At 49.1% G+C, this 142983-nt stretch overlaps 2 protein-coding genes, 1 long non-coding RNA gene and 1 pseudogene across 4 annotated transcripts in view; 2 read left to right on the top strand and 2 right to left on the bottom strand.

Annotated features, from left to right (window-relative positions):
- Positions 1–7412, top strand: part of LOC135231740 (uncharacterized) — a 9719-nt gene extending 2307 nt beyond the window's left edge. The window contains exons 1-2 of the long non-coding RNA XR_010322496.1: positions 1–1080; positions 1895–7412. The exon at positions 1–1080 is cut by the window's left edge and continues 2307 nt beyond it. This is a non-coding gene — a long non-coding RNA (uncharacterized LOC135231740). The remainder of the gene's footprint in view (positions 1081–1894) is intronic.
- A 21811-nt stretch (positions 7413–29223) lies between these two features.
- Positions 29224–42724, bottom strand: LRRC32 (leucine rich repeat containing 32). 2 transcript variants are annotated; one of them, XM_003420028.3, is made up of 3 exons: positions 42602–42724; positions 38536–38626; positions 29224–33819 (listed from the first exon to the last, which is right to left on the bottom strand). In XM_003420028.3, the coding sequence occupies exons 2-3, from the start codon at positions 38620–38622 to the stop codon at positions 31930–31932; spliced, it is 1977 nt and encodes a 658-aa protein (XP_003420076.1). In that variant the 5' UTR covers positions 38623–38626; positions 42602–42724; the 3' UTR covers positions 29224–31929. The 2 variants fall into 2 exon arrangements, with proteins under 2 accessions (XP_003420076.1, XP_010597864.1); XM_010599562.3 differs by lacking the exon at positions 42602–42724 and adding an exon at positions 42139–42543.
- Positions 42725–58614: 15890 nt separating this feature from the next.
- On the bottom strand, positions 58615–100455 carry LOC100656347 (guanylate cyclase D-like). The gene is given in 22 exon segments (XM_064289516.1): positions 58615–58723; positions 64059–64144; positions 65900–65994; positions 67084–67182; positions 68367–68541; positions 74711–74903; positions 75758–75916; positions 78526–78530; positions 79879–80027; positions 83583–83732; positions 84024–84180; positions 84382–84558; positions 87448–87528; positions 89234–89291; positions 89293–89348; positions 89433–89529; positions 90252–90338; positions 92718–93070; positions 94875–95149; positions 99733–99793; positions 99795–100304; positions 100306–100455. Coding segments are annotated over 22 exon segments (3282 nt in total).
- An 11764-nt stretch (positions 100456–112219) lies between these two features.
- On the top strand, positions 112220–113334 carry LOC100656058 (cathepsin B-like; annotated as a pseudogene).
- The last annotated feature ends 29649 nt before the right edge of the window (positions 113335–142983 follow it).

The following is a 142983-nucleotide window of genomic DNA, read 5'->3' on the forward strand; positions in this document are numbered from 1 at the left end:
TAAACAGGTACATATACTCAATATACCCACATTGTGAAAGCAGACATATTAACAGATGCTCACACAAACTTGTGCATGCTGCATGCCCATATAATCACGGGTATACATATATACTGCATTCACACACTTTCATACACGATAATGATAAGCACAGGTACACCAGCACCTGTATATACAACAAAATCACACCTGTATAGTCACCCACTGATGCAGGCACCAACACATGTGCACACACATGCATGCACGCACACACGCACACACCTTTACAAGCATAAGTACAAGCTTATCAAGGCTGCAAATCATGTGTAAGTACTGGCTTTTTAGCTCCTTGCTGCGGAGCAATTCTGCAAAGGTGCAGAGACACAAACACCTAGTTCCACTTCACCTGAAAACCCCCAGCCCCTGGGTGCGTGGGTGGGTGAACCAGCCACCCTCCCTGCAGGGGGCACAGTGGAAAGTATGACCTGAGTTGACTTTTTTCAATCAGAGAAAGGTGAGGGGTTTTTCCACTGTTTCTTCACCGTGTCAGGAGTGACCAGGGCCACCATTGCTAATCCACCTCCCATTGTCCTCTCTAGCCCTTGGGAACATTCAGGTTCAATACCAGGATTTACTCAGCAATGGGAGCTAAGATACACCTGACACCTACTGGGTGCCAGGCCCCCCCAGCTGGGGGCTAGAGGGACAGAGACCAGTTGGACCTGGGCCTTGCCCATGGGGTTCACAGTCAAGAGAAGAGGTGATGGGCAGGGTCAAAGCTCTAAAAATTTATTCAACTCATGTTCATTTTGCCAATTGATCAATTTTTCATATGAACATTTTACTGAATATACTAAATTTATGATAAATAAATTTATCGAATAAGTTAATAATGTTATCTTTCAACTCTAAAATATAGAGTTATTTTTATTGGATGGACTAAAATTTGTTTTCATTTTGTCTTCACAGCGGCATTTGAAGAAATATTCAGAGAGGCATGTAATATTTGTACCTGGAGAGGGGCTTTCTGGGGCATCCACCAGGAACAGGGTGCTCTGGGAGCCCTGTAGCATGACAGGTTTCCAGGACCACCTGCCCCAGGTGCGTGCAGCTTATACATGGAATTCTCCTCTCACTTGCCTTGTGACCTTGGTCAGGTACCTTCTCCTCTCTGACTTCTTTTCCCGTTTAAAAAAAAAAAGACAAACAAAACCCATTGGGGTCGATTCTGACAAATAGCTACCCTGTGAGGCAGAGTCGAACCGTCCCATAGGGTTTCTAAGGAGCGCCTGGTGGATTCAAACTGCTAACCTTTTGGTTTGCAGCCATAGCTCTTAACCACTACGTCATCAAGGTTTCCTTCTCCCATTTACAAACAGCTAATCTTTAGGGTCTTGCTGACATCTTTAGGGTCTTTTAATCTTTAGGGTCTTGCTGACATTTAGTAAGACCTTGAAGCTTCCTGTGACCTCGAACCCCCAGTGTGGCTGGGGTCTGAGCCAAGGGCATCAGAGAAGGTGGTACCTCTGTGGGGTGCCCAGCCCTGCTCTGAAGTCAAAACTGTGGCAGACAACACCCACCCATACTGCGTCGGTGCCTCTGTCTGAACCGTGACATTTCTGGGCCCTGTCCCCAGCCCCAGGCTGAGGGGCCCAGTGTGCCCTGCGGGGGGCGGGGGGGGCACTCGGCTGCAGGGGGCGGGGCTCAGCTAGTTTTCCTTTCCTTTCCTGGTAACACGCTCGCTAACCTCATTTCCTTTTTCTGAAGGGAAATGCCATTGACATCACACAGCTGGATTTTCAGAGGCCAGATGAGAACTCGTGATGCCCTCGCTGCAAGAAGGATGCACAAGTGGGCTGGACGCAGGTGGATTTGGAGAACCCCTGATCTGACGCTCCTACTCCTTGCTTTACAGATGGGCAGCCCTGGGCCAGAGAGGCGGAGAGACACGCCCAGGGCTCTACAGTCACGCGCTTAATGGGGACCAGAACCCAGGCTCCGCCTCCAGCCCCAGGATCTGCGTGGAGAGGCCCAACTCTACGTCAATAATGGCAGAAGTATCCACGTAGTTGCCCAAGTCAGAAACCCGTCCCAACCTGGACTCCTCACTTCCACCCCTCTCAGTGCAGTCCACTCCCCTATCCATCCCCAACCCACCCCCAGCTCGGGTCTCCTTGTCTCTCACCAGGAGCTTCTGCACAGGTCTCCGCATTCACGCTTGTTCCTGCAATCCATCCTCTGTCCAACTTCCTGGGCGATTTATCTCCCCGCAATGCGAGAGCCCACGACATTGCTCTACAGTTTATGCCCTTCTACGACTCCTTGTGGAAACCCTGGTGGTGTAGTGATTAAGTGCTACGGCTGCTAACCAAAAGGTCAGCAGTTCAAATCCGCCAGGCACTCCTTGGAGTTCAAATCCGCCAGGCACTCCTTGGAAACTCTACGGGCAGTTCTACTTTGTCCTGTAGGGTCGCTATGAGTCGGAATCGACTCGACGGCACTGGGTTTGGTTTGGTTTTTTGGAGGGCTCTTTGTGGCTCAAACGTTACACATTTGACTGCTAAACAAAAGGTCGGCAGGTCAAATCCACCAGCCCCCTCCTTGGAAACTCTATGGGGCAGTTCTACCCTGTCCTATAGGGTCGCTATGGGTCCCAATCGACTAGACGGCAATGGGTTTAGGGCTTCTTGGCTGGACATTCGAGGCCCTTCATGGCACTCCTCATCTTCCTCTCCACCTACTGTCCCTGATGTGCCCCTTCGCTCCCTCAAGGCAGAAATTACTTTCCATCTGCACATTGGAGAACCTTCTTGCATTTGCCCATGCTGTACCGTCTGCCGGTAACTCCTCCCTCTACACGCCTATTCCGGCACGCCAGAGGGAAGCTCAGCACTGGCACCCCGGGATCCCCCACCACATCCCACCCCACCCCACCCCACCCCGCGAAGCCTTGGATGATACTAATCTCTTTGGCCTGCATGTTTAGGCCTTCCCCTACCCCTTCTTGAGAGTAGTAAAAACGTTTTATTGTGAAAAATTTCAATCATACCCAAAAACAGAGAATAATACAAAGAACCCCGTGTGTTCCTCACTCAGCTTCAACGCTCACCAACTCATTCACTCTTGCTTCATTTATATTCTCCAACTTCCTCCCCATTGTATTATTGTGAAGCAAGTCCAAAACATCAAATAATTTTAAACGTTGCAATATGCATTTCTAAAGATAAAGGCATGACAGAATACCGCTACATAGCTAAAATTTTAGTAGTAATTTTTAATATCAAACATCCAGTTGTGTTTACATTTCCCCAATTATCTCATAAGCGATCTTTTAAAGTCAGTTTGTCCAAAATCAGGATCCAAACAAAGTCCATACATTATGTTTGGTTGTTACATCTCTTAAGTTTCCTTTGATCTATAGGTTTCTCCTCCCTCCCATGTTTTCTTGAAGAATTTGTTTAATAAACCAAGCCTCTTGTCTTGTGCAGTTTTCCATATTCTGGATTTTGCTGACTGCATCCGCATGGTGTTATTTAACATATTCTCCAGTCCCCTGCCTTTCCTATAAATTGGTTGTTAGATTTAAAAACTTGATTATATTCAAATACGAAGTTTTGGCAAAAATACTTCATAGGAGGTGTTGTGTGCTTTACCTAGGAGGTGCATAACGTCTAATATCTCCCTTTTAATGATGTTAGAAGACTTTAATCATCATTGTATTGGTTCATTATTTCATTTGAGATTTATAAAACAGTGACATTTTAATGCTATTACTACTTCTTCATTTGTTAGTTCGAATACTTCTACAAAGAGAAACTTCTCAGCTATTTGGTGTCTCTGAGGTAGTTTGTTTAGGAGAGCAGGATAAATGCTTAGTGCTATATACCAATTTTCAGAATAGAGTGACTTTCCTACCATTCTCCAAAGGAGACCAACAAAAGTTTTGCTTGTTTGCTTTTAGCTTTTTTGTATCATTAACTGTTTTTTTTTTCTTTTTGTTTTATATTTGTTGTATTTCAATCCATTGCATTTTCCTTGCTATTACTCTAATTGTGCTGTCTTTGGCCAGTAAGGACCTCTTTAATTAACTCCTGAGTCCTTTTGACATGATCCTAGCCTTCTGACTCTCTGGCACGATAAGATGTCCAGGTTCATCTTGTAGATTTTCTGCCCCAGGCCTGGAATCAACTCTTTATCTGAGAAGTCTTGGTTCCCTGTAGTGAGAAGGGGTATTTAGAGACCACAAATTTGGATGCTAGGGGTGCCTGATGCTTCTTGGTCATTGCTTCTGGGCGTTTTCAGTGTGTAGAGTGGGGACATATTTTTTCTTAAGAAAATAAACATGAACTCCTAGTGATATTTTAAACAAAATCTAGGGTTATAAGATTTTTACTTAAGTTCTTTGATTTTGCATTTATATTTCTTTTCTCTAATGCTGGACATCTTGCTTCCTAATATTAACATGATTACTGGTTCATTTTCTTCTATGTTCTCTCTCTCTCTATAAAATATAATAAAAATGTCAGACTAACAATATCAATAATATTACTAACAATATGATTACTAAAAACACTTTATAATTTGTTAACATTCTCTTTGTCCTTAGAGTATACATCCTACTAGTAGATGCGTGGAGCCCTGGAGGCACAGTGGGGAGCTCGGCTGCTAACAAAGAGGTCGGCAGTTTGAACCCAACAGCTGCTCCCTGGAAACCCTGCAGGGCAATTCTACTCTGTCCTATAGGGTCACTATGAGTAGAAATTGACCCGGTGGCAAGGGGATTTTGTAGATGTACAAATCGCTAGGTTTTTAAATCACTTGAAATAATTCCACTCTGCACGGTGAAGTCAGCAACTTGACACACAGATTCATTTATTTCATTTTGATATTTTTTATTGTTTTTGACTGTATTTTGATTTAATTTTGTTTTGTTATTATGTAAAGCATTTGCCTGGCTCTAAATTTAATCTCCAGAACAAGGTGTATTCAAAGAAGTCTAGCTTCTACCCCCATTGCCTTTATCCTATTTCCTCCTTCCTCCAACAGATAATTTTTAATTTTATTTTTAGCTGATTTTTTTAAATGTAAGAAAACAGGCATATAATTCTATGTTCCTTTCCCTTTTCTTGATAAATGATAATTACCATATATGCTTTCTTCTACTTTGTTTTTTTTCCAGCAGTTGTACCCTGCAGATCACACCATCACTGTATACAGAGATCTCCATTCCCTTTTCCAACTCCAGGGTCCTCCATTGTGTGACAACTAATCCTCGCCGATGGACATTTAAGTGGTTTACAGTTTTTACTGTTATAAATGATGCTGCCATGAATAGCTTCATGCAGACATCTTGTCAAATTTTTGCCAGTGTATCTTTGGAATAGATTCCTAGAAGTGGGGTTTCTGGGTCAAAAGGTACAAGGATATGTAATTTTGATAGAAACTGACAAATTTGCCTCTATATAGGGCTTGCACTGTTTTGTATTTCCACTAGGCAATGTATAAGAGGGTCTGTTTTCCCATAGCCTTGGCAACATGCTCTCACATTCTTGGACTTTTGCCAATATGATAGATGACAAGTGGTGTCTTAGTTTAGTTTTAATTGGCATATCTCTGATTATGAACAAGGTTAAACTTTTTTTCATGTATTTAGATTCTGATTCTTTTTTTCTGTCCCTAGTGTCCTGCACAAGGCCTGACGCAGATGAGGCCTTTAGGAGAAATTTCTAGAATGAATGAAGGAAGGAACAAATGAACCAACAAAAGAGGAAATGGAGCCTTGAAGAGGGTGGCTACCTTGCTCAAGGTCATGGGTTAAATGATCATCAGAGTTGGGATAAAAATTGATCTCTTTTTTTCCCCCTTGGCTAATTTATTTTTTTTTCTGACTAAAAATGAATTGAAGTTTATACTAGAAATTTTGGAAAGCACAGGAAAGTATAACATAGGAAAAATTCAATCTTTTTATCCCAAGTAAACCACTTTTAAGCATTTTAGTATATTTCCTCCTAGTCTGTATGCATTTTTTCCATAGTTATGATTACACTACATGTATGATTTTATATTCTACATTTGGCCACTTAACACTTTGTATACATAATTTTAATGGCCATCCAATATTCCACTATCTGAATATACCTCAACATATTTAACTTTTCCATTCCTGCTGGACTTCTAGATTGCTTCCAGATTTTTGCTATTATAAATAAATTCTGCTGTGTTCATCTTTGTTCACATTCTGGATGTTCCCATTAGGACTGATTCCTGGAAGTGGAGTTCCTGGAATCCCAGCACTGAGTTCCAAGTTCAGGGCTTTGCTTGGCTGTGCTCAGGGGAGACAGTTTGCTAAGCTTTGCCTCCTGACCCCCCAGACCCCGAGCCTGACCTGGTTCTCAGTGTCTGTGATCTTCAGTACACCCAAGACAGATCAGCTGATGTGTGGGAGGAACTGGGAGGGATGGAGCTTACCAGGAATGGGGAATCAGAATCTCCTGCCATTCTCCCCAGTGCTCCTTGCGCTCAGGGGTTATGGACAGATAACCTGGAACCAACAAGAGGAAACGCACATGGGCAAGGTCAAACCTGGTGACAGGTGCAGGGCAGGAGGGATGCTGAGTGGGCATGGCCTCTGCTTTGGAGGCGCTCACAGTGCAGTGGAGCCCCCACCTTATAAAGGGCTCCATCTTAGAGTCTGACATGGTGCCATTTCACAGATGGAGGGACCTGAGGTAGCTGTCCAGAGGTGGTGGCTATTGAGTGTCATAGTAAAGAACACAGGTCTTTTTTTGGCAGATGAGGTTGGGCAGTGGCCAATCCAGAAGGGTCCTGTGAACCAAGGTCTTGGACCTTGTCCTGTAGGCAGCGAAGCAGGGGAATGATGGAGTCAGGTCTGAGTTAAGGCCGAGCCTTTTGGATGCTCTGTGTTGAAACTAGGCAAACAGTTAGGATGAAAGCAAAACCCAGGCAGGACACAGTGAAGCCTGAATCAGAGCAGTGGCCATAAGGAAAAGCAAGGAAGATCAAGAGACATTGGATTGATACTCGAAACAGAAAAACGTTCTGTTAATTTATTACCTCCCTGTGATGTGAGAGGGTCCCTGGCCTGAAGTCAGGATACCTGGTTCTAGTCCCAGCTCTGTTTGACCTTGAGTACGTCCCTGTCCTGTATCCGTTTCCACTTTTGTACATCAAGGAAGTTGCCCTAGGTCATCTCTAAGGCTCTTATGTTTGGAAAATTCTGTGATTCCAAGGGTGAAGAGTGGCTGTGGTCCCTGGAGGGGAAAGGAAAGGAAAAAATCCAGGAACTTAGCAGGAGGAGCAGCCAGGCCTAGAGTCTCGGGGCCCAGGCTCTCTCTCTCCTTTCCGTCAATGCTGCAGCATTAATGTCAGTGGCAGTGGCCTGGGCCAAGGCCAGAAGCCGGCTGAGGGAGGGAGGAATTGTCTCTGGCTCGAGGAACAGAGAGTAAAAAACGCAGAACTTCCAAAATAACCGCGAACAAGTCGTCAGCTCTGGCTGTGTGCCCAGAGGTTTCGAAACTGTTCTCCCAGCTTGACTATCAAGAGTGAGCCAGGTTGGGGGAGGACAGACCCATTTCCCCTCTGTGCATCAGAAACTCCAAGATGACGAGGGGCACTGAGGATGCCTTTGGCTGCAGTAAGAGAAAACTCTGCCCCCAACAGACTAAATAAAATAAGGCAATGCATTATCTCATACCACTGCAAGGCCAGAGATGGGCAGCTCTGGCACCAGTGGCTGCTCCTGGTGTTGTCAAGAATGCATGCTTTTCTGTTTCTTTCTTGTTCTTGGCTGCAACCCCATGACGGCTGTTATGCTCCTCAGGGTTGAAAGACGGCTCCAGGGGGCAATAGGAGCTGCATACTTCCAGTTGAATATTCAGCAGGGGAGAGCAAGAGAAAACTTCTCTCCCAACCTGGCACTATAAATCCTTTAATTTGGTCTAATTGGGACAAATTGGATCATGTTTCAACCAATAATGCTCTTTAGGGAAATGCCATGTGCTGACTGGCTTAGATAAATTGGGATCTAGAGCTAGACTGGACTCCCTGAGTGTTGCAAATGGTTAACATGCTCAGCTGCTAACCAAAAGGTTAGAGGTTTGAGTCCACCCACAGGTGCCTAGGAAGAAAGGGCTGGTGTTCTACTTCCCAAAAATCAGCCATTGAAAACTCTACAGAGCACAATTCTACTCTGACACACATGGGGTTTCCATGAATCGAAGCCAACTTGACTACAACTTTTTTTAGTGCTAGATCTGGGCTGGGAAGATTATCTGAACAGAATTGGGGTTCTGTGATGAAGGAAGAGGAGAACAGAGGCTGGCAGGCAACTAACATGTCCTCATGGGGTCAGTAGGACAGGCATCATCTCCAGATCACCGCTGAGGACACTGGGGCACAGGGAAGTGGACGGGCTTGCTTGGCCACATAGTGGGTAAGTGGCAGAGGCTGAATGGAAAATAAACACACAACAAACAACTACGCAGGCTCCAGCTGCCAGCCCAGGGCTTTCCCAGGCATGGGGCCTGTTGCCTCCTCTGGGCTTCCACAGTCCCTCCACACAGCGGCCCTCTGTCTCAGAGCTCCTCTGTCAGTGCTGGGATCGCCCCCTCTCCAGCCTGCATGTGCACGCACTCATTCATTACACAAGGTCTCCCGAGAACTACTGGGGCCTGGCCTGGGAAAATCCAAAGCCAGGAGTGTGCATTCAAATTCTGGCTTTGTGCTTCCATGTCCTCCTCTGACACGGGACCATAAACCCCACCTTTGGTCCCTCTCAGCATAATTTGGGGTCAAATGAAATGAAGAGAGTGCTTTGCTAACTGTGAAGTGCTGTAGAACCACTAGGCTTCCCTTCTCTTGGTGGAAAATAGCTCATTCCGTGGGCCTCAACTGTACTCAGTACCAGAAGACCATAGAAGCGGATGGCCAATGGACCTATGAAACATCCAGACACGTATTCATTCAACTGCAAATGTGTATTTCTAACCTATCAATTGATAGATGAGGGTACAAGTTCATAGAGGGATGGTGACCTGACCAAGGTCACACAGGACTAGAACTCACATGGGTTCCCAGCCCTGTTTATCCTGCACCAGGCCCCAAGGGTCAAGTGAAGTTGATCACCTGGTCTGGGGCGGGGAGGGGAGGAGTGGGGGGAAGGGGGTGCGCAGCTGTAATACAGTGTGTGCCTGCCAGCACGTCCCCAAGTTTCTCGGGGGCCATTCTTCAGGGGTTCACTGAGGCGAGGACACACTTCCCCTCGGGTGGCTTCCTGTTTTGGCCAAACAATGTCTCTTGCCAGGACATTGTGCCAGCTGGTTGCAGCTGTTGCCAAGGCCTTGGCTTCTTGCATGCAGAGAGGGGAGAAGTCCTGACCCAGAGAGATCTCTGCTGGCCTTGCCAGGCCAGGAGCCCCACATTCAGATGTGGCCTTTGAACTGGACTGAATTTATTTAATTTCTTCGTGTAATGATCACACACACATGAGCACCTTCTGTTTGCCAGGTTCCATCCTGGTTACCCAGAACACAGAAGTAAATATGACAAGAATTCAGCAATTCTACAAACAAATGATAAATATCCTGCATCCACAAAGAGTAGAACATTATTTAGGTATTAGCAATGAGATACGAATAAGATATACCCTATAAATTCATTGGCTGATTCATCTATTTATCCTCCCAATACCTTGTAAAAGCTCAGAGTTTGTTGCCAATCATTTGCATGGTAGTATGAATTAGTGCAAACAGCTTCTTTCTGATGGAATGTCTCAGGGCACATGGGTATTAATGGGTGTGGGTAAAAATAATGAAAAGGAAATTTTTTATGATGACTTTTTTTCTTTAAATTTTTTTTATTGTGCTTTAAGTGAAAGTTTACAATTCAAGTCAGTTTCTCATACAAGAACTTATACACACATGGTTATATGACCCTAGTTGCTCTCCCTACAATGTGAGAGCACACTCCTTCTCTCCACCCTGTATTTCCTGTAAATGGCAACTTTTTTTAATAGGTGAAGAAACCAAGATTCAAGGATATGAAGGGGCTTCCCTAAGATAAACGATAGAGTCAGGGCTTTAACGCAAGTCTTCAGACTTCAAGCCTTGCACACCAAGATGCTTCAAAAAGCAGCCAATCTAATTGGCAGACCCACCAGACTGGAGATGCTGTGGGAGGGACCTGTGTACGTGGGGAGGGGTTGCTTCCTGCAGGATAAAATACGTGGTGGAGACTAGATAGAGGGAACGAAATATTGAGTATCAGCTATGTGTTAGGCACTTACATTCACTTTCATGAGGCAGTTGTTGTTATTCCTTCTCTAAAAACCAAACCAAAACCAAACCCAGTGCCATCGAGTTGATTCCGACTCATTCCTGCTCTACAGACGAGGAAAATTAGGTTTCACGTGAAGAACCCACTTGAACATCTAGTAAGCAGTGAAGCGTGAGCCTTCACCCAGGTTCATTACTGTGCTGATTGTTCTCCATTTGCCCCCAGATGTATTCTTTGTTCTGCTCTGTGTCCCAGGAGGCTGGTTTCTGTGGGCTGTATCACCTTGTATTGGGCTCAGCCAATGGCAGGCTGTGGCAGAAGATCACAGAGCAGAAGGAGAGAGACCAGAGTATTTAGTCCTCCTGTTTTTCCCTTCATGGTGACAGTCTGGTAGAAGCTGCACTCTGAGATTACAGCTCCTGTTGGGTGGCCCTTCTTCTATGACTCCAAGTAACAGCCCAACTTCTGTAACACACCATTCCTACCCTTGCCCCTGTAGACCTAGCCTAGGAGCGGTAATGGCTTTCCACCATTGCTAGTCTCTGAATGTTTCCTCATTCCTTGTTGATTTCCTTAACCCTGCCCACACGTTATTCATCTCTCTTTAGTCAATCATCTTGAGTGTGTACCCATTTTCTGGGAGAATCTTGCCTAATATAAGCCCCCTATTCAGGGCTCTGAGCTGAACCTTTCCCCCAATCTTTTTGCATTTCTTCTCTGCCTCCACAGGGATGCAAACACCCACCCCGACCCACACCTATCCGAGACAGGGCAGTGACTTAGAAAAACCTGCTTCTCCTTGTGCCTCCTACCTTGGCTTTTGGGCCAGCGCTACTGTGGAAACAATGAAGGGAGGTTCCCAAGGACTGGGACTAGGTCCCTGCCATGCCTCCATTTCTTCGGATAGACAGTCCTCCGGAGCTTGGGGCTTGGAGGAAGCAGAATGTTCTGCTGGGGGATTCTTGAGGGAGTAGTGGTCTGGTTCCAGATTTGTCTGCTCCCTACCCCCATGGGGTAGGAAAAAAAGCAGAGCCTCCTCCTTCAGAGCCACAGGATCCTTACAAGTCACCCAGGCAACGCTTCTTGGTTCGGCAGCAGGAACAGGCCCAGGAGAGAGACTCTAGGAAGTCTTATGGTGGATGCCTCCCATGTCTGTATCTCCAGCCCTACCTCCCTCCTGAGCACCAGACAACATCCACAGTCCTCCAGAGACCTCTGTAACCCACAGGAACCTGGCACCCAGCAGGTCCTCCCACCCCTCCCCCTGCTCTTCTTCCCATGTCCCCTCAATTAGCAAACGGCACAAGAAGGCTAGAGTCAGTTCTCACTGTTCCTCTTGTCCATCCCCAATCCCTGATATTATTCAGGCTCTCCCCATGTCCAGGCGGTCCTACTTTGTAAACTAGCCTTGACTCTGTCATCTTTTCTCCAGGCCCATTGCCAGTTCCTTAGCATGAATCTCATCACTAACACCAAATTATGACTAAATGGCCTCCTCACTGGTCTCTGTCTTCTCTTGCTCCCTCCAATCCATCATCCACTCAACAATCAGAGTAGCCTTTCAGAAATACAAATCTAAGCATCTTCTGTGCTTAAATGGCACTCAAGCTCTTTAACCTGTGTAACATGCCCCAGGACTCCCTCTTCACCTCTAAATCAGAGCCCTATTTGATGTTCCCATAATCCATTAGCCTTTGGGGGCTTCTACATGTGCAGCTCCCTGCTATGAATCAGTTCCAGAATGCCCCCTTGGAAAGGGTTCCTCCTGATTCCCAATGACACCATCACTGGAAGCTCTCTTAGTTTGGGTTCCCCCAAAAGCAGAGTGCGAGACAAGGACTTGGGTGCAGGTAGTTTACTGCGGAGATGATCCCAGGGAGCAGGAGTAAGGGAATGGGGAGGGTGAGACAGAGAACGAAGAGAAGCCTCATCAGGGTGTGTTATGTTGGGCTGCACTGTGGAGACAGGGCCTGCATTCCACCAGGACCCTTCAAAGCACACAGAACGATTCCCAGCATTGCCTACCTGCAAGATGGGAAGGTGGACGTGGTCCACCGAGTCCTACCCCCACTGGGTGCAGGCTGCCCCAATAGGTATTAACTCCCCTAGATTTCTGGGCTGTGTTGTCTGTCCAAGCAAGCTCCTGTGGTGCCAGGAAGCCTGTGGCAAATGTGCAAACTGGGGCTTGTACGTGGAGCAGGACACTGGTCGTTTGAGATGGCTCTGAGCTTGCAAGGAAGTATCCACCACAGCTGCAGCTGAAATCAGACGTGAGCCAAGGGATGTGACAGGGTTTCTGAGGCGGCTACACAGATACTTTCCTTAACCAGTCAGTACATCTGAATTGCCGGAGCTTAGCCCGCATGAGGCACCCCGAGGTGTTGAAGAGAAGCATATGCTCACGGTGCACTTGAGGAGCTTAATGAGCTGGCCTTTGCTCTCAGATTTCGTGGGTTCACACCCACTTCTCCTGGGACCTTGAGCAGGACATATCACCCTTGAGCCCACAGTGTTTTCAGCTGTAAAATAGAGATAATCATTTTTACCATAAATGGTGTTTGTGAGTGTCTTAGTTTCCTGGAGCTGCTATAATGAAATGTCACAAAGTGAGTGGCTTTAGAGAACAGAAAATTATTGTCTCAAGTTCTAGAAGCTAAAGCCCAAATCAGGGTATTGACCATGTTGATTCTTTCTGAGGGCTGTGAGAGAGGAACAGCTCCATGCCACTGTCCAAGCTTCCGTGGCTGCTGGCAACCTTTGGCGTTCCTTTTCTTGTAGGTGCATCTTTATGTGTAGCTGTGTCTTCCCCTGTGTGCGTGTCTCTTTGGCTTTCCTCCTCTTTTATAAGGACAGGAGTCATGTAGGATTAGGACCCACACTACTCTAGTATGACCTCATGTTAACCTTCAAAAACTCTATTTCCAAACAGGGTCACCTTTTCAGGTTAGGGGTTTGCGCTTCTCCATATCTTTGAGGGGGACACAATTCAATCCATAACAATGAGTATCAAATATGCCCCTAGAAATGAATGCTAATGGTAGAATCTGATGCCAAATGCAATTAGTTACGTCAGTTTCTTTTCCTCTCTCGGAAGATGGCAGCCTCACACTTTTCCTCCCTCCCCTCCCTCAGTCAGGAGTGCATCCATCTCCTCCATGCCTTGCTGCACTTGTTTACCCTGGTGCCCAGGAACTCTGGCCTCCTGCAAGCAGACACTGGATTTGCCCTGTCCCAGCTTTTGGGCCAGCACATCGGCGGCCCCCACCCCTGCTACTGTACACAGCAGAAGTAAATTTTACTGAAGATTTTCGTGGGAAAGCAGAAAAGCTGATAATGCATGCCACACAGCAATAACTTTTTTTTTTTTTTAAATCCTTGTTAGCTGCTTCTATCCTTCCTCTAAAACCCTCTTCTGCCTTTCTCACCTAGGGGCATTTAGCCTGAACCCAGCACCTCCAGTTCTATTCCTCCACACTCCTCCCTGCTCTTTGGGTTCTGGGTTCCACCCACCAAAAAAAAAGGCAATTTCTTTTTCTGCTAGGAATAGCATTTTCCCATCATTCTCTTCAAATTTGTTGGAATTTGTTTATGTGTTTACATTTCCTGACTCTCTGCTGGCCTGGGAATGGCGGGAAAGGTTCACTGAAGACTTCTTGAAAGAGGCAGCTTTGAAGCTTGCTTGTAAAGAGTGGTCCAGATTTAGACAGGCAGAGTCATTAAGGGAAGTCCTTGCAAGGAAGGGGAATGATGGGAGCAAAGGTGGGAAAGCTTAGGGCGTAATGGGGAAAGAGTGGGTGCTCACAATGGGCTGGGGCATGGGACGGTGAGGTAGGGTGGGACGGGAAGATGAGGATATAATGATGTCCAGGTATCAGAGTTTGGGAATGCATTTAACTGGGAAGGCAGTGGAGCAATGTGGAAGGGAGATGGATCCACAACAGGACTCCAGCAAGATTATTCAGCGACATAATAGACTCAGGACAGGGAGACCTGAGAGGGGATGGGGCCACAGTCCAGGTGAAAGAGGATGAAGGCCTGACCCCCTGAAGGCTTGTGAAAAGGGGTGTGAGGATGAAGAGGTGACGAGCGACATTTAGGAGGAACAGCTGCGGGCCTGATGGCTGATGTGGAGGTATTTTCCCCTGTGAGGTATCTGTCTTGAAGCTCCTCCTCCTTCTGAAGATGCCACGCTGAGAATTTCCGTGATGTCTTTGGTGACATATACATCACCCCCACCTCCAGTCCCCTCTCAGACAGCAGGGAACAAGCTGCCCCCACCCCAGGGTGCTGAGGTTTCTTGTCCACAATGTCAATTCATGGAAGCAGGTGATTTTTCATCTTTGTTTTTTGTATCAACTTTTTTATTATTACTTGTGAGTGATATTAGTTAACTGTCGAAAATTTGGAACTACAGTGGCATTTGATCTTATCGGTATAAGGTGAAAATTGTATACAGTATTTATGACCCTGGATAATCCCTTAAGTGCAAGGACTGGATACTGGAAATTCAAGAGACAAAGATTACGTTATTTAATTTTCTTACCTTTTGACTATGACCTTCTTTTCCCCAGAGCATCAAAAGCCAATGTCTAGTTCAAAATGGAGTGAGAAGACAGGGATTGGAAGTGGTGGGTAGCTAAATTAAATGCTCGTTGGGTCTAAGACCACTCACTATAGAGGAAAGTCAAAGAAGAAAATAAAAATCACCTGAAATTCTCTTCCTACTCTTCCTTTCGGTGAATATCTTCTTTTCTGTCTCTCTTTTTCTTTTTAATGCACATTAGAAGCTAGACTCAGCAGGATGGAATCAGATAATAGCTTAATTTTTCTGACAATAGTGTCTTTCAAGCCTATCCCACCAGCTCTCCTTTCCCTCAATCTGGACGATGATATCTTGGACGGATTCCACAACATCTTGTCTTTTTTGTTAGGTCCAGGTTATCAGCAAAGAGTCTTAGTTTCAGTTATTAAAAAAAAAAAAAAAAGTCTGCAGAAAATTGGGACAAATCAGCATTAAGTGTCTCCTGCTGTGACGCCCTGTGAATGACACAGCTTCACGGCTGTGGTATTTCTGCTGAAAAGGCATAGCCTGAACCTGAACAGGAAATATCTGATAAACCCAAACTGAAAAACATTCTACAAAATAATTGGCCCAGAATCATCAAAAGTGTCAATGTCATAAACAACAATAAAAGACTGAGGGACAGTTTCAGATGAAAAGAGACTTAAAAAAGTGGCAATTAACAAATGACCATCACAGGAGTAAGACATATGCACTCCCAAGTTCTTTGCAGCATTATTCACAATAGTAAAAAGATGGAAACAACCTAAGTGCCTACCAACAGATGACTGGATAAACAAACTATGGTACATACACACAGTGGAATACTACACAATGATAAAGAACAAAGATAAATCCACGAAACATCTCACAACATGGATGAATCTGGAGGACATTATGCTGAGTCAAATAAGTCAATCACAAAAGAACAAATATTGTATGAGATCACTATTATAAGAACTCAAGCAAAGGTTCACACACAGAAAAAAAAGTCTTTGATGGTTACGAGGGAGGGGAGGGATGTGGAGGAGAAATCACTAACTAGATGGTAGACAAGTATTAACTTGGGCAAAGGGAAAGATAGCACACAATATAGGGGAAGTCAGCACAACTTGACCTAGACAAAGTCATAGCAGCTTCCTAGACGCATCCAAACACCTTGAGGGACTGAGTTACTGGGGCTGAGGGCTGGGGACCATGGTCTTGGGGGAACATCTAGGTCTATTGGCACAGCATAGTTCATAAAGAAAATGTTCTACATCCTACTTTGATGAGTAGTGCCTGGAGTCTTAAAAGGTTTCAAATGGCCATCTAAAAGATACATCTTTTGGTCCCATCCCGTTCAGAGCAAAGGAGAATGAAAAAAGCCAAAGATTCAAGGAAAAAATCAGCCCAAAGGACTAATGGATCACATGAACCACAGCCTCCACCAACCTAAGCCCAGAAGAACTAGATGGCGCCTGGCTACCACCACTGACCACTCTGACAGGGATCACGATAGAAGGTCCCAGAGAGAGCGGAAGGAAAATGCAGAACAAAATTCAAATTCACAAAAAAGACCAGATTTACTGGTCTGACAGAGACTGGAGGAACCCCCGAGACCATGGCCCCCAGACACCCTGCTAACTCAGAACCGAAGGCATTCCCAAAGTTCACCTTTCAAAGATTAGACAGGCGTATAGAACAAAAAACAAAGGTAAGGAATACGCTTCTTAGTTTAATCACGTATGCAAGACCAAATGGGCAACATCTGCCCAGGAGCAAAGATGAGAAGGCAGGAAGGAACAGGAAAACTGGACAAATGGACACGGCAACTCAGGGTATAAAGGGAAAGGGGGAGAGTGCTTACACATTGCAGGGATTGCAACCAATGTCACAAATCTGTGTATAAATTTTTGAATGAGAAACTAATTTGCACTGTAAACCTTCACTTAAAACACAATTTTTTATGTATATATATATATATATACACACACACACAAATGATCCTGGGTTGGATCCTAGATAAGAGGAGAAAATTATCATAAAAGATACTATTGGGACATTTACAGAAGTTTGAATCTGGCCTGAGGGTTGGATAGTAGTATCATAAACCTAGAACAAAAAAACCTAGTGCCGATCAATTTAACATTGATATGATAGTAGTATCATATCAATGTTAAATTTCCTAAATTTGATGACTATACTGTGGTTACATAGAAGAATGTCTTTTTTTCTTAAGAAGTATATGTTGAAATACTTGGGAGTAATGATGTATACAACCAGCTCTCAAATGACTCAGGAAAAAAAAATGTGTATATATATAGAGAGAGAAAGTGACAAAGCAAAACGTTAGCAATTACCAACAGTTGGTGAATCTAGGTGAAGCGTATATGGGAGTGTTTTGTGTTATTCTTGCTTCTTGTGCAGGTTTGAAATTGTTTCAAAATTAAAAGTTAAAGAAATCCCAGTCCAATCCAAATCAAACTTGCAATTTCCTACTACATTCTTATTTAATAGATGCGAAAACAAAAACAAAAACCCTTGACAATACCAAGTGTTGGTGAGGATGTGGAGCAACTGGAACTCTCACATTTCACTGATACGAATGAAAAATTGAACAATTACTTTGGAAAAGTTTGGCTGTGTCTTAGAAAGTTAAACATGCACCTGCCATATGACCCAACACTCTAACTCCTAAGTATTTACCCAAGAGAAATGAAAACTTACGTTCACACAAAAACCTGTATGTGAATGTTTACCTAAAAGCCAAAACCCACTGCAATCGAGTCTATTCAGACTCATAGCAACCCTATAGGACAGAGTAGAACTGCCCCATAGAGTTTCCAAGGAGCGTGCCTGGTGGATTCCAACTGACGACCTTTTTGGTTAGCAGCCGTAGCACTTAACCACTATGTCACCAGGGTTTCCGCGTGAATGTTTATAGTAGCTTTATTTATCACTGCCAAAAACTGCGAGGGGAAAAAAAAAAAAAGTCCTTCAAAAGGTGAATGGGTAGCCAAAATATGGTATGTCCATTCAGTGGTCTACTCTGAGTAATAGAAAGGAAACTCTGACACTTGCAACAACATGGATGAATCTCGAACACATTATACTGAGGCCAGAATAAAAAGGTGTGATTCTATTTATATGACCTTCTGGAAAAGGCAAAGCTATAGCAGAGAACAGATCTGGTTTCCAGGGGCTGGGAGTGGAGAAGTAGTTGACTATAAAAGAGTGCAAGGGAACTTATTAAGGTGATGGAAATGTTCTATATCTTCACTGTGGTGGTGGTGGCATGGCTGGATGCAAATGTCAAAACTCACAGAACTGTATACTATTAAGGGTGAATTTTGCTGTATATAAATTGTACTGCAATTAAACAAACTTGAACTTCTCATTCAATTTAACACTTCTCCCCCTCCTCCCTATAGCTCTCAGCCAGACCCAGTTCAGAAACCTGAGGCTGGGAAAGGGGCATTCTGTCTCTCTACTTTTCTGCTCTGAGTCCTTGGACAGGGCTCAGGGCTGAGGCGGTAACGGGGTGGGTAGAGGAAGGAGCAAAGTCTGTTCCAGATGGAGCCGTTGTAACCCGGCATTGGACTTCTCTGGGTGGCCGATGCCCAAACTCTGGCCCTTGCTCTCCTGGGACAAACAATTTTTTGAGTTGTATTGAGCCTCCTCTGTGGGCCTCCTCCAACCACTTCCTGGGCTTGAGCCATATACTCCTGGCTGACCACCTGTGGTGAGCAGCTCTGCTGTTGGGTCCTCTTGGTTGGAGGACAGACTTCTGGGAAAAGATCCTTCAGGATGGCTCATGCCCGGCTACCTTGCACTGTGTCAATTTGGTTCCACAGGAAACATTCGTCTCTTTTGCTGCCAAGCTCAGGAAGTACAGGCCACTCCCACTGCAGCCCCCACCCCTCAGGCTACCACCCACCTCTCTCATCTTTTAGATTTTTCCAGGGAAAGGGTGGGCTCAGGCTCTGTGTCCTCCAAGCTCCAGGAAAGCCCTGGTTGCTTGGCTTGAGCCGTGTGATGTACGGGTGTGTGTGGTGTGAAGTTCAGCACTTAGACAACTGTCCCCGTGGAAAGCCTCAGCACCGATTCTCTTCCTCCCTGCTCAATTCCTACTTTGGGGCTGGAGGTGGGTGATGGATGGAGAAGTCACAGTCTCTGCTGGTGTCCTGCTGGATTGTGTCTGGGGCTGGTTTTGAGGCTATGAGGTACATCAGGAATTCTGAGACAGGAAAAGTTCCATGTAACATTCTCTTACGCAGACGGATGTATTAATAATTTTAATAAAACTGAGATCTTACTGGGCATACTATTTTATAGACTTCTTCTTCTTTCACTTAATACTATATTTTGAGCATCTTTCCAGGTCAGTAAATACCCTTCTACATTTATATCCTATCTTACCTCGTATAGATAACCGTAACTTATTGTATCAGTTCCCAGTTGTGGAAAGTTTTAGGTAGTTTCTAACTTTAAACCATTATGAGCAATGCTTGGACTGGGGAGAATTTACTTGTAGCCAATGAAGCTTTAGCTGCCGGGCCCCTTGCTTACACAGGCCCTTTCCAAATGCCTGGGAGGGCTCTAGCCAGTTTGTATTCTTAATTTTGTAATTTTTGATGAAGGGGCCCCTAAATAGTATAAGCTTCAGGCTCCACAAAAACTGGCTGTGTCGTTGGCCATGATAAACATCCTCACACTCACGTTTTTGGCTGCATCTTTATTTCTTTAGGATAAACTCCTAGAAACAGAATCGCTGGGTTAAATCAGACACACATTTTTAAGATTCTTGGCATGCATTGCCAAAGAGCTCTCCACAAAAGGTGACCTGATTTACAACCCAACCCTACCCTGAGTGAGGACAACCAAGTCTGGGGTGGTTTCTATGGGGTTGTTTCTTTGTTATTGTGGTTCAGTTCCAGCTGCCATTAGCACATTACCCCAGAAGCAGGGTTCTTGACCTGAGATCCATGGGGCCTGTGGATAGAATTCCTAGGGTCTGTGAACTTGGATGAGAAAAAAAATTACGTCTTCATTTTCAGCACTAACCTCTGATTGGAATGTAGTAGCTCTTCCCATCATGAATGTAGGCCACAAATCCCTGTAGGACCAGCAGTAACCGTCGCCAGCAGAAATCACAGATGTTTTCATGCCACGTTATAGTTGTTGCAGACCTCTCAAAATACCATTCATGCTCATCACTGCTTCGAAATTACAGTCATTATTAGACCACTGAAGGAGCCTGGGTTGCACAGTGGTTAAAGCCTTTGGCTGCTAAGCGAAAGGTCAGCAGTTCGAACCTACCAGCTGCTCTGTGGGAGAAAGATGTGATAGCCTGCTTCTGTAAAGACTGCAGTATTGGAAACCCTAAGGGGCAGTTCTACTCTGTCCTTATAGTGCCGCTATAAGTTGAAATTGATTCAATGGCAATGGGCTTGGTATTTGGATTATTAGATAGCTAGATCTTGTTATTTAAATGTGTTATTAAAACCATGTATTACTAAATCACTATTTTTTAATATTTGGATATACGTACTAAGTAGAATAGGAGCCCTGGTGGCACAATGGCTAAAGCACTCAGCTGCTAACTGAAAGTTTGCCAGTTTGAGCCCACCACTGGCTCCGCGGGAGAAAAGACCTGAAGATTTGCTCCTAGAAAGATTGTTGTTGTTAGTCTGACTCATAGCAGCCCTATGTACGACAGAACGAAAAACCGCCCGGTCCTGTGCCATTCTTGAAATCATTGCGATGTTTAAGCCCATTACTGCAGCCGCTGTGTCAATCCAACTTGTTGAGAGCCTTCCTCTTTTTTGATGACCCTTCATGCTACCAAGCATGATATCCTTCTCCAGGGACCGCTCCCTCCTGATAACATGTCTAAAGTACGTGAGATGAAGTCTCATCATCCTCGCTTCTAAGGAGCATTCTGGCTGTACTTCTTCCAAGACAGCTTTGTTCATTCTTCTGGCAGTCCATGATATATTCACTATTCTTCACCAACACCGTAATTCAAAGGCATCAATTCTTCTTCAGTCTTCTTTATTCATTGCCTAGCTTTCACACGCATACGAGGAGATTGCAAATGCCACGGCTTGGGTCAGGTGCACCTTAAAGTAATACCTTTGCTTTTTAGTACTTTAAAGAAGTGTTTTGCAGCAGATTTGCCCAATGCAATGCAGCATTTGATTTCTTGGCTGCTGCTTCCATGGCCGTTGACTGTGGATCCAAGTAAAAGGAAATCCTTGACAACTTCAATCTTTTCTCCGTTTATCATGATGTCACTTATTGGTCCAGTTGTGAGGATTTTAGCCTAGGAAACCCTATGGGGCAGTTCTACTCTGTCCTATGGTATCTCTATAAGTAGGAATTGACTCGACAGCACACAACAATTTACTCGATTTCGTTTCCTTTGTAATCATATGCATTTTTTTATTGTATGCATTTAAAAATCTTATTCTGAGAAGAGGTCCCTGGGGAGCACAAATAGTTTGCACTCAGCTACTAACCCAAAGGTTGGCAGTTCGGACCCACCCAGTGGCTCCACGGAAGACAGACCTGGTGGTCTGTCTTCCTAAAGATCGCAGCTGAGAAAACTCTGTGGAGTAGTTCTGCCCTGTAACACATAGAGTTGCCATGAGTTGGAACTGACTTGACGGCAATATTTTTTTGTTTGTTCGTTGTATTCTGAGAAGGGGTCTATAGGCTTCACCACCCTGCCAAAGGGGCCCATGGCACCAACAAGGTCAAAATCCTTGCTGTATGGGACTCTTAACTGATGCATCCTCAGCACCTAGACACGACAAAGAAGGGAAGGAATTAAACTTTTATAAACCCCTGCCTGGAGCCAGGCCCTGTGTCAGGTTCTGGGGGTACAGGGAGGGCAGGACAACTCCCTGCCCTTGAGAAGCTTAGAGTCTAGGTTGTTGCTATTGTTGGTGTTAGCTGCCAATGAGTCAATTTCAACTCAAAAGACCCCGTGTGACAGAGTAGAACTGCCCCATAGGGTTTCCTAGCCTGTAATCCTTATGAGAGCAGATTCCAGGTCTTTCTCCCATAGAGTCGCTGGGTAGGTTGGAATTGCCAACCTTTCAGTTAGTAGCCAAGCACTTAACCTTTGTGCCACCAGGTCCCCTCATTGTCTGGAAGGGAGAAGCAGTTTCATAGCATCTTCCAGTGCTTATCCTGTTGTCTAGGGGGCTCAGGTTTCTCAAGATTTCAAGAGAAACTAGAAACCAGATTTTTGTATGAACTCTTCCAATTTTTAAATGTTGGCAACTAATCCAAATTTTTATGAACCACTATGTGGGCCAAACAAAGCATGTCTGAAGGCTAAATCTGGAACCATGGGCCACCAGTTTTCAACCTCTGCTCTAGGAGAATAAATCCCACTTCTTGTTGTTGTGTGCCATCGAGTTGATTTCGACACATAGCAACCCTATAGGACAGAGTAGAACTGCCCCATAAGGTTTCCGGGGAAATTCCAGTGAGGATGGAACAAATTCATTCTGTAGAATAAAGAGCAGGGATTCCGACCCCCCCCACCCCGCCTCTTCCACACCTCCACCCTGTTCCTGCAAACCAGAGAGACAGGGCAGTGGAGCCTGGGTTTGGGAAGGGAGGAGATGGAGAGAGCTCTGTGGTGGGCAGTGGGGTCCCTGCAACACAGCTGCAGAACAGCTGAGGAGAGACATTCCTGGGGAGAGGGCGTCAGGCAGTTGTGGGAACACCAAATAAATAAATGATCATATATTTTTTTTTTTTATACCTAGAAAAAGGTGCCCTGGTGGCACAATGGTTAAGCGTTTGGCTGCTAACTGATAGGTTACCGATTCAAACCCACCCAGCAGCTTCACAGGAGAAAGACCTGGCAATCTGCTCCTGTAAAGATTACAGCCTAGGAAACCCTATGGGGCAGTTCTCCTCTGTCACATGGGGTCGCTGTGAGTTGAAATAGATTTGATGGCACCTAAGAACAACATACCTAGAAAACCCAAGAGCCTCTAGCAAAGAAGCAAAAACAAAAGAAACAATAACAACAAAAAACTATTTGAATTAATAAGAAAAACTGAGGTGCGGGAAAAGATACTCTCATCCATTATTTGTGGAAATGTGAATTGTTACTACCTTTTTGGAAAGTAAGCTTTGTAGAAATTACACACACACACATATATCCATTGATTTAGAACCCCACTTCTGAGCATTTATCCCACAGAAATACAACCTGCAGAGTGTATAGACATAGGAACAAGGACTTTTTTTTTTTTTTGCTGCATGTTTATAGTTGCAAAAATAGGTATGTCTTAGTCATCTAGTGCTGCTATAACAGAAATACTACGTCAATGGCTTTAACAAAGAGAAATTTATTTTCTCACAGTCTAGTAGCCTAGACCAGAAGTTTTTTTTTTTTTTAGTAGCCTAGACCTGAAGTTCAAATTCAGGGCACCAGCTCCAGGCTAAGGCTTTCTCTCTCTGTTGACTCTGGGGGAAGATGCTTGTCATCAGTCTTCCCTTGGTCTAGGAGCTTCTCCGTGCAGGAACTCTGGGTCCAAAGGACGTGCTCTGCTCCTGGTGCTGCTTTCTTGGTGGTATGAGGCCCCCATGTCTCTCTACTCTCTTCTCTCTTTTATATCTCAAAAGAGATTGGCTTAAAACACAATCTAATCTTGTAGAGTGAGTTCTGCCTTATTAACATAACTGCCACTAATCCCATCTCATTAAAGTCATAGAGATAGGATTTACAACACATAGGAAAATCACATCAGATGACAAAATGGTGGACAATCACACAGTAGTGGGAATCATGGCCTAGGCAAATTGATACACATATTTTTGGGGGACATAATTCAACCCATGACAAGGTAACAAAATGAACGCCCATGAATAAGAGAATGACTGAATAAATTATGGAATATTTACACTATGGAATATTATGCACTATTAAAAATGAATCAGATGCTTAAGGGTACCTAGTTTGTGGTTGGGATGATGAAAAACTTCTGGAAATAGACAATGATGATTGTACCATGGTGACTGTAATTAAATGTCACTGAATTGTACACTTAAAAATGGTTAGAATGGCAAATATTTGTTACGTATATTTTATCACAGTAAAATTTTTAAAAAAATGAATCAGAGCTGTATTAATTTATTTAGGGGATTTCCTTGAGGTTCTGTTGAGTAAAAAAGGCAAGGTGCAGAAAAGTGTATAGAATATGATCCTATTTTTATGAAACAATGATAAAAAATTCTAATATATGCATACATATATTTACATACTAATAAAGTATTTCTGTCAATAATTACCTGATTGTGGAGAAAACATACAGAAACTTAGGTAAATGTTAATTTAGGTTACCTGTAGTGAAAGGTGACTTGGCTGTTTGGAAGAGGGGAGGAGAGAGAGCCAAGACAATTCATCACTAAAAAACAAAACAAAACAAAAAACCTGGGGGGCTTTTGGATTTCAGCTCTCTTACACTATAGCTCAGCTACCCTCCACCCCACAAAACTTGAGTACTAGGACCACCACTCCCCGGCCATCCCTCCCACCACCCTGTGTGTGGCCTTCTCTATTTTTCCGTTAGCACGCATCATCCCAGAGGTGCCTCAGAAGAAAGGCCTGGGAATCTACTTCCAAAAAATCAGCCATTAAAAACCTTATGGGGGGGGAACCTTATGGAGGCACCATGAGTCAGAATTGATCTATGGCAGCTGGTTTGGTTACTGGTTTATATACTTCTCTACGACCGTGGGAATGGGGCAGCCAAGGTGCTGAGAGGGAAGCAGGCCTGGGAGGACCTCAGTATGGACTGACTTCAGTGCATGAAAATGGACCTCAGGGTCCAGAGTACAGTCCACTCTCCTCAGGCACTTTGGCAAAACCATGGGAGTATGGGAAACAGGCTACAAGAAATATTCATTTATTCATTTTCTCAGCTTAAGTCCTGCTCTAGTCTTAGCTCACAAGACCGACCTCAAGGAAGACTTCTCTAAGTCCTGCCCCATCTCAATTATGTCTCCATGTTATTTCCTCTTAGCAGTTATCATAACTGTCATTACGTCTTTGCTTGTATGCATGTCTAATGTGTATTTCCCCCAATAAGCTCTAAGCGCCATGAGAGGAGGGAATTTATGTGCACAGCACCCAGCATGGTATGTAACGGGGACTTAATAAATGACTGAACTGAGTAATTAACTCACTCATTCTTCTTCATTGATTCACTCTTTTATTCATTCCTTTATTCATGTATTCCTTTATTCATCCCAGAAACATGTGCTCTTGGCTAATGATTTTTCCCTTGATCTGAGTCTCCTACTTTCTAGGGTGGGTTTGGGGGGGAGGCGGGAGGTGGGGGACATGACTGCAGAATTCCGGGAATGCATCCACAACTTGGGAGAGCTGGGTAAGTTGAAAGTTCTCCAGGGAGGCAGGGAAGATTCTGGGAGGCTGGAAGTTCAGAGAGGAAGGCAGGCTGAAGGATTGGAAGGGACTCAGTTCAAAGCAATGGGGTACAGGCTGGGCATAGCCAAACTCTCTGTCCCCCGACCCATGGCTGGGATTGGCCTACCTCCAGGCCAGGCCTTGGCTCCTGCTCTTTGCTCTGCCTAGAAGAGTTTCTCCCCATCTCCACATGTTGAAATCCTACCCTTCCTTGCAGGGCCAGCCCAGATGTCCTCGAAGTCTCCCCTCATTCCTCCAGCTGGAAGGGCCGCTCCCTGCTGCAAACAAACTCCCTGAGCACGAAATCTGGACCTCCCTTGCGGCGCTGACCACTTCCTGGCTTGTGCTGTGGTGCAGCCTCTCTCTCCACCCAATGGGAAGAGGCTTTGTCCAACTGTTCTCAGGGCCCAGCACAGAGCAGATGCTCAAGCCATTCTGGCCTGATGAACGAATAGCCCTGTGAGTTTGTGGGCAGTGATTATAACCCCATTTTATGGATGGGAAAATAGAGGCACAGAAAAGTGGTGGAACTTGCCCATGCTCCCACAGCAAAGCAGTAGCAGAGCTAGCCCTGCGTTTCTGGCCCCAGAGGTAGGGCTCTTTCCAGGGCAGCTTGGTGGGAGGTGGGGGCAGGGTGGGGTTGGGTGGGAGCCGGGTCCCGAGAACCAGCAGGCCAGAGAGATTGGGAGCTCGGATGGCCAAGTTCAGGGAAAGCACAGCTGGGGAGGAGCCAAGGTATTTATTGTGCTTGGTCTCCAGTTCCAGAGTGATGGATGGAGCCTCTTCAGTTCCTATAAACAGCTCGGCATGACTCCTCCCCCTCCATCCCCCCCATCCACCCTCCCCACCCTGCAGTCACCACAATCCTAACTGTTTCGAATGAGATGGAGAGGCACAGGGGTGTGGTGATCAAGGGAGGGAAAGGAAAAGATGGAGTCTGGGAAGAGAAAGATAAGAAGCTAAGACAGGATTCTAGCGGGAAACTGGAGGGAAATGGGGGGGGGTGGGGGGAAGAGTGGTGAGAGAGGATTCTTTGCTTCACCACTGGACACTATCACCCCTAGGCAGCCTGTGCCCTGCACCCCACCCCACTCCCATAGCCCTCTGCCTCTCTGCAAAGTCTCATCACCCCACTCTCTGTCTGAGGGCTTGTCTTCACCCCTACAAGCCTATAAGCTCTGGAGAGCAGGGGCCATTCATTTAGGAAGGCTTTCTGAGCTCCCTACTGTATTGGCTCACAGGCCCCAGGGCACAGAGAAGACTTGGGGTTAGGCCCTCCTTTCTAGGAACTCCTGGTCTGCTGGCAGACCAGACAGATAACCCGATGCTGTGGCAGAGGGCAGGCCCAGGACTGTGGGCAACCAGAGGAGGGAAATCAGGGCAGCCTCCCCCAGAGGAGGTGATATAGGCATGGATTATAGAAAGAGTAGTTTGGCAGGTGGGTAGGAGGGTAAGTGTGACATTTCTGGTAGAGGAGGCATGAGACAGCCTGTGTTTGGGGGTGTCAGGGGCAATGTAGCATGGGAGACAGTGCAGCCAAATGGTTGAGATTGCTGGCTCTGGAGTGGGACAAACCCAGGTTCAAGTCTCAGCTCTGGCACTTTATTGCTAGGGACATTAACCTGAGTCTCAGTTTCTCTAAAATGCAAATGATCATAACAGAAAGCCCTTCAACAGCCTGTCAGAGTTAAACACAATAATGTACATCTCGCACTCAGTGCAGCGCCGACACAGCACTCAGTAATTGTCAGCTCTGAGCACTGTGGGGGCAGGAAGAATGAGATGGGGCTTGAGGGTGGCAGGGACCCAGCCTTGCAGGGCCTCGTGAGTGTCAGCCTGGTAAAGGACATGGGCACAGAAAGCAGACAGCGGACCCCAGATCCCAGGGACGTAGTCAGCACAGGGAGGGCTGAGGGGTGGTGCAGCTGGTAGGTCACGCGCTGCCTGCCCCCCTCTGGCGCAGCCTGCCTGCCTCGATCCTGCTGGGCCTTGTGCCTGGTGGAGCACCATAGCAGCTCTGAATTGAACGAACCAGGTGTTCTGGGACCTCAGGCTCTTTGTGACATGGGGGGAGGGCCAGGGCCTCCCCTCTCCCTTGAACTTGCTGACAGCTCATTAAACCGGATGCTCTGATGACCTAGCTGGAAGCTGTGTCCACGTATGGGTGAAAACAGGAATTTCTGCCTCACTGGGGGTCTTGGCCAGGTGAGCAAACTCTCCTGTTTGCCAGGAAAAGAGGTCAGGGCTCTGGCTGGCTCTCAGCTGGATTCCAGGCCTGCAGGCCCCTGTGTTGAGCTCAGCCCATGTTACTGCCTTCCCCTTAGGTCTTCACTGAGCACTGACTGGGTGCCAGGGGTTTGAGCCATGTGCCTTGCCACCACCCCACCCTGAGAAAAGAAGGAGCTGGAGCAGGAAGGTGAGAGGTCACAGTCCAGAGAAGCTGGATTGGAGAAATCTCCAGCGGGCAGAGCTGCCAGTGTTTGGGCACAAATGGTCACTGGGCCTGAGGAGGAGAAGGAGTCCAGGCTGCTGGGGGAGGTACATCACTGAGTGGGAACTTGCGGAGAGAGGCAGGTTGGGGAGGAGAAGTGGGCAACTGCAAGGATTGCAGCATCGGGGTGGTAGGCAGCTATGAAGCGGGAGTGGGGCCACTAGAGCACAGGCAGGTGCGGCTGCAAAATGGGGGGTAGGAGGTATGGGGGGGTAATACCCTGCCCTCCAGACTCTGCCTCAGAGGCCCTGTCCTGCCATGCAGTGCACACTTCTTCACCCTCACACCCCCGCTAGGCGACATGGCTCCTGTCCCCTCCCCACACCCTATAGCCTGACCCTCCAACTCCCAGCCAGGAACCAAGAATGCTTTTCTTCTGGCCCTCCTGGGCTCTTCTTCCAAGTTCAACCTTAATGTGCAGCCTGGCTGCCCAATTTTAAGTTCTCCAGGCCCTGTAAGACCTGTAGCCCAGCGACTGGCAAGACCTGTAGCTAATAGAGTTAGAAACTCAGGAGGGGTGGGGCTCGAGTCAGAGATGCGGGAGTCATCAGAGCAGTGGGATGGCCACTGCAGTGATGGTGACAGCATTCCCAAAGGAACGTGTGTCTAATGCAAAGAGGGCCTACAATGGTGTCCAGGTGAGCATTATTTAGAGGTGACCTGAGGAAGATGAGCGTATAAAGGAGTCTGAAAAGGAGTGACCCAAGAGGAAGGAGAAAACCGCATGTTTGAGGTCGTAGATGCCAGGGAGCCTGTGCTGAGAGGGGAGCTTGGGTAAGGGGTCCACTCCCAAGGGGTCAAGAAGGTGTCGTCTGAAAAGTGCTCTGAGTTTGGCCACAACGACACCCTCAGAGACCTTGGCAAGGACAGTGTGGGGCACAGGAGGTGTTGAAGGCAGCCTGGAGGGCAGAGGGGAAACAACTTTACCAAGAAGCTTGCCTATGAAGAGTAGAAGGAAGGGGAAAGCAGTGTCTAACAGTCTTTTTACTATTTTTAAGATGGGCAAGACTCGCACACAACTGATGTCTGAGAGGAAGAAGTGAACTGAGAGGGAGAGACTGAAGATAGAGGAGAGAGAGAGAGAGCAGTGAGGACTCCAGGGGGTGGGGGGGTGGGGGGGTGGGGGGACAGATGAGCACAGAGCAAGGGAGAGGAACTTGAAGCTGCAGAAGCAAAGGAGTGAGTGCATTTCTGCCCGAGGCCACCATTTTCTCAGTGTGGGGTCAGGGGCCAGGTTGTCTGTTGAGTGTGAGGGGACAGAGGTTTGTGGTAGCGGACTTGACAGTGGCTGAGACCCAAGGTCCAGGGTAGTGATGGCCCAGAGGCTCATCTCCCACCTAATAGTCCTCAGTCTGCCTCCCCAAAGACGACTCAGTTGGTGAGGAAAGTAGAGAGAGCAGGGCTCAGGTGGACGCAATGGTGCTGATTAACCACAGCAAGGAGGAAGCTGGCAGGCCACCGTGTTTCTCCAGAATTATTTTTTAATACATTCATGTGGGTTATACAAAGAGCTGATCCCGAGGCCCAGGCTGTGGCTTGGGTCCTGGGAGGTGAGAGCAGCATCGTGTAGTGTTTTCAGAAATCAGGCTGAAGGGGCCAGCACCTTCTCCTCTAGGCCCGTGGAAGAGTGTGTGAGTAAGCACCTGCGGTCCTGATCCCAGCCAAGGCTGGGATTCCCTGGGTATGAGGGATGAGGGTTATCTGGGTGGCTCTTTCTACCCATTTTTCAAGGGAAAAAATACCCCTGCCTGATGAGGACAAAGCTGGCATTACTACAGCCTTCAGTATAGATTACATTTGAACTTAAAGAAAAGGAAAATCCTTACAACTGGACCAATAAGCAACATCATGATAAACGGCAAAGGAACTGAAGCAGCAGTCGAGAAATCTAACGACGTATTACTTTGGGCAAATCTTCGGCAAAAGATCTCTTTAAAGTGTTAAGAAGCAAAGATGTCACTCTGATGACTGAAGTGTGCCTGACTCAAGCAATGGTCTTATCAGTTGCCTCACATGTGTGCAGGGGCCCAGCTGGCACAAATGGTTAAGTGCTTGACTGTTAACCGAAAGGTTGGCGGTTTGAACCCACCCTGCAACTCTCTGGAAGAAAGACCTTGAGATCTGCTTCTGTAAAGATTAAACCAAAACCCGAACTTAACGCTGGCGAATCAATTCCGGCTCATAACAACCCTAAAGATTATAGCCAAGAAAATCCTACGGTGCAGTTCTACTCTGTCACATGGGGTCACCGTGAGTTGGAAAGGACCCCACGGCACCTAACAACAACAACATATGCATGGGAAAGCTGCACCACGAAAGAGGAAGATCAAAGAAGAGTTGGCACGGTTGAACTGTGGTGTTGGCAGAGAATACTGAATATACCATGGACTGCCAGGAGAACAAACCAATCTGCCTTGGAGGAAGTGCAGCTAGGACGCCCCTTAGAAGCAAGGATGGTGAGACTTTGTCTCACTTACTTTGGACACACGTCATCAGGAGAGACCAACCACTGGACATCAGGCTTGGTGAAGTAGAGCATCAGAGAAAAAGAAGAAGACCCTCAATGAGAGGGACTGACACAGTGGTTGCCAACAATGGGCGCAAACATAGCAACGATTGTGAAGATAGTGCAGGACCAGGCAACATCTCACTCACTACGAGTTGGAGCTGACTCCTTGGCACCTAACAACAACATCAACGATAATTACCGCGTGACGTGATAACTGAGGGAGAAGGAATCCACAGAGATCCAGCCCTCCTCCCCCCACCAATCCACCCACCAACCAATCCTGAATCCACTTGCTGGACAGCTCTGAGCAAGTCCTATTCTCTTCTTAAGCCTCAATTTCCCTATCTGCGCATCCGGGAGGTTGAACTCAATGGTTTCAAACTCCAGACTATGATCAATGGAGGAAGAGGGAACAAGAGAATATGAGAGCAAGAAGAGAGAAAGGAGAACCCAGACCAGGGTACAAAGAAGGAAAGAAGGGGAACTGAGGCACAAAAGGAGGAGAGGGGCTGCAGCTGCCTGTCTTTTCCCTGACTGCCTGGGAGAGAGGAGGGAAAGGAGCAGGTGGGCATGAGCAGCAGAGGATGTGCCCAGGCCATGCTCGTGCCATGTGGGACTCACTTCCTGGCCACCCCACAGCCCATAGCCCCTGTGTGTGCAGTGCGGAAGCACAGGCTCTGGAGTCAGAAGGATGTGGGTTTGAATATCAGTTTTGGCATTTCTTAGCTGTGGGTTCCTGGATGGAGACTTTTGGAGCCTTGGTTTCCTCTTTTGTAAAATGCCTTCAGAGGGCAGCCAGGGTGATATGATACAGAAGGGGGCCTGGGCAGGGGGTGGAGGGGGTCAGTGTGTGCAACATGAGACTGCTGGGTAGAGAGAGAGAGCCTGTCCAGAACCGGAAATAAAATGGTCCAGTGCTAAGCTGGAGCCCAGGGTGACAGCCTCTTAACCAGATGGAGCTGCACAGCCCGGCCAATGGCACCGGATCCAAGATGTACTCATGTGGCTCCAGCTCTCTCTTCCGGCCACAAACTCTTCACTTTCCAGAGAGGCTGAAAGTCATTATCAGAAGATGTGACAAATAGTCTGCTTGGAAATGTCTCAGGCAAAGGCTCTTGGTCCTGCCCTTCCCTGGCCCTGGCACGGCCAGGACAGGGCTCCCCACACCAGACCAGCTGGAGCTGCAGAACTTTGGTTCTCCCCAGGGCCCCACGGCCCCGGGTTTCTACACCTCATAGCCCTGATCACACTGTGAGGTCACTGCCAGGCTCTGTGAAAACCTCCCCCACCAGACTGGGAGATGCTTGAGGGCAGGGACTGTGTCTCATTCACCCATGTCCTCAGTGCCCAGGGCACAAAAAAGATGCTTGGCAAAGATTTGTTGATCATATGGGCAAACATTATTCTCTGCCACTTCCAAGACTGCCCAACTTCTGGCTTCCACAGCTGGACCACATTTATGAACCAGGAAGTGGACCACCTTCTGATGCAGTGGATTGCAGGGAAAGGAGCCCTGGGCTAGAATTTGTAGACGAGGGTTCTTGTCCCTTGCTCACTGCGTGCCCTTGGGTCAGTCCCTATCCTCCTCTGTGCCTCCAGCTCACCAGCTGACCTGGAAGGGCCTCCCAGCCGGGCTGTTCTACAGTCCCCTGGCTTCTCTAGGCTTTGTACTGTTGGTTAAACGTATGCCGGCGGAAATAGCAACAGGTGGCCAGCGTAGTGAGGAGGATGGCAGAGACCAGTGCGAAGGTGAGGATGATGATGAGGTTGACGTTCTTGAGCCCCCCCTTCTCACAGTCCTCGGGACGCACATGGCTCAGGGACACCTCCTCCTGGGAGCCAAAGCGGCAGATCAGGTCCTGGGTGGCATCCACATCCACACGGCCCTGGTGTAGCTGCGCCGCCAGCCAGCCGTTCCCGCAGCAGCTGAGTGGATTCCCCTGCAGGTAGAGGCGCCGGAGGCTGGTCTCCAGGCCGCCCATGGCACTGCCTGGCAGGAGGCTGAAGCTGTTGTTCCTCAGGTCCAGCACTTCCAGTGACACGGCTTGGGTCCAGGCAGGCAGGTGGCTGAGGCGGTTCTCAGCGAGATTGAGCTCCTTGAGGCAGCTGAAGCAGGGTAGGTCCACCTGCAGGATGGTCAGCCCATTGCCCTGCAGCTCCAGGACCTCCAAGGAGGTCTCCAGGCCGGCCAGGGCCCCCGTGGTCACATCCAGCCCAGGGTTGGCAGAGAGGTGCAGCTCAGTAAGTGGTGTGTGGAGGAAAGCACCTGCCCTGAGCTTCTCTATTGCATTGTCCACCAGATTCAGGATGCGGAGGGAGGACATGCGAGAGAAGGCAACACAGCCCGAGGGTGCAGGCTCCCCTGGCCCCCCACAGGGGTTGACCTGGTTTCCCTGCAAGTTGAGTTTCTGCAGGCTAGCCAGGTTGGCAAAGGTGTATGGGGGCAGGCCCTGAAGGGTGTTACCCTGTAGAAGCAGCGTCCGTAGGGCCCCCAGGGCTCTGGCGCCCAGCTCCAGTGCCTGCAGCGCATTGTGGCTTAAGTCCAGGAGCACCAGGCAGGGCAGGGAGCCCACATGCCTGGCTTCAAAGGCCCGCATGCAGTTTCGGCTGAGGTTCAGGAAGCGCAAGGAGGTCAGAGGCTCAAGAAAGCCCTCAGGGATGTGCTCAATCTCATTGTAGCTCAAATCCAGGTTCAGAAGCTGGGAAAGGGGGTGTGTGCTAGTGTTCCAGCTGGGGTTTGAGAGAGGCAGAGCTGACCAGCCCTCAGAAGGCGCGTGCACACCCTTGCTGCCCCGGGGTGGTCCCACAGGGAGCCGAATGAGGTTGTTGGACACATTCAGGTAGCTGAGTCTAGGGAGTGCAGCCAGGTCAGGGAAATGGAGCAGTTTATTCTCCCGCAGGTCGAGCCAGGTGAGCTGGTAATCGGCCCGTGGTTCTGGGGCCGTCTGGAAGGCCTCAATGCTGTTGCAGCTCAGGTCAAGCACCTGCAGCTGCTGAAGGCTGAAGTCAGAGATGCAGGTGAGGGAATTCCTGGAGAGATTGAGGTGGGCCAGGTGGGGCAGTGCCTCAAACGCGCCCTCCTCAATGTCCATCAGCACGTTGCTATGTAGGTCCAGCCGCTCGAGCGCAGGCATGCCCCGGAAGGTACGGCGGGCAAGGTGTGTCAGGCTGTTCTCCGCCAGTGAGAGCGTGCGCAGGGCAGGCGCCTCCCCCAGCAGCCTCTCTACCAGGCCATTGTACAGGCTGTTTCCAGACAGGTCCAAGGAGGTCATGTGCAGCAGGGGGCCCAGCCCAGTGCCCACTGCAAGGTGGTTGTGGGCCAGGTTTAGGTGCTCCAGGTGGGGCAGGGCCTGGAAGACACCTGGCTGCACAAAGCTGATCTCATTGGTACTCAGGTCCAGATGGCGAAGTGCTGTGTAGAAGACCAGGGGTGAGGCCAAGATGCTCCGCAGCTGGTTGCCAGACAGATTGAGCACCTCAATGTCCAGCGGAAGCATTGAGGGGACCTGGGGCAGGCCAAGGCCCTGGCACAAGACTTCCTTGTTCACCTGGAAAGGAAAGAGGTGGGGGTGGGGTGCAGCTGACTTCAGTGAATGCAGTAGGGGTGGAACCAGACATACCTCTCCAGAAAGACTTACTTGACCCCTTCCCCCACCCCAAATTTGGTTAGGCTTCTCTGGACTCCCAGAATGATCCACTTTCTTCTACCCCAGCCTAATCACCCCATGTCTGGTGATCCCCCACCTGGCTCCCTGCCCCTGTCTGGCACCCAGCATAGTGCTGGGCATAAATCAGGAATTCAGTGAAGGTTTGATGGGTAGACAGACAGAGAGGTGATAGATATAAAGACAAACGAACTAACAGAAAACCTTGTAGTGATTATTATCCCATTTTACAGGAAACCAAGGTTCAGAGATGAGCCATGTATCACCCAGAATGACCCAGAGCCAGTGGGTCAATGACCCAGGCCTCCTGACTCCATAGCCTGGGTTCCTTCTACAGGCCCAGACAGTTAAACATACCCAGCTGGTGTTAGACTGGAAACTACTTTGGGAAGTAGGGGGGAAATGTTTCCCAAAGGGAAAAATGCAGTTTTCAGTCCTGTCATCAGGTTTTATTTAGACCTTCCATCCTCAGGTCTCATTCAAGCCTTCATTCCATGGGGCAGAGCTCCCGCTGCCTTCCTTGCTGACACTTCCCAGATGTGACCTCCTTTCTGTTGCTGCTACCCGCCCCCACTCCCGTCAGTGTTCTCGCTTCCCATGGCTCAGGCCAGCATCAGCCCCTGGAGGAAGAGGTAGCGGGAGCGGGCAGAAGAGAAGATGGGCAGAGCCCCAACCCACGTGCCTTGGTGACAAGACGGTGATTTTGCTGCATGACCTCCATCGAGTTACATTAAACCAGCTGCCGTTGAGTCAGTTCCGATTCACGGCAACCCCGTGTGTGTCAGGGTAGAACTGTGCTCCACAGGGTTTTCAGTGGCTGATTTCTCAGAATTAGACCACCAGGCCTGTCTTCTGAGGCACCTCTGTGTGAATTCGAACCTCCAACCCTTTGGTTAACAGCCAAGCATGTTAATCCTTTGCACTACCCAGGGACTCCCAAGTCTTATTAGCACTTTGGTTTCTCATCTGGAAAGATCATCCTTCTCCAGCACACCCTTAACATTTTACATTCTATTTAGCACTTTCAGGTCCATGGTCTCATTGGATCCTCACAACAGCTTGCCCTTTAGATGTGATTCCCTTTTATTTATAGACACTCAGGTTCAGAGAGGGGAAGGGAGCCGCCAAGATTGCCTAGCTAGTGAGGAGCAGAGCTAGAATTTGAACCCAGGTCTTTTAATAAACAAAGGCCCCACATTTGTCCCTCTACTACAAGCGCCTCCTAGGGCCAGAATTCTTTAAGTGCTAATGCAGGTCTTCTTTTTATCTCTTCCAGGTCCCCAGGAAACCTAGCCTTTCCCAGGAAAGGATCTGATCCCTGCAGCCACCCAGCTCAGGCCCTCTCCTGTCCCTGGCCTCCCTGCTTCTACAGGCCCTCTTCCACCAGGGAGCCTTCCCTGATTGCCAGGCAGGTCAGGGCCCCCTCTGGGCTCTCTCAGCCCCTGTGTTTCCTCTGTCATAGCTTTGTTTCCCTGAACTGTGACTGTTTATGCATGGACCTGCTAGATAGCGAGCTCAGAGCAAACAAGTACTGATTTGATTTATGCAATGTCTTGGGCATGGTACATCAGATGTGCTCAATAATTTTTTCTTTTTTTTAATGAGTGGAAAAGTCACAGACGTGAAGTTTTGAGGAAATACTAAATCAATTTCCTCTCTGAGATTCAGGCTAGAATCAAAGATTGTTAGAGCAAAAACAGTCCAGCCGTCCCATCCACTTCCCAGATGAGAAGACTGAGGCCTCAAGATGGCAGTGACTTGCCCAAGGGCACAGTGAGTCAGTGGCTGAGCTAGCAGGGCAGGAACACAGCCTCAATGCTTCCTGCCTGGCCCTAGCTCTTGATTCTCCCCAATAGCCCCAAGGTGAGTAGGGTGAGGACAGGAACCGCCCACCTTCAGGCATCTGTGTGGCTCTTCCTACTCCATGTTGCACCAGGACTGGCCCTACCACCTCCAGGGGACATGGCTTCACAGAGACTCCATGAGACCCAGGGATGTCCCTGCAGTTGGGCCCCATGCAAACGGGAAACCTATCGCGGCTGCCTTGCCTATCCTGCCTGGCTCCTAGACCCCTCCTCCCTCACAACCCCTCTGTCTTCTGGGGCCAGTAGGCATAGCCTCCTCAGCCCTGCCCTCGGTTCCCTGGACTAGCCTGGCTTAGCAAAGAAACAACGAAGCAAACAAAACGACAGCTATTATTGTGGAATACCAGTGCCATGTCAGCCACTGGCCTGCGTGCACAGACTCTCTACCTCATTTAATCCTGGGCATTATCTATCCCACCTGAGGAAACTGAGGCTCGGGGGCAGTCTGCTCAAGATCAGACAGACAGGAGCTCAAACCCACCATTTGTGAGTTCCTTCTTCTATTGGTGCAAGCCAATTTCTGGGCTAGTAGGCCCCTAGCTGGGCAGCACCCACGTTCCTTCCTCTGTAGGCAAATACCACCACCCACCAATTTACTCTCTCTCTCTCTCTCCCTCTCTCTGTGTGTGTCTCAAGGGAGCACTGCGCCATGCTCCACAATTCACCCCCCAGGCAAACCCACACCCCCAAACTACCTCTGGATACTCTAAGCCTCCCTGGGGTACCAGCCCCGAGAGCTCAGTCAGGATGCAAAGCTGGCCAAGCCCAGAGCCTATAAGGCTTGCTTTCCAAGGAAGAGTGTGCAGTCACATATATAGGGAGAGCAACTAGGGTCACATAACAATATGTGTATAAATTTTTGTACGAGAAACTAACTTGAGCTGTAAACTTTCACCTAACGCACACACACACACACACAAAAACTTGCTTTCCATCCAGGTGTTCAGAACCCTGCTTTCGAGGCCCGGGGGAGGCCGGGTGTGGAGGGAAAGGGGAGCTACACCGGGCTTCCCAGCTATGCAGTCCAGGAAGGAGCTTGAGGCTAGGGCAGATCTCAGTTCCATTTCCAGTACAGTGACCCTTCCTGAGATCCGAGGCCCAGCGCTGGCTGCCTGACAGTGGAGAGGGGTCTTGGGGGTAGTCCTTGGCCAGAGTTTAGAGCCTCCCCCTGACAATCTACTGCCCACTGACTCTGGGATACCAGGAAGCCGCTGCCTAGGTTTTCCTTTTAGGAGGGAGGAGGATTTGCACTCCATTCTGCCACCTGCACGGAGAAGGGAAAGTGGTAGAGACGGCAGCAGGGCCATGGACAACTCGAGCTTTGGTGGACTGGGTTCAAATCCTGCCTCTGCCACTTTCTATCTGCGTGACCCCGGTGAGTAACATCTCTTTTCTCTCGGCCTCGGTTTCCTCAGCTGAAAAGAGGAGTTCTGGGGAGGATAAAATGTAAGAAAGCCACTAGCACAGTAAAGGCACCTTGTAGGCCCTCAGCAAGTGGCAATTTCTTTGTACTATTTTGAAAATCATCATAACTCCCATGTGTATTGATCTTCTATTTGCCTAGAATCCAAAGCTCACCCCCCTTCTCTACTGCCGGGCTGGCTGGCCAAGGCCCTTCACTCCTCTCAGCCTCAGACTCCCCGCCGTAGAATGTGGGGTTGCATCTGGAGATGTCTGAGGCCCTCTCTGCCTGTTATTCTGGGTTCTGGGAATCTCAGAGGGACTCTGAGGAGCAAGAAGTGTCATGGCAATGGCAGGACATTACAAAGCCCAGGGATGGGCTGCTGACAGGTAGCTGCCAGCACTTCCAGCCTCCTGAAGCAGCTTCCCATCCTGGCACGTGAACTTTGAGTCACAGGTCCCTGTGGAGGTGCAGAGGGCCTGTGCATTTCCCAGCCCAGGCTCCAGCCTTGCCTCAGTGACTGCCCCGCCTCACAGGTGGACCGACGCAAGCCCTGTTACCTGTACCCTGAAGGGTCACTGGCTCTGGGGCTAATCTCCCTAGCTTGGGGCAGGAAAAAGGAACAAAACTGAATCAAACCTGGTCCCTGCCCTCAAGAATTTCTCAGTCTGACAGATGAAGCAGACTTGGACACATTCGCTAACCACCCCAGGTGCTCAGTTCGCTCAGTACTAAGATGGAGGGAAACACAGGAGCTGCTCGAGCTCAGAACAGGGACCAACCAGAACCAGGTCAGCCTGGGAGGAGTCAGGGAAGGCTTCCTGGAAAAGGCAGTACTTGACCTGGGCACGAATAAATGAGAGGCTGGGAAGCGAAATGTAGACCCAAGTCAAGGAGCCTAGTCGGGGGGTTTATCCCCAGGAGGGACCCAGTACAGAGAGGCCCTTCCAGCTCTCCCATCCCAGATTCCTCACACATATACACATTCTGCATTGCCCAGCTGGGCCCATTACCCTTTGAGGGTAGATTTGGTGAATAGAGATCAATACTGGCGGCACCGTTTCTAGAAGAATGACCTTGTTCAAGTCACCAAAACTCTACAAGCCTTAGTTTCCTCCTTTGTAAAATGGAAATAGTGGTATTTACCTGGCAGGGTTATTGGGTAAATATTTAAACATTCTAGTAGGTGCTCATGAAATTCAAGCTATCTTCCCTTTCTTTTTTGACTCCTTTAACTTTTGGTGGCTAGGGCTGGAGCAAGGATTCTGGGGCTGTAGGACATCTAGGGCAGGTAGGAGAGATGCCTGAGCCTGCCTGGGCAGGGCTTCTTACCATCCTACAGGGCATCTTCTCACGGTGTTGGGAGATAGCCAGGCTCAGGGTCATCACGGCCAGGAGCAACAGGATCTGGCAGCTCATGGCTCTGTGCAGGGCAGGGAGAGAAGGGAAACACCGTAAGACTAGTGGCTCCCCCGCACTGTCAGCCCCCACTGCTCCCACCCAGACTGTGCCTGCTGCCTTTGGGGAACCCCAGGCCATAACCTTTCAAGAAACTGGAATAGAATCTGTGGTTAGGATGGGAAGTGGGTGGGAAACGGAGTTGCAGCCGATCACAAAGGGCCCCGAACCCTAGGACAAGGAGCTGGGACATTACCCTGAGGTAGCAAGAGTTTTAAGCAGTGGGTGACCTGGTCAGATTTGGGTGTTCATGAGACCTTATCTGATAGAAGACAGCCTGGAGAGGGTGAGCAGGAGGCAGAGAGAGCCTGAGAGTTTCCCTGAGCCAAGCTCATGGCTGTGGGTACGATGGGGTGGGAGCTGGGCCCCTGACTCCATTTCTACCCAAGCCACAAGTTGGTCCCCCAGGCTAGCTCCTGGGGCCCCAAACAGAATTCCTCACTCTTCCCCAGGGGACTTTTATTTTGCTCCTTTTCTTTTGATTCTGTGACTCCTGGGCCCTTGCTATTGTTTGAGGGCTAGGCTGGGGGCCTTGACAGGAAGCCCCGCCAGGAGACCTGCCCGGGCCCCAGCACTGTTGCTGTGGACTTCCCCAGCCGCCAGCTGCCAGGCCCTGCACTTTCACTGAAGCAGGAAGGCACAGGTCTGCTGGGCCTACCAGGGGTGGCGGGTGAGGGAGGAAGGGAGGAGGGAATCACAGAAGCTCTCAGCAGGGTCAGATCCCAGTGCTGCTGGGTGCTTTTCAGGCCCTCGCCTGAAGACCTGGGCCAAGTGCTAGGGATGCACAGATGAATCCATTCACTTCATTTGTTCATTCATTTATCCATCCATACCTTTTGCAACTGCCTCCTTATACTGGCTCTGTGCTGGGAACAGGGTACAAGAGGAAATGCACAGAAGTGACCACAATATGCACGGAGAGTGTTAACAAGGAGGGAGACATCAAGCCCAGTGAGCACCGGACTCAGAGTCACCCATACCTGACTGCCACTTCTGCCTCCCTTGCTGACCTGTTCTGTGACCAAGTCATTTCACTACTCTGAGCCTCAGTTTTCCCTCCTGAGGTTAAAGTCAATCTCACCCAGTTTTGTTGAGGCTCAAATGAGATATACTTCAGGAAAGCGCCCCACACTTACAGAGCCCTTATTAGGCACCAGGCACTCTTCTTGGCACGTTACACTTAATCCTCACAATAACTCAACAGCTAGGTTCTGTCATTTTCATTCCCATTTTACAGACGGGGAAACCAAGGCTCAGAGAGATTAAGTAACATATCCAAGGTCACACAGCTAGTAAGTGGCAGAACCAGGGAGTCTGGTCCCTGGGTCTCTGGCCTAAACCTCTACAGGATATGGTGTCCCACAGCAGGTGCTCGATAAACGAGTGCTGAATTGCGATTCTGTAGAGCCAGGCAAGATCTCCTTTTTTCTCAGAGAGTCTGAAGGATGCTTTTGAAGAAGCATTGACAGGGCCTCTGGAGGCTGTGTCTTTGACTGTCAGACAAATTCCATGAGGATGAATTTCAAATGCAGGAGGCTGCTCTGAGGCCCTTTCTTGCTCAGACACCAAGGGCCACCACGGTGTCCTTTAAACCTTGTTCCCTGGGCTTCCCTCAGGCCCCCACAGCTGCTCTATGCTCACGTTTTACAAGTTGGGCTTTCTCACGAGATTTTGTTCTGCTGTTTAAAAAGCTGAACAACACAACCCGTTTGAAAGCTAGTTGCCTCAGAATTGAGTGAAAATCCCTCTGTGGGGGCCTTCGAGGTCCTCAGAAGCATGCCCTGCCCAGCCAGCAGCCCCCTCCAGCCTTGTTTCTCACGGCCCTCTCTCCCACTCTGACTTCTGGATGCCTTGTACTTCTGTCAGCTCTCTGAGCACCTTTCCACTGCCCCAAACCTTCACTTCCTCTCCTCTCCTCACCCTTCAGGTCTCAGCTTCCTTCAAGAAGCCTTACCTGGTTCTCCAAGTCTGGGCTACATATGGCTCCGGCAGCCCCTGAGCTTCCTGTGAGCACAGCACCTTCCCCCTAGGGGAACTGCCTATAGGGCATGGGGTGCTCACTGCTCTCTGGGACCCATCTGGGGCAGGCAGGGATAGGAGTGTCTCGGTGATAGGGTGACACTGGCAAGAGCAGTTATTCTCCTTGACTCTCCCTTCACCTCCCTACCACATTCCCTCTCCCCATCGGCAGAGTCTGTCTGCTCTCCCTGCAAAACAGCTCCCAGACCTGCCGACTCCCTCCTGCATCACCGCCACAGGCTGAGGCACCACCAGGATCCTGGGCCTCCATCACAGCACCAGCCTCCCCAGTTTGTTCCCCTGCTTCCGCCCTGAGGCTTACAATCTCTTCTATACGTAGCAGCCAGAGTGATATTTTAAAATCATAAAATCACATATCAGATCATGAATCTTTAACTGCTTAAAAACCTCCATGGTTTCCCATCTCCCTTAAAATAACAGACTGTGCCCAAAACCCTCTCTGACTGCATCTACCATTTTCTCGGCCCTCGCCAAGGCCCACCCTTTGATCCGGCCTCAGGGCCTTTGCCCTTGCTGACCCCTCAGTCTGGAATGCTCTTCCCCAGATCTTCACATATTTCATTGTTTTCCTAGCCTTTATCACTACCTGATAATTTATTTCTTATGCCATGAGAACAGGAACTTACTACACAGGCGCTCACTAAGGGTCTACTGAATGAGTGGCAAAGTGGGGGCAGACACTTGACTGCAGTGGGCTGAGTGGTGAGTGGGAGGTGACAACAAGGATGGACCAAGTGGTTTAGTTCTGAGCCTGGAGGCAGAAGTCGCCCAAAGGGCCCTTATGTTCTCTCCTCTGCCTGCCAAACCCCACCCCAAGCCACCCCAAAGTGAGCTTCTCTGAGCCCTGAAGGGGTTGCCCTGCAGCATGCAGGAATTCTGCCCTGGCACCTGATGGAAAGGGCCCCTCAGCCGCACCTAAGACACCCTTAACCCATTGCTGTTGAGTCCACTCCAACTCATAGCGACCCTATAGGACAGAGTAGAACTGCCCCATAGAGTTTACAAGAAGTGGCTGGTGGATTCTAACTGCTAACCTTTTGGTTAGCCAACTAGCACTTAGCCACTGCACCACCAGGGCTCCATAACGGCCACTCTCTCTCAATGTTTCCACTCCACGAGCCCAAGATGTTTCTCCCAAACTCCCTCCCCTCCCCGCCTACGATCCCCCACCAGTACACACACAGACATTCTCACACTGCTGGGCTCTGGGATGCTTCCTCTCCCTCCTCTCAGCCCCGATGGAACTTACTGGCAGAGCAGGGTTTCTGGGAGAGCTGATGTGGACCGTTCACACCAAGCGTGAATCACGAAGGGCAAGTCCCATTCTGGAGATATGTGCATCCCACGGGGGAATTAGACCTTAACCCAAAGGAATGTGGCTGGGATGGTGGAATTTCAGGCAGCTTGGAGTGGGGGTAGGGGTCCCTCACATCTTACCACCCATGGAGAAGGCTGCCTTCAGAGGCCTGGCAGAGGTGGGAAACTCCTCCTTCCTCCTGAGAGATGGCAGGCTGTCTGGGGGGTGTGGGATGGGAAGCCCTGTGCCCGGGCCTGGGTCAGAGGGTGGCAGGAGACCTGGAATCAAATTCTGATCTGCCCTTCACTAGCTGTTTGTTCCTGGGCAAGTCTCGGCCTTTCCGCCATAGTTTGCCCATCTGTCAAATAGGAACAGCGAACTCGCCCCTTTGCCTGAAAGATCCAATGAGACAGCCGCCTTGGAGACCTCTCGGGGCTGAGGGAGTGTCAACCCCGCCGAGAGTGGGAGGGAAGTGTTGGGCAGGGGGTCCTGATTCTTCCCAGGGTGGCCCCACTCCAGCTTCGAGCCCTCGTACGCTCGAGGGGCACGGGGCGTCTGTTCCCCGAGGAGGTCAGCCAGCCTCGCCCCCTGGGCGGCTCCTACCTGGCTCAGCGCGGCCGCCGCTCCTCTCCTCGGCGGTCCCGGAACATTTTGCGCAAACCTGTCCCCCGGTCCCACCCTGCGCCAGACCCCGAGGTCACGGCCGGAGGAGGCGCACCGCCGCTCCGTTGCCCCAGGGAGCGGGACCCGCGAGGGGGCGGCCGCGGATTCAATTTAAAAGCCTCTCCCGCCGACCCGCCCCACCACGCCCCCCTCGGCGAGGCCGCGGGGTCCTAGCGCCGGTCGCGCGCCCCCGTGGGACTCGGTTTATCCGGAACTGGCAGATGGGCTGAAGCATCTTCTTTACGCGGGAAGCCGGGCTGGGAAGGGGCGCAGGGGGCGGGATGAAAGGGCCAGGGAGAGAGAGAGGGGTGGAAAGGAAGCGCCGCAGGAGCGAGCCCGGCCCCGGGCGGCTGCACGTGCAGTTCGGCGCCCCGCGGGGTCTGGAGGGGCGGGTGGCTCCAGGAGCCGCAGGTCCGCAGAGGAAATCCGGCCTGGCCCCGACTTCCCCGCTGCCGGCGCCACCGCACTGAAGGGGGGCCACCAGGAGAGGTGGCGGTGTGGCTGAACGCGGAAGGAAATGACCCCTCACTGGCCCTGAGGCGGCCCTGGAGGGGCTTCCCCGCACCGCGACGCTCGGGTCCCTGCTGCTGAGTCCCGGCAGGCCGCTGCCCCTCTCTGCGCCGTCTCTAGTGTCAAGATGCGCCCTCCGCCATCGTCTCCTGGGCCCCTAACAGACCCTGTAAAGCAGTACCGTCAAAGTCCCCAGTTTTCAGATGGAGAAACTGAGGCTAAGGGTGGCGGCAGTGAATAGAGAAATAAAAACCAAAAGTCTCTGGGACTTTTAAGGTCTCCATTTATAGTTGAGGAAACTCAGTAAGAAAGGTTAAATGGCATATTGAAAATCACACCGCCTGTAAGAAGCAAGGCTTCAAACCCAGTGTGTCCACAAAGCTGAGACCAGGTCAGTTTGGGTGTCTTTTCCAGGCACCGTCTGGCCTGGGTTTTTTTTTTTTTTTTTTTTAAGTGCTGTGGAAATTTGTGTGTGGGGCGGCGGGGGGGGGGGGCGGGGGGGGAGGGGGTGGGTATTATTATTGCCTTCTTCATCAGAGGTTGAAGAAAATCTTCCCCCAAACCATCTTTCTTCTAAATGCCTTGGCCCTACCAAATTACAGGTACTGTTGGATGTGGGTCCAAGGAGGGGGGTGCCTGGGGGAGGAATCACTGCTGTCCCCCAGGCCCTGGTTCTTAGGGTAGAAACTTCATCTTCTGCAATCCTTTTCTTCCCTGATGGTCACCAGCCCTGAGAGTGGGTGTCCCCATTTTCCAGGTGGGAAAGTGACCACCCAAGCCTTGCGGCAAATCGGAGTAAGGCTAGAATTAAAAGCCAGGTTCCCTGAAGTCTAGATAACCCATTGCTGTGGAGTTGATTCCAACTCTTAGCAACCCTATATGACAGAGTAGAACTGTCCCTTAGGGTTTCCAAGGCTGTAATCTTTATGGAAGCAGACTGCCATATTTTCTCCCATGGAGCCAACCTTTCAATTAGCGGCTGAGCACTCAACCACTCTGCCACCAGGGCTCCTTGAAGTCTAGATGGCTGCTACCTTTCCTTTCTGCCGTCTGGTCTATGTGGAGACTAATCTGGGAAGATGGGGACAGCCCAGCGAAGACAAGAGGTGACAGCAGGTGGCTTGGGGTCCTGACCAACCTCAGAAGAGGAAATCAGGGAAGGCTTCCCTAAGGAGAGGGCCGAAGCTGCGATGAGGGGGTGGGTAGGAGGTTACAGGTGAGGGACCAGGGCAGGATCTGGGAAGGGTACCCAGACCTGCCGCTTTCCTCCCAGTCACAGGAAGTCGCAGCACTCTGCTCATAGGGGTCATTCCAGCTGACCCAAACCAAGCCCCCCTTTGGGCCCTGGTGCTCCATCTGATCAAAGGGAACCTCAGTTTGCCTGTCCTTCAAGTGGAGAAGATAGTTGCCACTTCTCAGGTTGGTGCCAGAACGAAGTGTAATGGGGTGAGCCTGGGGCCTGCACCCATGTCCTTGTCCAAGGGGACAAATATCCAGGGAAGTGTCTTGCAGCAGCCCTTCAGCTCAGGTAGAACATGACTGAGTTGGATTCAGGCAGTTCCTGGGCTCGCCTGCCCCACCCTGCTCCAGGCCCAGGCCGGCTGAGTGCCACCTCACCCTTTCCTTCCTGGAGCTGCCGCCAAGTAGAAACTGCTGGCCCAGAGCTTTGCTGAGGCTGGGGCAGGGCAGGGCTGGAGCTCTGTCAGGCTGGAGGTGAGTGGCCCACCTTGCATACCCCCCACACCAAAGGCTGTGGTTGTGGTTAGTTAGATCATGGGGTTTCACCTCACTCATTGCCCGGATGGGGCTCCCCAGGAGTTGGAAACAGGTGGGCAACCAAGTGTGCCCACCCACTGCAGATACCTCTTGGGACTAGGGGCCCTAAAAGCCGGGAACCCCACATGCTCGGCACCCATTCTTTTATCACTTCACTTCTTCAGCAGTCTTGTTGCTGTGTGACTTTTGGCAGGTTGTGTGACCTTTCTGACCTCAGTTTTCTCATCTGCAAAGTGAAAATGATAATAGCACCTAAGATCCTGGCTTGTTGTGAAGATCAATGCGACCACAACATGTTTAAAGTACCTGGTCAGAAGCCTGGCCCCTGGTACTTGCTCAGTAACCATGACCTCCTTTCCTGGGGGCCCCTGGGTAGCTGGTGAATGAAAATGTCCAGTGCCCGCCCTTGTGGAGCTCCCAGACCAGAGGGGAGGCAGATGAGAACACAGAGGATGACTAGTGCCCAGGGGACTCGAAGGCAAAGTCTGCAAGACTGAGATCGAGTCTGCAGCTCTGAAGGAGGAGGGGGTAGGTGGGAATGAGCAAGGCTGGATTTACTTGGTAACCCGTTGTGGAAGGGGGCACTCTTTTAAAGGCTAGGAAGGCCAAGTTTCTACCCAGTGTTGCTCAGCCCCCGCTTGCATACCTCCAGGAGTAGGGAGTTCTGGACATGCCACCCAGGGACAGTTCAGACTTCACAGTGTTGGTGTCTTTGTCAAAATGCTTCCTCTCTGCCAGTGAGGATAGGAGGCACATCTGTTTCAGAGATGTGAAAACCCTCTCAGGCACCAAGTAACTGATCCAAGTCAGGTCTTAAGTCTCCCTGGCAATGTTTTAGCTCAGGCCAGCATGAAGCCAAGGGTCCCACATAGGAGCAAGTGGCCCCGGAAGGCAATGATGGACATGTCCTGTGTGGCCTTGGACAAGTTACTCAACCTCTCTGAGCCTTGCTGTCCTCATCTAGCTGTAGATCTGAAGTCAGAAGGACCATGGTGCCCTAGATCCCCTATTCAGTTTCTGTTGCTCTTTGCCGAACACCCACTCTGGGCCAACCCTTCATCTCATGTGGCAAATCAGGTAAAGACAGCCACAGAAAACTTCTGGTTAGTTGTCTTTACTTTCAGTGACTACAAGGAAATTGAGGTTCAGAGAGGTTAAGTAACTGGCCCATGTCACACAGCTTTGGAGCTAATAATTGAACCCAAGTCTCCTGCCTCCTGGGCCAGATCCTGGTGCAAAGGTATGGCCTTTCTCACCCCGTACCCCTGCTCAGTACTCATGTGGGCCCTTGGGAGTCAGGGAGTTCCCTTATCAGCCCCTATTGGGGCCCTGCCTTCTGGGGCAGAACCTTGGGTTCCCCATTTCTTCCCCTGCCCACTTTCCCCTGACTCCCTAGGGCAGCTGGACTTAGGCCAAACTAGCTATAGGCCACCTCCCGGAAGGACAATAGGAGAGGGAAAGAAATGTTGCTGGTGTCAGCTTTAGGGAGTGTGAGCCAAAAGCCATCAGATGCTTGGGGAAACAAATGTTTATAGACACTGTGATTGTCCTGCACTCTGAGGAATAGCTGATCTGTTTAATGGGAATGAGGGCTTGCAGGACCAGGCCTGGTGCCACGCATTCTACTTGAGCTAGCTCCTCCTCACAGCCATCCAACCAGGGGAGTACTGTCATTGCCCCTGTTTTATAGAAGAGGGACTGAAGTTCAGAGGGATCCTGGGGCTTGCCCATAGTCACACAGCTAACCGACATTCTCATCCTAGTCCTCAGACCCCAAGGCCCTCATGTGTGTCCAGAGACTTGCTTGGCTGGTTTTCTGTTCTCAGTGAGTGCGAGTCACTCATCACTGAGGCACTTGGAGTGACCAAGATAGAGAAGCATGTGCTGGTGAGGCCTCATGTAGCCCTCGGCCACCGCACAGGAGGCTCCTGGCTCTGATTCTGGTCAGTGAGAGCAGGGGCTGAGAGGCCTAGAGGCTCCTGGAGGCCCCGAGGGAGAGGGGGGAGATGTCAGATGAGAAAATTTGAGACTGGGTGAACCAGGCAGGGCAGGATCAGAAGCGTTTCCCCAGCTTTAGTCTGTGCTGAGCCTCGGACCATGAAACCGCAGCTCTCTGCAGTGCTCAGGCTGCTGGGAAACTGAGGGTTTGTCCCATGAGCCACACAACTTTCTTTCTCGTTTTAACCATTTGACGGTTAAACCTGATGCCCCCTTTTCTTGATGATCCAGGGTTATCGGTATGGGCTTTGGTATGATCTGTGATGTCATAAAGTGTAATCTCCAAGTTAACAGCAGCAACAAAAGCCAAGCCCAGGGTGAGGCAGCCGCCAACATGTTAGTGCCCCGTAGGCAACATTAATCGGGGCCAAGCACCCAGGACAGAGGAAGCAAGGCTGCCCATTGGGGACCGCTGTGCCACAAGGGAGCTGGACAACCTTGTGCAAGTCATTCTCCCCTCTCAGTCTCAGCTATCTCATCAGTAAAATGGGGACAGTCATTTTGTCAACCCCAAGGTGTCGTTGAGGGAATGTGGTGAGATGATGGGTGTGGTGATGATTTGACACTGGAAAGCCAAATGGAGTAGGGGTTGGGTCAGTGTGGCTGTTGCTTTGTTTTCCTGGCTTGAAAGTCAGTGACTGACTGAGGGACCTGTTGGAAACTAGAGTATCCAGTGACAGGAGCCCATGACTGGTGAGTCCACGGAGGCCTGACTGAGGGACCAAGAGGAGGGCTGAGTCTGGGGGACTCTAGAGCTGCAGGCTCGGTGGGCCTGGGGCAGAGGTAGGCCCTGGGCTCCTCAGGCAGGGCCTAGCTCCCATAAGGGGGAGGGCTGTGGCCCATGGTGAGTATACTCTGGCTCCTGGCAGGGATTCCCTGGAAGTCCCTTCCTAACTCTAGGACTGAGACTCTGAGTTGCTCCTGGTTCCTCACTGCACTGAGTCCCTACCAGGCTTCGGGCTCCCACCTTCCTCAGGGTGCTCAGGGCCCCCAGACCTGGCAGGGCATTCAGAAACTGGCTTCCATGTGCTAGGTATCCCCACAGGTAATGATCACTTCCTGAAGCTTCAGAGAATCCTGCTGGCTTCCTCTACTTCCACTCTGGGAATGCCAGCAAATTCTAAGCCCTGAGAAGGTGAGGACATGGCCTGAGGTCACACAGTGGCTGAGGATAGGACTCGCCTCACTCCACCCTACTTTCTTTCACACACCTCAGATGAGGTTACTCTCGGGTTCACACAGCAACCTCCTCTGAGGTTTAATCCAATTGTTCTCAAACTTTAGCAATTATTGGGATCCTTGAGGGCTTGTTAAAACGGATTGCTGGGCCCCAGCTCAGAGGGTCAGCTTCTGTAGGTCTGTGGTGAGCCCGGGGAATCTGCATCTTGAGCTAACTCCCAGGTGGAACTGATGCTGCCAGTCTGCCAACCACCCTTTGAGAAGTGCTGGTCCAGGGACTAAAGGACCTCACTGGAAGACAGCACTGTGGCTGTGATGGTGTGGTGGGGGTAGGCGGGGAGGCAGCTGGGCTCTGTGGGGAGGCGAGTTCAAGTCCTAGCTCTGGCTCTTACAGCTGTGCAGTCTTCGTCTCTCTGAGCCTCCATTTCTTCATCCATGAAATGGAAATAACAGGAGCCCCTCCCTCACTGAGATGTAGACATGAAAGAATTAAATGTAAAGGTTGTCGTTTACAGGGTTGTTACTGTTACTTACCATGAGTGAAATCTGATGGCCAGGGTGAAGCCTCTTTGTGCTTTCAAGTTGCAAAGGGGACCAGCTGGACCAGACAGGTTTCTAATACAGCTTTACACAGATATGATCATTATTATTACTATTACCATTTTACAGATGAGGAAACCCAGAGAGGTTAAGTAATTACTCGAGCTTGCACAGCTAGTACGGATGAGTTTAAGCAGTGGAGCTCCAGTGCCTACCCCCTTAATACTGTGTTGTATTATCACTCAGTGGAGCAGATAATCTAAAAACGCTTTAAACTTGTCCATGACAGGCACCGTGTATGTTGTTAGGTGCCGTAGTGTTGATTTTTGATTTACAGTGAGTGACCCCATGTGACAGAGTACAACTGCCCTCAAGGGTTTCCTAGGCTGTAATCTTTATGGGAGAAGATCTCCAGGTCTTTTCTCCCACGGAGCCTCTGGATGAGTTCAAACAGCTGACCTCTCAGTTAGTAGCCGAGCACTTACTCATCACGCCATCCCGGGGGTCCCTGTGTTGTACATAGAGTTGCATTTTCTTCTCTCTTGGGTGGGATGAGGAGAGCTGTGAAGGAGGAGAGAGTGGAGGAAGAGAAGCAGCCCAGGTTTCAAACATTGGATTCCCATCTTCACTGTACCACTCACTGCTGTGTGACTTTGGGCTAGTGGCCTCACCTCTCTGAACCCCTCCGTCTCTGTAAAGTCAGAGCAGTGATAGACGACTAGGACTGCATGAAGTGTGAGCTCGTTGGTGTCAAGTGCCCGCCTGTGGTGCTCCCCCAGTCACTAGCACTACTTGTGATTCTTGGAGGTGGTATCAGCATTTTTGTGGCAGCAGCTTTAGTTTCTTCAGGCTGGTTTACTTCAGGGAGAGGGTGAAGTGGTTTGTGAAGCTTCCCCTGAAGGGGCCTGCCAAAAATGTAGCTGTGGGAGTGAGACCTGGGTGAGAATAGGAGCTATTCCCATTCTGCAGGAGGGAAGGTGGAGGCCCTCAGAGGAGCGGTGAGGGGGTGGACACCCGGGCACACCCAGCTCTCATTCGGGGGGTCCTCTGAGGGGCAGACTACTCTAACCCCATCACACTGCCTTTCTACTCACGACCATAGGGTCTTCCTAGAGTACTTAAGTACTGGCCTTTGTGGCGGGGGAGCTGAGTCTCCAGAGAGGCATAAGCAGCCGGAGGTCACACAGCCAGGAGGTGGCCAAGTGGGGGCTCCGCCCCTCCTTGTGGCCTTGGGCTGTCACACCTTGACATTCCTCCACCTGCTCACTTCAGCCATACACACATGCTCCCCCAGACACAATGCACCTACAAAAACACACCTACACAGACGTACACCCACACAGCACACACACACCCTTCGTGTAGACCTTCATAGACAACACATAACACACAAGGCCACAACTCACAGAAACGACACCTAGTGCCTTCGAGTCGATTCCAACTCATAGCAACCCTATAGGACAGAGTAGAACGGCCCCACACAGTTTTCAAGCAGTGCCTGGTGAATTTGAACTGCTGACCTTTTGGTGAGCAGCGGTAGCACTTAACCACTATGACACCAGGGTTTCCCGCAAAAAAACGACAAGCACACACAAACGTCATGCAAAAATTTTACACAGGCATATACACCATCCACAAACATTTCACAGAGACACCCTCAGAAGTCTTTTTAAAAAAATTTTTTATTGTGCTTTAAGTGAAAGTTTACAAATCAAGTCAGTCTCTCATAAAAAAATTTCTATACACCTTGCTATATACTCCTAGTTGCTCTCCCCTTAATGAGACAGCACACTCCTCCTCTCCACCCTGTATTCCCTGTGTCCATTCAGCCAGCTTCTGTCCCCCTCTGCCTTCTCATCTCCCCTCCAGACAGAAGCTGCCCACATAGTCTCATGTGTCTACTTGATCCAAGAAGCCCACTCCTCACCCATATCATTTTATGTCTTATAGTCCTTTCCAATCCCTGTCTGAAGAGTTGGCTTTGGGAATAGTTCCTGTCTTGGGCTAACAGAAGGTCTGGGGACCATGGCCGCCAGGATTCCTCTAGTCTCAGTCAGACTGTTTAGTCTGGTCTTTTTACTAGAATTTGAGGTCTGCATCCCACTGCTCTCCTGCTCCCTCAGGGGTTCTCTGTTGTGTTCCCTGTCAGGGCAGTCATCAGTTGTAGCCGGGCACCATCTAGTTCTTCTGGTCTCAGGCTGAGGTAGTCCCTGGTTTATGTGGTCCTTTCTGACTCTTGAGCTCATAATTACCTTGTGTCCTTGGTGTTCTTCATTCTCCTTTGCTCCAGCTGGGTTGAGACCAATTGATGCATCTTAGATGGCCGCTTGCTAGTGTTTAAGGCCCTAGACGCCACTCACCAAAGTGGGCTCCAAAGTCTTATAGTCACCACACACACCACACAAAGACACTCCCTGGATAAACTCAACTCTCATATATGTGCTACAGGAGTCCCTGGGTGAGGCAAAATGTTAACATGCTCAACTGTTAACCCACAAGTTGGAGGTTGGAGGTTCAAGCCCACCCAGAGGTGCCTCCGAAGAAAGGCTGGAGATATACTTCTGGAAAATCAGCCGTTTAAGAGGCACAGTTCTACTCTGACACACGTGGGGTCTCCGTGAGTTAGAGTAGACTCGACAGCAATCGGTTTTTAGTGGTGCCTATGCTAAAACCCAGTGCTCTCCAGTCAGCTGTGACTCATAGCGACCCCACAGGCTTTCCAAGGCTGTCAGTCTTTACAAAAGCAGGCTGCCACATCTGTCTGCCACAGAGCCACTGGTGGTTTCAAACCTCTGACCTGTCAGTTAGCGGTCGAGTGCTTTAACCACTGCACAACCAGGTCCCCTTTGGTATATACACCACACACAAAACACATCACAAACATGCCCATTTGGTACACATGATGTACATGCACATCTGTATCTCCCGCATAGACATCCACAGCCACACACATACCGTACAATGGCACACCATCAGCTCCCATCCCATACCTTCAGTGAAGACTTGAAATCCCCAGCCTCCCCAGCCCTGCACACGCACAGCAGGCAGTGCATGGAAGGGCCTGTCTGTGTGTGTGCTGTGCTCAGATACAGACCCGAGTGCACACATGGCCACACACTCATCTGCTAGCGGGAACTAGGCTGCAGTCGCGCACTGCTCATGACCCTGATTTTCCCAAAAGCAGACCACACACGAGCCGAGGGACTTTGACTAGGGCTAATGTCCTGGGGTATAAAAAGGGAAGAAGGGGAAAGGACACAGTTTGTCCTAAATAAGTCAGACAGACTACCATGGCCTCCTAGGGATCCCATGATTCATCTAGACAGGATGCTGTGAATTCAAGGCTCCAGCTTACCAGACCCAGGAGCTCAGAGGCTGGCTGGGCCTCTGGAGTGCAGAGGCCTGGGCCTGCCTCCTGAGAGGTGGGTGCTGGGCTCTGTCCCCAACGCCAAGCTCTCTGGGCTGGAAGCTCAGAAGTGAGGCATTTGGCCCTGAGGACTGCTGGCACTCTGGCCTCTTCTGAGCTGTGTGACTTCTGCCTGCTTGTCTGCCCTTTCCCTGTGGGCTGGCAGGCAGGAGACCTGCATGTGAGGCCTGAACCCAACTCCTAGAACCCAACTCACCCCTGCCTGCATCAGTGCTGCTGGGCCTTCTGGTGGAGGGGCTGCCCTTCCTCCCTGCAGATGATGGATCCCACCCCTCCTGCCTCCTCTGGAGCTTTCTAGGCCACCCCTCTCTCTGCTGTTCTCCCATCAGCATGGACACTCCCCAATTTCACAAACCCTTCCTGGCCTCCCTTCTCCCCTCCAGCTGTTGCTCCACCCTCTCTTCTCCCCTTAGCCAGACCTGCCAAGGGACCTGTCTACTCTTGCTCTCTCCACTCCTCTGACTTCCTCTACCGTCACCATCCCTGTCATTCTACCATGGTCATCAGTGGCCTCCATGTCCGTCTGTAACTGCTGCAGACATAACACTCTTCTGTCCTCAGCGCCTTGGTCACTTGGCTGCACTCTTCCCAGTTGCCCACTCCCTGCTTTTCTCATCACCCTCTTTCCTGGGCCTTGGTGACCCCTCTCCTGGTTCTCATCTCACCTCTCCAGCATCTCCTTCTAGATCCTTTCTCTGGCTCCTCCTCTTCCATCTGATCTTTAAATGTGGAAGCTCGTGGGTCTCCCTCCCCCTTCAGCCCTTGACTTTTTTCTCCCCTCCACTCCTCCTCCTAGGAGAGCTTCCTGCCCAGGGTCTCCCTTTCCTGTCCATCCAGTTAGCCTCCGCGTGGCAGCCAGATGGAGTCTCTCAAAACACAGATTTGACCAGGTCACTCCTCTGCTTAAAACCCTTTGAAGGCCCTGGGGGGCCAAACACACAGCACACTTCCCACTTTCCTGTCTGTTTTACTGCTCAGGGGGCCAGCTTCCCTATCACACATCCACGTCCATCCCGTCATCTCCTCCCTCCTTTCCTGCACTCTCCTAGCCCTGCTCAGTCATCTCTTCCTTTCTCCCCCCTCTCTCCCTTTCTCCCTTTCCCCATCTCTCTCTCTCTCTCCATCTCATTTAGAGTTGCCAGAGGTAAGAGCTATAGGATCTAGCTTGTGGGGCCCCATGCTGAAAAACAGAAGCTGATCCCATGAGCCCACTGACTGAGGGGCTCTTCATGTCTGTGCTGCTGAAGCCAGGAGGCCGAGAGAGAGGAGACTGTGGGTGAAGGAGTGAGAAAAACACCCTCCTCAGCCGCCCATGGGTGCCCTGGTGGTGCAGCGGTTAAGTACGTGGCTGCTAACTGAAAGGTGGGAGGTTCAAACCCACTCTCAGGCCTCATGGGAGAAAGAAGTGCAGATCTGCTCCTACAAAGATTAAAACCCAAAAACCAAACCTGTTGCCGTTCAGTTGATTCCGACTCATAGCAACCCTATAGGACAGAGTAGAACTGCTCCACAGGGTTTCCAAGGCTGTAATCTTTACAGAATCAGACTGCCACATCTTTGTCCCACAGACTGGCTGGTGGGTTCAAACCGCCAACCTTTCGTTCAGCAGCTGAGCACTTAACCACTGTGCCACCAGGGCTACAGCCTAGAAAGCCCTATGGGGCAGTTTTACTCTGTCACGTGGGATTGCCTTGAGTCAAAATCAACTCGATGGCATCTAACAACAACAATGGATGCCCTCAGCAGGAGTCGTGAAGATAGCCGGGGCAGGTCTGACTCAGCCCTGGGCTCCTGGGCCACCTGGGTTAATTGGCTTCTCTGTTTAGTTCACTGTCCCACTGCCCACCTACACTGTGGTCCCCACCTTGACCTCTGTCCACAGCACACTCTGGCAACTGCCCCACTCAGCTCTTCCATCTGCCATCCAGACACCTGGTCCTTGGCCATAGTTCACCGGGGTCCTGGCCTCACTTGCCTTCTCCTCCAGACCTCACCTCAGATGTCACCCCATTTGCATTCACTAGGCCCCAACCTGCCCCCGGTGACTGAGGCTGTCACTGTGTGTGCATCATATTTTTCCATGTAGTATGTGACAAAAAAAAAAAAAAATTTTAGGAGCCAAGGCAGCCAGGGTAGTGGGCATGGGGGTGGAGCTTTGGAGCCTAGGTCCATTCCTGCCGCTGAATGTCAGGCGATCTTGGCTGACTGAGGCTTAGTAGCTGCATCTATAAAATGGGGAGAATAATATTTACCTTGCATGATTACAGTAAGGATTAAATTGCAGATATTCCACATGTATTCATTCCCTCTCTTTTCAGTGAAATAAAGATCTTCTCATGGGCTGCCCACAGGGAGAGCCTTGAAGATAACCTGCCCAGAGTCTGGGAAGGCCTGAGTCAGCCCTTTAGGAGGCTCCTGGGCCTTTTATCAATCTTGTAGCTGCTATTGGGTAATGAGGACTAAAGCGGGAAGCTGAACTGGGGTGCTGGTTGGCTTGGGACAAAGCGGGGGAGAGGACTCTGAGAGCGAGAACCAAGAGGCGTAAAGCAGTTTTTGAAGTTCAACTGCATGATACGATGTGCAATGTCGCTCTCTCCCCTGCCTCCCAGGAAATCTTCAGCAACATCTGTTTCTCACGGGGTGTGGTTTTAGAGCTGCGTGAAGGTGCTGGGTGTGAGCTCACGGTGGACACACTGGGGGAACAGTGTACGTAGTAACAGTGGCCCTCTAGAAATGGGCTGAGGGGGTCATTGTGATGGTCCTCAAACTGAAAGGAATTTGCACCTGGACACGATGGTGACAGAAGAAGCTTAAAACTTCCAGGTGTTGGGGAGGGGGGTGTTATAACTATTCATAGGAATCTTTGCATAATAAAAATCCTCTAGGTTGAAAGGGGATGTCTGAGCAATTTGAGAGGACAAGATTGGACAAGACATGAGGGTGGGAAAGGGCTAGGCAGCCAAGGGAGAGGGTGGGGTGAGTTGGCAAGAGCTCCATGGTCAAGGGCCTCAACTATCAGGCCAGGAGGCTGAGGCGGGGGGAGCATGCTGGTGGAAGGTGACATGGTGTGTCTGGACTTCACATAAAGACTCTGGGGACAGGACGGACCCATGGGAAATGGAGGCAGGCCGGGCATCAAGGAGGTTGGCGCCCTCTTGGAGGACAGTGGTGATGAGGCCTGGACAAACGCAGAGACCATTGTAGTGGACTGGATGGGACTTGGTGATTGATCATGGGGGTTGGGGGAGGGGTGTCATGGGAAGGAGAGGGAAAAAGGGTGACCGCTCCTAGTTCTGGACCAGGGGACAGGGCAGAGCACAGTCAGGGTGAGCCATGGTTCATCGGGGAGATGCTCAGCAGGCAGCTGGATCCTAGAAGGAGGGGTTTCAGTCAGGAGAAGAAGAGAGAATTGCCCTGAAGACCTCACTCTCTGGATTATAGAATGGGGGTAGTTATACCTACCTTCCAGGAGAGGGTGTGAGCCTGTGTGAGCCAATGTCCAGGAAGCCACTTTATCAATGACTGCGCATGACCTTTGTGTTAATTAATGGAAAATGCAAATAGCTGGAGGCTATTCAAACCTTTGAAACATGCTGACATGGGCAGGGTCCTTTGAATGAGGAGAGGACATTTGAGACTTACTGTTCTCACTGTCCTTCAGTCATCGGGGTGGTTTCCCCAAGCAAGACTCCTCCATGGGGTGGGGTCCCACTATCACCATGTGGATCACATCCTCCCTTCGCTGGCTGGGGCCTGCCGGCTGGGGAGGAACCCCAGGAATCTCCAGGGTTGCTGGAGGGACTCCTGGTTCTCTCTGAACAACTTGCCTGCCCCCTAGTGGATTTCTGAAGAATCTTTGGGTTTATGAACCGCCTTGGAAGGGGACCTTGGAGATTCAGTCCCACCCTGTCCATATGTCCTGAGGATCAGCCAGCAGGAGTGGCTTGTACAAGGAAGCCCAGGGGCAGAGCTGGGACAAGAGGTGGTATGGCTGACTCTCAGGAAAAAACACGGGCTTAGGTGTCCCAAGAGAACTTCAGCTCTACCCCACGACCAGTCTGGCTCCTCACAGGGCCTTGCTTCCTCACTCGTCAATGGGGATGGTGGCACCCACTTCCTATGGCTGCGAGGACAGCTCCCCAAGATTCTGCACACCATAGGTGCTCAGCACAAGTGGCACCCCCCCCCCAATCCCTGCACCTCCCTCATCAGTGTGGACTCCGCTCCAACAGCTCTAATCTGGATTTTTATGCATATGGATTTCCTTAAAGTGAAGTTTACCTGCCACCATACAGCCTCCCCCATCTCCCCACCCTATTCTGTGTCTTAATCCCACTGACCTTCACTACCCAAGTCTGTGCCCAACCTTGTGCCAGAGGCTGGGGTCACAGACAGAGAGCTTAGATCCACCCCTGCCCTCAGGAAGCCCCCAGACACAGGGCGTGTGGTCAGTGCTAGCATGGGTAGCCAGGGGCTGAGGGGTGGGGAAAGGCTTCAGGGAAGTCTCACTGGAGGAGATGGCAGAGGAGCTGAGGCTTGAACGGTGAAGAGGAGTTGGCCAGAAGGGGAGGGAAGCAGATGGGCAGGGACAGAGCACTCCAGGCTGATACAGGGGTTGGAGGGGAAAGTGCCCATCGCAGTGTGAGGGACCGAGGTGCAGACAGACAAGGCAGTGAGGAGAGCCCATGGCTCGCACAGCACCGCCAAGGCCAGGCATGCAGGATCCTGTCTAAGCAGTAGGCTAACTAAGTCCAGATGCAGAGAACAGCAGAGGAGAAGCTAGGCTGGAGACCACAGGAGCTGGCCCTGCAGGAGGGGAGATTGTTCGTGAAAGGCCTCTGGGCCAACTTGGAGTCAGTTGTTCATTCATTTGTTTGTTCATCTATTCAACCTCCCAGTGCATGCCTCTTGCTGGGCATTGGACCAAAGCAATGAACTAGACAAGGCTCTTGCCATCAAGGGGGTTCAAGCATGGAAACTACTAATTACATACAGAGGAGGGTTGGGAAAGTTTTAAAGAGGAGGTGGCTTTTTAGTTGCACTTTAAAGGATGTGTAGGAATCACCAGATGGGAAAAAGATATAAGAACATCCAGGTAGAGAAAACAGCTAGAGCAAAGGTGTGGCACCCTGAGGGGCTTGGGGAAGAGTAAGCAGCCTCTTGTGGCCAGAGAATTGGGTGTGTAGGGTGCAGATGAAGTAGGATTAGAGTGTGTAGGACCTTGGTTGACACATGTGTGTACATATACATGCACACACATGCCCACATAGATGTCCACACGCATGCGCCCCATGCACACATGCACATACATGCACACACGTGTACATGAACATATACCACACACAGAAGCAGCTGAGCCTCTGTGGGTGCTGCCCCAGATGAAACATTTCCCAAAGACCCTCCTGTTTGAAATTTCAGTGACAGCTCTCCCCTCCTGAGGGGTCTTTTGAAGAAGGATAAGTTTGTTTAGGGCTTAACCTGCCCTCATGGCCCCCAGTCCTCTCCCCTCAGCCTGGGAAATGAATCCCACATGCAGCCTGATCTCCCCGCTCTGAAATCACCAGCGGGTCTTTGGTGAGCACTCTTTGATGTCGGAAGCCAGTTTAATGAGTTGGTTGTGGTTTTTTTTTCCTGTAAGACAGAAGTCTCATTTTACTGAGAGCCAAGAAATTCTTACCCCCTCCTCCCCTGTCCTGAGGTTCTGGGAACCCAAGGCCTGAACTCTCAGCACAGTGCTCACAGATACCCAAACGCTTAGGCTTGCAAGGGAAGAAAGGTGGCCAAGGAGGCCGCACACTCGGAGTTTTCTGTGGGCCAGGCCCTATGTTAGGGACTTTTTTTTTTTTTTTTTTTATTGTGCTTTACGTGAAAGTTTACATATCAAGTCAGTCTCTCATACAAAAACTCACGCACACCTTGCCATATACTCCTAATTGCTCTCCCTCTACTGAGATAGCACAGTACTTCCCTCCACTCTCTCCTCGTGTCCATTCGGGTAGCTTCTGGCCCTGTTAGGGACTTTTTAAATCCTCTCCACACCCATTTTTGAGATGACAAAACAGGCTTCGAGAAGGGATGTGACATGAGCAGGTAGCCGGGCTAAGCCCAGAGCCCTCGTATGCCGGATTCAGCCCCTGGCCCTGTTTTTGCTTCTGCCCCGGGCTGCCAGTGACCTTCTCCCTCTGGGCTTTGGGCACCTCAGCTGTAAAATGGGGACAGTGTTCCCTGATGGGAGGAATAATTAGCTCTCCTAATAATGAGCTCTACACGTAAAAACAATTTGTCAAGAGCAAAGTGCTTTGTGACAAGAGGGAATATTTCTATTTTCATTGTTTTTCTGTCAAGAGGCGAGTTTACCCCTAAGATCCATACAGGAGCGCATCAATTAGTGTCGCTCTAGGGCACTTATTAATGAGCACCCGATTGGCCAGGGAGCTCAGTACATGAATTCTCTCAGCAGAGTGGAGCGGGAAGAAGGGGTGGGGTGTCCAGGCACGAGAGGCCCTGAGGCTGGTTCCTCTCCTCAGGGCCGGGCTGAGGCCTTTCCTGAGCACTGGGTTCCAGCCGTGCCCTGATACGCTTTGGCAAAGGCCACCTTGATTTCTTGGTTTATGAGGTCCTGCCAGGGGTCTCTGGGGAAAAGAGAGAAACAATCATAATAAAACCACCGCCACTGCTGGCAGTGAAGCCTCTCTCACTTTGTGTCTCCTGGTCCCCGCAGCAGCCCTGTCATGGGCCCATTGTGAGTTCTCTTTGAACTTTGGGGACCGAGGCTTGGAGGGGAAGTGTCCAGTCCGAGTCCACACAGTACTGACTCATCTGCATGTGCGGCTTCAAGCCCAGTGGCCTCCCAGGAGATGGGCAGTAACCCTGGCTCTGCTCCCTTCTCAGGGTTTGACCTCGGGGGGTCTGAGGCTGTGGATGAGAAGCTCTGGGACCCTCTGGGTGTTACGCAAATCCCAGGTGGGGGCTCTGGACTCCCACCCTGCAGTCACTTCTGTTTTCTCATTTGTGGACCACAAGTGTCTGGAGAAAGTTGCTGTTAGGTGCCATGGAGTCCAACTCATAGTGACCCCATGCGACAGAGTACAAGAGCAGATCCCCAGGTCTTTCCTCCTGCAGAGCTGCTGGCTGGGTTCAAACCATCGACCTTTGGGTTAGCAGCCAAGTGCTTAACTGTTGCACCAGGACACTTTGGAGAAAGGTAAACCTGGGTAATGGATTAAATTGTTTTCCCCGAAAAGATACTTTGAAGTCTTAACACCTGGTACCTGTAAATGTGACCTTGTTTGAAAACAAGGTCTTTGAGGATATTATCAGTTAACATGAAGTGGTACTGGAGTAGATGGGTCCTATTTAACAAGCAGTGTCCTTATAAAAGAGGAGAGACACAGAGTTAAAAGGCCTGATGTGAAGATGAAGCAGAGACAAGTCACACTGCAGCTGCAAGCCAAGGACCGCCTGCGGCTACCAGAAGGTGGGAGAGACAAGAAAGGATCTCCCTAGAGCCTTCAAAGAGAGCACGGCCCTGCTGACACCCTGAACTTGGACTGCTAGCCTCCAGAACTGTGAGACAATACATTTCTGTTTCCAAGCCACCCATTTTGTGGTGCTTTGGTACAGTAGCCCTAAAACCAAACCCATTGCCAGCGAGTTGATTCTGACTCATAGCGACCCTATAGGAGGGAGTAGAACTGCCCCATAGAGTTTCCAAGGAGTGCCTGGTGGATTTGAACTGCTGACCTTTCTTTGGTTAGCAGCAGGTCTTAACCACTACGCCACCAGGGTTTCCACACTAGCCCTAGGGGACTAATATAAGCTGAGGCGTTGTCTTTACACAGAGGCAGAAACAAGGCTTCACAGCACCCTGGCAGGGGGCAGGCATTTGAGAAAGGGCTGCTGTGCCAAGGCCTCTGTGGGAGGCACTCCCGTGAGCTCTGCTGCTTGGGTGGGTGAGTGGAGGGCTTTAGTCCGCTTCCCCTGATCCCTACCAGCCTCCCAAACATCCTCAAATGTAAACATTACTAATTTCTGCAAATACGGAAAACACCTCAGATGAGGATAAAAGCATCTTTAGGAAACTACTTTTTAAAGAAATCAAGCTCTAATATACAATTCAAGTAAAAATTTGGTAACTGTCTTGTGGTGCAGTGGTTAAGAGCTACAGCTGCTAACCAAAATGTCAGCAATTCGGATCCACCAGCCGCTCCTTGGAAACCCTATGGGACAGTTCTACTCTGTCCTATAGGGTCGCTATGAGTCGGAATCGACTCGATGGCAATGGATTTGGTTTGGTTTTGGTTGTGAACACAAAACAGGTTCCCCTCCAGCTGGCACTGAAAGCCCTTGGGCCATCTCCAGGTTGTGTGTGTGTCTGTCTGTGATCTCATCTCCAGGCACGTGGCGGGGCATGTGATGTTGTTCCGTGCATGTGTGTATCCGATGCTCATAATGAGTGTTGTGTGTGTGTGCGTGTGTGTGCATGTGTGTACCTCTGTGAGCTCTCTGAGTCCATGTATCTTGATGGATGCAAGGGTTCTCCCCTGCCGGCCTGGAGGCCTGGGAAGCTACCAAGTCAAGCGGTGCTCGCTAGACCTAATCTCCATTCTTCTCCCTCATGAGCCAAGAAGATGAAAACATCTCTAGCACTTTCTAAAATTTCTGTCCAGGAGTGGAAAAGTCATCAGCTGAGGGAGCTGGAGATGACAAATGGCTGCCAGACCCCTAGTTCCCAGTCCCAGGATGGGGTGGGCTGGGAGCGTTGGAAGCTGGGCTTCCCACCGCCTGCACAGAGCCCTGCTGGTACACAGAAGACTCAGCAGCTAACATTCCCTGTATGCTGGGCACTGATGGACTGCCTGGCCCACCAGCCATCTGGGATATCACGAAGCTTATATGGGCAGGAGAAAGCGCCATAAATGTATCAACAAGAAATACCAGGCTGTGGATAATTTCATGTGCTGTGGAAACCACAAGGAGCCCTGGTGGTGCAACAGTTAAGTGCTCAGCTATTGACTGAAGGGTTGGTGGTTTGAACCCATCCACCTACTCCAAGGGAGAAAAACCTGAAGATGACAGCCTAGAAAACCCTATGGGGCAGTTCTACCCTGTCACATGGGGTCACTATGAGTCGAAAATCAACTTGATGGCAACCAACAACAATACAGAGATGACAGCGCTGGGAGATGGGCTAGAGGATGACAACTGAGGTGGACTCAGTTTAGCATCTGAGTCCTGCATGCCAGGAGGGACTAGGCCTGCAAACATCAGAGGCAGAGCATCCCAGGTCCAGAGGACAACAAGAGTAAAGGCCCTGGGGTGGGAAACAGCTCAGCATGTTTTAAGAACAGTGCAGAGGGCCAGGATCAGGTGGTGAGCAGGGGCAGGTGGTAAGCAAAATAAGGCAGCAGGGAGGGAAGAGGCCAGACCCCGCACGGCCCTTCAGGCTGTGTGAAACGTTCAAGCTTTAGCCTAAGAGCAGTGGGGAGACACAGGAGATGTTCAGCAGGGAACTGTCAGACATACTGACAGATTAGATGGAGCAGGTGTCAAGAGACAGCGACCAGGACAGCATTTGACTGGATGGCCATACCTGCACTGAAGAAAACTCTGGAGAAGGACTAGGTTGTTCAGGTGGACCCAGTGGACTTGAGGTGCTTGAGAGCTCCATAAGGAATCATGGAGGGGGTGACATAAGCTACACGGCTCTGGGGATCGTGGCCCCGATAACATGATGGGGGCCTAGATAGTAAGGGAAGGTCCGGGTGTGGCTGAGGCAGCAATGACAGGGAAGGAGGACCGTGGGGGTGAGGAGAGGAGCTAGCGAAGGAGACTGAGGCAATCGAGTGGGAAAGGAGGCAGCACCGCCGGGGAGTTGTGAGAGGCCTGGCTGGGGAAGAGCGTGTTTCTAGGAAGAGGAGGGAAGGGGAAATGTGACTGAGCAGTCAGGTTGAGAATTGACATTGCCCATGGGTCTAGTGACATAGATGGAGGTCACTGGTGACCTTCCTAGCAGCTGGCTGTGCTGGTGAGGGTGGGAGTCAGACTGCAGGGGTAGAGGAGGGAGTGGGTGTGAGGAAGTGAAGTCAGTGTTGGCAGCCACCTTCTGAGAAATGTAGCTGTCAAGTGGGGTGGGGGGCTGGGGCCTTCAAAGTCAAAGGAGGGCTGTGTGATCACAGGGTGCCAGGCAGATGCAGGGAGGAGAGGACTGGGATGTAAGAGAATGGGGCAAAAAGGACCATAGTCCATTCTACTGGGAAGTGGGTAGGGGGAGGCCACGGCTGCTGTGACACCTGGGATGAGAACTGGACTCTAACATAGTCGCTGGAAGGGCCTTTGGAGCCAGGCCCAGAGAGGAGAAGAGACTAAGGCACATCACCAGTGAGTGCCCAGGCCTGATCCCTGTCCTCATACCACACTGCTCCCCCAGCAAGCAGCCCAAGCAGAGACTGTCTGGAAGCTGAAGGACCTGGGCTAGTTAGAACCTGTCCATGAGCGCAAGCTCATTCTGCACCCAGGAGGCTGGTGTGCCCTTGTTTATAAGCCATCTGTGTGCTCTGTGCCCGGAGGCTCCTTTGTACCAGTGTCTGCTCATCCTTCCCCTTTTCCTCCCTTACTCACTGGGAGCCCCTCTGTGTGGGGCACTCAGGGATGAACACGGGCAATCTCTGCCCTCAGCATTGCTCTGCCTCAGTTCCTTGGGGTCCCGAGGCCAAGGGGCACTCTGACAGCCAGGCAGAAAGGAAATCGCTTCCTGCCAATAGCCCCTTGGAGGACTCTCAGCCCTGGTCATTTTCCCAAGACACATGTTTCCTCCACATTTCTCATCTTTGAGCAATAGGAAGGGGTCATCCGGAAATGCTGGTAGGAACCAGTCAGAAGTTCTGATGAAGGGAAAAATCTGGGCAGGGAGACAACGAGCCTGGACTCGGGTTTACACCCGAACACAGTCATGATGTGGGAGCCCAGTAGGGCCCTGCCCATCTCTGGGCTCAGCCTCCCCAGTGGTGGAATTAGCCCATTGGCCTCTGTGGTCCCCAAGGCCTTTCTCCTAGAAATGATCCTACGATTCTCACCAGCTGGCAGCATCTGTGCCCCTTGACCTCTGCCTGCTGTGGACTGTCCGGGTTTGGGTGGGAGGGTGTGAGGAAAAGCACTTTGGAGAAAAAATGCTATTGTTTCCCCAGCTCCACCCATGTTCCCCTTGGTGAGGGACAGGGGTCCCAAAGGACAAAGGGAAGAGCTGAACTGCCGGACAGGCACAAGTTCTCTGAGAGCTGGCTTCGTTTGGCCCCAAAATTGTGGGTGTTCTTTGATCTACAGATTTCTTGTCTGAGGAAATGATCTGAATGGTGACAAATGCACAGTGATACTTACCAACTCCTGACCTGTAATCAGCTCGGAAAACAAAGATTCTAAATGTTCAACATAAGGCAAGGCTGAGCAAACTGTGGTGCGCCCACAGGTTGCAATCCTGATGCAGTCACTGCGTGTGTTTGCGATGTGCTCTGAACGATATGGGAAGGTGCTCGGGACATTGAGTTGAGAACACAGATCACAATGTAAGATGATCTAAGCAGCATGAGCTCATCTGAGCCAAAGAGTTCAGAAACAGGCTGGAAGGAAACAGGCTGAAATGCTAACGTGGTTGTTTCTCAGGAATGGAAAGATGGCGATTGTTTTCATCTTGGAACAATTTTGAATTTTCCAAGTTTTCCACAGTTGCCAAGTGTCATGGGGTGAATGTGTTCTGCCTGTGGCAAGGATGTGAATTTTGGGGAACCTAAACTATGAGCAAATACATTTCTGTTTGTTAAAGCCACCCACTTGTGGTATTTCCATTATAGCAGCACTGGATAACTAAGACAGCATGTGATAATTTTATAGTCAGAAAAGTAACAAATATCAAATAATTAAAAAATAAATAAATAAAGAGTCCAGGCATTTGGGGAAATCCTTTTTACTCACCCAGGTTTGATGTCCAGAGGTGTAGGGAGGAGTCTGGGGAAGCCTGCCTTTCCTACCAGCCAGTAGGTTTCCTCTATGCCCTTCCCCTGACAGAGAGAAGAGGGAGGTGAAAGGCCTCTCCCCACCCAACCCTTCTCAAGCTAAAGCTCAAGGCCAGAGTTGCATGATTCCAACAGAGTTGCATGATTCAAGGAGCAGAGAGCCTGGAGCCAGGCTGCCTGGGTTCAAATCCTGGCTCTGCCACTTACTAGCTGTGTGACTTTGGCCAAGCTACTTCACTTCTCTGTGCCTCTGTTTCCTCAGTGCCTTAGAGAGTTCTTGTGGGGATCAAATGAGTTAATATCTGTTAGATAAATAAATAATGAAGTGTGAATTCCACAACCAGATCTGGGATATTAAGATTCCAGGATTCTGTGATCTGTGATTCTCTCCATCTATCACTATTCAAGGACCTGGTAGCCTCTCCTGTGATGGGAATACAGCTGCCTAGGGGCTAGGACATAAGGAGCACTGGGGTCAAGGCTGGTTGGTCTGGAGACTCCAGACCCCACCCCAGGCCAGAGCTTTCTGGAGATCCCCAGGTCAGCCTGAAGAGCCTGAAATCAGTTTTCTGCCCTCCTCAGCCCCTCTCTACCTCCCTCTCTGCCACCACAGTCCTCTATTCCTCAGGATTCCCAGTACTCGCTCCCCTAAACAAGACACACCTGCCCTGACTTATCCAGCTCACTTTCCCATAACCTTGGCCATTCAGAGCAAAAAAAAAAAAAAAAACCCGCTGCCATCGAATCGATTCCGACTAATAGGGACCCTATAGGGCAGAGTAGAACTGCCCCATAGAGTTTCCAAGGAGCGCCTGCTGGATTCAAACTGCTGACCTTTTGGTTAGCAGCCATAGCACTTAACCACTACGCCACCAGGGTTTCCATTCAGAGCAAAGGGTACCTGCCCTTGCAGGCTGTGTGACTACAGACAAGTTGTTGCCACACTGAAATGAGTCCCATGGGGCACTCAATTTCTGGAGCCCAGTCACAGCCCCAGGTCTCCACATGTCGGGGCTGTGCCAGTCCCCCTACCAGGCCTGAATGTAGCTGAGGAACTGGGGATGAGGGGGTTGGTTTGGAAGAAAAGGCTTTCACAGGAACACTGTAAAGTCACTTTTACCAAATGTTCACGTTAAAAAACAATGCAGAGGTTACCAAACCCAGCTCTGCCTTTGAGGTTCTCATGGACAAGTACAGCTCAACATTGTACCTACAACAAAGGGGGCTGGTCATGGGATAGAGGGTGGTGTCAGAGATGGCACGATAGTCATTGTTGGGGGAAAGGAGGAGGAAGGGTATTCTTGGGTCAGGAGCACCCTTAGTCTTGCCTGAACTACGGTTCTGAGGAATGAGTAGGAGCCCAATAGTGCTATGGAGAAGTCACGGGCTTTGGAGCCACCGGACCTGGGTTATGAGTTGTGTGACTTTAGACAAGTACATTGCGTCTCTGATTTAATTTCCTCCACTACAAAATGGGGACAGTCATCCTCTTTTCATGAGTGCTGTAAGTGACAAATACATGTTGCCCAGATAAGTTACCACAGGAAGTGATTTCTCTGTCCTGGCCCTTCTCCTCACAAGGAGCCAGATGAGGGAGTGGCTCTCAAGAAGAAATATTTCCTTAGGATTTGGGGACTTTGGGGAACAAAGAGGTCATATAAAGGTGATCAGCTCCATCCCCAACTCCAGGCAGGCATTTCCTGTAGCCACATTAATCAGATGAAAATCTACCCCTGCTGCCCACAGAAGCAGGACCCTTGTGGACTTCTCCCGAAAACCCCAGAAAACAAATTCTCTCACCTTTAGCTCAGTCTGACCTCTGATGTCAATTTTGTAACCTTCATCCAAGCTGAGCAGTGTTTGGACCGTGCCTCGGCTGACATGAATTCTGTATGCTGAGAAGAAAGGTAGTAATCAAGTCACTACCTGGTGGCAGCATACTTAGTGTTTGGTAAAATCATTAAGAGTCTATAGGACCCCCAGTTCCAACCAGTCAGATGCACAATTCTGATTCACAAAGCACCCTTCTCCTGGCCCTCTGGTCCCTTTAACAGATGGTCGGTCATTAAAATAGAGGCTCGGAGGAAAGCAAAGTGCATATATTGAGTGTTATGGGGAACTCAGAATAAAGTCAGAACCCCTAGTAACATAATTTCACTTGTAGGAAAGTCTCTGAAGACTGAGTCAGAGCAAAGAAGCAGTTTTCATTTTTCTTTTGAGAGCAGGACTCCCCACTGGGGCTGCCACACCTTGAACTGAACAACATCAGGGAGCACACAAACTATGCAACCAAAGTAGAGGCCCTAGGACCTCAACGTTTTCAGCTGCTCTAACCAAGTCATCACAGTGGCTTCTCCTGCCAGCAAGGACCTAAAGTGGCATTAAAAAAAAAAAAAACTGGAAAGTTTTCTTCATCATAAAGATGAGGAAACGAAAGCCTGACAGAAGAGCGCTTTCTTCAACACAGGGCTTCTAACCCATTTGTTCTGGTTTGAACCCCTGCTGAGAACTTGCATCTTTAACAAGTTCCCAGGCAGTGCTAATGCTGCTGGTTGGGGACAAATTCTGAGAACCACTGGTAGAGCAGTGATTCTCAGAACTTACTATACATAAGAATCAGCTGGGGATCTTGTTAAAATGTAGATTCTGATTCAGTATATCTGGGGTGGAACGAGTTGAAGCCCTGGTTCAAAGACACTAAGCAAGCCATTTGGAAAGCCAGGGCTCGGACCCAGGTTTCCTGCCTCGTGAGTCATTGCTTTCTCTACTAGTTTCCTCATGTGGTAATTGCAAAAACCTTATAAACAATTGAAAGGACCAATGACATGCATCATTTCCTTAAAGTTGCTTTATTGAAAACAAGAGTTCACTGCCACCCGGTGGTGATTTGGTTACTAAGCACTGTTTCAGGGGTTATTGAGAAACAGTAACTCCCCACCCCCACCCCCCAGCTCCCCAGTAGGATGGATGTGTGAAATACTCACGCAGCCCTGTGGACTCCATCTGGGATGCAGTGTTGACAGTGTCTCCAAAGAGGCAATACCTAGGCATAGTGAGGCCCACAACCCCTGCCGCACAGGGCCCTGAAACCCAAATGTGCTCAGTAAGCTCCAGCAGGTCCTGGACCAGAGAGGGGGTTCGATGACAGCCTTGTCTTTCCCTATCCCCACTGCCACTCCCCACCCCACATCCTGGACTCCAGCTTGGATGGGGATGGGGGAGGTGAGGATGAAGCTATGGAGTTTCCCTAACGTGCAGAGAGAAGGTAACACCTGTACCAGGCTCTGGATTGGAACACAGATGAATCAGAGCCAGTCCCTGCCCTTGGGGAGCAGCCAGCCTGGTGGAGGGAGACCTGTAAACTGTGATCACTGCTGTGATGAGGGAAGTGCCAGGGCTGTGCTAGTCTGGAAAGTGGCCTCTGACCCAGCCCAGAAGAATTCCTGGAGCCAATGCATGAGCTGTGTCTAGAAGGATGAGAAAACAGGTGGGCAGGGAACAGCAGGTGCAAAGGCACAGAGGCACGGAGCCCACGTGTCTATGGGAAATAGCAGGCAGCACATGGTGAGTATGGATGGAGAGCCAAACAGGGAGTGATGGGAGATGAGGTTGGAGAGGTAAGCAAGGGCCTTTGAGGCCACCTGGGGGAGCTTGGACTTTATTCTGTAGGTGAGGGGAACCGTATAGGGTCAGGGCATGAGAAGGATATATTAGAGACCCTGAGGTCTCTCCCAGACCCACCCCAGCAAACATTTAGTTTTTTGCATGACCACAGAAGGTTTCTATCCTGCCTTTTACTGCAAACTATCAGTTCCTCAACATGGACTTAGACACTCTTTACAAATGCTGAGACCAAAAAAAAAAGAGATTTGAATCTGAGCATTGCAGATTCTTTGATTTATAACATCTTAGAACCTCAAAATCGTTCTTTTTTTTTTTTCTAGCGTAGATTCTAGCTATGCAGCTCAGCCTCAGATGGGTGCCCCAATGTCCAGACCACGGGGAGGGGGGAGTAGTAGAAATCCCCATGGCGGCCACTCAGCCAGACCACCTTCTCTGAGCTTCTAAAGCTGACATCAAGCCCTCCACTTGCCTGTTGCCTGCATCTGTCTTTCAGTTGACTCCAAACTGGGAAGGAAAGTGTGGTGTCATAGAGTTTTAGAATCTAAGAATTCCAGGAACATGTAATTGGGGGTACCCCAGCCAATGCCCCAGGGAGGGTTGGGGCACTGGTCTGGTGCATCGCTCCGTGGTTCCCAGTCCATACCTGAGTGCACGCCAACCCTGACACAAATGGGCACGTCAGGTGTGTGCCTCCTCTGGAAGCCACCCACAGAGCTGAGGATGTCCAGGGCCATGTTGGCGACCTCAGCCGCGTGCTGGCTTCCGTTGCACTGAGGCAGCCCCGATGCTACCATGTAGGCATCCCCAATGGTCTCCACCTATAAACCACAGCCTTCACTGTCCAGCACAAGAACATGTCCTCTCAGGTCTGTCCCATGTCCCACACAAGGCCACTTTTCGGGAGCCCCGAACCTACCCCTGAGGTCTCCAGCCCACAGTGCCTTCTCTACCAGGCCTCCAATTCCAGACACATTAGCAATGTCTGAATTTTCACGTTTCAGATCACCTTTGTCACCTTTGTATTGCAGATGACCATGGTCTTTCTCATCTCCTCTGCCCCCACCCACCCCAGCCAACCTGGGTTCCTTGTCTGCACAATGCTGCAGAGACAAACCGGGGCTTCATCTGGAGAAAAGCGCAGATATATTAGATACCTCCCGATTTCCAAACCCCATTGGTCCTTCAAAGTGTACTGGAAAGAATATAGGTTTTGGAATTCAGATGCGGGTTCAAAACGTGGCTCTGCCATTGACCTTGGGCAGACCACTTCACCTATGTGAGTCTCAGTTGTCTCTTCGACAGGATTAGAGAGAAAGCATCCAAGCACATCATGGATGCTGAATAAATGGAGGCCACTGTCTTTATCATCAGCAGCATCATTTTTATCATTTCTCATTATTTCTTTGGCTAGTGATTTTAGAGAAGACAGAATCCCAGAATCTTAGAATTGGAAGGAACTTTAAAGGCCACCCACCCCACCTCCCCCAGCCCCAGCCCCAGCCCCAGCCCCAGTGGCTGTCCTGACCTGCTCACACCCCTTTGATAGGAAGGCCCCTCCTTCTTGGGGTGGCCACTTCTCTCTTTAGACAACTCTCATTTTCAGAAGTTGAGTTGAAATCTGCCTCTCACCTGCTGTTTCCAGTTCTGCCTCCTACACTTAGTCCACAAAACTTTCCTAAGCACCTTCTTTGTTCCAGGGCCTCTTTCAGGTGCTGGGGACACAGATGTGAATGAACCATGGCCTTCTCCCCTGCCGCAGGCCAGTTCAGCCAAGGTGAAGCCTGCAACTCTACCCCTTCCGCCTCCCCGCAGCCTTTTCCTCTCCAGGCTAAAGAGCCCCAGCTCCCGCTCTGCCCCTCCTACAGCCACCACATCCCAGCAGGCCCCCATGTCTGTGAAGCACAGCCTCCCCTCTGGCACTTCTCTCCTTTAGCACCTGGTGGGCAATAATAGCAGTGCTTCCCCTGCCTACAGGGGGTGCTGTAGTTCAATAAATCCCCTTCACACAATGTTCACAGACTATGCCCTACTGCCTGCACTTCAGCCTCTCCATCACCTAAGCCATCCTGTACCCCACCTCCAGGAAGTTATCTCCCCTAATCATGTCCAATCCTGCTCAGATACTTGATTGCTCTGGTCAGTGGCTGAAAATGCATACCCAATGGCCTGACGTTCAAGGGCCTCCATGACGTGCGGCCTTTCCTGACTTCCTTCCCAACAGCTGCCCATGACTCCCCACACTTCAGCCAGACCAGAGCCTTTTTCCTCCCCATTCGCCACAGCCACACTCAGTGCTTGCTCCCTCCAGGTCTTGATCAAGTGGTCCTTCTGCCTAAAATGCTCCCCCAGGCTCTGTCTGTTGCAATCCCATCCCACATCTCACAGGCTGTCATTTGATCTAGTCCATGAAACCTTCCCAGTCACCAGCAGGGAGAAAAGATGCTCTTTCTCAGGGCCATGACCACCATCTCCCTCCTGTCGCCTGCTGCTATTGTCCCTCCAGCATTTGTAGGGTGGCAAGAATGTGATGGGGTGTGGGTCAGGGTTAGCCTCACTTTGGAAATTTCTGCCGAGAAGAAAGATTTTCCATTCCATGCCCCTGGAGGGAAAAATATGAGAGACCCCTGCCTTTCCTTCTGCCTCTTGCTTCTCCCCACAAGAGGAAGAATGCCTTATTTAACCGGCAAGATTTGGAAGAGGGACTAAGTGCTCTCTAAATACTTTTATATCACTTCTTAGGTACCAGACACCCTTCCAAACCCTTTACAGTATTAATTCGCTAAATCATCCTAAGACTTCTGTGAAAAACCAAAAACCTATTGCCATCGAGTCGATTCCGACTCATAGCCACCCTGTAGGAGAGTAGGACTGCCCCACAGGGTTTCCGAGGAGCTGCTGGTAGATTCAAACTGCCGACCTTTTGGTTAGCAGCTGTAGCTATTAATCGCTGCGCCACCAGGGTTCATCTGTGAGGTTGGAACTATTATTATTGCCATTTACAGATGAGAACTGGCCAGAGAGGTTAAGTCCCTTGCCAAGGTCACAGAGCATAGTTAGAAAGTGATTTGAACTTGATTAGCCCAGCCCTAGAGTCCTCTGATGTATGCGGCTTGAGCTCATTTTCTCTTTTAGGGAAGATTTACCTGCCACATGGAGTTTTTGCTCTGCTTGTGTCCTGCACATTGTCAGCATGCATGCATTAGGGCCTGGACTTGCCTTCTGGAAGCAGCTCTGGAGACCTGCTGCTCTCTGGTCCTGCTACTGGCCAGGCAGGTGTGCAGCAGTGATTCGGGGGCAGTGTACCTGCTGTGGGGCCCACCTCTGCCTCAGATGAGTGCCCCAGGGTCCAGACTAGGTGGGGAGGAGGGGGAGCAGAAAGCCCCACGGTGGCTCTTCAGCCAGACCACTTTTCCACGCTGTTCAAGCTGACATCTAGCCCTCCACCTTCCTAATGCCTGCGTCTCTCAGTTGGCTTCTACCTAGAAGGGAGAATGTGGTGTTATTAATCATGCCCTCTGCATCCCCTAAAGACAGAAAGATGACCAGGGCACAGGCCCTGCTCTCTAGCAGCTCAGGCTCAAAGGCGATGCTCTCAAAGATGCCTGTCACAGTGGATGCTCTGCCACAAGAGTGCCCTGGCCCCTTGTCAAAGGTGTGACTCCCAGTGCAGACTGAGGATGCAGTCTGAGCAATAGCAACAGCAAAAGTGTGCATATCAGCAGACACAGATGTGAATTCTAGCTCCACCACTGCCTTGCTGTGTGACCTTGGGCCTGTCATTTACCCTCTCTGAGCCTGTGTCCTTGTCAGTACAGTGGGGCTAATAATCCATCCCTCTGAGGGGCCTTGAAAAGGTGAAATGAGATACCTTATGAAAATCCCTAGGCCTAGCCAGCACTCTTCACAACTAATGCCAGTGCTTTTCCCTGCTGTGCTTTCAGGGGAGGCCTCTGTCCCCGGCACATGGCAGGTGCTTGACAGGATCTTGGTGAATGAATGAAGGACAGCACTTTCCCTAATCTTCGGAACAATCCTAAGCAACGGGCACTTTGATCCCAGTCTTAGAATGGGGAACCTCAGACCCAGAGAGGCAGAGTGAGTTGCCCAGGCTTGCGAGGCAGAATGGCCAGGGCAGGACTGAAGGGCAGGGTAGATCTCTCCTCTCCCAAAGCCCACAGGGGCTCGGCTCTGGAGCTATGTCCATAAAAGTGCTCACTCAGCGAGTACTGCGATGGATTCGCAAACCCCTGCACAACCAGGAAATGATTGCCTGGCTGCCTCCCAACCCAGACTGGATTAAAGAGCAGTAACCAGATCCCGTTGGGGCTGGAGGGGAAACCGAGGCGGCCGGTGTGAGTGATGAGAGACTTGCTCATACATCATGAGGAGCAGGCCTCCTGTTTCTCCACATCTGGAGGGGTGTGCGGGCCTTGTTTTCTTTCATTTCACTCTGCCAGAAAGATGCAGACCTCTTGGCCAGAGTTCAGAGCACTTCAGAAGGCGTGATTCAGAGCTGGGAGGCACACATGTGTGAGAAAAGATTAGCAGGGGAGGAAGAGACAAGGCTAGGAGTGACTCAGGGGCAGATCAAAGCTGTGGGGCTCAGCGAGACAAGATGAGGAATCTTTTCTTGGGGCCTGTGGGGCCTGGGTGGCTCTGGAGGCAAGAGGGAAACTCAGCCAGCACCAGAGACAACGCCTTGGAACTGCAGGGTGGGGTGGGAAGATGGGATCCTGAACATGGAATCAGCGGGAAGCTCATCCTTGGAACGCTGGGGGCTCAGGACACCATGGGCCACGTTGGGCAGTGTGGTGGAGTAGACAGAGCAGGGCCGTGGTGTGGACATTCTGAGTTCCCTGTTCTAGTTCTGCCGCCTACCAGCTGTGTGACCTCGGGCAAGTTACATCCCTCTCTGGGCCTCAATGTCCTCCTTTTTCAGTTAACGTGTATTTGCTGAGGACCTTCTATGTGTTGGACACTGCCAGGCACTGCAGACAGAGTGGTTTAGGGTGGAAGCCATAAAGTGTAGAGGTGCTATTCAGAGGAACTTATGAGAGCATCAAACAGAAGCTCTGGTAGGTCAAGGAAGCTAACCTGAATCCAGAAAGACCACCAGGAAGGACCTAGGCGGAGAGACGGAAAACAGTTCCAGGTGGTGGGAACAGCATGTGCAAAGGCCTGGTGACTAGAGAAAGCAAAACCTGCCTGCAGAGGGGGCGTTGCCAAAGATGCAGATGGAAAAGCGGGCAGGGCCAGCTCCTGGAGGGCTTGTGGGCCGCTATGAGCCTCTGGCTTTATCCTGAGGGCACGCATGGTGAGATGCAGTAGGGTGTGTGATCTTGGCACAAGAATGCCCAGGTTCAAATCTAAGATCCACTTATATCACCTCAGTTTCCTCATCTATAAATTAGGGGTAACATTACCCACCTCATAGATTGTTATGATGATTAAGGGTAATATACATAAAGCTCTTAAGTCAACTTCTAGTATAAAGTAAGCACTAGGAAGTGGTGGTGGTGGTTGTTGTTGGGATAATGTAAGTAATGCTGTTAGCAGAGTACCTGACATCTCACAGTGTTAGCTCTCTCCCTGAAACATCCTGCCCAGGCGTCCCTTCCATCCTGGCTGCAGCCCTCGGCCCTGGTGCTCACCTGCCCCTGCCTCCTTGGAGGGTTGTGGCTGGAAGGGGGCTGGCGGGTCACAAACAAAGGCTAAGGACAATAGAACTGAAAGCAACTGTTGCCTGGGACCTCCTTCTCCACCTCCTCAGCTGTGTCCAAAACTAACCCATGCCCTCAGCTCTTGGATCAGAACAAGGTGCAGGGTCGGGGTGAAGAAAGTCCCCAAACCAGGGGGCAGAGCTGAAGAGTAGAGGGCAGGAGCTTATTCACCTTCACTACCTCTCAGTTGACCTAGCACTCCGCATGGGGGCTAGGACCCTCCCTCTATTCTGTGAGCCCACCAGGACTGGAGCCATTCCTGCTTTACAGATAGGGAAACAGAGGCCCAGAGAAGGAAAGCCATTTGCCCAAAGTCACACAGAAGCTGGTGTCCAGGCTAGTGGCCCAGGACTGAGAGGTGTGGAGGGCCTAGATCATGGATGGTCTTGACAGCTCCACACAGTCCCCTGCTGCCCTCACCAGTGTCCCCACCTGTCCTCCCACTGGCCCACTTCATGCTGAGCCACCATAGCCCAACCAGCTTTCCTCTGGTCATCACTCTCACTGTGGGTTGTCATCATCCTTTATCTACAGGACTGAGAGCTCTTTGAGGGAGCCCTTGCCCAGCGTAGGATCTGGTACAGAAAAGCCAGTCAATAAAAGTTTTTTAAAAGGCATAGATAGATGGACACATGGATAGATGGACAAAGGACAAATGAACATTATGGTCAATTAATTGCAGAACAGACTACGGCTCTCCCTCCTCCATTCATGCCCTTTGCAATGTAACTCTGCAGCTCCTCCCATCAAGAGGTGGGGTTTATTTCCCCACCCCTTGAACCTGGGCTGACCTAATGACTTGCTTTGACCAATAGAATACATCAAAATAGCACAGTGTCCAGTCCCAGCTTAAATTTCAGGAGGTATGTGTGCTTCTGCTCTCTCTCAGAACCCTGCCACCACCGTGTAAACCATCTTGGCTGGAGGTTGAGAGACTGGTGAACCAGGGCTGAGTTGTCCCAGTCGAGTCCCCAGAGATCTAAGAGAGCCCAGCCAAGATCGGTAGAGCTGCCTACCTCACCCACAGCTGACCACAGATGCATGAGTAAGTCCGTCTGAGTCCAGGAGAATTTTCCAGCTGACCCACAGGTTTGTGAGCAATAATAAATGCTTACTGTTTTAAGTCTCTGGGTTTTGAGCTTGTTTGTTACACAGCAATAGCTAACTAATACAAACACACAAATAAATAAATAGAAGTAAATGTACAAGAGCACAGAAATAGTAGGGAAGGAAGGATGGGTGGATGCCAGCCTCCTAGTATCCTCACCTTATATACATCATGGCTGGGCAGGACAGTGTCAAACAATGTGTAGAGGTCACTGAGCAAGCCTACCACCTCTATGGGTTCACTCAGGGCTGAGATCGTGGTGAAACCCACAATATCACTGAAGTATATGGTAACCTGGTCAAAGTACTCTGGCTCCACAGTTGCCCCCATTTTCAGAGCTTCAGCCACAGACCTGAAGGGATGGGAGGGGCCAGAATCACAAGATGGAAGGATCTGTTCTTTACAGTTTGGAGGTGAGGGAGAGATATTTGGAGGGAAAATCCTGGGTTGGGCATTAGGGGACCTAGGACAAGTGCCCTGGTGTGCTGGCTGCCCTTACACAAATGCTTGTCCCTCTCTGGACATTTTTGTTGTTGTTGGTTGCCGTCGAGTCATTTCCGACTCTTAGTGACCCCATGTATGCAGAGTAGAGCTGCTCCATGGGTTTTCCAAGGTTGTGACCTTTTGGAAGCAGATCGCCAGGCAAGTTTTCCAAGGTTCCTCTGGATGTGTTCGAACCACCAACCTTCGTGCTAGTAGTCAAGCACTTAACCATTTGTACCACCCTGGGACTCCATCTCCAGACATTACTTCCTCTAAAGTGAGATGGGGACATTGTGACCTCTCCTTGCTCCTAAAGGTATAAGACCACAGAAGTTCAATATTTGGGTGCCCAGCATAGTGCCTAGTATATGACAATTGTTGGGTGCCCTCAAGTCAATTTTGACTCATAGCAACCCCATGTGACAGAGTAGAACTGCCCCATAAGGTTTTCTAGGCTATAATTTTTAATGGGAGCAGATCACCAAGTTTTTCTCCCATGGAGCCACTGGGTGGGTTCAAACCACCAACCTTTTGGCTAGTGGCTGAGACTTAACCGTTGTACCACCAGGGCTCCTTAGCACATGATAAGGGCTCTATAAAAATATGTTGTATAAATAAGCAATGAATGAATTCGTGGAGCCCAGATTTACTGAGCACCTGCTATTTTCTGGGTCCCATGCTCAGAGCTGAGACTAGTCACATCAAGTCCCAAGGACCACTCACGGAGGCAGCATCTGAGAGAGCAGCCTTTCTGTCTTCTGCCTCTCCAGCTCCAGCTCCTCAGTTCTCTCCTGGATCAGGTCCTCCAAGTTCTGGGAATACTTCTCCAGCATCCGTAGCACAGAGTCAGCAAAACTAATTTTCTTGCCTTGGTTGATGCTTCTGAACCGAAAATGGAACAAAAATCCCAGTTTATTCATGAAGGTCAGCACACTAGGGCCTGATCTGGGGTCTGGGGCCACAGAAGTGAACCAGCCATAGTCCCTGCCTGGGGAAGCTGGGGTGTGCTGGGAGCAGATGAGTAAATAGACAGGAGGATGACAGCTCTGATGAGGGAAAAACACAGGTGGCTGTGAGGAGGGTGGAGTAGTTCTGTGTGGGGAGGGTAGCAGGGAGAGGACTTAACAAAGGAGCCTGTGCCCAGCACATTACCATTTGCAAACATGAAACCCTATTGTACTGATTCTCACAACACTGGAATAGGCCTTCTTTGTTTTTCAGAAGGATGGATGGATGGACGGACGGACGGACGGACGGACGGATGGATGGATGGATGCATGGATGCATGGATGGATGCATGGATGGATGGATGCATGGGTAAATGAATGGAAGGAAGAAATGGAATATATGTAGATTACATATATGTATATATAAATGATGTTTCTATTTTTACTTCTCTATCTATTCCTCCCCTTGTCCCAAACATTTTTTAAGCACTAAGAAAAGTAAAAGTAGTACTACAAAATAGGAGCCCTGGTGGCACACAAACGGAAAAGTTCTCGGTCGATAACTGAAGGATTGGCGGTTCTAACTCACCCAGTAGCTCTAGAGCAGAAGAAAGACCTGGCGATCTGCTTCCACAAGGATTAAAGCCAAAAAAAACCCTATGGGACAGTTCTAATCTGTTACATGGGGTCACTGTGAATAGACAACAACTCGACAGCACCCAACAACAGCAATGCTATGAAACAAAATAACATATGTAAGCTCACTGGGACCAAAGGAGAGTAAAGGTAAAATAAATAAATAAATAGTCAACCCAGGAGTAAGGTCTGTACACAAAATGCATGGTAGAATGTGGGCACAATTTTGCATCTAATCTTCTTAGCAGCAAAGCAAAGAGGGAAATATAAATTACACAACACATGGTATCCATGAGAAGATGGAGCATGAAACCAGTTGCCTAGAAGAAACCTAACTAGTGCTGGTACTGAGCAGAAAGAAGTACCTCTCTCAGGTCTTCATATGACCACACTTAATGTGTAGTCGTGAGTTAACCTCCAACAATCTAACAGGGAACACAGCAGTGGCTTTCCTAGGGAGACTTACTACAACCTTCCCAATGCGGTTTGCACGTTCCCAAAGTGCAGTCAGTAAAGAAGCAAATCTATGATGGTCAAGGTGAAGGGCTCCATACCTGTCTTAATTCCTCTGGAGCACACGCATACATGTGCACATACATGTGGGTGTGCATATATGTGCATGCAGGCATGCCTGTGCATAGCCAATCTCCGTCAATGTCTGCGAGGTGGGGAGTAATAGCAGCCCCTGGAGTACAGCTATTTCATATTGCCCATTAAAGGCAGAGACACAGGCTTTAAAGGCTAGCTGCCAACCTTGAGAAGCCAGCAAGGACATGAAACTGGCTCCAAGGCTACCTCTGTATGGAGAGTCACCATTTTATAAAGGAAGAGACAGAGGCTCTGAGAGGTCAAATAACTTTCCAAAGACCACATAGTGGTGGAACTGAGTTTCAAACTGAGGTCTTTTATAAATTAATTTTATAACCAGACACCCAGCTGATTATTTTTTTCATTTGGAATGACTTTTCCATTGCTTCTTTGGGGTTGCTGAGGAGCACCATCACAGGATCTACAAATAATGATCATTTTCTTCCTCCTTCCCAATACTCATTTTCTTATCTAGTTGCATTGGCGAGTGATCCAGAGCACTGTCAAATGAACATAAACCCTATTCTTTTGACTTCAAAGTCAGTGCTCTTCTGTACCCCACTCATTACCTCCTTCTTGGAGAACTTTTTTTTTTTTTTTTTTTTAAATTAGTTATCTCATTTGATGGTCACATCAAGATGGAGAGTTCAGCCAGGGTTAGTCTTTCCAGTCAGCATATAAGGAGGTTGAAGCTCAACAGAGCAATTAACTTGCCCAAAGCCAAATAGTGGGTAAGTGGCAGAGTAGATTTGAATCTAGGCATTCTGACCCTTAGTCTCCCCAAAGTGTGACGAAATTCCCACCTTCTACAACCTATGACCAAGGAGGACCCATTGCTGTCGACTCAATTCTGATTCATTTCGACCCTATAGGACAGGGTATAACTGCCCACAGGGCTTCCAAAGCTGTAATCTCTATGAAAGCAGACTGCCACGTATTTCTCTCGCAGAGTGCCTGGTGGGGTTCGAACAGCCGACCCTTAGACCAGCAGCCAAGCACTTAGCCACTGCACCACCAGGGCTCCTTTCCCACCTTCTACCTGCTGAGTATATCTTGTGCCCACCTCAGACTTCTTTGCCATTGAGCTTTAGGTAGGGATCTTTCCCACAGCGAGCCCTCACTCAGGGCAACAACTTCCTTAATCACCTGCCTGGCCATTGCCAGTCTCTGACCCTTGGAATCATTCCAGGCTGGTATTTTAAAAACTGGTTGTTGACAGAAAATCCAGAGTGGAAAGGAAGAGTGTGCTTTCGCATCATAGGGAGAGCAGCTAAAGGTCTCATAACAATGTGTGCATAAACTTTTGCATGAGAAAATAACTTGAACTGTAAACTTATAATTAAAGCACAATAAAAAAAAACTGGTTGTCAAACAATAGTTTAGCTTAATTAGTTAATTGGTAAAGAACATCTGCCTTGAGCATTGTGCTCTTTTAAAGAACTATCTACATGTGATCAAGCTGACAACAACTTGGAAGGCTAGAGAGGAAGCCTAGGGGGCAGTGAGTTTATGTTCATGGGGGAGGAGCAGTTGGGGGGTAGGATGGTGAGAATGGTCGCACCGTTTGAAGAATGCAATCAATGTCACTGAATTTTACATGTAGAAAGTGTTGGATTGGTGTATGTTCTGCAGTATACATTTTCAACAACAACAACAAATTGTTAAAAAAGAAAGAACTGGTTGCTAACCCTAGCTCTGCCTCCCACCCTCATGGTGACAGCCTAGAGCTCATTCACTCTGAGGTCGAGATTTCTCATCTGCGAAATGGAGACACCATCCCCTGATGCAGAGCCAAGGTGGACAGGTGATGTGGAAAGAAAGGGGACATGGGAAGGCTTTTGAAGACACCTGTGGGTTCCACGCTGTCTGCCTTCCTTCCTCTCAGTCCCCCAACCCCTGTCTGTACACCCCCTCCCTCTCACTGAGCCTCTCCTTGGCAACGTTCCCACTGTGGCTGGGGAGTGGAGGGCAGGAGGGGAGGCACGAAGACGTCACCTCAGGCTTGATGGGTTGGCCCTGTGGGAGCCATTAGCCAGCTCGGTCAGGCCTACATACTCAACCACCACGCCACAGACTTGTACAGAACTGCTTTACCCCTCCCACTGCAATCCCCAAGGCAGGCTTCGGGGGCCAGTCCCCCTGACAACTTCCACTCACTGACTCAGGGAACTAGCACTGTCTCCACAGCCATAGTGGCCTCTGCTGTGATACCAGGAGGCGCAGTACAGGGTGGGGACTCCCAGCACCAGCTCTGCAGACAGACAAAACTGGGTTTGGATCCAGCCTTGCCTTTTACTCCCTCGGTTACCTTGGCAAGTCCCCTCACCTCTCCGTGCCTCAGTTTCCTCTCTTGTAAAGCCCAGATAATAACCATGGTTCTTCACAGGGTTGTCATGAGGATTGAATGAAGCAAGCACAACACTTAGCCCAGGGTCTGGCTCCCAGGAAGGCTCTCGACAAACGTTCCTGGAATCTGTGACTCTGAGAAACCTTTCCTCAGAGGGTAGAATGAGAACCCTGTCCTCAGGGGCCCCTCAGGGGTAATGGTGCTGTTACCCCCTTACTGCATAGAGCTTCTAGGCCCCAGGGAAAGCGTGGGGCTCCCACCCAGGAAAGCAAGGTAAAACGATCACCCTTTCTTGTGAGCACCCCAGCTCCTTCTGGAGCTCTAACCTGGTTGTAGATCTGGTCCAGGCTGGGTCTGTCCTCCGGAGCCTCCTCCCAGCACTGCTCCATCAGCTGAATGCACTCAAGAGGGCCATGGTCGGAGTTCACCAGGGGCCGGCACAGGGGAGGGGGAGATGCCACCCTCCTGATGATTTCTGCAACAGACACTAATGGGGGTGGTGTGCCACAGGTTGTCAGGAGGGCTCATGGGAGGGGTTGGCCTCGAGCCCTCAGAGGAAGAGCAGAGAAGGCTAATGGGGGTGCAGTGATGACCCTTTAGGACACTCCTTGACCCCTCTGTTCTGTGTCCACAGGGTGAGGCGGGTCAGTGGACTCACGGTTGCCACTGAGCAGCTGCTCTCCTTGGATCTGCCCCATGGTGTGGCCAGGGGATGGGTCACAGAGCTGGGTTCGAATTCTGAATCTGCCACCACCTTTCTATGAGATGGTGGACCAGACAAGGACCTCTCTGAGCATCAGTCTTACCATCTGTGAAATAAGCTTAATAAACTTGGCCTTCTTGGGAGGGCTTCTGAGGGGGAAGATGATGGATGGTAGGTGCCTGGTACCTAGTCGGCTTTTCCCCATGCCCAGGCCTTGCCCCAAGTGTCTGTGCTGTCCACTAGCCCTGCCACCTGGAGACTTTGTGGTACCAACTCCCCCCAGGTGTAGTAATATTGTCTACTTATCATCATTATTTCCCCAAGAGAACCCCTTCCATAGACCTTTCTGTCCCCACCCCGGGTGGCAAAGACCACCAGACTAAGTCAAGGTCAGATAGACCAGTGTTCTAGTTTTGGCTGTGGTACTTGTCATCATCCTGTGTCTCAGTTTCCCCACCTAACAAATGATGGAAACAACCTCTACCTTGGAAAGTTGTTGGGGTGTCTGGGTGAGCTGAGAGATTCAAGAGTGCACTGGGAAGAAAAGAAGGAAGTCAGGCACTGGAACCAGCTCAGGCTTTGGAGTTAGTTGGATCAAGATGGGACTTCTAGATTATCCGATTACATTCTGTACAAGTTATGTCACCTTTCTGAGCTTCCATTTCCATAAAGTGGGCATGATAATAGTACATACCTTATAAAGTTGCTGTGAGGAGTAACTGGTTAATCTCCTCTGAGAAGGGAGTGATGGTGGGGAGGAGGATCATGGGTGAGGAGGATCACGGCCTTAGGGCCAGTGAAGGAAAACTTCTTTCCAGATTTCAATTCCGTTCCCATTCCTTTGTTGGCCTCCTTGTTGGATGCAGTGCATGGGCCCTGTCCCATTTTACAGACAGAAAACTGAGGCTCTTTGGATTAAAGTGGATCGCCCACAGCCACCTGGCTGGTAAAAAACAGACACTAGAGTCCCTGGGTGGTGAAAGGTTGGCTGTTCAAATCCACCCAGAGGCTTCTCAGAAGAAAGAACTGGCAATCTACTTCCAAAATGTCACAGCTATTGAAAACTCTATGGGGCACAGTTCTACTCTGCCACACACGGGGTCGCCATGAGTCAGAATCGACTCAGTGGCATCTGGTTTGGTTTTTGGTTGGAACTATACCTGATCTCCCCGGCCTTCACGATTTCCAAGGACCTCCGAGTCAGGGGTCTGGAAAGCTGTGTTTGCTTACCAAGGAGTGTGCGCAGATGGAACCAATAATACATCACGCACACACGACAACTTTTCAAAAGTATGTGGATGGTATTGTGATGAATAAAATACAAATCCATTCCAAAGTGTTGCTGATTCCAGAGCAGATTTTGTCGCTGAGGATTTTCTCAGTCAGCGGGTATTAAAAGTCAAATAGTAGCACGTGAGGCTTCAACCTTCTTTGACATTACTACAGAGTTCTCTTTTGCAAACACTCGGGGAAGCACCACCGCAGGCCAGGCCAGGTCTCGTGTTCCCCCGCAGTGCCCCGCTGGCTGTCCACACCCCATGCATCACAGTGACTGATCGGGCACACTGACAGAGGAGGCCGCAGATCCCACTCCGCAGGGCCTGGCAGGGCTCCAGGAGGGTCTCCCAAGGTTGACTTCAAGAGATTTTAGGGGCAAGAGCACTGAGCTTAGATCAGGGGATTTCAGCTCAAGTCGCTGCTTCGTTGGTAAGAAATCCCTTCCCCTTGCTGAGCCTCACTCAACTGATCTCTGAAAAGGGCACAGTTGCCCACCTCGCAGGGTTGTCACAAGGCTCCAATGGAATAACATGTATGAAAGTGCTTTGGAAACTGCAAAGTGCCATCCACATTAAAAAAAAAACCCAAACCCACTGCCATCAAGTCATTTCCAAGGCTGTAAATCTTTATGGAAGCAGACTGCCACAGCTTACTCACTCAAAGTGGCTGGTGGGTTAGAACCACTGACCTTTCAGTTAGCAGCCAAGCGATTAACCACTACACCACCAGGGCTCCTCGCCATCCACATACAGGATCTTAAACCACTGTTATTTCTAAGAGCAAGCAGGGTCTGCCCCCAAGTGGGAGAGTCAGGAGAGAGCCTGGGATTCCCATTAGCATATCCCTCAAACCAACCAGGCACTAATGCATTTCACTGAATCCTTACCACTACCCTGGGAGGCAGGTACTAGGGACCACATTTTACAGATGAAGAAATTGAGGCTCAGAGCCTAAAAGGAACTGGTCCAAAGTCATGCATAAATGAATGTGGAGCTGGACTCAGGTCAGTGTCCTCGAGGCTTGTGCTCTTAACCCTGCCCCCCTGTGGCCAGGAAACCACACCCCAGGAAGCTGCAGGCCCTGAACCGACAGCACAATCCAAGGATCGCCAGAGGGCTCTGGGCCTGGGTCCCTGCACCCAAAGCCTGGTGGAGCCCCAGGCTGGAGGGCCTTGGACTAGCCACATGGCTTGCAGATCCCATCTGGCTGCTGCTTCCCTCTCTCAGCAGGCAGCTGTGGGAGAGGAAACACTCCACGTGAGGAGTGCCGAACCTGTGGCCTGATAAAGCCCCCTTGCCTTCCACTTCATAAATTTGGGGTCTGGAATGCTCGTTATGCACTGACAGTGCTCTGGTGGATAAGAGAAGTGGGGCCGGGCCTCCTTGTGAGTTTAAGATAATCCACTGGGGCTGGGAAGGGGACAGTGGGCTCAGCTCTGTCCTTGCCCCATGCTGTGGGCTTAGAAGCTAGGGTATCTGTGCGGGAGGTCACTGGGCCTGAGCAGAGGCAGAGGGGGGACATCTGAAAGAGCGACCTGGGGTCTCCCTGTCCAGGCACCTCTGACAGAGAACACAGAAGGGAAGAAAACTTTCTGAAATTGGACCCTGGCACTTGAGCCCAGAAGACAGAAATTATCTACAGAGCAGGTGACCATGGGGAAGGTCTGAATGACCCAAAAGCTTTGGGACAGGGATGCTCTTGAAGGAGCCTCACCTGAGCTGGGAGCCCAGCCCCCAAATACCAAGCAGCCAGGCCACATCAGCCATGCGGCCGAGTGTCCGGCAAGTTTTTATTGAATCCCCACTTCAGAGATGAGAAAATTGAGGCGCAGAGAGGGTAAGTGACTTGTGTAAGGTCACATAACAAGGAAGTGATGGAGCTGGGGTAGAATTGAGGTCTGTATGGACATAAAGTCCATGCTGGGGTCGGGAATATTCCCAGGTCTATGTTTTTTTTTTTTTCTTTTAATATCCTGATGGTCACAGAGCATCCAACTAGGCGAAGGCTCCATCCAAGGACAGGCCAGGAAACGGGAGGAAGGTACTGTACCTTCTGCTGAAAGACCCAAGGAGCAGTAGGGCGGGCCTCGAGTCAGCACCTCCTGCAGGATGATGCCGATGCTGAAGGTATCTCCTTGGAGAGTGCCCCGCCTGGGTCCCCCAGGCACCCACAGCAGCTCTGGGGCTGTCCACAGCAGCTCTGCAATCACAGGGCAGCACCACACCGCCGGTCAGGCAGTCAGCAGGTAGGCCAGGCGTTTGCACCTCTGGCCTCATCACCCTCTCCCTGCAGCCCTGGGAGGATGTAGGTGCCTGTATGCTCCCCATTTCACAGGTAAGGACCCTGAGGCTCAGAGAGGAATGCAGCCACACCACAGGAAAATACCTGAAAGCTGCCGCTATTCCCACTCTGCCCCTGCCTCATCAGGAATTCCCTAAGCAACTGACTTAAACAGAACCTACCGGCAGCCCCTGCCCACCCTGAGCTGACCTTCTGGGGATGGCCGGGGGCAGGGAGCCCGTTGAGCATCCAGGAGCTCCGCATAACCGTGGTCAGTGACCTTCAGCACAAAGCGTCCATCCACCATGCTGTTGCGGGACTTGAGGCGGCCATGAGGGAAATGACGATGGTGCAGATACCGCACACCCTGGGGTGGACATATAATGGTCCGTTAGGGCTGTGATCAATGAGGGGGGCCTTGGACACCAGAAAACCTTCCCCCGTCACCTCACCTTTTGCCACCCTATTCAGATTTTTCTCAGATATAGCAGAAAGGGCCCAGGTGTGGGAAACTGGAACTTCTCATATTGCCCTCCCACTGACCCTCACCACAGGGAAGGGGCCTCACGCGGATCAAATCCAGTAGCAGGGAGGCCTTGAAGGTCCAGTCCAGCCGCAGGGCCTCGTTCCACAGCAGGACCTCCAGGCTGCCCCGGGAGCAGTGCTCCAGCACCAGAGCTCTGGCCCCATGGGCCACGAAGAAACCCAGACAGGTGGCGACGTTCTTGTGCCGCAGCTCCTGCATCTGCTGGGGCAAAGGATACCTTAGCAGGCCACAGGGGCTCCTGAGGCTGGACCAGGTGCAGCCCAGGTCTTAGCCCCAAGTCCTTAGCACCCAGCACAGGGCTGAGCCCAGCCAGGCATCAGAAAACGTTTGATGAGTGAATGAATGAGTGAGTGGCAACATCAGGGATCAGTGAGTGAGCTGTGCCTAACTATAGAAGAGGGATCCAGCTGTTTCTCAACCTAAGTGACACCCTGGGTCTAAAAACCACACCAGTTCAGGGATTGAGGAGGGCTAGGAGCACACAGGATCAGTCACAAGCAGAAAGCAGCCTCCCTGATGGCTGTCCAACAAATCGTTGTTAGTTGCAGTTGAGTCGGTTCTGACGCATGGTGACCCAATGTGTACAGAGCAGAACTACTGAATAGAGTTTTCAGTACTGTCCAGGCCTTGTCTTCTGAGGCACCTCTGGGTGGGTTCGAGCCACCAACCTTTCGGCTAGTAGTAGAGCGCTTCACTGTTTGTGCTTTTAACCCAGGGACTCCTGTCCAGCAAAAAAGAAAGCTCATATCCAACCAGAGACACTAGCATTTACCCAAGCTGTAAAGATGGAACATTTACCTGGAACCACCCTCACAAAAACAGTTCAGAGGTCATCAATGGGGAGCCTGCATACTTTCCCCCCTTTGGAATTCACAAACACATTAACATGTGTGGTGAGTTAAGGATGGCCTCAAATTCCTTGACACTCCTACTATCAGGAGGAGGGATCTCTGCCCCCTCTCCTTGAGTCAGAGCAGCCTCTATGATGACTGTGACCAATGGAACATGGTGGAAATGGTCTCACATGTTCTGGGTCCGGGTCTTAGAGACTGGCAGCTTCCACTTCTTGTCTCTCAGAGCACTGTCTATTGCAGCCCTGAACTGCCAGTGAAGAAGTCCTTCTACCCTGAGACCACCATGCTGGAAGCAGACCACAGAGAGGCCCTAAGACTGTATAGAAAGGGAAGACAGGTCCAGCTGAGTCCAATCTTCCAGCATCCCTGCCAAGGCTCAAGATGTGAGTGAAACCATCTTGGACCTTCTGGACCAAGCAAAAACAAAAAAATCCATCGCCATTGAGTCAATTCCGACTTATAGCAACCCTATAGGATGGAGTAGAAATGCTCCACAAGGTTTCCAAGGAGCAGCTGGTGTATTCGAACTGCTGACCTTTTGGTTAGCAGCTAAAATGCTAGGGGAACCACAGCTCTTAACCACTGCATCACCAGGCTTTTGGACTACAGGGCAGCAAACTCTTCTGTAAAGGTCTAGGCAGTAGATAGATTTTGTGGGTCATGTAGTCTCTGTCACAAATACTCATCTCTGCCCTGGTGGCACAGTGGTTAAGAGCTACGGCTGCTAATCAAAAGGCTGGCAGTTTGAATCCACCAGGTGCTCCTTGGAAACTCTATGGGGCAGTTCTACTCTGTCCTACAGTGTCACTATGAGTCAGAATGGGCTTGACAGCAGTGAGTTGGGTTTTTTGGCTATCGTAGCACAAAAGCCAAACCAAACCAAGCCCAATGCTGTTGAGTTGATTCCCACTCACAGCAACCCTATAGGGTTTCCAAGGCTGTTATCTTTACAGAAGCAGACTGCCACATTTTTCTCCTGCAGAGCCACTAGTGACTTTGAGCCGCTGACCTTTCTGCTAGCAGCTGAGCATTTTAACCAGTGCACCACCAGGAATCCTAGAGCAAAAGCAGCCATAGACAATACATAAATGAATGAGTGCAGCTGTACTACTATAAAATTTTATTTACAAAACAGGCTGTGGTGGTTTTGGCCCGTGGGCCATAGTTTGCCAACTGCTGCTCTAGACAAGCTGAATGCTTCTGAGTTATCCCCACCCAACACCGTGTGGCACAGAAGAATTGCCCAGCTGAGCCCTGCCCCAATGTCTGGCCCACAAAATTGTAAGATATTAATAAAAGTGTTGTTTTTAAATGCTACATTTTGGGATAACTTGTTACAAGGTAATAGATAGCCAGAACTGCACGTTAAAGGTTCTGAGAAGTCCTGTAGTTAATCCAGCAATTTCCAAAATTATTTGAGAAATGTCTACTCTCATTGGTTACAGGATGCCCACTGGGCAATGCTTAACTTAACCTCCAGTCACTTAATCTTTAAAAAACTTTATTTCAGATGGTGGTGATGTTGGAAATACTAATCAAAATCACCATGTATGGAAGGCACACTACTTGCCAGGGACAGCTCTAGGTTATCCCATATATTCTCCCCAATCCTCACAATTCCCCTGGGGGTGGATATCATAGCTCCTTTTTATAGGCAAGCTAAGTGTCTGTGGAGGCAGGATTCTACCTGGAGTCTTCCTGTCTTCAAATCCCACAGTACCTCTCAGGATGGTGACAATCTCAGGAGTGAAGGTGCTTCTGTGGTTAGTGATGACAGGTGACTGCAAGTTATCTGGGAGCAGCAACCTGCCTCTCTTCTCCACTGGTGTATCCCCAAACCCAAAACACTGCCTGGCACATAGGTGGTGCTCAATAAATACTTAGTAAACAAATGGATGGGTGGGCAAATGAATGAAGGGTGGGGGATGAGGTCCTTTGATGATGTTGGCTACACCATGTGATGATACTGATGAAGGTGACTGTGCCCCTGGCTATGGTGACAAGCATGTTGATGGGATGATGTGGCTTTAGGATTGTTGATGTACGGTGGTGACAGAGCTGTGTATAATTGTGCTTGAGGTGCTGGAAATTGGGTGGCAATCAGGATGACAGGAATGACTTCCTTTTTGAGGCCAGGAGCTTCCTCATTGAGCAGGAACCAATCCAGACCAATAAGGGTCTCCTGAGCGGTACCCTCCTCCGACCCCACCGCTCACATTCTTGGTAGTGCCACCTTTCTCAGGAGGCTGAGGGAACTCGGCCGTAGCTCCTGGGCTGTGCTAACTTCAAACTTCTTCAGCCACACCCAGTCTCCCTGTTCAAGAAAGAACCCCAAAACCCGTTGCTGTCGAGTTGATTCTCACTCATAGCGACCTTATAGGACAGAGTAGAACTGCCCATAGGATTTCCTGGTGGATTTGATCTGCCGACCTTTTGGTTAACAGCCAAATGTTTAACCATTGCACCACCAGGGCAGCAAGTGCTTATCTGCTGCTGTTCCCCAGCTGTGTGACCTTGGGAAAATCCCTTAACCTCGCTAAGCCTCAGCTTCTTCAACATTAAAAAAAAAAAAAAAAAAAAAACTGTCCCCATTGAATCAACTCCGACTCAGGGCAACGCCATGTCTGTCAGAGTAGAACTCTGCTCCACAAGGTTTTCAATGGCTGGTTTTTTGGAAGTGACTGCTGGGCCTTTCTTCTGAGGTGCCTCTGTGTGGACTTGAACCTCCAACTTTTCTGTTAGCAACTGCATGTGTTAACTGTTTGCACCATCCAGGGACCCCTCTTCACCATAAATGGCAATGGTAATAACAGCCCCACTGCGCCCCTCTCTATGTGTCCAAGCCAGGCAGAGCTTGGTCAGCAGAAATGCAGTTAGACTGTTACTACAGCCCAGGTAGACCCAAGCCTAACTCTGCTGCTCTCCAGCTCGGTGAACTGTAAGGCAGGGACGATAACCCCCACCCACATAGTGAAGGTGCAGTGAGGCAGTGAGTAGAAAGCACGTTTAGCACCCTTTCCCAGGGTCAACTTTACCTGCAGGCCACAGGCACCACGATACCCAAAATCTGTGAGGCGGTGGAGCGGGGGGGAGCTCTGGGACCCAGGGACGCTAGGGAAGCAGAAAGGGGAGGACGGGGTGGGATGAAGGTGGGGGCGGGGGCCTCAGCCTAGCTCTGTCCTCTCCTCGGCCTGGTCTAGAGCTGACCGTAACTTTAGCCCTCTCTCCCTTCATCACTGAAAGATTTTGCCTCACCAACAGCCTGTCAGCTAACTCAGAAAAGCAGACAAATCATGCTTTGTCCATCGTTAAAGCTCCTATCAGGAGAAAAAAAAGAAAATAGCAGGTGGAATTCCCCAGGGGAGAAGGTGGGGAGGAAGAAGCAAGCATCTTGTGTTGCTTCCTGTTACAGGAAATCAGCCCAGCTTGTCCGCTTGAGAGTCCCGGAATGTGAGAATCACAGCGTCAGTGAACTGGTGAATTTGGGACTGACAGTACCTGAGAAACTGAGTCTGTCAGGACCTACCATCACCATGTTCTGGCCTGGTCTGACCTCTCACCTTCTGGTCCCTGTCAGCTGGTGGCCCAGCGTTTGTCTGGAGGCTGTCTTGGGCTGGGTGCTGCTCCGACATGTCAGGGCCTCAGGGACCAGGGGTTTCACTGCCCCTTGCCTAAGTGGGCAGGGGGTGAGCCTAGGCTGGTCTCATGCCTGAGAGGGACGCTGGGGTGGACCCTGGCTGGCTGCGCCCAGGGCCAAGTGACCAGGAATTGGTTGTTTCCCAAGGCCAGATTGTCAACCACATCAGGCTGGGAATTGGACATCTGGTTCCCACTTCTAGCCCTGTCACTGACTTGCTATGTGACCCAGGAAAGTCATGCTGCCTCTATCTGGGCCTCAGTTTCCCATCCTGTAACAGGAGTGGAGCAAACAGAGGCCTGACAGGCTGTGGGTTCCCTCAGCTTCTCCCAAACTGACTACAGCTCCCCAGGCTTGGGCATGAGGGTAGCGAGGCCCTCACCTGATACAGGGCTACACTGGCGGGCTCCTGGGGGGCTAGCAGGCTCCTCACTGACCCCTGGACTCCTGTCATCCACCACACTTCTTGATTCACTCGCACTGTCCACATGCAGCCTCTGGAAGAGGGCAGATATGGTCAAAAGCCTAGGCTGGGCACATAGCCCAGCCCCCCACCGCTGCCCAGCCCGTGCCCTACCCACCCGTCTGCTTGGGGGCTGATGGATGAAGGTGAGCTCCTGGGTGGTCAGCAGAATCTGGTGGGGGCCCTGTATCAGCTGCAGCTGCTGGATGCCTGACCTGGAGGTGAGACAGTGCAGGGTGCGGCCGATGGGGCACACTGCACCCCACCTGCGTCTGACCCCTGGGGCCTGCCTCTGACTCAGAGCCTTCCCCTATTCTCCCCTGGTTCCCCATTCTGTCTCCGTACCAGTCCCAGCTAAGCTGAGAGGGCACCACTGAGCACTGCCTCCCACAGAGCTCTGTGGCCTCAGGCTCAGGTCTGTAGCTCAAGGTGCTTAATGTGCCTGCTGGTTCAGAGCCTAAGCACTCCCAAATTGCCTGGACGCCTCACAGGGCAGCCAGAGCCTAGCAGAGATGTGCAGGTAAAAGACTAAGCCCCTGCCAGGTGTGGCCCAGGTTCAGGGACGGTCTGGATCCTGGAACATCAAGGAATTCAGACCTCAGGGAGAATTGCTTTCGAAGCTGGAGGGGCCCTTGGGGATCATCCTGGCCAAGCCCCTCCTTGAACCGATGGTTAGATTGAAGCTCAGGGAGGGACAGAGTCTCATTCAAGGTCACAGGCTTCTTCCTCAAGGCTCAAGTAGACTTTCTCTGGAGGCAGCCTGGGGCCCTGACAGAGCCCTGACCAAGGCTTTAGGATGGACGGGAGTGCTGGGTGGTCCTGAGGTCCTGGGAGAGGATACTGAGAAGCCCTCTGCGGGTCGCCGGGGCTCTGTACCCTGAGAGAGGTCCTGCGGTTGGGGCACGAAGGGCAGAGCCAGGCTCAGGCACAGTCTCACCTGATGAGGCAGGTGAGGGCCCCTCCAGCCAGCACCAGGGCACAGGCCAGGGCCAGGGCAAGGAGGCTGCCCGAGGGGTACACACCCGTGGGGGAAGCAGGGCAGGCAAGAGTCATAGCAGCAAGGGCCACACATGATGACAGCCCCCTTCACTCCCTTGGGAAGCTTCTCCCCTGGGAAACAATGCAAACCCCTGTCCAGCCTCCTCCCCAGGGTGGGGTCTCAGGATGGGCCCTGGTGGGAAATCTTGTCTGTGTATGGTCATCTGGCACGGACTTCGGTTCCCAGCACTGCTGTCTGTGTTCTCAGCCGGGACACCCCACCTCTGAGCTCCACGGCCCCTACTTAGCCTCATCACAGTCCTGATCACTCCATGGCCTTTTGTACAGTGTGACATGTCAGCCCGTCCCCTCAGACTGAGAACCCCAGAGGGTAGGCCTGTGTTTTATTTATCTCTGTATCCCTGGCACCTAGCACAGGCCCTGGAGAGGGCAGGTGCTGAATACAAATTTGTGAGATGAGCATCCCTGCCAGTTGTTATGCTATTTCTTCTTGCACACCCCCTGCAATGGGCCACTCACTCCTGCCTTGTCAGCTAGTTTCACTGTGGGACGGCTCTGACTGTTGGCAGAGCCCACATCTCTAGCCCTCACGTCAGGAGCCAGATGCAGAGGCTGTTTAGGACCTCCTGGATGAGGTGAGGGGCTGCTTTACTTGGGCATTCCAGCATCAGCCTGGGCTGACAAGGTGCTAAAACGCACAGCTCCGTCCTGGAAAGAGAATATTGACTTCCACTACCACGGAAAGGGGGATCTTCTTTTGCTTCCTTCCCCTCATTCCTTTTGTGGGGGATGAGGATTGTTCAGCCTGCCTCCTCCTAAGACCCCCTAAACCAAAACCAAACCAAACCCGTTGCCATCGAGTAGATTCTGACTCAGGTAATAATAATAGCAGCAAATATTTTGTAGTACTTATTTGTGTACAAGCACTCATTCTAAGACTGTTGTATATTTCTACTCAGTGCTCATAATGACCTCTAGAAATAGGTAGAGTTATTATCACAATTCTATAGATAAGGAAACTGAGAGGTTAAGTAAACTGAGTGGCAGAGCTTGGGTTCAAAGCCAGGCAGTTTTATACTGACATCTGGGCTCCTGATCACTGTACCACCCTGCCTCTCACCAAGGGCTGAGAGGAAGATTTGAGCAGAGATTTAAAGAAGTAAGAGGACAAGCCACACGGCATGTGGCAGAAAAGACTTCTAGTCCAGGCACAGGGAAAAGCCAGCACTCTGGGAGCATGGTGTTGTGTACCCAGGTGGTGGGGAGCACACGGCACCAAAAACCAAACTCATTGCTGTCAGGTCGATTCCGACTCATAGCGACCGTCTAGGGCAGAGTACAACTGCCCCATAGAGTTTCCAAGGCTGTAGTCTTTACGGAAGCAGACTGCTACATCTTTCTCTCGAGGAACGGCTGGCAGGTTCAAACTATCGACGTTTTGGTTAGCAGTTAAGCTCTTAACCGCTGCACCACCGTGGCTCCTTTCCTTGAAGGATAAGCAGGGTTTAGCCAAGCAAGGTAGGGGTGGTTGGTGGAGATGAGAACTCCAGGAAGAGAAAAATGCATGTGAAAAGGGCAGCTTGAAAGGGCAACCTGTGTTTGGGGAAATGAAAGGAGTCAGCCTTTTCTGTGGAGTCACGTTGGGAGATGGGGTAGAGGAGCAGTCAGAGCCCAGGTCAGGAGGGGCATGGGAGGCTACAGAAGGTTTGGGCAGGGGAGGGACATAAGGGAGCCTGGCCAAACCAGAGATTGCCCACCAACTGCAGTGACCATAACAAGGCGTGCAGTAGGGAATGCGGGTGCACTTGCTTATTTGTACCCATATGTGTGTGCCCATCTCTGTATACATCTATGTGCATGTAATAAGCCAGTGTAACTTCATTAGGGATGAAGATCTGTCACCGATGAATGTCAGGAATCTGAACGGAACGGGCTTCCTCATCTCACACTCCCCCGTGGTCATGAGGTAAAAGGAATCCTGCACTTGGAGTCAGTAGACATGAGCTCAGTGTGAGCTCAGCGACCACCTCCCTGTGTGACCTTGGGCAAGTCTCCAAACCTTTCTGAGTGTTAGTTCTCCACTGGTGCCCACAGAGGATAATGGCCTACTCACAGGGCTCGGTTGTGACTCAGGAAAGCTAAGAGATGGGGACATGCTCTGTAAACATTATAGCCCTGTTCATTGGAGGGAAGGCCTTGCTAGTCTCCCTGGTGCTTTGCAACTCTTGGTTGGTCTACCTCAATAGAAGAATGGGCTTGACAATAAAGTGTTAAGCCTTTGCACCTGCCCCTGCTCCTCACTAAGACTTTCCAGAAAGCCTTCTTAAATTTTGGATGGATGGATGGACGGATGGACGGACGGATGGACGGGCGGGCGGGCGGATGGATGGATGATGAATTACCTCTCATGCATAGCGAATTGGGGTCAAACCAGCAGCTGGAGTCGCGAGCTGGAGGTGCCCCTCCTGGGTAGTGTATGGCCCTGCCCAAGGGCAGCACTTGCCATGTGCCTGTGTCCAGGATGTGGGTGGGGACCAGCTGGCTTCCCCAACCATCTGTGTCCAAGATGACATACTGGGCCAGCCTCCTGCCCTTCTCGTCCCTCTGGATCCTCTGGCTAAAGCCGGCCATGTCCAGAGTCCCTGTGTAGTTCCCCAAGTGGGCCCCTGAGAGTCCTGCCCCATGGCTCTCAGAGCAGTTCAGGGCATGGGCCAGTAGGACCACAGTGTCATAGATGGTTCCAAAGAGTGGGAACACCTGCAGAGGAGAAGGTACCCCAACCCCATGCACAGGCTCTCAGACATCTCTGAGCCTTGGCTCTCCTGCCAGCAGCAATTGTTGGGATTATTGTTACACACGCACACACACAATCCTTTCTTCTGTGTCACCATTACCCCCGTCCACACCCAGTCTCCATGGCCACCAGCATTGTGGCCACCACCACCACCATCAATTCTGATGTCTCACAGGCATCTCAAACCTACCTGATATGCCCCAAACAGGGCTGGTTCCACCACCCCAAAATGACTTCTCCTCCATTCTCTCCCCCGATCCCCTGCCCCATTTTAGGAAATAGAACTACCAGCTGCCCAGTTTCTCAAGACAAAAGCCTAGGTATGATCCCCAACAACCCTTTTTCTTTCTTCCAGTTCATTGTCAGATCTTTTTGGCTATCCTTCAGAATTTATCCCCAACCCAACCAACCTCTCACCACCTCCACTCCTGCACCCAGCTCCAAGCCACTTCACGGCTCTCCTGGACCACACAGGAGTCTCCTAAAGGCCTTCTTGCTTCATTCATCTTGCCCTCTTCAGGCCACCCCTATAAGGTAGCCAAGTGTTTTTTTTTTTTTTTTAACATAAATCAAATAATTTCTTACTCAAAACCCACTAATGATTTCCCATTTTACTTACAGTAAGTTCAGACTCCTCACCCTGGCCTACAGTGCCTCACATGATCAGGCCCCTGAGTTCATCTTGGATCCCTTTCCCCACAGCTCCTGACATTCCTGCCACTCCACACTCCCTCTGCCTGTTCCTCCAGCAACTCAAACTTGTCTTTGCACTTGCTGTTTCCCTGTCCTGGTTGCTCTTCATCCAGATCTTCACTTGGCTGTCTCCTTGTCATTCAGATCTTAGCTCTAGTGCCACCTCCTCAGAGAGGGCTTCCCTGCCCATCTGACCTTGTGTTGCCTACCATTCCATCCCAGCCACTCTGTCACTTTATCCTGCTGTATTTTGGGGGCAGCATTATTGCTATTTGAATTTGGTTAATTTGGTTACTTGGTTATTGTCTGCCTCCCTCTAACAGAATTGAAGCTCCTTGAAAGCCAGGCCTGTCTTGTCCATCATGACAAGAGTCAAACCAGTGACCGATTGACTGGCCCTCCATTGGCATACCATGCGTTTCACCACCTTTGGATACTATTGTCTTCTGATCACCAAGAAATAGACAGCTCAAGGGAGACTGGAGTTCAACGAAATCCTGCAGGCCAAAATCAAGTCAGCAACCCCGTCCCTCACCCACCCACCCAGAACTCTTCAGATGCACAACAGTGACTTCAGAAAACCTCTCCCTCGCTCCCACTCTCCCGCATTCCCAACACCCTCTCCTTCTAATTCTTACAATTTGCCAGAGAGATGCTGAGAAAGGAGAAGAAGAATGTCTTCAAGAGAAAGAGCTGCTGGGCCAGAAACAAGAATTACAGGAATTGAGAGTCAAAGAGAAAAACAGAAGCAAAAGAGACACAAGAGAAGGAGAATTAACAAAGGAGCCAGAAGAGTGAATAGCATAAGACACACAGAGGTACACACACATACACATGAGAGACACAGAGAGAGGATGAAAGAGAAAGAAATTGAATGTACCCAGGGACTAGGAAGAGAGACACTTTGTCAATGAGGGACAGGTCATGTGCCCACAGTGGGGGCAGGACTGGCTGGCTGCACGGGTGACTGGCCAAGGCCATGAAGGTTGTGAATGGCTGAGGGCCCAGGCGCCCCTGCCCATGGCCCCAGCTCCTCCAGGGGCCTAGTGGAGGTGCCTGAGGGTCTGCACTGACCTCCTCTGGCTCCAGGTGGGCAGCCACCTCTCCACTCGCCCTGGCAGCAGCAAAGGCCTTGTCTATGGGGCCGGACTCCAGGGTGATGGTGGGCACCATGTCGTAGACCTGCCGCAGGGGTCCCCTCTCATCGAGGGCTGGGTAGGAGCGGTTGCGGTAGGGCAGCACAAACAGCAGTGTGTCGTAGGGCAGGAAGATGAGCTGCCCATTGGCCAGGCCTTTGGCCCATGCATGGCTCAGCAGGATGGTCGCCGAGTGCATGCACAGCACCACGGCTAGGGAGAGATGGCAGGGTCACCTCCACAGGCCTGGCTCCCACTGGGACCTCCCTGGAGTCCAGAATCCTGTGTCTGTGGAGAGTCACTCAGGCCTTTTCTCTGCTGTCGCTCCCCAATTCCCTTCCCTCCCATCAACCTGAGGAAACGGGGAAGTTCCCCTTAACCTGCTCCCCCGTCATAAGGCCACCAAATCTAGGTTCCTCCTTAAGAAAACAATCCCCTTGACTGAGAATACATTTGTATTAATATGTTCCTTCCAGCCTGCCCACCAATAACTTGGACCAACTTCCCACCCCCGCCACCCCATTGGCTCTGACAGTTGCTAGTAGTTACTGACAGCTTTTTCTGTGATGTCCTAAAGTACTTTTACAAACATTTAGTCATTCAATATTACAACAGTCCTAAGAGGTGTGTATATCATTATCTCTACCTTTCAAATGAGGAAACTGAGGCACAAAGAACTTTGACTGTTGCCCCAGGATGCATAAAATTGTGGGGGTAGAGCCAGGATTTGAACCTTCACAGGCTGGTGCCTGGCTTGTAATCTTAACTGTGGCTCTGAGTGACACCACATACCTCCCTCAAGGTCTAAACAGATGTGAACACATTTGCCTTTGCCCTAGTAGAAGAAATGAAATACCAGTACCAATTGCCCCATGAGTTAATTCCAACTCATAGTGACCCCACATGTGTCAGAGTACAGCCGTGCTCCATAGGGTTTTCAATGGCTGATTTTTCGGAAGTAAATTGCCAGGCTTTTCTTCCGAGGCACTTGTGGGTGCACTTAAACCTCCCACCTTCCAGTTAGCAGCTGAGCGTGTTAACTGTTTGCACCACCCAGGGAAGCTAGTAGAAGAAATAGAGCTTTGGTAATAAGGCAGCCAATTTCACCCTCTGACGTCTGGAACAGAAAAGAGCCCTGCCAGAGGTAAGAGTCCCACACTGGACTTCCTCTTCATTTTTTATCTCTTCCTCACTTGCATCTCTGACCAGGGTTGCAACTGTGGCCAAAAAAATAGCCACTTGCCTTGGACGTGGCCTGGGTTCCCTCTGCAACCCTTTTCTCCAGAATAGTCAGGAAAATGGACCCTGCCAGGAAGGGCAAAGGTCTCCTTGCTGGAGCCTGAGGATGCCCCATCACATGGAAGTCGGAGCCTGAAGTCCTGGCCTCTGCTGAGCCCCTGGCGGGCCATGCTGTGCGGAGGAAGCCACATAAATTCGAACAGCCGGCACTGATTGAGTGTTCACTGTGTGCAAGCCACTGTTCTAAGCCCTTTATCTGCAGTAGTTCATCTCATCTTCACAGCCCTGCAAATTAGGGGCTTGGATTTACCGGTGGCCGTCAAGTCAACTCCGACTCACGGTGGCCCCCTGTGTGTCACAGTAGAACTGTGCTCTGTCGGATTTTCAGTGGCTGATTTTTCAAAAGTACATTGTCCTTTCTTTCCAGCTGCCTCTGGGTGGACTTGAACCGCCAACCTTTCAGTTAGCAGCTGAGCATGTTAACCATCTGCACCACCCAAGGGGCTTGGATTCACCCCATGCTATTGATGATGAAAGTGTTGCACAGAGAGGTTTAGTGACTTGCCTGAGGTCACACAGCTAGTAGGAGGTGGGGCCGGGAGTAGAACTCTGGCAATCCAACTCTAGGTAGATACTCCACCTACTCTGCCTTCCAGGCTCCTGAATGCCAGAACCATGGCTGAAACTCAATCCCCTACAACATGGATGGAGAAGGAGTCTGGTCAGGTGTCCCCCATTGGCTGCCACCAGGCTCCATCCCCACAGAACTGAACTGCTCATCATTCTCCTAGCTCCCTTAACATGTGACCTTCATCCCTTTGCACAAGCTGGTCCCTCTACCTGGAATTCCTTTCTCCTCCTCTCCATCTGCAGTCAGCTTGTCATTTTCAGGCCCAGCTCTAATGTCACATTCGAAAAACACCCCGTAGCCGTCGAGTCGATTCCGACTCAAAGCAACCCTACAGGACAGAGTAGAACTGCCCCATAGGGTTTCTAAGAAGCAACTGGTGGATTCAAACTGCCAACCTTTTGGTTAGCAGCCTGAGCTCTTACCACTGTACCATCAGGGCTCCAGTGTCACATTAGAGTGGCATTACCTGGTCCTCTCTGTGAAGTTCTCCAACCAGATCAGATACCCCATCCTTGGGGTTCCCCAGTCCTGTGTGCTGTCATGACAGTTTTCAGATCCGTCTGCCCCACCAGACTCAAGGCCTCCTGCCCCACTGGGGCCCAGCTCGTTCCTCCCCACTTCCTCAGAGCCCAGCCAAGGTCTGCACAGAGCAGTGCTCAGGGTCACGTGGTTGAAGGAAGTATTTACAAAGCACCCGATCACATACACCTGCTCCTCATGACTCTACAAGGTGGGTTTCACCTACTGGAAAACTGGGGCTCAGAGAAGGAGGCATGGTCCCTAAGGTCACAGCAGGCACACCTGGGCCAGGTCTCACTCTTGTTGGGCTCTAACTCAGAGTCCACATGATCCCAGCAGGCTGCCCACCCTGCTCTTCCTCACAGGCCCTGGCCTCCATTCCCTCCAATACATAACAAGGTGGTTTGTCTCAGTCCCTTTTAAATGGTGCCTCACAGTAAGAAATACATTTTACCTTGGTATACTCACAAAACTGAGTGTATAAAACTTGAGTACACTCACAAAACTGAAAGTTTCACAGAACGATACTTCGCTGTTGTTAGGTGCCGTCGAGCTGATTTTGATTCATGGTGACCCCATATGACAGAGTAGAACTACCCAATAGGGTTTTTTAGGCTGTAATTTTTTCAGGAGCAAATTTTTAGGTCTTTCTCCCTCAGAGCCACTAAATGGGTTTGAGCCACCAACGGTTCAGTTAGCAGCCAATCACTTAACCGTTACACTACCGGGGCTACTTCTACTTACCGTTACCCATTGCTACCACGCTGATTCCGACTCATAGCAACCCTATAGGGCAAAGTAGGATGACCCCATAGGGCTTCCAAGCCTATAACTTTCATGGAAGCAGGCTGCCATATCTTTCTCCTGCGGAGTGCCTTGTGGGTTTGAATTGCCAGCCTTTTGGTTTGCAGTTGAGCCCTCAACCACTGTGTCACCAGGGCTCCTCTCTACTTACCTTACTACCTGCAAATGCACGCATCCTTCCTATTCCGACTCTATTCCATTTTATTCTAGTCTACTCAATTTTATTTTTCTCTGTCCAATTATATTTCATTCTTGTCATGGATTGAATCGTGTCCCTCAAAAATGTGTCAACTTGGCTAGGCCATGATTCCTGGTATTACATGGTTGTCTTCCATTTTGTGATCTGATGTAATTTTCCTAAGTGTTGTAAATCCTAATCTCTGCCTGTGGTTAATGAGAGAAGATTAGGTTATGTTAAAGAGGATTACGGTGGGATATAACACCCTTACTCAGGTCACAGCTGATCTGATGCAAGGGGAGTTTCTCTGGGGTGTGGCCTGTACCACCTATTATCTTACAAAAGATGAAAGAAGCAAGTAGAGAGATAGAGACCTCATAGCACCAAGAAAGAAGAGCAAGGAGCAGAGCACATACTTTGGACCCAGGGTCCCTGCCCTGAAAACCTCCTAGACCAGGGGAAGATTGCAAGGACTTCCCCCCAGAGCCGACAGACAGAAAGCCTTCCCCCGGAGCTGGCACCCTGAATTCAGACTTCTAGTGTCCTAAACTGTGAGGGAATAGACTTCTGTTTGCTCAAGCCATCCACTTGGATTTCTGTTATAGCTGTACTAGATAACTAAGACATTTGATTTTTTCATAATGCTAGTCATGATTTACTAAGTTGACTTCTTAACCCAGATGGACCACAAGGCACTGTCTGAAACCTTTAATCTAGATTAACTCTAAGGTGTGTTCTGTCTTCCAGGTGCACCTGTTGGCTACACCCCACCCCACCATGCCTTTCCTAGCCAACTACTTCCCTAAAGACAGGTCAAGTGCCAGCTCCTCCAAGAAGCCTCCTCAGATGCCCCAGGGCCTGGCCATAAGCCTGCTGTAGTTCTCAGGCCTCTGCTTCCTGGGATGGCCCTAACCTCTCTGTCAGAACCACCTGCTGACCTGACCGTCTCCCTATCACACAGTCACCTCCTGGAGGCCAGCCACCTCCTCTCTCCTGTCTACCACCGTGACCCAGACCAGACAAGTGCCGGATAAATGCAGAAATCAATCGCTCAACAAATCAATCAAGGCTATGACTCCAGTTCCAATAAGCTACAAGTGGCTCTAACTCCCTCCCTTCCTGGGGCCCAGGCCCTGCTCCAGTCTCATCTCCTTTATTTTCCCAGGCGAGAACCAAGAATGACCTTTGCTCCCACTCTTCCATCCACATTTAAGTTAGAGTTCTTTGGAAGCTGTGTGACTTGGGCAAGTTACTTACCTTCTCTGAGCTGTAAAAAGGGGCCTCAGCAGTTATGCTCACAAGGCTGTTGTGAGGTTAAATGCAGTCTCGTTGCCAAGTGCCCAGCCCAGTGTCTGATGCAGAGGAAGTTCCCCATCAGAAGCAGCCCAGGCTGCCCACAACAGGAAAGTACCCACAGACACTTACTTTTCAGGCCATCCACACTGCAGAGCTGCTTCAGGACCTCTGTGGCCCCCTGTTCCCCCGGGTCCCGAAGAAGTCACTAGCCCTACAGGCAGCCCGTGTGTCCCGAAAGTCGTGGCCACCTGTCAGGCTGTGGCCACCCAGAAGTCCTGGTGTTAGGACACAATGGCCATGCCGGCCCAGCCAAAGTGTCTCAGGATGGACAGCAGCACCTGGGCACCCGAAGGCAAGGTGGGCACCAGTTTACCTCATCCTTCGGGGGCCTCACACACTCAGGAGAAGAGGGTCTTGCCCCAGCCTTGGGCCAGCAAGGCTGCTGCTGGGCAGAAACCAGGATTGACAGGACCCACAAAAGCAGCGACACTGTCCTTGTGGGCCAGGAACGTGGCCAGGGCCTGAGGTGTGTCACAGCCCGTGGGGAGAATCACAGAATCCAGCCGTGAGCCCAGCAACAGTGAGGGGTCCTGGTTGGCTTGGTCCACGGACAGCTGGGCAGCCACGTTGGGGAGGGCCTGGGCAAAGATGGGGTCACAGTCCCAGGGTCCCAGTACTCCCAGGGTGAAGGTCTCTGCCCCCCCAGGCCAGATGGGGAAGGAAGCCAGCCCACAGGAGGTTACCCCAAAGCACCACAGAGAAAAGTGGAAGGAAAGGGGCTTTCCTTGGTAGACTGAGGGTTAATCCCCATGGACCCTGGCAGGGCGGGAAGGCCTTCCCGTGTGGCTGCATCCAGCACCAAACTTCAGGGTACAACCCCCGCTGCAGTCCTGGAAAAAGGGAGGTAAAGACAAGGTTTGATTTCTAGCATTTTCCACCAGCACTTACTTTGTGATTTTGAGACATATACCCTCTCCCAGAGCCCCAATCTCCTCATTGTAAACAAGGCATTTGAGCCCGTGATCACCAAGGACCCCCAGGTTTGGGGACATGACATTGTCCCCAGAACCAGTTTACAACCTCGAGATGCCCAAGCAAAAGCGTAACCACTAAGTACACGGGCGACAGAGTCAGAGCTGGCCGGACCCTGCTTCCCACTTCCTGTCTATGGGGCCCTGGAGCAATCTCTGAAGCTTTCTGAGCCTCATTTTTCTCCATAAAATGTGAATAAAACCTACTTTATAGAGTTATTGTGGTGATTACATGACATAATGTGTGGTATTCAGCACAGCATCTCATACTTAGGTGTTCAATAAATCCTACCTCTTCCAACCCATTGCTATTTTTTTGTAATTCATTTTATTTATTTTTGTTATCGAAAATATACACAGCAAGACACCAACTCAATTTCTACATGTACAGTTCGGTGACATTGATTACATTCTTCAAGTTGTGCAGCCATTCTCACCCTCCTTTTCTGAATTATTTTTCCAACGTTAACATGCACTTACTGCTCCCTAAGCTTCCTGTCTAATCTTTTGAGTTGCTGTTGTCAGTTTGATCCCATACAGATTGTTCTTTAAGACAGCACAACGCTCAAAGCAGACATTCTTTACTAATTAAGCTAACCTCTTCTTTGTCAACCTACTGCTATTATTTCTCCCTTCACTCATCCTCCAAGATGGGTCAGGTTCTCCTGGTGTTCCTCTGGGTTCAGACACCCACCTACCACAGAGTGTCCCCTGCCTCTTACCCTTCAACTCCAGCATCAATCCATAGCACTTTATTCTGCCAGACTAGTGGCCCTAGTAACTTTAAACTCCTAGGTATGGGTAACTCAGCCGTTGTGTGTGCTCATGGGGAGTTGGGACCAGAGGCTTTACAATGCACAAGCATAGTCCCATCTCTGATCCCTCTCACAGCCCTGCTTAGGTAACAAAATCTTTCTACTCACATTGTACAGATGAGGAAATGATCATGAAATTGGTAGAGAGATAGAATTTGTCCCAAGTGTGTTTAGCTCATCCCCCATTCCCTAACATGACCTTGACCAGGACATTCGGACTGTGGCATTTCCCACTTCACCCTGCTGTTCCAGGACATTGACACCGGTCCTCAGGCTCTGAAGCTCTTGCTTGGCTTCTGCCTGTGTCCCTGCCTTTACCTGCTCCCCACCCACAGGGCTCAGTCATTTTTCTTCCTACACCATGTATGCAGCCAGCAGCCTTCCAGTGTGGGGTGCCTGTTATGTACTGAATCATGTCCCCCCAGTACGTGTGCCAACCTGGCTAGGCCATGATTCCCACTATTGTGTGATCATCTACCATTTTGTCATCTGATGTGATTTTCCTGTGTGTTGTAAACGCCACCTCTATGATGTTAATGAGGCAGGATTAGAGGCAGTTATGCTAATGAGGCAAGACTCAATCTACAAGATTGGGTTGTATGCTGAGTCAATTACTTTTGATATATAAAAGAGAGAAGCAAACAGAGAGATGGGGACCTCCTACCACCAAGAATGAAGAACCAGGAGGGGAGCATATCTTTTGGATCCAGGGTCCCTGTCCTGAGAAGCTCCTAGAACAGGGGAAGATTGATGACAAGGATCTTCTCCCAGAACCCACAGAGAGAGCAAGCTTTCCCCTGGAGCTGGCACCCTGAATTCGGACTTCTAGCCTCCTAGACTGTGAGAGAATAAATTTTTCTTTATTAAAGCCATCCACTTGTGATATTTCTGCTATAGCAGCACTAGATGACTAAGACAATGCCCCAGGAAGGAATAAGATCCAGTCTCAGCCCTTAAGAAACTTAAGGAAGCTAGTAGGGAGACAGATCCCAGCCAAGAGAAGAGTGACCACAAATGTGGGCAGTGGGCATAAGGACCTGATGAGTGGGGAGGCCCCATGGGCTGAGAAGGGCTCAGGGAGGGCTTTCCAGAGGAGCACAACTAGGACCAGCCCTTGGGGGAAGTGTAGATCAGGACAGTAGGAGGATGCCCTCTGGAATGCCAACAATGGTTGTCTGCGTAGGGTCACAAATTACAAATAATGTTTAGTGCAGAGGGATAAGAAGGGCCTTGGAATCACCCTGAGGAAGAAATCCTGATTTTGTCACTTACTAGCCATTAACCCTGAGGGGCCCTGGTGGCTCAACCACTAATCCTCAGCTGCTAACCAAAAGGTTGACAGTTCAAACCCACGCAGCAGCTCCATGCGAGAAAGGCCTGGTGATCTGCTTCCATAAAGATTACAGCCGAGAAAACCCTATGGGGCAGTTCTACTCTGTCACATGGGGTCGCTATGAGTCAAAATCGACTCAACAGGACCCAACAAAGGCACTAACCTTGGGCAAGACACTTAACTTCTCTGAGTCTTAGTTTCCTCATCTGTAAGATGGAGATGAGAATAGCTACCTCATAGAGTCTGTTGTTAATTAAAAGATTGGAGGTTTGAGTCCACCCAGAGGTGTCTTGGAAGAAAGGCTTAGTGATGTCCTTCTGCAATATAAGCTACTAAAAACACTATAGAGCTCAGTTCTACTCTTGCACTCATGGGATCTCTATGACCTGGAATTAACTCAATGGCATCTGGGTTTTTTTAGAATCACTGTGAAGACTAAAACGTGTAGTGTCTACCATAGGGATCAAGAACAGGGTAGGTACTTGTTAAATGGAATAGTTACTGTTATCATGATCATCATCTTTGGATCTTTGAGGGAAGGTGGCTCTACTGCAGTGGAAAGAGAGCCAGGAGTGGCTTGGGAGCCCAGAGTTTCAGCCCCTAGTCCTGCCCCTGGCCCACTCCAGGCCTCAGCCTCCCCATCTGTAAAGAAGCCAGTTTGTAGGATTGGCCAACTCTGGGCCCCAGCAGGCCCAGGCTGCCACAGTTCTCCCAGCCCAGGGCTCGGGACTTGGGAGGGGTGCTTCTCTGCCAGCCTCTAAGGGGCCCTCTGGACTGTCCCTTCTCTTCTGTTGTGATGCTCTGAGTGGTCTCCTAGCAGCTGGGAGGAGGCACATCCCTGCTCCTTGAGATGAATCCCTCAGAACAGCAGAGAGAGCTCGGGCTCACAGAGAGTTATTTCCAGTTGGGGACATAATCTTATGTTACTGATCATAACAAGGACAGCCACTCCCCCTTCAATTTCTGCTCTCCAAAACAATGTGATCTGCTGCTTTGCCTAGTCCTCCCAGAGTTCCAAAGAAACTTTTTACCCCTTTTTTCAGAGAAAACTGTGGCACTGGGCAGGACAGCGACTTGCCCAAGGTCAAAAATCAGGGCCAAGTTGGGACCAGAGCTCAGTTTCCTGTCTTTCAGCCAGAGACAAAAAGCACCTCTTTTTATTGATACTTAGAACAACAGAGCTGAAGAATCCTTGAAAATCTAAACATCTAAACCAAGACCTCCTTGTACAGGTGGGGAAACTGAGGCACAGAAAGGGGTGTGGGCCTCCCTCAATCCACAAAACTACAGCAGGCTCCCTTGGCCCTACAGTCCTGCTGGCCATGCTCTGTGCCCAAGGAATTCTGTAGCTGGTGGTCTGCTGGGCTCACAGAGGGCTCAGCCCTGAGTAGGGCCAGCCTTGGGCAGGGCAGGCACTGGCTTTTAGCCTCAGCTCTGTGGCTAGTTTGTGGAATAGAGTCCACATTCCTTTCAGTGCCCTGGTTTTCCCATCTGTATAGGGAAGGCTTGGTTTAGATCTCCAAGGATTCTTCAGCACTGATGTTCTATGTACCCCAAGAGTTGGCCACAGGTTGCTCAACTCAAATTAGTCAACTCCATAGTGTTATAACCCAAAAAAGATGCCTTCAGCTGCATTAACAAGATGAAAGACCAAAGAAGAGAAGGTGATAGGAACCCAGGAAGGGGAGTGGGGGGCTCCTGTAAGACCCAGGGCCCATTAAGCCCCTGCAGCCCAGAGTCACCCTCCTGGCCCCCAACTTGGTCATTGTTAACCTTCCGTCAGGGCAGCCCCTGCAGACCCACCTGCCATGCTGTGTGGTTGGAGGTCAGTTCACGGCCTCTTTGTGGATCCTAAGGTTGCTGTACCAGGGTCTTCAGATGCCAAGCTCTCCAGGCAGACTCTGGTCTGCTCCCTTCTCCATTCCCACCACAGCCTGCACAGTCACCACTCCTGCTGCTTGTCAGCTTCCAAGATGCCTGCCTGGACAGTGCCTCATATATGGCTTGTTCCCTTCCTGTCCCCTTCAGAGGACTGAAGAAGCCACTTGGAAAATTAGATTTGCTCAGACTCCAGGGCTCCGGAGAGCCATGTAGAAAGGAAGAAGGGAGGAGGGATGGAGGGAGAGAGATGGGGGCGGGGGGGGGTAGGAGGGAGAGAATGTCTTCAGCACTTGGGACAGCTCCAGACCCAGCTGAGGCTCCCAGGAGAAAGGAAGGGTGGGCAAGCAGTAAAGAAGCCAGCTTTACTTAGCATCCATTATGTGCCAAACAGTAGGTTGGGCACTACTCATACCATTCACTGAGACCGGTATTACCATTCCCTCTTTACAGTTAAGAAAACTATGGCCCAGAGAGGTTAGGCAATTTGACCAAGGGCACAGAGCTAGTTAGGAGCAGAGCTGACTGTAGGTCCAAGCTTGTGCTCACCACACCACACTGACTCTTTGAGAATAGAATGGGGATTTTCTATCTTCCATCTTGGGGTAGATATTGATCTGTTCCGAGAGATTACATGAGTTTCCTAAGACTGCCATAATACGTTGTTGTTGTTAGGTGCCGTCAAGTCAGTTCCGACTCATAGCGACCCTACGCACAACAGAACGAAACACTGCCCGGTCCTGCACCATCCTTACAATCGTTGTTATGCTTGAGCCCATTGTTGCAGCCACTGTGTCAATCCATCTTGCTGAGGGTCTTCCTCTTTTCCGCTGACCCTGTACTCTGCCAAGCATGACGTCCTTCTCCAGGGACTGATTCCTCCTGACAACATGTCCAAAGTATGTAAGATGCAGTCTCGCCATCCTTGCCTCTAAGGAGCATTCTGGCCACACTTCTTCCAAGACAGATTTGTTTGTTCCTTTGGCAGTCCGTGGTGTATTTAATATTCTTCACCAACACCACAATTCAAAGGCATCAATTCTTCTTCGGTCTTCCTTATTCATCGTCCAGCTTTCACATGCATATGATGCGATTGAAAATACCATGGCTTGGGTCACGCGCACCTTAGTCTTCAGGGTGACATCTTTGCTCTTCAACACTTTGAAGAGGTCCTTTGCAGCAGATTTACCCAATGCAATGTGTCTTTTGATTTCTTGACTGCTGCTTCCATGGCTGTTGATTGTGGATCCAAGTAAAATGAAATCCTTGACAACTTCAATCTTTTCTCCATTTATCATGACGTTGCTCATTGGTCCAGTTGTCAGGATTTTTGTTTTCTTTATGTTGAGGTGTAATCCATACTGAAGGCTGTGGTCTTTGATCTTCATTAGTAAGTGCTTCAAGTCCTCTTCGCTTTCAGCAAGCAAGGCTGTGTCATCTGCATAACGCAGGTTGTTAATGAGTCTTCCTCCAGTCCTGATGCCCCGTTCTTCTTCATATAGTCCAGCTTCTCGGATTATTTGTTCAGCATACAGATTAAATAGGTATGGTGAAAGAATACAACCCTGACGCACACCTTTCCTGACTTTAAACCAATCAGTATCCCCTTGTTCTGTCTGAACAACTGCCTCTTGAGCTATGTAAAGGTTCCTCATGAGCACAATTAAGTGTTCTGGAATTCCCATTCTTCCCAGTTTTATCCATAGTTTGTTATGATCCACACAGTCGAATGCCTTTGCATATGCAGTTAATAAAACACAGGTAAACATCCTTCTGGTATTCTCTACTTTCAGCGAGGATCCATCTGACATCAGCAATGATATCCCTGGTTCCACGTCCTCTTCTGAAACTGGCCTGAATTTCTGGCAGTTCCCTGTCGATACGTTGCAGCTGTTTTTTGAATGATCTTCAGCAAAATTTTGCTTGCGTGTGATATTAATGATATTGTTCTATAATTTCCACATTCGGTTGGATCACCTTTCTTGGGAATAGGAATAAATACGGATCTCTTCCAGTCAGTTGGCCAGGAAGCTGTCTTCCATATTTCTTGGCATAGACGAGTGAACACCTCCAGTGCTGCATCTGTTTGTTGAAACATCTCAATTGATATACCATCAATTCCTGGAGCCTTGTTTTTCACCAATGCCTTCAGAGCAGCTTGGACTTCTTCCTTCAGTACCATGGGTTCCTGATCATATGCCACCTCTCGAAACGGTTGAATATTGACTAATTCTTTTTGGTATAATGACTCTGTGTACTCCTTCCATCTTCTTTTGATGCTTCCTGCGTCATTTAATATTTTCCCCATGGAATCCTTCACTTACCAGATGGAACACACAGAAATCTAATTGACTACATCTGTGGAAAGAGACGATGGAAAAGCTCAATATCATCAGTCAGAACAAGGCCAGGGCCGACTGTGGAACAGACCATCAATTGCTCATATGCAAGTTCAAGCTGAAACTGAAGAAAATCAGAGCAAGTCCACGAGAGCCAAAATATGACCTTGAGTATATCCCACCTGAATTTACAGACCATCTGAAGAATAGATTTGATGCATTTAACACTAGTGACCGAAGACCAGACAAGTTGTGGAATGACATCAAGGACATCATACATAAAGCAAGAGGTCACTGAAAAGACAGGACAGAAAGAAAAGACCAAGATGGATGTCAGAGAAGACTCTGCAACCTGCTCTTGAGCATCGAGCTGCTAAAGCAAAAGGAAGAACTGAGGAAGTAAAAGAACTGAACAGAAGATTTCAAAGGGCCTCTTGAGAAGACAAAGTATTATAATGACATGTGCAAAGAGCTGGAGATGGAAAACCAAAAGGGAAGAACATGTTTGGCGTTTCTCAAGCTGAAAGACGTGAAGAAAAAATTCAAGCCTCGAGTTGCCATAAGTACTACAAAATAGGTGACTCTGAACACCCAGAAATTTATTGTCTCCCAGTTGTGGAGGCTAGTAGTTCAAATTCAGGATGTCGGCAAGCCATGTTCTCTTTGAAGTCTCTACGAGAAGATCTTTTCTTGTCTCTCCTGGCTTATGGCAGCCCCAGGCATTCCTTGGCCTGTAGGTCCATCTGCACACAGCTCTCCTCTGTGTGTCTCTGGGTCCCTTCTCTTTTATAAGAACACCACTCAGATGGGAGTAGGACCCACCATATTATGATATGACATCATGTTAATTGCTAATATCATCAAGGGCACTTTTTCCCAACAAGGTAACATTCACAGGTGCTGGGAGATAGGACTTCAACATATCCTTTTGGGGGACATAATGCAATCCATTGCAAGAATGAAGGTTCCTCTTGGACACTTGGGGCCATAAACAATCACTAGGGACATTTTTTTGGATGGAAGGAGCTATTGATTATTATGTAATACCTGGTAAACCCATGTTGGTGCTGCGACCAGAAGGAAACTCTGGGGTCTTCAGGCCTTTGTTAAGTCTCCAACCCATAACTCATCTCTGAGTGGCCTTGCATGAGCCACTTTGCCTCTCTGAGCTTCAGCTTCCTTATCTGCAAGCAGGTTGAGATGCCGCTGCCATCCACTTCTCCCTAGTACCAGCAGACCATGCATATCCACCCATGAACCAGGCCCACACTTTGTCCTCCTCCCCTGACTGGCTGTAAGAAACTTCCCATGAAGTCATGGGTACAGGTTGAGGGAGAAGTGGCGAAAAATAAGGGTAGGTACCAGGGGAGTCTGAATCATTTGGTCTCATATATGCCACTTGCATTTTATTAAGGAATGCTGCTGTGCAAGTCTAATCTTATGGTTCAGTGGGCCAGAGAACACCCAGTTCATATTGTCAATTCTGGTAGCACTGTTACTCGGTATTCCACGGTCAAGCATTAAATTTCTGTCAGGGAACAGGTCCATGGAACAAAACAAGACTAAAGGGGCACACCAGCCTTGGGGCAGGGACTGGAAGGCAAGAGGGAACAGGAAAAGTTGATAATAGGGAACCCAGGGTTGAGAAAGGAGAGTGTTGACATGTCGTGGGGTTGTTAACCAACGCCATACAACAATATGTGTAGTAAATGTTTGATGAGGAACTAGTTTGTTCTGTAAACCTTCATCTCAAGTTCAATAAAAAAAAAAAAAAATTTCTGTCAGGACCAAGAACAAGTCAGAAGCTGCTTTTCAAATGGACAAAAGTTGCCCACAGAAAAGAATATGGGTTTATGCCAAAATCCTAGGGGTCTTCATTGTGATTCTCGTATTGGAACCTGTAAGAAGCTCCATGTAGCAACTCTGCTGGCTGCAGATACTATTGCCTCTGCCGGATCGTAAGACTCAGGTGGCAGGGCAGCTCGCATTGCAGCATAAATCTGCTGCGGAGCTCTTTCTTGCTCTTGGCTCTACTCAAAACCTCCAACTTTATGGGCTACCTGATAAATGGGTCAGGACAACACACCTAAATGTTGTGTACGTTACCTCCAACATCTACACCTGCCCACCAGGCACTATGCTCCTTTCTATGTGATGGGTGGTGGAAGGTGCTACAATTTGTCTCTTGCTTTATAAGGCATATCCCAACATGGCCCTAGGCCAACTGAACCCCTAGAAACTTCCATGTGACATCCTCCTGAATTTGTCCAACATGTGTTGCCCACTCTCTGGCATGGATTATTAAGGCATCTAGGATGCTGGCTACTTCTTGCTCACCAGGTCCAATTAACAAAATGACATCGTTACAATGGACCAGCATGATGTTCTATGGGAGATCAAACTGATTCAAGGTCCCTTTGTAGTATATTATGAGAAGACCTGGTCACACAGTGGAGCCTTGATGGCACAGTGGTTAAGAGCTCAGCTGCTAACCAAAAGGTCGGCAGTTCAAATCCACCAGCTACTCCTTGGAATCCTATGGGGAAGTTCTACTCTGTCCTATAGGGTCTCTATGAGTCAGAATCAACTCGATGGCAATGGGTTTTTGTTTGTTTGCTTTGGTGGCACAATGGTTAAGTGCTCAGCTGCTAACTGAAAGGTTGGCGGTTCGAACCTACCAGCTGCTCCGCAGGACAAAGGTGTGGCAGTCTGCTTCTATAAAGATTTACAGCCTTGGAAACCCTATGGGGCAGTTTTACTCTGTCCTATAGAGCCACTATGAGTTGGAATTGGCTTGACGGCAACCAGCTTTTTTGTTTGTTTGTTTTGTGCTCTATTATGACAGAGAACTGGAGAGTTGACATAGCTAGCTCTGGGGTCAAAACAGTAAAGGCATACTGTAGTCCTGAAAACCACTTTTGATTTTCCTTGCTGATCACAAAAAAATAGGAATAGAAAATAAAGCATTTGCCAGGCCCATGGCTGCATACCATTTGTCAGGGGCTGTGTTGATTTGTTCCAGTAAAGATACCTGGAATAGCAGCCCCACTTGGCATCACCCTCTGATTAAGTTTGTGCTAATCTATTGCTATTCTCCAGGACCCATCTGGCTCTTGCAACAGTCAAACATACAAGTAATAGGAATTACTACCCTGCATCTCTCATGTCTTTGATACAGGCATAAATTTCTGCTATTTCCTGAGGGATATGGTATGGCTCTTGGTGTACTCTTGGGGAAAGGGAAAGGTAGGTGGGGAACAGTTTCAGGGCTTCCATCTGACACTTTCTACCATAACAGCCTTCAATCTACAGGTCGGGGAACCAATGAGGGGATTCTGCCAGTTGCTGAGCATGTCTATCACTGTCATTCATTCTGGAAATGGGGAAATAACCACAGGATGGATCTGCGATCCCACTGGCCCTCTATTAGTCCATTACTACATATATTAACTGACCTTCATAAGCCCCAACTCTTTTTTTTTTTCTGTTGCAAAAGACCTCTTTATTTATGTATTTATTTTTATTGTACTTTAGATGAAGGTTTACAGAACAAACTAGTTTCTCATTAAACAGTTAGTACACATATCATTTTATGACATTGGTTACCAACCCAATGACATGTCAACACTCCCCCTTCTCAACCTTGGGTTCCCTATTACCAGCTTTCCTGTCCCCTCCTGCCTTCTAGTCCTTGCACCAGAGCTGGTGTGCCCGTTTTGTTTTATGGGCCTGTCTAATCGTTGGCCGAAGGGTGCCTAAGTTCCTACTCTTTATCAGGGGATTTCAGGGTTTTGGTTTTCAGGAATTAGTGACAGAGCCCGTGTCTAGTAACCTCCTGGATGGTCTGGGTAGTAGTTTCCTTTCCCCAGAGGATAGTCACCCTGATAAATGGCCACGGGTTTCTTTGGAGAAAGATTCTCATCAAGGGGGCTCCGAGCCTGTGAACTGGCTTCGGTCAGGGAACAGAGTAACAGGCAATACACCTGCCAGATGATGACTCAGGATAGGTTCCTACCCTGTAGACCTAGAATTTTTCCTACTATAGCCAAGAAGCTTCCCCAAACATAAAGTACAAATAGATCACATCCATAGAGCCTTTCACAACTTACAGGACAATAATGATAGGAAACACATAGTGCCTATTACGTTTTTGGCACTGCTCTGGGTGTTTGCCCGCATTTACACTCAGTTCACCCTCACACTCTTATGAGATAGGACAGGCCTTCCCTGTCTTGTTCATTGCTGGGTCCACAAGTGTCTTAGTTTTCTAGTGCTGCTATAACAGAAACACCACAAGTGGGCAGCTTAAAGAACAGAAATTTATTTTCTTACAGTTTAGGAGGCTGAAAGTCCAAATTCAGGGCACCATCTATACGGGAAAACTCTCTCTCTATCTAGGCTCTGGGGGAAGATCTTGTCTTATCTCAGCTTCTTTAGCCCCAGCGTTCCCCAGTTCCCTGGCAATCTCCAGTTCACACAGCATCAATCCCCCCCCCCCACCCCATTTGTACTTCTTGTCTCTGTGCCTAATCTGCTCTTTTTATATCTCAAAAGTGATTAGGCTTAGACCAGACTTAATGGTCTGACTGAGACTAGAAGGAACCCTGAGGTCATGGTCCCCAGACCTTCCATTAGCCCAGGACTGGAACCGTCCCCAAAGCCAACTCTTCAAACAGGGACTGGACTGGACTGAAAGATAGAAAATGATACTGGTGAGGAGTGAGCTTCTTGGCTCAAGTAGACACATGAGACTATGTTGGCAGCTCCTGTCTGGAGGGGAGATGGGAGGGCAGAGGGGGTTAGAAGCTGGCTGAATGCACACAGAAATACGGGGTGGGGAGAAGCAGTGTACTGTCTCATTAGGGGGAGAGCAACTAGGAGTATATGGCAAGGGGAATATAGATTTTTGTATGAGCGACTGACTTGATTTGTAAACTTTCACTTAAAGCACAATAAAATTTTTTATAATTAAAAAAAGTAATTAGGTTTAAGATACACTCTACACTAATATGGCCTCATTAACATAACAAAGAAGACCCTATTTCCAAATGGGATTATATCCACAGGTATAGGGGTTAGGATTCCAACATATTTTTGGCGGGGGGGCCACAATTCAATCCATAACATCAGAACTCTGCTTGGCACATATTAGACACACAGTAACTATATGTTGAATTATTATCCCCATTTTGCTGATGAGAAAACTGAGGCACAGCGGCGATGGCGGCAGCATCGGGACCTGGACAGAGCACACCGAGCAGCTGCAGGCTTGGGCTCTCAGTGGTAGAATTCAGTAAATCCAAGATCCAGCTTCCAAAACGTGGCAGCTCTTGGCTACCCTCTGCTGCCTGGTGGTGCTGACCAACACCCACAGCAGGCTGTATTTCAAGCCCCTATCAGATGAGCTCTTCAACCATGTCAACAAACATATACTACATGGCAGACTGGACACAACTTCCACAACGTGGGTGTGAGCTATGTGAAGAGGCTGTGTGGGACCCTACTGAATGGACCCAAGCTGCCCCAGAGAGTTTTTTTTGCTGAGGAAATTGATCTGCCTGAAAACTTTTCACGCTCGGGAAAACTGGTCAAAATGTGCAACCTTCAAAGAGATCAGAGACCAGGGTTCCTGTGGCTCTTGCTGGGCATTTGGGGCTGTGGAGGCCATTTCTGACCGGGTCTGCATTCACACCAATGGGAATAGCAATGTGGAAGTGTCTGTGGAGGCCTTGCTCACCTGCTGTCGCACGGAGTGTGGGGGCGGCTGCAGTGGGGGCTTTCCCGCTGGAGCTCGGAGCTTCTGGACCAGGGAAGGCCTGGTTTCCGGTGGCCTCTATGACTCCCATGTAAGCTGCAGACCCTACTCCATCCCTCCATGTGAGTACCACATCAATGGCTCCCGGCCCCCCATGCAAGGGAGAAGGAGGAGAGACTCCCGAATGCAGCAAGCCCTGCGCACCTGGCTATTCCCCATCCTACAAAGAAAACAAGCACTACGGATATAGTTCCCACGGTGTCTCTTCTTCTGAGATCATGGCTGAAATCTACAAAAATGGCCCAGTAGAGGGCGCCTTTTCTGTGTATACAGACTTCTGGCGTACAAGTCTGGACTGTACCAGCATGTGACTGGAGAAGAGGTGGGAGGCCATGCCATCGGCATCCTGGGCTGAGGAGTGGAGAATGGCACCCCCTACTGGCTGGCTGCCAACTCCTGGAACACTGACTGGGATGACAACGGCTTCTTTAAAATCCTCAGAGGACAGGATCACTGCAGAATCGAATCAGAAATTGTGGCTGGAATCCCAGACACTGACCAATACTGGAAAAAGGTCTAATCAGCTGTGGCCCTGTCCAACCAGCCCTGGAGGAGTTCCCCCATAAATATACCCATCTGGGCTGGGGATAGGAGATGGGGGAGTGGGAATGTCTTTTATTCTTTGAGTTCAGATAAGATATAAGAGGTTTTAGACAGTAGCTGGTATGTTTCAGGGCCTGAAGAACTGGATTGGGCCAAACCTTGTGTCTACTATTGGAGCTGATCTTTTCTGGAGTGGACAGAGCTATCTTCCATGGAGACAAACCCAAATCCTGGCTACCTCCCAGCCCGTTCAGTGGACTGATTCTCACAATGTAAGCTACTGCTGAAAGCAAAGTGAGCCCTTTCCCCACAGGCTGGTACTCTGAGTAGCACCTGCTGCTCCAGCGGCTGTTCTACCTCCAGCTGCAACAACTCCCCCCCCCACCCCAGCATCTCCAGGGAGCAAGGCAGAGTGAGGACCTAAAGGATTTGACTTCCAGTTTTCCAAAGGAATGGAAAGCGTAACTCCTAACAAGAAGATTTACATTTCCACACGTAAGCAGTACCTCTAAGCAAGTGTCTTTCCAGAATAGATTGAGAGGAGAGGTGGTTGGGGCAGCCCTTTGAAGAAAGCCACGTTCTCCCAGGGCCCCTGTATCTACTGAGCTTGGCGATGTTGCAGATTTTCTCTGGTCTTTTCTGTGGCATGATGCTTTTGGAATAGCAATTTTATTTTTAATGCACCTCCACTGATCATGTGAATGAATAGCTCTAAGTTAGAAGAGCCGTGCAGACTTTACAGGCTGTCTCCCAGTGGTGTGGCTTAAAACTGAGTGGTCATGACTTTACTGACTGACCTACCCACCTTTAACACCATGGCAAAACTAGCTTGGGAGAAAACAGCATTTACTTTTTTTTTTAATCACTGATTACCCTATCAATTTAACAAGGAATGAAATAAGTATGCCAACCAAAGTTTTCTCCTTCAAAAAAGAAAGAAAACGGAGGCACAGAGAGGTTATTACTTGCTGGAGATCACACAGCCCCTAAGTGTTGAGATTTGGAATCAGGCAGTCTAGCTCCAGAATCTGTGCCCTCAACCCCATTCTGTGCTGCTGCTTAACATAATGTCAACCACCCTTTCGTCTTTCTTTTCCCAGGAAAACATCTCCAAATCCTTGCATATCTTCATATAGGTAATAACCATGACAGGTGGCACATATATGACGCTGTGATATTTTTACTTCATTTAAGCCTCATTACAACCTCTACATTGTAAGGCTCAGAGGAGTAGGGGTCTTTCCTGTCCTGTTCATTGCTGTATCCCCAAAGCCAAACCTGGCATAAAGTACACACGCAGTAAGTGTATGTTGAATTAATTAACTTTACAGATGAGGAACTGAGACTGAGTAAGCTTAAGAAACTTACCCAAGGTGGCAAGACTAGTAAATGACAGAGCCGTGATTTGAAGCCATTCTCTGTCTCCAAAGACTGCTCCTGCAGCACCATGCTGTCTGATCTCTCCGAGTCTCAGTTTCCTCATCAGTTAAATGGAGATCCTAAAGCCCTTAGGAGTGTTGGGGGGATAAAGGCTATAATGAAAGTGAAAGTGCTCTGCAAACAGAAAAGGGACACACATATGTGGGGCCTACTTCTTTCTTTCTCTGATTCACTGAGACCTATGCAGGGACTGGCACAGCACAGGAGCTGGAGACTGTATGCAATGAGAGGCCAAGTGAGCAAGCTGATGCCTCTAGAACATCAGTGAAACTGGGATGGATGGATGGATGGATGGATGGATGGATGGATGGATGGATGGATGGATGGATGGATGGATGATGGATGGGTGGATGGATGGATGGATGGATGGATGGATGGATGGATGGATGATGGATGGGTGGATGGGTGGATGGGTGGGTGGTTAGATGGATAGATAGATGAAGAAATAAATGCTCTTTTGAAAGACATTAATGTACCAGCGCACACTCAGGCTGGTATTTTACACTTTATGCAGCAGAGGGCACCAAGGCTCCAATAATTGACCTAGAGTCACATTTTTTGTGAGGACAAAAGCTCAGCCTCCCATAGGAGGGTCCATCTGAAGCCAGAACTGGGCAAGGCTGGAACCTTGTTGGCAGCTCTGGCTGGTGAAATGCTGGAGACACAGAGGACCAGGTCAGAGCCCATGGGGTGCAGGAGTGAGATGGTTTTAAAGCACAAGCTTAAAAACATCCCGGCGCCCACTTCCTGATCCGAGGTCCTCAGTGAGAGAGAGTACTTCACACTGCAAAGCCGGTTTCCCTTTTGTTAAATGATGAAATAAGTGTATCTTCTAGACTTGTCATGAGGATTAAATAAGATACACCATAGGGAGTGCTTGGTACACTGGAGACCCTCAAGAATTTTGCAGGTGAGGCACCCAAGTTTCGGAGAGGTTTATGTGACTGACCCAAGGCCATCCAGCAAATACGAGGCGGAAAATAAAGATAATTTCTGAGGATCCTCATGAGATTTCTATGAGAATAGAGAATGTTCTACCAGGATAAAAATGGCTCCTGGGCAGGAGAACAGTGGGATGCAGACCCCAAATTCTCATAAAAAGACCAGACTTAATGGTCTGACTGAGACTAGAAGAATCCCGGTGGTCATGGTCCCCAAACCTTCTGTTGGTCCAGGACAGGAAGCATCCCCGAAGACAGCTCATCAGACATAGAAGGGACTGGACAATGGGTTGGAGAGAGATGCTGATGAAGAGTGAGCTACTTGTACCAGGTGGACACTTGAGACTGTGTTGGCATCTCCTGTCTGGAGGGGAGGTGGAAGGGTAGAGAGGGTTAGAAACTGGCAAAATGGTCACTAAAGGAGAGACTGGAAGGAGGGAGCAGGCTGACTCATTAGGGGAAGAATAAATGGGAGTATGTAGTAAGGTGTATATAAGCCTATATGTGACAGACTGACTTGATTTGTAAATTTTCACTTAAAGCATAATAAAAATTATCAAAAAAAAAAAAAAAAAATGGCTCCTGGGGAATGAAGACAGTTCTAGAAAAGTTGTGGAAGTTTTGCGAGCAGAAGCTCCCCTGGGCTGGGGAAGACTCCTGGAGGCTGGAGTGAGGTGAGCCTGTCCCTCTACCTGGAGTGGATAATACCAAATACATGCTTAACAGCTGGACCAGGAGCAGCTCAGTAATGTGGGAAATTAATCTTTAATGTAGAACTTGACTTGTGCCCCCCCAGTGGCTGGGTGTGAACTTGCCATCTTAACAGGGTGTTTCAGGAGGCTGAGTTTTTCCTGGTGTGTATTTTATGTGTTGCTGTCATTTCTGAGCTCCCCCAGAGATTTATAGCAGGGACTAGGCCTGGCTTGGATTGCCTCAGAATGAGTTTGTCGACAGGCAGCGCCCTGCAGTTGTACATGGCTTCGAAAAATAAAGAGAGAGAAAACCAGCCTCCCATTCCTTGCAGCAAGTGGCTGTGCTGACCTGAGAGAGTGTTGCCTCTGGACCACAAAACAGCAAGTGGGTGGGGGTTGGGCTTCGGGTCTTGAGCTGGTCCCCTGGCTTGGACATTCTGACCCTGAGGTGGAATATGGTCCTTGCTGAATGCTCCTATTTCAAAAAGTGACTTGCAGAGGTAGCTTTGGGTTGTTTTTGTTGTTGTCATTAGGTGCTGACAAGTCAATTCCAACTCATGGTGACCCCATGTGTGCAGAGTGGTACTGCTCCAAAGGGTTTTCAAGGCTGTGAGCTTTTAGAAGCAGAATGCCAGGCCTGTCTTCTGAGGCACCTCTCGGTGGGCTGAACTGCCAACCTTTTGCCTAGTAGTCCAGCAGCGGACGGAGGGAGGCTCTCGGTTTGCCCTTTTTCTTCTCATCCAGAGGCATCAAGCCCTGTGGAGGTGCTGCAGGCCCTTGGAGAATTGAGTGAGGCCCTACCCTCCCTGATCTAAACTGCTCCTGCTGAGACTGCCACCTGAGGCCACCTGATGCTGCTCACCACGGTGGGCTGACCGCCTCTGCCACCTGGAGGGTCTGCCTTTTCCACCAGCAGCCATCATTCCAGCTCCCTGTCCTGGGCTCAAGCCCCTGAAGTATCAGTTTCAAAAGCAAGATCTTTGCATTCACCACAGATAAAGTTCCTCAGCGTGCATCTGTTCATTAGTCCAGCTTGCTGAGATTCTCCTCTCCATTCTTTTCTGGGCTCAGCGTTTTCTGATCCCTATACTACGTAGTTCTGTCCTCAATGCCAGGAAGACAAGGGTGACTAAGCCAGGGCCTCTGCACGCAATCTGGTGGGAGAGGCAGGGGCTTGCCACCTGGTGGAGGCACAATGGGAGGCGGAACCACCACTTTGGATTTGGGATCCTGTAGCCTGCGAATCTGGCCCTCCCTGCTTCCTGCCTGTGCAGGTCGATGATCTAGCCTGCAGCTTCTTCATCCCTATCTCCAGCAGAGTGATTGATTGAGGGCAGGCTGGCAGCAACCTGCTCGCTGACAAGGACCCAGCAGCAAATAGTAAGGAGTAGATAGAAGAATCTAGAAAACCCTACAGCAGCTTGATAAGGAAGCCAATGTTGTCAAATCGGTCCCTCCCCCCCACCCCCAGCCCCCTGGAGGGACACGGGGCTGAGAGTTGGCAGGCCTGGAGAGCTGTCAAATTATTCACCATGACCCCAGTGAGCAAAACAGAACAGGGCTGGCAGAGAATTTGTAGACTTGACCTTGGGCTGAAAGCAGGACTGAAGGCAGTGTTGACACCAGGGTACGGAGGAATGAGCAGCGTGCTCTGCCCCAATGTTTGAGTGGCTGTCATGGATTGAATTATGTCCCCCAAAAAATATGTGTGAACTTGGTTAGGCCATGATTCCCAGTATTGTGTGGTTGTCCTCCATTTTGTGATTGTAGTTTTATGTTGAGAGTATTAGGGTGGGATTGTAACACCTGCCTTACTCAGGTCATCTCCCTGATCCAAGGTAAAGAGAGTTTCCCTGGGGTATGGCCTGTATCACCTTTTATCTCTCAAGAGATAAAAAGAAAGGGAAGCAAGCAGAGAGTTGGGGACCTCATACCACCAAGAAAACAGCACCAGGAGCAGAGCACGTTCTTTGAGCATGGGGTCCCTGCACCTGAGAAGCTCCTTGACCAAGGGAAGATTGAGGACAAAGACCTTCCTCCAGAGCCAACAGAGAGAGAAAGCCTTCCCCTGTAGCTGACACCCTAAATTTGGACTTGTAACCTACTAGACTGTGAGAGAATAAATTTCTCTTTGTTAAAACCATCCACTTCTGGTATTTCTATTATAGCAGCACTAGATGATTAAGACAGGGGCCCTGAGGAGTGGAGGAGGAGCCCTGTTGGCACAGTGGTTAAGCACTCGGCTACTAACAGAAAGGTCGGTGATTTGGAACCACCAGCCACTCTGTGGGAGAAAGATGTGTCAGTCTGCTTCTGTAAAGATTACAGCCTTGGAAACCCTATGGGGCAGTTCTCTTCTGTCCTGTAGGGTTGCTACACATCAGAATTGACTTGATGGCAATGGGTTTTTGGTTTTTTTAGCAGTGGAGGGGCAGAGGCAACTCTTCTGTGCTCATAAACCGCCAGCTGGTGCCTCCAAACAGGCCGGGCTGTCACTACTCACTCTGACATCTGAGACCAACCCTTGGGGCCTTCTTGCTTCTTTCAAGGCTACCCTAAGGATGGGGGAGCACACCTGTGACATAGCCTCCCCCAACCCATACTCAAAAGGGACAGTTCCGCCATGCTCTCCCACCCCTAAAATGTCAGGCCCCAGAAATCAGACTATAATGTGGCATCTATCAGGATATCAGATCTGACTCAATTTCTGTTGTGCCTTTTCCAGGAGTGCAAGCAGCTGTAAGTAGTCTACTTTGGAGGGCTCTCTGAGATTCTCCTCCCACTGTCAAATTTTTGCCGTCAGGCTATTGTAGTGAGTAGAGGACAATATGGGCAGGTCAGACTTGTCTGGGCTGGAGATTCCGCCTCTGACTGGTGCTGTGACCTTGAGGCCTATTTTCTCACTCATGAAATGGAGGCAATTGGGCCTGCCTCCCTGGGTTGCTGTGACGCTTGTGTGGGGTGACAGATACCCTGGGTGCTGGTAGGGGGGTGCCCAATAATGCCTGTTGGACCTAGATTCTCTAAAGTATGGGGGCTGAACTGCAAGGTACAGAATCTATGAGCTTGATGGGATTGAAGCCAGATGCTACTCCGTGAATGGGTCGTAATTCTCTCTCCTGGTGCAGCGGTTAAAGCGTCAGCTGCTAACTGAAAAGTCAGTGGTCTGAACCCACCAGCCACACTCCACGGGAGGAAGATGTGGGAGTCAGCTCCCGTAAAGGTTTCAGCCTTGGCAACCCTATGGGGTTTCAGCCTTGGCAACCCTATGGGGTTTCAGCCTTGGCAACCCTATGGGGTTTCAGCCTTGGCAACCCTATGGGGTTTCAGCCTTGGCAACCCTATGGGGCGGTTCTACTCTGACCTGTAGGAGGGTCTCTATGACTTGGAATCAGCTTGACGGCAATGGGGTTTTGGAGTTACTGAGTCTTGATCCACATCAACATGAAGAACATTCCAAGAGCGAGGCTGGGGCTGGAAACTTGTAATTAAGGCTGGAGTAGATGCCAAAGAGGGGAAGCACTCTCTAGGCGAGCCTGAGTGCCAGTGGCAGTTCCAGTCAGAGACGACTGCAAGTGCTCGTGCCCAGCTGTGTTGGGGGGGGGGATGCGTGTGTGCCTGTGCACACACTTTCGGTGGGGGGTTGTCACGGAGCCAATGCCCACTCTCTGAGTTTGAGCTTGGCAGGATTTCTACTATATGAGCACTGCATCTGACTTTCAGAGCCTTTTTTGAGATAGAGGCAATCAGCCTGGCTCCACACACATCCTGGGACCAGCCTCACAGCCGCTGTCTCCATTACAGGGAGGAGCTGGCTCTGGGAAGGGTTGCGTGGCACTAGCTCCCAGCTCCCAGCCCCAGGCTGGAGCATGACTGGGACGGAGACTCTGGGCAGGGATAGGAAAGTAGGTGGGGACTCCAAAATGCTGGTGTCAGGAATAGGCTGAGAGAGCGGGGTCAGGCGGGGAGCTGGGGTGGGAGGTGGTCAAGTGGTAACGGGGTGAGAAAGAAAAATGCAATTCCAAACAAAGTTGTCACGGACAGGGAAGAGCAGAAGGTCAGAGAGAAGAACAGCAAGAAACAGAGACTATAGAGTCAGGGGCAATAAAAACACAGAGTCAGAAAGCAAGAAATAGGTTCAGAGAAAGAAAAATTAAGACAGGAAGTAGATGTTCAGAGAGGGAAATAAAGTTATAGAGACAGGAAGGTGAGGGAAAGAGACTCCAAGAAAGTCAGAGACAGAGAGGAATGGATATATGATAAATAGAAAATGAGAAAAAGGAGGTGGCAAATAAAAGGACCAGTTCCAGAAACGTGAGGTAGGAGAACAACGGAGCTGGGAGGGGGCCTTAGAATGGACCATGTTCAGCCCCTGCCCACTTTCCAGGTGAGAAAACCATAGGCCCAGTAAATCAGCAGAAGAATCAGACATAGATACAGTCGACAAAGATAGTAAAAGGGAAGTCAACAGAGAGATAGTGAAAAGGGAAAGAAACCTGGAGAAAAGTGAGAGTCCAAGAGAAAGCTCCGAGAGGAGCAGGAAAAGAGATAGGTGGAGGATGAGAAATCCCAGGGTCCGGCCCACAGGCCAGGCCAGGTGTTCCAGGGACACTCTTGACACCCAGAGCAAGGAACACGTGGCCTCTCCCTAAGCTGTGGGTCTGGCAGTGACCAACAGGATCTAGGGCCTCTTGCCTGACCCAGGTCCCAGCAACAGGTCAGCAGATGGCTGTGGGTGTGGTGTGGGCATGACAGGGTGTGGCGTGGGCTAAGCAAATACAAGCCAGTGATTCCATGTTCACATATTCTTATCCAGCCCAGTAATTTGGTTCCTCAGAAAGAGTAAATCCAAAGGAAGCAGAGACACTACTAGAAGTGGGCACACTGGCAGGGCTAAGAAATGTTGACTGACAGCGAAGAAGGAGATAGTACAACCAAGAACAGCAGACACAGGAAATCACCGCCTGTCACAATCCAGGGCCGTTCAGGACAGTGGCATCAGTATGGCAATGTGAGCACGTAAATAACGTTGCACAGTTACCAAGCATGTTTAACCACCCTTAGTGAAGTCCACTTACGTGACATGCATTTTATTAATAATTTTTTTTTAATTGAACTTTAGATGAAGGTTTACAGAACAAACTAGTTTCTCACCAAACAGTACACATATTGTTGTATGACATTGGTTAACAATCCCACGACATGTCAACACTCTCCTTTCTCAACCCTGGGTTCCCTATTACCAGCTTTCCTGTTCCCTCCTGCCTTCCAGTCCCTGCCCCAGGGCTGGTGCCCCTTTAGTCTTGTTTTGTTCCATGGACCTGTTCAGTCTTTGGCTGAAGGATGAACCTCAGGAGTGACCTTATTACTGAGCTTAAAGGGTGTGTGGGGGCCATACTCTCAGGGTTTCTCCAGTTTTTGTCAGGCCAGCAAGTCTGGTCTTTCTTTATGAGTTAGGATTTTGATCTACATTTTTCTCCAGCTCTGTCTAGGACCCTCTTTTGTGATCCCTGTCAGAGCAGATATGACATGCATTTTAGAAAGTTTCTTAGCTTGGGGTCTGATGATCCCCAGGAGTTCAACAATGTATTCTTGAGGTTCCAAGGTTTCCATGAAGATTATTAATTGCGTGTTTTCCTTTAGTTGACAATATTTCTTAAATTCTCTTCCCAGTTAGAAAAGCAAATGGCTTCTTTTTCAGTAACAACTTAAAATTAAAAGACATTTTCGTAGACTAAGACTTTAATTTCTTAGGTCAGGGTTGCTCAAGCAAAACTGGGCATTGAGTGGGTAAGTTGAACAAACCTTGACCCTTACTTCCCCTGTGTCAGACCCTGGGCCTACATAGGAGGGTGGTGGCCCAGTGTGTCAGAGCCCAGGTGGAGTGAGGAGGTGTCCACACAGAGGCTGGGGCAGTGGCTATGATGGGAGACTGGTCATATAGGATTGAATAAGTAAATATATTAAGATCATGGGAGCCCGGTTTCTCAAGGGAGTGCAAATAAAGGAAGGGAGAAAAATAGAATTAACTCTGTGATGTTGGGTTGGAATTGGAGGTACTGGTGTGACCTTAGGGTTTTCCAGATAGACATATTTTCTATCTCTCCCCACTGAGAGTCCTGGAAGCAACAACACCTCAATAGCAGTCGGTGTGTGCCCCTAGTGCCCACACCTTGATTTCTAAGAGGAACCAGGACTCCTTTTAGAAGTGTACTATTCCAGGCCTGGGGCAGAGAAAGGACAAAATGAACCTGGAATAACTTGTTGTGCTGGAAAGTAAGGAAATGTTCAAGGAAAAATGGGGATAGTCAAAGAGACACAGAAGTCACCTTGAAGGGGCCCCCACAGGTCAAACCTGGAACAATTTGTGCATCCAAATAAATAATGATAGGAACAGATTACAACTCATTGAATATAATAAGAAAACATGTGTCCAAACTAATAGGAAGGAAAGAAGTAAGAAGAGAGGGAGAATGGATATGATGAGAAACTAGATATTTATATAGTCTCAAAATACCTCCCCAATAAGTACTTACTACAAATGAAAAAAGAATAATTTTCTGCAGTAATTTTCCTGTGGAGAAGCCTAGCAAACACCAATAAACTGATCAAAGTGAACACCACCAGAAATAGCACAAATTGAAATCACACACCACCTGGTAGAATGCAAAGAGAACGCAGCACATCGCTTCAGTGATGTTCCCCCTGAAGATGCAACACCTGATTCTAATCATGAAGAAACATCAGACAAACCAAAACTGAAGGACATTTTACAGAATAATCGGTCCATAATCTTCAAAAGTATAAAGATCATGAAAGTCAAAGAAGGACTGAGGAATTGTTTCAGACTGAAAGAGACTAAAGAGATGTGACAACTAAATGCAAGATGAGCTCCTGTACTGGATCCTTTGGCTATAAAGGAAATTATTGGGACAACTGGAGAAGCATGAATGGGGGCCTATCTTAGTTGTTTAGTGCTCCTGTAACAGAAATATCACAAGTGGATAGCTTTAACAAACAGAAGTTTATTTTCTTACAGTTTGGGATCAGAACACTCACTCTTGGGGAAGGTTTTCTCTCTCTGTCACCTCTGGAGGAAGGTCCTTGTCTCTTCAGCTTCTGCTCCCTGGTTCTTTGGAGGTCCCCATGTGTCTTGGCATCTATCTTACCCATCTCTCTCTCTTTGCTCGCTTGTTTAATCTCTTTTTATATCTCAGAAGAGATTGACTCAAGACACCTAAACCAAAAAACCAAACCTGTTGCCATCGAGTCGATTCCGACTCATAGCGACCCTATAGGACAGAGTAGAACTGCTCCATAGTTTCCAAGGAGCACCTGGTGGATTCAAACTGCCGACCTTTTGGTTCGCCACAGTAGCACTTAAGCACTACACCACCAGGGTTCAAGACACAACCCACACTAATCTTGCCTCATTAACGTAACAAAAGAACCCATTCCCAAATGGGATTATAACCACAGGCATAGATGTTAGGATTTACAAAACATATTTTGTGGGGACAAAAGTCAATCCATAACATTCCATCCTTTGGCCACCAAAAATTCATGTCCTTGCCACATGGAAAACACCTTCACCCCATTACATCATCCCAAAATTCCTAAATGAACTCCAAGTCTAAAATCTCATCTTCTGAATCACCTAAATCAAACATGGATGAGATTTTAGGCATATTCCATCCTGGGGCAAAGTTTGTGAACCTCTGAAATCTAGAATACAAGTTATCTGCTCCCAAAGTACAATGGTGGAACAGGCACAAGGTAGGCATTTCCATTACAAATGAGAGAAATTGGAGGGAAAGACAATCACAGGCATCAAGCAAGAACAAAATACAGCAGAACAATTTACATTAGCTCTCAACTCTTGAAAATAATTCTCTGTTCTCTGTGACCATCTGGGAGATGACCCTGTCTTTCAGATTCTTGGTGTTGGCCACAGTTTCTGGGTGGAGGTCCCTCATCCCTGGGCTTCAGGCCCACCTTCTAAGGGCATCTGGGATGGCAACTCTGCTCCCTCAGTTGTCCCATTCTCTTAGTACACCTGAGTGTTGACTCCACTTCCTTCTGAGCCCTCATCAGAATTGCCTTTGACGTCCACCAGCCACTCCATGGGAGAAAGATTTGGCAGTTAGTTTTCGTAAAGATTACAGCCTTGGAAACTGTATGGGGCAGTTCTACACTGTCCTATAGGGTCACTATGTGTTGGAATCGACTTGACGGCAATGAGTTTTTGGTATTGTCGTTATATAGGAGAATTTCTTTGTTTACTGGAGACAGTAAAATATTTGTTCAGCAAAAAATAAGTTATGTCATACTGCACTTGTACCTTTACTCTAAATTTGAGACTGTTAAAAAAAATTTTTTTAAATCTACCCACAATAAAACTCTCAATATAAAGGGTTTTTCAGATAAGCAATATTGAACCTTGAAGGAATGAATACCCTAATTCACGTAACTCTTTCACGGAAGGAAAAAGTAGAAGGCTCAACTCTTTTTACATGTAACCAGAACACCAAAATCAACAAAGTCAAGATGGTAAAGGAAAATTTTAAGTGTATAGCACCTATGAATATATATGTAGAAATCCTAGATAAAATACAAGCAAGGCGTTGTGCCCAAGCCTCCAGGAGCTTTCTTGAAAGCCAGCTGACCCAGCCTTTTCCCCCTGGTGGCTCTTCCACCACTCTCTGCAAAAATGTGACTGTACCAACAGGTGTGTCATCTTGGATCATGAGGGCAACTCCACTGGAAAGATGGCAGAGCACAAAATGGGAGGAGCCTGGGACATTGAGGACTTCTTGGAGCCCAGTTACCAAATTACCTCTGAATTGCCTGCAACAGACTTGTACATGAGAAAGAGTCAAACTCCTCTTATGTTTAAACCACAATTATTTTAGGTTTGTCATCATTCACAGTTGAACCTAATCTTAAATAATATTCAGCAATAGCAGATTAAAGGAGAAAAGACGTCTTCTCATTCCATAGATGAATAACAAAAGAATTCAATAAAGTTCCATGTTCTTTCATGATTAAGAAAAAATAATAAAATCCTTTTAGCAAGCTTTTTTGGAATAGATAAAAACACCCTTAACCTCATAAAGAATATCTTAAAACAAACAAAAAAACAAAAAAAAACCCTACAAGCAAACATCATATTCAAGTGAAGTTGTTTTTTTTTTTTTTTTTAGCTCTCTTTAAAATCAAGCGACAAGACAAAGACTTCTGCTGTCACAACTTCCGTTGAATTCTATTCTGGAATCCCTAGCAAAAAATAAAATAAAATAAAGAAGAAAATGAGAGGTATAAAAATATGAAAGGAAAAACCAACACTCTCATTGTTTGCAAATTATTATTGTTGTATTAGTATTATTGTCTACATAGAATCTGCAAACAAATAATAAAACAATAGCATTTAGCAAGGTGGGTGAGTATAAGATAAATATATTGTTTTAAGTTGCCTTTTTATATCTCAGCAAAACAAACTTGAAAAATGTACTTTTTAAAACAATGCATGTACAATAGCAACAAAAATTTCAATGTACCTTGAAATAAATGTAACAAAAGACTTACAAGCCCTTTTATGGAAAAATATTTTAGACTTAATTGAAAAACATTAAAGAAGACCTTTAAAAAGTAGTGAGTTGTTTTATATTCATGGATTAAAAAATTACCAATATCAATTACCTCCAAATTGATTATAGATTCCATATAATTCCAGTCAAGATTCCAGAAGGCCTTTTGGAGAATTTTGCATGTTAACACCAACATTTTTTAGGAGAAGCAAAGGGCCAAGATACTCCCCAAAAAGAAAAATAAGATGAGGGGACTTGCCCTACCAGCTATTGAGTTTAACATAATTCCATAGAAATTAAGAAAGTGTGGTAGTATCAATGCAAGTGGCAAACAAATAGTGCAATGGAACAGAACAGAGACCCCAGAAATAGGCCCAGGCATATATAGACACTTGATATATGACAGGTGCGTTGCGGTTGAAGGGAGGACTGTTCAAGGAATGGTGGTAACACTATTGGTCATCCTTAAGGGAAAAATGGAATTTCATCCTTAACTTATACCATATTCGAAAATCACTTCCAGGTGGATTAAGGGCTTATATGTGAGAACTGATTTTTGTTGTTGTTAATTTTAGGGAAAAAAGAAGGAACATTCCTTTAAAAACTTAAGATAGGGAAGAACTTCCTAACAAGGCATTAAAAAAATGCAAACATAAAAGGGAAAGTCTGATAAATTTGACTACTATAGAGTTAAGCACTTCTGTTCATCAAAAGATGTCATAAAGAAAGTAAAAATACAGATATTGACAAAGGCCCAGAGTCAGTTAAATGAGGAAAAGACAGTCTCTTTAACAAATGGTGCTGGCATAACTGGATATTCATCTGCAAAAAAATGAAACAAGACCCATACCTCACACCATGCACAAAAACTAACTCAAAATGGATCAAAGACCTAAACATAAGGATTAAGACGATAAAGATTATGGAAGAAAAAATAGGGATAATGTTAGGAGCCCTAATACGTGACATAAACAGTACACAAAACATTACTAACAGTGCAGAAGAGAAACCAGATAACTGGGAGGGAGCTACTGAAAATCAAACACCCATGCTCATTCAAAGACTTCGCCAAAAGAGTAAAAAGAGTACCTACAGAATGGGGAAAAGTTTTTAGCTATGACATTTCCAATCAGCGCCTGATCTCTAAAATCTACATGATACTGGAAAAACTGAACTACAAAAAGACAAATAACCCAATTAAAAAATGGGCAAAAGATATGAACAGGCACTTCACTAAAGAAGACGTTCAGGTAGCTAACAGATACATGAGGAAATGCTCACAATCATTAGCCATTAAAAAAAAAAAATGCAAATTAAAACTACAATGAGATTCCATCTCACTCCAAAAGGCTGGCATTAATCCAAAAAACACAAAATAATAAATACTGGAGAGGTTGTGGAGAGACTGGAACATTTATACACTGCTGGTGGGAATGTAAAATGGTACAACCACTCCTTGGACTATATCCTAGAGAAACAAGAGCCTTTACACGAACAGGTATATGCACACCCATGTTCATTGCAGTACTGTTCACAGTAGCAAAAAGATAGTAGCAACCAAGGTGCCCATCAACGGATGAATAGATAAATAAATTATGGTATATTCACACAATGAAATACTTTGTATCGATAAAGAACAGTCATGAAACTGTGAATCATTTCATAGCATGGAGGAAGCAGGAAGGCATTATGCTGAGTGAAATTAGTCAGTTGCAAAAGAACAAATATTGTATAAGACCACTGTTATAAGAACTTGAGAAATAGTTTAAACAGTGAAGAAAATATTCTTTGATGGTTACGAGAGGGGGAGGGAGGGAGAGAGGGAGACGGATTTTCAATAATTAGAAAAAAAAAAAGAAGAAATTAAAAATACAAGCCACAAGTGGGTTTGGAAAATTGCAGTTTCCAAGAGTAGCTACAACAGGATCTCCCATCCCACATGCTCTTAGAGAACCTTGCTGCTCCCCATCAAGAAATAGAGTTATGTCCTTTCCCCTTGAACCTGGGCAGGCCTTCGTGACTGCCTTGATCAATAGGGTACAGCCAAAGTGATGCCATGTGGTTTCTGAGGCTAGGTCATGAAAATGCCATACACTTCAACCTCCATACTCTTGCTTCTGGCCTTTTTCACCCTCCATCCCATCTGCCCTTTGCAGATGATACAAGCTCCTTTCTGGCTAAGATCCTGGTTTCACTAGATCTGGTACGCTAATGCTTGCTCAGGCTTGGCTCTCTCGAGCTGTCTCAGCAAAGCCCTCAGTTTTAGTTATCTAGTACTACTATAACAGAAGTACCACAAGCCAATGGCTTTAACCAAGAGAAGTTTATTTCCTCACAATAAGTGGGCTCAAAGTCTAAATTCAGGGTGTCAGCTCCAGGGGAAGTCTTTCTCTCTCTGTCGGCTCTGGAGTCCTTAATCTTCCCCTGGACTAGGTACTTCTCTGCGCAGGAACCCAGGGTCTAAAGGACATGCTCTACTCCCGGTGCTTCTTTCTGGGTGGTATGAAGTCCCCAACTCTCTGCTTGCTTCTCTTTCCTTTCATCTCTTAAGAGATAAAAGGTGGTGCAGGCCACACCCCAGGAAAACTCCCTTTACATTGGATCGGGGAGGTAACCTGAGTAAGGATGGTGTTACAATCCCACCCTAATCCTCTTAACATAAAATTACAATCACAAAATGTAGGACAACCACACAACACTAGAAATCATGGCCTAACCAAGTTGATACACACATTTTTGGGGGGACATAATATTCAATCCATGACATCCTCCTCTAGGTCTTCCTGGCCTGGAGAACTGCCTTGGTCCTACCTCGGGGCAGACACGGTCCCCAGCCTGAGAGAGCTCCCCACCTGATGATGGCAAGAGGCACAGAAAACAGGAGTTAAAGGCATACCTGATATACATTCACGCTGAGGAGTTAGGAGAGGGGGTGGCCTGTAGCAAACCCCCACGGGTACACATAGAGTTGGGAGCCATGCCCAACCACCCTACCTGGTGCTGTCCTCCAGAGTCACACCCAATAAGGGTGGGAAAAGGTCGTTCGAGTCCTTGCTCTGCCCCCCATGTGCTGTGCGACTCCGGGCATGTCACTTTCCCTCTCTGAGCCTCAGCTCCCTCAGCACCAGGGTTTCTGTGCTCTAACAAGTTTCTAGTGTTTCATAGCTTATAGTGGGCCTGGCATAAGAGCAGGGGCTCCTGACATGAAGTTGAAGGCATACTCTCTCCCACATACACATTGTGCCTACCCAGCAACTTCTACTCATTCTTCAAGACCCGTCTCATATGTCACCTCCTCTAGGAAGTCTCCCTTGATTCATCAAGCCACCTGGAGGCCTTCATGTGTTCCTCTATCATAGCACTAAACTCTGTCCCCCATCTCAGCCAGCCCTGACTGCCAGCCCTCTGAGAGCAGAAATCACTTCTGAGCAGTACTGGGTCCCAGCTCAGGGCTGGCACAAAGTAGGAACAGGCTGCTGAACTAATAAGTCAGTCAGCACATAAGGAGCTTATTTCTCCAAAAGGGCCCACCAGCATGGTACCAGCCAGAGTGGGAGCTGAGCCCTGGGGCTTCTTGGAGATCTTGTGAGTGAGGTGAATCACGGGGCCGTTGGCAAAAGTCACCAGCACCCAAACAGCTGCTTTTTTAGCCGGTCTCATGATACACATGAGACATATCTATTCACTTATTTTCCAATACGGGAGGCCTGACTGTCGTATTTTTTCTTCTGGTAAGACTGCAGACATAAATGAGGATTAACTGACATAAATTCTGATTTAAATATATTCTCCTACCTTTCATACCTTAGTGTAAAAATGACATGGCAGGGGCGTCTGACCTCCTCTAACTTCACAAGGTGGAAGGGAAATCAAGATCAACACCCAAGGCTGATTCCTATGAGACAGAGGTCAGACATACCTTCTCTCCCCTTGTGATCAATTCTGATGCTAACCATTCCTCCCACAGCACTCTGTACTCCTCTACTGGGTTGTATAATTCGTTGCAATGGCTACACAGAACTCCCGGATGGCACTCACAGTTATGGGGTTTATTAGGGAAGTAATTATTTACAATTCAGGTTCAGGAATGCTCAGGATGTTGTTCTTAGATCAGGACAGCCTCTGCTCAGCTAGGACCACAGGCACACCTCTCTCTGGTACCTCGGCCTCTGCCTTGCTTGGGCAAGTGTTACAAAGCCCTTTTAGCTCTGCCGATAAGTGCCTGGAGGTACCCCACTTCCCCAGCAAGCCTCAGCCCGAAGGCACTCAGCCTTCTCACTCTGTGGGGCTTCTGTGGGCGGCAAAGCCCCATTGCAGCCGTCTTGCACTGCCATCTCTCACTGTCTTCCGTGTTACAGCTCCTATCTCTCTCTCCTGGATCTAGGAAGTTCTCAGCACAAGAATCCCAGGCCCAGAGGGTATGCACCACTCCTGGCTCTTCTTTCTTGATGGTGTTCCCACCTCTGGGATGGCTCATTTTAAGCCTAGCAGGTTGGCAAAACTGACCAACCCCCCAGTTAGGGTTCCATACACCTTACTTGTGTGGTCCCACCCCCACAAGGGTGCCATGCACCTTATTTACATCATTAGCAAGCTATCCAATTCCTTTGGTGGGCCACCATAGTTCCACCCTGTCATTTGGTGGGAGTTACAAAAACTCTGGCTAGAAGGGCGATATTAAGTACCTCACTGCACCATTTAGTCAAAAGGCATGGGCACACTTTCAATTACCGGCATGTGGATAATCCATGGCCAGCATGCACTCTCAGGTGGCTTCCCGGGGCCTCCTGGGCCACATTCTTCTCTCATCCAAAACTAAGGGCTCACCCTTTCCCATTTAGTCGGAGCCAAATAAAATCTGAAGTCCTAAGGTTTGCTCACACACTTACAGCATTTTATTAAGTTAAAAAATATAGCTTACAAAATAGTATTTATAGATGAGAGCTCATCTATGAGTATCTAGGTCCATGTATAAGTGTAATAGATTCACATTAAAACATATATACATATATTTTTTTTATTACAGACCACAAACTCAGATATGCAAAAACCAAAAAGTGGTGGTTTCATTTCGCCAAGTAAATTTAATTTCTATTACGAGCCTCCATTCTCTGAGATGAAAACTTAATCTCAGTCATTTCAGGGTCACCCACACACCCAATCCACCCCAACCTCCTTTTTCCTGTCCCTACAGGTAGGTTAAGTGTCGTCTGTCCACGACGGTGTCCCACCCCATCAGCTTGTCTGAGCCCTGACTGTAAGTCTGTAGTGGGGGCTGCCTGGTCAAGCTTTGTTTTCAACCTTGTGGTCCCTTCAGTTCTGGGTAGTTCTTAGCTACTGCAGGACCCCTGTCAGGGGCACTGGATCCTTCTACTTGTATGTAAGTCAAGGGGGACACCAGGGAACTCTCCAAGGAGCTTCATCACTTTCCACAACTCCTAGGGGCCCAGGACCTCACTTTCCACTATCTGAGCCTCTCCAGGTCTGTGGAGCATTCTGCAAGCCTCTCAAGGGCCCATCTGCCTGAACTTCCCTCAGTCACCTCTGCTCTGCTATCCAGGAACCTCACACAGTACAAGGAGCTCAGGCTTAGCTTAGAGAGAGGGCACAGATTGTCTCTACTCTCAGTGTCCACAGTCTCTCACTGCTTCATTGTGCCTGGTGCCCATACACTGCGTTCCTGGGGCAAAGCTGGGGGAGGCGGAAGATGCACAGCCGTATCTTAGGCACCTGCAGTTCTTCACCATCCCTCCAACTCCCTCCTTTCTCTCGGTCAGAATATTCCTTGTCTGGTCTGGAGTTTGGGTTGCTTGACCCTTCATCCATCTCTCAAATGTGGTGCCTTGTGTGCTAACCTCAAAAGCCAAGCGTTTGATTCCTTTACTGTCTGTGTTTTGCTGTGATGTCCGCCCCCTCTTCTAAGCGCGAAGGTGCAATCCCTGGCAGTCTGTGCTAGGGGAAGGGAATGAAGCTAAAGGAACTGTGAAATAAAGAAAATAAAAATTCCTTAGTAATTTAATTCTTTTCTGGCCACGTTTATATATATAAAGATTGGGGGGAAAAGAAAAACTACAATAGGTTTAAAGTGGTTCTCTCTGGGCTGTATGTATTTTCTTCATGGTGATTTTCATGTACGTTTCCCAAAATATCTAACATTAAAGTGTATTATTTTTGTTGTTGTTGTGTGCCATCAAGTCGATTACGAATCATAATGGCCCTATAGGACAAAGTAGAACTCCCATAGGATTTCCAAGGCTGTAATCTTTATAGAAGCAGACTGCCACATCTTTCTCCTCTGGAGCCGCTGGTGGATTCGAACCGCTGACCTTCAGGTTATTTTTGTAATTGAGGAAAATTTGTTATTTTTAAAGGAATGATTTAAAGGACATAAAGTCAGAAAAAAAATAGGCAGGAAAGAAACGAGAGCAGAAGTAAACCTAGAACTGCCTAAAGATGGATGCCTTTGCTGTGGGTAGAACATACTGTTGGCTTGCGGGTTCCTAGCAGCCAGTCAGCAAGAGAACTGCAGCCACGGTGTCCGTGAGATTGAAATGGACCAATTGCTCAAAGGATCGCTATTATTAGCACTAAAAGCAGACAGGAATTTTGGCCAAGGATCTGTTAGACGCATATTATTAATCTGCCTTTTACAGAGAAGAAACTGAACCTTGGAGCAGCGAAATGACTTGCCCAGTGACGCAGCTAAGAAGAGATGGAGCTGGAGTTTGAACTCCCGGAAGTGCTGTGAGGAGGGAACCTTTTAAAACATAAGTCAGGTCATGTTCGCTTCTGCTCAAAACCTCCAATGACTCCTGATAGGGATTAAATTGTATCCCCCAAAAGATACGTTGAAGTCCTAACCCCTGGCACTCGTGAAGGTGACCTTGTTTGGAAATAGGGTCTTTGAAGATGTTATCAGTTAACAATGCCAGAGTAGTGTGAGCCCTAGTCCAATCCGAGTGGTATCCTTAAAAAGGAAAAGAGACCCAGAGAGACAGAAAAAGGACAGCCATGTGAAGGTACAAGCCGAGGAACACCTGGGGCTACCAGAAGCTGGGAAAGACAAGACAGGATCTTCCACTAGAGACTTTGAAGGGAACATGGCCTGATTCGTACATTCATTTGGACTTCTAGCCTCCAAAACTACGAGACAATAAATTTCTGTTCTTATAAGTCACTCGGTTTGTGGTATTTTATTCCGGCAGCCTTAGGGAACCAACAAAATCAGAGGCTGACATTCAGTCATTCATCCCTTCGTTTATTTACTCTTCAATGCTTTTGAGCATCTCCCCTGTGTCAGCCACAGCAGGTGTAGATGGGATTTGAACACAGACCCGCCACTTCTGGGTTTTCCCTTTGTTATAGTTTCAGATTCCACCTCAAGTAGCATTTATTATGAGACTTCAATGCTGGGCGTTTTACCAATGTTGGAAACCCTGGTGGCGTAGTGATTAAGAGCTACGGCTGCTAACCAAAGGGTCAGCAGTTTGAATCCACCAGGCACTCCTTGGAAACTCTATGGGGCAGTTCTACTCTGTCCTATAGGGTCACTATGAGTCCACGGCAATGTTGTTTTTTTTTTTTTTAATCAACGTCTTAGCATTAAATTCTCCCAGCAGTGCACCAGGAGAGAATCCATTGTCCTGTTTTCAGGGAAAAAGGACAAAGGTGAAGTGATTAGCCTAAAGTCACACCACAGGGAAGGGGCAGAGCCCAGGATCCAGCAGGGCTAACTCTTACATGTTTAACTCTCACCTCAGGCTTCGCATTCCCTTCTTGCTTTCTCTGTCTTGCCACCTCACCCTTGGGTTCTCTTACATTCCTCAGGCTGGGTCTTAGGGTCTAATTCTTTTCAAGCAAAGCAGTCTTGATATCTAATACCCCAGCTTCCAGCAGGCTCTGTGGGAGGGGCAGGGCCTGAGGGTAGGGGACAGCACACAGTCCCCTCAAGAAGACCATGAGTACAGGCCTTGTTTTCAGGCCTCTCCCTGGCCAATCACTGGAGCAGTCAGGGGCAGGAAGTTGGGGGGGGGGGGGCAGGTTGCTCCATGTGGGGGTTGGGGTACGGTATCTCCAGGCCAGAAAAGGCCCAGACCAACTATGGTTGTGGGTCATGGCCACTCCCTCCTCCCTTCAGAAAGGGCATGCCAGCATGATGTGGGCCAGCCCGCTCCCCCTGACTGTCCTGAAGCATCTAGCAAGCTGAAGCAACGCTCCAGACAGGTGGGTCAGGGGAATCAGGCTGGTCAGGGATGGGGCAAGCCTGGATCAGGAGAAAAGAAGGGGCTTCAGGAGAAACTGAGAACACCCCTTAGCAAGGCTAGGGGAGGCTGAGACCTGAGAGTGGAAGGGGGATTCCAGGGTGGCACAGGAGTCTGGATAGAGGAAAAAGGAGAGGACACAGAGAAACCAGACAAGGAGAGAGGCACAGATAGAAGTGAAAGTGGAGAGACAAAGACAGGAAAAAAAGAAACAAAGATAAAGCTAGGTGCTCAGAGACCAAGGGACAGAGACAGAGAAAAAGGAGAGAGGAGCATAGAGACATACAGAGGGACACAGAGCCATACACAGAAAGGGTGAGAGAAGAAGAGAGAGGTTTCCCTGCCCGGGGGGGGGGGAGAGGCCTTGGGAAGCAGTGACTCGCTGGCGCTCCCTGCCTGGTGGCTGGACTCCAGTCAGGAGGAGTGACCGCGCCCAACTGGAGGCAGTCAGTGTCCCACAGGGTGAGGGCATGAGGAGGAAGCATAAACACGAGCAGTATCTGGAAAGAGGAAGCAGTGCGATTTTGCAAAGGCCTGAGTGGACGGAGGGAGCAGGGAGGTTGGAACAAACTGAGTTCTCTGGTGTGGAATTTTTCAGTGGAGAGAGAGGGCAGAGAGTCTGGCAGTCTTGGGTCTGCAAGAGAAAGGCTGGGCTAAGAGGGGTCATCAGATGATGAAAGCCCAGCTTCCCTACCCACACCTCTTTAGAGATGGAAAACAGACCTCCAGGGAGGGGCAAATGACTGGCCCAAAGTTAAGCAGCTTTCAGATCTTCTATAAATGCACTCCCTCCCCTTCTTTCAGTCATTTATTCACTCAGTTACTCAGCAGACATTAAGTGAGGGCCTGCCATGTGCTGTGCGCTGTGCTAGATGCTAAGGCCACACTAATGAATATCAGATGGCTCTGCTCCCCAGAGCGAGCAGTCTGATGGCAGAGGCAGGCACAACACCACCATGCTCTAAGTACTGATAAAGAGAAGTTCAGGGCTATGGAAACCAGTTGGGATTCAAGGAGGAAGGATACCAGGTCTAAGAATTGAAAGATGAGGGGGAGCCAGCTAGGAGGAGAGGGGAGAGAGAGCTTGCCAGGCAGAGGGAACCGAGTAAATAAAGTACAGTCTATCAGAGTCACAAAATTTATCTCACCCTGACTCCAAGGCATGAGGAAGCTGTAAGTTATTTTGTGTGTAACTGACCTTCCTCCCAAACCAGGGACAGATTATCCAAGAGGCAAGGTAAACACAGGCTTACTTGTGCTTACTTACTAATCTGTAGTGAACAATGTGGAAATTGTTCACTACAATTTATTAAGTAAGCACAAGTAAGCCTGTGTTTACCTTGCTTACTAGGTCATCCACCCCGGTCAAACTGCAAATTTGAGAAAAGAAGTTTCGATTCTGTAGGAAGGTGCTGTGGGGTTGGAAGAGAGACAGATGCCAGTCATACCTAGAAGCAGAGTGTTTGATGTGGTGAAAAAATGTGAAATTGTTCACTACAGACAATCTGGTAAGCAAGGTAACCACTGTCTTTGTTAGCAGGGGGACAATTACACAATGTCATCTAATTTGTTTTAAAGCTTGGTCTCTTCTGATCATTTAAACAGCCTCTTTAGGTAATGTTCAGTCTGTCCCGTATAAAAGTGTTCCATCCCTTAGGTAGCTTCTGCCTCTCCCTGCCTCCTCAGCTGTGTGTGGTGGAGGTGAGGGGTGAGGAGGCGGGGGTAGGCGGGGCTTAATGTGAGCTACCAAACAGGTGTAGGATTGCCCTGAAGAGGCAGGTGAGGGGGGAGATCCTATACCTGTCAGGCTGTTAAGGTCCCTGGCTGGGGAACTCAAGGAGTCTTCTTTCAGCCCAGGCCACACCTCCAGCGGTGGCCCTGGCCTCTCTGATTACACCTGGCTCCTGGTACCTGCAGAACCGGAGTCCCTATGCCCAGTGGCCTCTCCTCAGACTCTGTTGCTCAGGTCCTTGACCTTCCTGGGCCTACTAGTTCACTGGCTCTCAATTCAGCATTCAAACCACCTGGAACACAAGACAATCCAGGGAGACAAACTCCCATGCCTCCCTCAACTGGATCACTCTATCAGTCTAAGTTCGCATGGGTACCCTCCCCTGCTGCTGCATAGTGTTCCATAGTACGAATGTACCAGAGCTCTTAACCATCCCCCATTCTTGTACATTTTCTTCCAATTTCTCACTATTACGAAGAATGTTGCCATGAACATCTTTGTATACATATGCAGATACTTCTCTGGGGTAGATACCGAGAGGTAAAAGCTGCTGGGTCAAATACACAAAGGTGTGTGTATTTTAAGGAGCTCTGGTGGCAAAAAAAATTTTTTTTTTTCTGGTGGCGCAACAGGTAAGCGCTCAGCTACAAACTGAAACGTCAGTGGTTTGAAGTTGCTCCAAGGGACAAAAGACCTGGTGATCTGCTCCCATAAAGATTACAGTCCAGGAAACCCTACGGGTCAGTTCTACTTTGTCATATAGGGTCACTATGAGTTGGAACCAACTCGATGGCAAACAACATGTGTATTACAAATTCTGATAGTCTGCCAGTTGACCTCCAAAAAGCCTATATCAACTTACATTCCCAATAGCTCTTATCGACAGTGGCTATCATCAATGTTTTTTTAAAAGTTGTCGATCTTATAGGCGAAAATTAATTTCTGAATCTGTCATTTTAAACTTAAATTTTCCTGACAGCCGACAAGGTGGGCGTCTTTGCTTGCATAAGTCGTTTCCACTTCTTTTGTAACTTTGGTGTTCAAATACTTTGCCCAGTTTTCTATTGGGTTGTCTGTCTTTTTCTTTTTGATTTATAGGAGTTCTTTCTATTTTCCAGATATTAAGCTCTTGTATATATCCACCAAGCGCTCCTTGGAAACCCCATGGGAAAGTTCTACTCTGTCCTATAGGGTCACTATGAGTCAAAATCGACTCAGTGGCAATGGTTTTTTTTTTTTTTAATGGAAATACTTCTCTTTATTTGTCATTTGTCAGTGTTTTAAAACTATGCTGCCTCTTTTACAAAGATGTCTCTAATTTATATGTTGCCAATGTAGCAAAGGTGTTCTTTAGGGCTGTTGTCTTTTATGCTTCTAAATTCAAATTAAAGTGTGCTCAGGCTCCAATCTGGGTGCTTTCTCTTGGGAAGAACCAAAACCAAACCAAACCTGTTGCTGTCAGGCGATTCCAACTCATAGTGACTCTTTAGGACAGAACAGAATGGCCCAATAGGGTTTCCAAGGCTGTAAATCTTTTTTTTTTTTTTAGATGAAGGTTTACGGAGCAAATTAGTTTCTCATTAAACAATTAATACACATATTGTTTTATGACATTGTTTGGCAACCCCACAACATTTCAACACTCTCCCCTTCTCGACCTCGGGTTCACCATTACCAGCTTCCCTGTCCCCTCCTGGCTTCTTGTCCTTGCCCCTGAGCTAGTGTGCCCATTTAGTCTTGTTTTGCTTTATGGGCCTAATCTTTAGCTGAAGGGTGAACCTTAGGAGCGACTTCATTACTGAGATAAAACGGTCTCTGAGGGCCATATTCTCGGGGTTTCTCCAGTCTCCGTCAGACCAGTAAATTCATTTTTGTGTGTGTGTGTGAGTTATAATATTGTTCTACATTTTTCTCCAGCTCTGTCTGGGACCCTGTACTGTGATCCCTGTTAGAGCAGTTGGTGGTGGTAGTCAGGCACCATCTAGTTGTGCTGGACTCAGTCTGGTGGAGGCTGTAGTAATTGTGCCCATTAGTCCTTCGGACTAATCTTTCCCTTGTACATTCGGTTTTCTTCCTCCTCCCTTGCTCCAGACAGAGTGGGACCAGTGGAGTATCTTAGACGGGCTGCTCACAAGCTTTTAAGACCCTGGATGCTACTCACCAAAGTAGGATGTAGAACATTTTCATTATAAACTATGTTATGCCAGTTGAGCTAGATGTCCCCGAAGACCATGGTTTCCAGCCCTCAGCCCAGTAATTCGGTCCCTCAGGGAGTTTGGATGTGCCTATGAAGCTTCTGAAGCCTTGGTGGCATACTGGTTAAGAGCTCAGCTGCTAACCAAAAAGTCGGTAGTTTGAATCTACCAGCCATTCTTTAAAAACTCTATGGAAACCATATGGGGCAGTTCTACTCTGTCCTATTGGGTCACTATGGGTCGGAATTGACTCGACAGCAACAGGTTTGGTTGTTTTTGTTTTGTGAAGCTTCCATGACCTTTCCAAGGCTGCAAATCTTTATGGAAACTGACTGCCACGTCTTTCTCCCACGGAGTGGCGGGTGGGTTTGAACCATCAACCTTTCAGTTAGCAGCTAAGCACTTGAACCACTATGCCTCCAGGACTCCTTCTCTTGGGGAAAGACCCCCTGAATTGTCCCACACACAGTGGAAAGGGGGCTTAGTCCAGCTTTCACGGTAAGTGGTAAGGCACCAGTGTTTCAAGGAGCCCCTACCACCATCACTCCCTGCCTCAGCATCGCCACCATGGAAACTTGGTCTCCATGATATGACAGCTAAGGCAGATCCCTCTGCCAGGCCACCGTGTCCTCAAAGGGCCATCCCACTACCTCCATGCCAAATTTAGTTAAGGTTGCACTACACCTTGGCTTCCCGGCTGAAAGCTCAAACTTCTTGGGCCATGGCCATGGGCAGTCATGGCAGGGCAGTGCTTGGCCTCCATTTTCACATGGATAAGACTGTCCCCTTTCCTCCTCTGGGTCCACTCAGGGGTCTGGCACCTTTTCCTTTTTAGCCCACAAAATACAAAGTCTCTAATTTCATTCCCTTTCCCTGGCCACACTGCTGACCCCTCCCAGTGATGGCTTTTCTCCCTGCTTCCTTTCCACCCCCCTCTCAAAGGGTGGTTATATTTCCCACGAGCTGAGAAGAAGATGAATCCCTGGGCATCAGCCTCATTCCCTCTCAGCACCTCACACGCGGACAGCCCAAGCCCGTGGTGTTTCAGCTCTTGTGGGTCCACTATCTCAGTTTTCCTTCCAAGCCGTCCCTCAGGGTACAGGCTAAGCCAAGAGTCCCAGGTTCTGTTTACTTCCAGTATCTGCCTTCTCAAGAGCTCTGAACCACCGCTCCCTTCCTCCAGAGGGCCCTTCATCCTCCCTGCAGCCACATTCTAAGGAAGGCTACCTCAGAGATCTCAAGGTTACTTTCTACCTATCACTTATCTCATTAGAGAAAACGTGATTTAATTCCTTGCAGAGTACTCCTTCTGATAAGGCATCCACTGCCCACCTGAATTCTAGGGTAACCACTCAAGTGCATGTGGAAGTTCAAAGTAGCGCCCATGATAAGAAGGAAGGTGCTGAAGAGTCACGATGCCTGAAATACCACTGGAGATTCTCCATTCCAGTGTGTAAAATGCTGCCTTTTCAGGGCTTTCCCTATAAAAAGCAAACATATTCAGCTGTTTATGCTTTAGTGTGAATTAGCTGATCATTGAATCCCCTTGTGGCAAGAAAACCAAGGTAACCAGCCTGCCCAGATTTTCCAGACACTTTCTGATTCTAAATATTAAAATATTACTAACCGTTGTCTATATAAGGAGCCCTAGTGGTGCAGTGGTTAAGTGCTCAGCTGCTAACCGAAAGGTTCGCAGTTCAAACCCACCAGCTGCTCTGCAGAAGAAAGATGTGGCAGTCTGCTTCTGTAAAGATTATAGCCTTAGAAACCCTATGGGGTGGTTCTACTCTGTCCTATAGGGTCACCATGAGTCAGAATTGAGTCAACAGCAAGGGGTTTGGTTTGGGGTTACCTGTATAACCCAAGTTTGTACTCCCTTTATGCCATTCTTTCTTTTCAACAAAATGATTGGTTAAGTGTGTGACTGTAAATATGGTTTAAATTTCTGTGCCTTAACACTTTATCCCATCCCATGGTCAGTGGGGCTGGTGTGCATGCCAGGCTGCAACAAGATGAGGCAGAAGAGGGCTGAGGGCTGAACTCGAAGAGCTCAGCACTTAGTCTGTAAGCTTGATATTGGTCACACTGAAGTCATCTCGCCTGGAGGCTGGGCCCCACCTCCTGGGAGAAGCAGGTACAATCTGCTTCTCCCTGGATCCTCCTCTCTCCCTGCAACCTCCCATTCCCCAGGTCCAGTAAATGCGGTCCTGGGTCCTGCTGTTCCAGTTAACAAAGGTCTCCCATGGCCGGTGTGTTATGGAGGAGGGGAGGGGAATGGAATGTGGAGATTCAAGGAGATTAAAAGTCTGAAGGGCCAGGCAATTTTCTCAAATCTTCCATTGTTTACCTGAAGCTTAAAAATTATCAGAGGGTGTGGAAATGGGAATAACTTCATGGGATAAGAATGAAAACAAAAAAACCCTTCATCCATTGTTTCTGAGCACAAAGCAACTCTAATCACTATCCAGGTTCTCTCCTCCCTGGGGACACCTTGCTCTTCACTCTTCCCAGATGTTGTGCCCTTGTACCAACGACCTCGGAGGACCTACATCCTGGTACCAGTGATGATAGTCTCAGAGGAGTATCGAGCCAGGCCTTGTGCTGAATGCTTCCCACAGACTATCTCCTTTAACTTTCACAGCAATCAGATGAAGAAGGTAGAGAGTATTGTTATCCCCATTGTATAGGTGAGGAGACTGATGCTCAGGGCAGTAAATACTTGCTCAATATTACCCAGCCAGGAGACAGCAGACACAGACTTCAAAGTCCACATGTGCTCCTAGCCCCAACCTAGTCAGTTTCCTTGAGACCTAGGCTGTTAGAATCTTGCAGTCATATGTTGGCCACTGCTCCATCCTTTGGGGAAGCCCCGACCTTCTCCTCTTCTCTCTGCTTCCTGAAAGGAGAAGCTCTGTTGTGCATTTGGGAACAATGGGGCCACCATGATAGGGGGGAGTTTACTACTACTGGCTGCATGACTTTGGGCAAATTCTTCCCCATCTTGGAGCCTCTGTGTTCTCCTCTGTAAAATGGGGTTAATAATCTAACCTCCCAGGGCTTTTTTTTTCCCAGGGCAGTGGTGAAGATTAATTGAGTTGAATTCTGTCTCAGTTTCTTAGTGCTGCTATAACAAAAATAACACAAATATGTGGCTTTAACAAACAAAAATTTATTTTCTCACAGTTTAGGAAGCTGGAAGTCCAAATTCAGGGTGCTTGCTCTGGTGGCACAGTGGTTAAGCACTTAGCTGCTAACCAAAAGGTTGAGTTTGTCTGCTTCGGTAAAGATTACAGCCTTGGAAACACTATGGGGGCAGTTCTACTCTGCCCTATAGGGCTGCTAGGTGTCAGAATGGACTCGATGTTGCGTTTCATTGTTATCATTTGATTTTTTTTTAATTCAGTGAGGATCCTTGTGTGGACACACACATGCAAGGGTTTCCACATGCAAGCCTTGCTCACATTTATGGTCAGAGTCACACCCACCGTCACACATACTCACAGCCAAGAATATGTAGCCCAAGGAGCGTCTGCTACCAATTGAGGGGGTGGGGTATAGCCATCAGCTGGCGGGTGGGACACAGAACTCTGTTACTTGGGAAATAGCATGGTCCCACACAAGCGGAGCTCTGTTTCAGCCCCTAGTCCGAAACGGAAGTGAGTCTTCCAGCCAGAAGAGCTTTGATGTACTCCCATCACAGCAGAATGGAAGGCCCAGGAGCAGTGACCCACGCTCAGGTTGGAGAGAGGGGCTGCATCAAGCAGCTGTGTTCATGGGAGCAGAGTGCAACCTTAAAGCTCAACTTCTGCTGCTGGCGGACATGGCTCTGGTCAGTTCAGGGTTCTCTCAGACAATCCAGCTTTTTCTCCACCCCTTCCATCAAGGGTGGATCTAAGTCCTGGCGGTGGGTAGGTACACAGGTTACTCAGTTGCCAGGGTATTGGCAAGGGCCACCTGTCTTTGGCCACCTTCGATCCATAATGCCATGCCCCTCATCCTTCCTGGTAGCTCTGGTTGCCAGCATCTCTCCCCATGGCATCTGTCGAAGGACCCACATTCCCATCTGGTCAGAACCATTCTCTTAAAAAAAAAATCTGGGCAAAAGGGGCCCCTGCCCTGAGCCTTGTTCTTTAGAGATCTATGCATGTCACAGACACTGAAACACAGATTTTATATATGTATATATATATATATATATATATTTTTTAATATACTGAAACCTGTGAGCCAGAAGACCTGGCAATCCGTTCCTATAAAGATTTCAGCCTAGAATATCTTATGGGGCAATTCTACTCCATCACATTGCGTTACTGTGAGTCAGAATCGACTTGATAGCACATAACAACTTTGTTGTTCTTTTTTTTTTCCAGTTTTTAAAAAAAATTTTATTGTGCTTTAAGTGAAAGTTTACAAATCAAGTCAGTCTCTTACACAAAAATTTATATACACCTTGCTATATATACTCCTTCTTGGTCTCCCCCTAATGAGACAGCACACTCCTTCTTTCCATTGTCTATTTTCATGTCCATTCGGTCAGCTTCTGACCCTCTCTGCCCTCTCGCCTCCCCTCCAGACAGGAGCTGCCCACATAGTCTCATGCATCTACTTGATCCAAGAAATTCACTCCTCACCAGTATCATTTTCTATCCTATAGTCCAATCTAATCCCTGTCTGAAGAGTTGGTTCCTGTCTTGGGCTAACAGAAGGTCTGGGGACCATGACCTCCAGTTGTTATTTTTGTTAGGTGCCATCCAGTCAGTTCTGACTCACAGTGACCC

Source organism: Loxodonta africana, chromosome 7 (assembly GCF_030014295.1).
Source record: "Loxodonta africana isolate mLoxAfr1 chromosome 7, mLoxAfr1.hap2, whole genome shotgun sequence".
Lineage (NCBI taxonomy): Eukaryota > Metazoa > Chordata > Mammalia > Proboscidea > Elephantidae > Loxodonta > Loxodonta africana.

Excerpts from the sequence above, each read along its gene's own strand:
- LRRC32 (XM_003420028.3), bottom strand. The coding sequence starts at position 38,622 with ATGAGCTGCCAGATCCTGTTGCTCCTGGCCGTGATGACCCTGAGCCTG. Across the intron at positions 33,820-38,535 it reads AGAAGATGCCCTGTAGGATG|GTGAACAAGGAAGTCTTGTG; the intron begins GTAAGAAGCCCT and ends TTTCCTTTCCAG.